Source organism: Anoplopoma fimbria, chromosome 17, assembly GCF_027596085.1.
Source record: "Anoplopoma fimbria isolate UVic2021 breed Golden Eagle Sablefish chromosome 17, Afim_UVic_2022, whole genome shotgun sequence".
In the NCBI taxonomy this organism is placed as follows: Eukaryota; Metazoa; Chordata; class Actinopteri; order Perciformes; family Anoplopomatidae; genus Anoplopoma; species Anoplopoma fimbria.
The window spans coordinates 20409395-20529281 of NC_072465.1; the positions used below are offsets into that span (position 1 = coordinate 20409395).

At 39.1% G+C, this 119887-nt stretch overlaps 6 protein-coding genes across 11 annotated transcripts; all 6 read left to right on the plus strand.

Moving 5' to 3' along the window:
• The first annotated feature begins 3673 nt into the window (after positions 1-3673).
• LOC129105687 (guanine nucleotide-binding protein G(s) subunit alpha-like) lies at positions 3674-30878 on the plus strand. The gene is made up of 12 exons (XM_054616846.1): positions 3674-4121; positions 5784-5856; positions 9417-9471; positions 9734-9853; positions 14439-14536; positions 25680-25734; positions 26390-26463; positions 26719-26777; positions 27127-27247; positions 28227-28357; positions 28678-28745; positions 29810-30878. Exons 1-12 carry the CDS (start codon positions 3983-3985, stop codon positions 29954-29956), a joined length of 1140 nt encoding a protein of 379 aa, XP_054472821.1. The 5' UTR covers positions 3674-3982; the 3' UTR covers positions 29957-30878.
• A 4867-nt stretch (positions 30879-35745) lies between these two features.
• Positions 35746-50159, plus strand: ipo9 (importin 9). The gene is made up of 24 exons (XM_054616653.1): positions 35746-36032; positions 38408-38469; positions 38649-38735; positions 38883-39084; positions 39745-39833; positions 40074-40160; positions 40715-40834; positions 41135-41235; positions 41721-41779; positions 41880-42031; positions 42142-42240; positions 43107-43213; positions 43353-43492; positions 43735-43897; positions 44558-44784; positions 44922-45070; positions 45237-45365; positions 45643-45918; positions 46028-46194; positions 47008-47141; positions 47266-47385; positions 47668-47778; positions 47906-47985; positions 49207-50159. The coding sequence occupies exons 1-24, from the start codon at positions 35873-35875 to the stop codon at positions 49315-49317; spliced, it is 3132 nt and encodes a 1043-aa protein (XP_054472628.1). The 5' UTR covers positions 35746-35872; the 3' UTR covers positions 49318-50159.
• A 1524-nt stretch (positions 50160-51683) lies between these two features.
• shisa4 (shisa family member 4) lies at positions 51684-56570 on the plus strand. Its single transcript, XM_054617377.1, has 5 exons — positions 51684-51877; positions 53455-53632; positions 54939-55075; positions 55167-55358; positions 56471-56570. The coding sequence occupies exons 1-5, from the start codon at positions 51799-51801 to the stop codon at positions 56509-56511; spliced, it is 627 nt and encodes a 208-aa protein (XP_054473352.1). The 5' UTR covers positions 51684-51798; the 3' UTR covers positions 56512-56570.
• A 3239-nt stretch (positions 56571-59809) lies between these two features.
• On the plus strand, positions 59810-64323 carry lmod1b (leiomodin 1b (smooth muscle)). The gene is made up of 3 exons (XM_054617054.1): positions 59810-60357; positions 61375-63120; positions 63203-64323. The coding sequence occupies exons 1-3, from the start codon at positions 60079-60081 to the stop codon at positions 63227-63229; spliced, it is 2052 nt and encodes a 683-aa protein (XP_054473029.1). The 5' UTR covers positions 59810-60078; the 3' UTR covers positions 63230-64323.
• A 2562-nt stretch (positions 64324-66885) lies between these two features.
• On the plus strand, positions 66886-71963 carry timm17a (translocase of inner mitochondrial membrane 17 homolog A (yeast)). The gene is made up of 6 exons (XM_054617081.1): positions 66886-66976; positions 68537-68636; positions 68897-68960; positions 69169-69297; positions 70018-70128; positions 71075-71963. The coding sequence occupies exons 1-6, from the start codon at positions 66951-66953 to the stop codon at positions 71149-71151; spliced, it is 507 nt and encodes a 168-aa protein (XP_054473056.1). The 5' UTR covers positions 66886-66950; the 3' UTR covers positions 71152-71963.
• Positions 71964-75144: 3181 nt separating this feature from the next.
• Positions 75145-96904, plus strand: LOC129105212 (ras-related protein Rap-1A-like). 6 transcript variants are annotated; one of them, XM_054616102.1, is made up of 8 exons: positions 75145-75255; positions 82124-82212; positions 83123-83191; positions 83508-83564; positions 84402-84542; positions 88684-88827; positions 89136-89262; positions 95410-96904. In XM_054616102.1, the coding sequence occupies exons 2-7, from the start codon at positions 82156-82158 to the stop codon at positions 89223-89225; spliced, it is 558 nt and encodes a 185-aa protein (XP_054472077.1). In that variant the 5' UTR covers positions 75145-75255; positions 82124-82155; the 3' UTR covers positions 89226-89262; positions 95410-96904. The 6 variants fall into 6 exon arrangements, with proteins under 6 accessions (XP_054472077.1, XP_054472080.1, XP_054472078.1 ...); XM_054616105.1 differs by having other exon boundaries at positions 75161-75255; positions 82119-82212; XM_054616103.1 differs by lacking the exon at positions 75145-75255 and adding an exon at positions 75437-75544 and having other exon boundaries at positions 82119-82212.
• The last annotated feature ends 22983 nt before the right edge of the window (positions 96905-119887 follow it).

Below are 119887 nucleotides of genomic sequence, written 5' to 3' on the forward strand. Positions count from 1 at the left end.
GTTTTGGGGTTTTCATTCAAAGTAAACAAGACCAAGAAAAATAAATGCAACAATAATAGTCTAATCTCTATTCCAAAATGTGTAGTGTACTACTTAGGAGGAAGCAACTCACACAATCTTAATCATATTAGTTTGATTATAGTATAACATTTTGTCAGGAATTTATTTAATCTATTTAATTTTATACTTAAAGTTATTGTATTGTTGTCTAATGTTGTTGTAAAGTTGTTGTTAAATGACACAAGCCCCATTTTATTTAAACTAAAATGGTAATTCCTTTATAGTATTGGTAACTATATATATATAGTTAAAGATTAAAAAAATAAAAAAATATTCTATATACATTACCTTGTACTTCAAGACATATAAAGTGATTGTGTTTCCATCACTGTCACAAAGTCCCTGAAAAAATCCCACAATTATTCTGGAACATTTTTTGATATTTTATAGATTATTAAACATGTGTAGGCCTAAGTGTTTATTTACATCTTAGAAATCAAGCTTGATATTAATTTAATCTAAATAAGAGTTGGAATTTGGTGTTTTTGTTCTAACACTGACAAATTATATATTTTGTATATATGCTGTGATCAGAGCTGTTTTAAAGCCTTGCGGGGTCAGAAAGGCATCTACAAGAGAAACTGCAACCTTTCATGGGCAGCAGATCTCCAAGGTTCTCTGATAAGGGATAGTTGGGTTTTCTTCAAACCAGGCTCAAGACAAAGGAGACTGTGCTTTTGCGGTTATAGCTCCTAAACATTGGAACTCTCTCTTATTGGACTTAAGATCCATAGACACTGTGGAGGTTGTTAAGAAACAGCTTATGACTATTTTGCTTAAACTTTCTTTTACATTTTTTTTTGTGTGTTTTGTACTTTTTTCAGCTTGATTTATGCATTTCATGATGAATGTGAAGCACTTGGTGGCGTCTCCTTCTCAAAGGTACTATACTAATAAACATAATTATTATTATTAATATTAATATTAGTAGTATTAGTATAAGTATTCGTTTATATCTTTTTTATAAATATTGTTGATTAGTAGTATTAGTATAAGTATTAGTTCATTTCTTTTTTATAAATATTGTTGATTAGACGTATTAGTATAAGTATATTTCTTTTTTATAAATATTGTTGATTAGAGTATTATTAGTATAAGTATATTTATTTTTTTTTATAAATATTGTTGATTAGTAGTATTAGTATAAGTATAAGTTTATTTCTTTTTTATAAATACTGTTGATTAGTAGTATTAGTATAAGTATTAGTTCATTTATTTTGTTGATTAGTAGTATTAGTTTAAGTATTAGTTTATTTCTTTTTTATAAATATTGTTGATCAGTAGTATTAGTATAAGTATAAGTTTATTTCTTTTGTTGATTAGTAGTATTAGTTTAAGTATTAGTTTATTTCTTTTTTATAAATATTGTTGATCAGTAGTATTAGTATAAGAATTAGTTTATTTATTTTGTTGATTAGTAGTATTAGTATAAGTATAAGTTTATTTCTTTTTTATAAATACTGTTGATCAGTAGTATTAGTATAAGTATTAGTTTATTTCTATTTTATAAATATTGTTGATCAGTAGTATTAGTACAAGTATTAGTTTATTTATTTTGTTGATTAGTAGTATTAGTATAAGTATTAGTTTATTTATTTTTTATAAATATTGTTGATTAATAGTATTAGTATAAGTATATTTATTTTTTATAAATATTGTTGATCAGTAGTATTAGTATAAGTATTATAGTTTATTTCTGTTTTGTAGTATCAGTATTAGTATTAGTTTAAGTATTAGTTTATTTATTTTTTATAAATATTGTTGATCAGTAGTATTAGTATAAGTATTAGTTTATTTCTGTTCTGTAGTATAAGTATTAGTTTATTTCTGTTTTGCAGTATAAGTATTAGTTTATTTCTGTTTTGTAGTATAAGTATTAGTTTATTTCTGTTTTGCAGTATAAGTATTAGTTTATTTCTGTTCTGTAGTATAAGTATTAGTATTAGTTTATTTCTGTTCTGTAGTATTAGTATTAGTATTAGTTTATTTCTGTTTTGTAGTATTAGTATTAGTTTATTTCTGTTCTGTAGTATAAGTATTAGTATGAGTTTATTTCTGTTCTGTAGTATTAGTATTAGTATTAGTTTATTTCTGTTCTGTAGTATAAGTATTAGTATTAGTTTATTTCTGTTCTGTAGTATAAGTATTAGTATTAGTTTATTTCTGTTTTGTAGTATTAGTATTAGTTTATTTCTGTTCTGTAGTATTAGTATTAGTTTATTTCTGTTCTGTAGTATTAGTATTAGTTTATTTCTGTTCTGTAGTATAAGTATTAGTTTATTTATTTTTTATAAATATTGTTGATCAGTAGTATTAGTATAAGTATTAGTTTATTTCTGTTCTGTAGTATTAGTATAAGTATAAGTATTAGTATTAGTATTATTATTATTATCTTGGACGAGAAGCGTCCATGGGAGCTTTATTTTGAAAGCTCCAGCCGGACGTTGCTACCTCGTCACTTGGAGCTTGCCCGCAGCGCTTCGTTCCCAGGGTTCCGTGAGAGCCGTTTGCCCCACCCAACCTCTCCGCCGCTATCTATCTCAATGTACAATCCTCACAGAAAAAAGGGGGTAAAAACAATTCAGAGTAACGCCGCGAAGAAACGACCCTCGTCTCCCCGACCGGTCCACCGGAGCAGACGCGGCCTCTCGGCGGTGAAAAAAAACAAATGTCTGGCCGTCGGACCGCTGATTGAAAACACCGCGGTGCGTTCACGTATCATGCACATGTAAACCCACAACCCGCCGTGCGGAGATCCAGAGGAGGGGACGCGGAGAGCGGAGAGCGGAGCGACGTGACAGCGGGCTGTACCTGCGCCCGACGGTTGACTAACGGAAGGAATTCTCTACTTATATCAACTGGAATATCGCGTGACACTCAAGGACACCCAACTGCCAAAAAACTGCCGTTGCTCGCGCGGAGGAGCGTTCCACCCCCCGATGTGAGGGGAGATTCAAATGAACGTTAGAGAGACAAACGGACGGCCAACGGGCCTTTTTTTCTTCTTCTTTGGAGCCTGGTGATTCACATGCCGTCATTTTAAAGAGGAAATATTTATTTCTTTATTATTATTATTTTTTTTTTTTTTTTTTATAAATTCCTAACACCCGTCCTGTGATGTCGTTTGGTTTTGTTGCATTGCAAACACCCCCTTAAAAAAAGAAAGAAAAAAAATAACAATAATATATATATATATATATATATACATTTAAAGAGGGGGGTGGGGGGGGGGGGTTGCTAGTGGAGATGAATTGAGTGACAGAAGATGGGCTCCGGAGGAGACGTTTGTTAAGGGAATTAAAACATAACGTGACAAAATATATATATATATGTGTATTAAAAACAGTGATACATTTAAAGGAAACAGAAACACCGACGTTCATTCATGTGCATTGTAAAGGCTGGAAATATCTAAATATCTCCTCCACTCTCTCATATCAGTGTTGATGACTTCATTGCGGATTTACAGTGAAAAACACAAGAATCCAGCGTGAGAGAGACACAGAGTGAGACACACAGAGTGAGACATAGTGAGAGAGAGGCGTCGTTGCTCTGCTCCTTTTTTTTTTTTTTTTTTTTTTTTTTTTTTTTTTTTTTTGGAGTGATCTCTTGTTGATACATTGCCAGTAAATAGCCACATCCATCCATCCATACTGTGCCCAAAGCCTGGTGGAGCCGTCTACCACCTGGTTTACATCTTGGTTTCATCTGGCAACACAAATGTCACCCATTTTGAGCCAGGTGTTCCTCTGCTGAGCCAGTCTAGGAATTTAAGGATTGATTGGCTTTTTCTTCTGATCAACACCCTCCCTTCCTCCCTCCCTCCCTCCCTCCCTTCCTTCCTTCCTTCCTTCCTCCCAACACCTTACCTACATACCCACCTTGCCTCCCCCCTGAACCTATCACTGGGTTTTTTGGGAAGATGGGCTGTCTTGGCAATAGTAAGACCGAAGACCAACGAAATGAGGAGAAGGCACAGAGGGAAGCCAACAAGAAGATAGAGAAGCAGCTCCAAAAAGACAAACAGATGTACCGGGCGACTCACCGGCTACTACTATTAGGTAGGTATCTATACAAATTCATCATTGACGTGTGTGTGTGTGTTAAATTAGGCTGAATTGTATACCAATGTGTGTTTAACCTGTGAATACAAATGTAAAAATTGTACCTATGTTAAAAAAAAACCTGTATAACAGAGGCATCAATGACATGATGTCACTACACCACCAGGTCTCACAGTGTCTTGACACAGGACAGTTGATGAGTAGGGTCATTACGGAGCATGATTACAGGACAAGTGAGAGACAGTGGACAGACAGAGGGACAACATGAGTGTGAAGGCAGCATGCAGAGGCTGGGAGGCCACACCAACAGGCGTTCTGCAAAGTGTGTGTGTGTGTGTGTGCGTGTGTGCGTGTGCGTGCAGTGTAGATTCACCTTGAGTCATGTGGCCTATAGGCTCCATGTTTGATGCTGTGTTTCAGATTACGAGCTCAAACCTTTAGGTAATCCTCCTCACGTCAGCTACTCTGGAAATGTACATTCTAATCAGTCCATAAAAAAACGAAACTCTACTATTTATAATTTGATGACGCTATTTCTGGCTTTTATCATCCAGGCCTTCATGCCATGATACAGTCTGAACCCTCAAGGCCAAGGCTGGTATCCTGCCAAGCCTCTTGTAGTGCGGGAGTGCAAATTAGGATTACTATTAGGATAACTAGCGTCCCTTGGAAGACTGTCCTGTTCATGCTAATCTGAAATCGATTCCTAGATTCGTACACTTACACCCAGGCCTCTAGATATCAGCCCTGTGGCCTAGCTCCTTGTGTCCAGGTGAGGAGACGTTATGGTCTGGCTTCTGTTATTTTCAGGTCGCTAGGACACATAAAGGACCTCTTTTTTTCCCCCTCATGACCGTCTGTGACCGTCTAGCGTGTTTTATCATGCCAGAATTACGTAGAATTACATTTTCTTAATTTCTAAAAGTATTTATCAGGGCTCAATTACATCTCACTTCTGCTAAAAAACAACAACCACTTTGATAATATTCTAAGCTACTCTCGTCTACCATTCCTGATGCTCAAAGCCCCTCTCACATCTGGAAGCAGTGGTGGAATAAAATACTCGTAGTACTAACACAACAATGTACAAGTATAAGTCCTACGCTCAACCTCCCAACGTGAACGGAGAGTATTATCAGCAAAATGTACATTAGGTATTAAAAGAGCTCATTCTACAGAAAATAGACCACATTATGAGATTGTTAGTACTGAAGCAACAATGCATAAGTAGCATTTTACTGTTTTTAGCTGGTCAAGGTAGTTTCCTTTTTTTGTGTTCATTTTGGCGACTTTTCTCTTGTCTTTGCTCATTTCTGAATGAATCACTAGTTTTACCTCTTCAAACAGTCAGTCAGTTTAGAGGAGTAATCTCTTTTTGGTTGATCTGTTAATATTGTATACACATTTGAAACAAGGGGCCCCAACGACCACTGTTTTTATTGTGGGGTCAAAAGCTTTAAAGGTTTGGGATTACCGGTTTTGTCTTTAGCAACGTGTTGTATTTATGATCTTTACTAAGACACCAAAATGCCTACACCTTCACAGATCCAGCTTAAAACCATCACACACTAGTTTCATGGATCTCCTTTCTGGATGTTTTAGTCCTTTTGTTCAACTCTTAAACAAAACTTATTTTTCTGTCCTTTTTTCTGCTTTCAGGGGCCGGTGAATCCGGAAAAAGCACGATAGTCAAACAGATGCGGATACTGCACGTCAATGGCTTCAACGCAGAGTAAGTGTTGGTTACTCTCCATGTTTTATTCACACACACACACACACACACCTTCACATTTCATCACTAAACCACCACAGACGGTTTTAGGCGGTTTTATTTACAGATTGTAGGAGATAAACTGACAATTAGGATTGATTGGGTGATACTTACAGGATCAGATATGAACATGTTTGTTGACCAAATGCCTTGATAATGTTGTTTTGTGATGTTTTGAGGATGATAACCGGTGCTTTTACCAGATATGACATACGAGGACTGACCCTTTAGTAATATTAGTGGCATGGAGGTCTGTTTCAGTCGGCTAGAACCGAGTTGGTTAGTTTGGAACTTTTTTGTAAACAAGGTGGTAATATTTAAAAAATGACAAAACAACAAAAGTACAAGCATCAAGAAACGGCATGGCTTTTTATCCGATTTATTGTTTTATTTATTTCTCACAGTAAATTAAATGTCTCTGGATTTTTTGGTAGTTGGCCAGGCAACACAAGACTTTCGGTGAGGTTGTGTTGAGCTTTTTTTCCACAATTTTTAGACATTTCATAGACTAAATAATGAATTTATCAATCGAGAAAATAATCAGCAGAGTCATGGGAAATAACATTTTAACAGTGATCAAATCCTAGACAATATTGTATCCCAATCTTCATGAACACTTAACTTATCCTTAACAACAAATTCATACAGCCAGCCATACAGCTAATACTGACCATGGAAAAAATGTAACATTTTAATGTACCTTTCCTTTTGAATCTTTGTCCTCTTATTTTGAACGGGATGTTAATATATAATTCTACTGATTATTAGAAGGAAATGGGAAGTCGATCTTAATCAACAGAAACTGATCATCTGGCTGGTCAAACTAATATTTATTTTTCCCCCATTGGTATTGGCACAGAGGGATAGACTCAGATTTTTGTTTTGTCTTTGATGTTTTGGAGTAAATAAACAGTTAGCGTGACACAAGGAGAGTGCTTTTATTTTTGGTTTTCATGGAAACATGGCCCTGGGTGTTTTTTAAGCCACCCTGTCTTATGAATTTCCTAAAACTCAATCCAGGGTTGATGCAATGGAAACAATAGTGACATTTTCTTTCTATTCTTGATCATCTGTTTCCTAGAAAGGGGTTTTGGGCTAGGAGCATCATCATGTGCTTATTTTTGGGGTCATGCCGAACAGTTGCTTCTCACAGACTCAGACGCTCTGTAGTCCACGTTCAAATCCTCAGTCCGCTGTCACTCCCCAGTCGAGTTTAGTTCCGGGGTGGATTGTGTTTCTCTTTGGGCCCGGGAGGTTTCACCTGGCCGGGTTCCCCCTCCCAGTGTTGGGAGGATGGGGACAGGAGGGATGAGGGTGAGATATATAATCTTGTTGAGCTCCTAGTGGAGGAATGCAGTCTCTTTTTTTTGGGGTCATTTTGAATGAACTAAAGGAAAACGAAGAGCCGAGGCAAGCTCTCTGAAACCACTCCTAAGTTCAAACATCTCTCTCCCTTGAGGAAATAATCAGATTGATGATGTTTCTCAGTCACTTTGTGAAGTAATCTAAAATTTAAAGTGGGATCACTGGTTTCTTTGACTTTGAGAACATTTTGCAGTGGAGTCAGAACCATCAACACAAAGAAAACTTCATCCCAGTAGAGGCCCTCTGTTGTCTTGTTTATTTAAATATATATATATATTGTAAAATCGTGCTGCAGGTAATAACTATTTATATTATTGATAAATCTGCTTACCATTTTCTCAATTAATAATTTAGTTTATACAATGTCAGAAAATGTAAAAAAAAAAATGACCAACAAAGGTTCATGGAGCCCGAAGTGACATCCTCAGATGTCTTGTTTTGTCCAACCAGCAGTCCAAATCCCAAACATACAAAGTGAGGAAAATCAGAAGACATTAACATTTGAGAAGCTGTAATCGATGAGATTTTGACGATTAAATAAATTGTTTTATCAAAATTGTTTCCCTTTTAATTCTTCTCTGTCTACTTAGTGATTAATCAACTAAAGTTCAAGTCTTAACACTGCAGCAGTTTTATCAGTTCAACAAGTGTTTCCTTTATCTTAGAATTATTACAGGTGGTCTGTCATGATTTATTCTCCTCACTTTTAGTGTTTCCTTGTTACTGAACCTCTCTCTCTCTCTTGTATCTGGTAATAACAGCTAAAGCAGAGTCAAATGTAAATATGTAGTCATGGGTCACAATCCCAGCGATAATATCTGACTGGTATTTGGCTTTATTCAAATTAAGCATTGATTTGGTTTTAAGGGCGGTATTAGAGCTATGACTCAGTTTTCTTTCCTTATTATTGGACTGACTTGTTATTCAGTTTCACATTATCTTTGTTTTCTGTTTGGGAGGGAGGTAATTTTGTTTTGTTTTGCCTGAACCAATCACAAGCCTGTGACGTATCCGTCCCACTGACGGCTTTTCAACATGAAAGCTGTGCTGCAGTTAACGTTTTTCACATCAATAGAAGAAATGAATTAGGTATAGGAGTAGCTTTTTGTGTAAGTTGACTTTTGATCTCAGTGAAGTGAGTGAATATCTGTAACTTTTTGGTCATCATGATTATTGATAGTTCCTCTAAAGTTTTAAATATCTACTGAGAGAACCATACTTCACCCCAAAAGATTGATATTGAGGTAGCAGGTTATAAATATTATGTCATTATCACCCAATAATATTCTAGACAATTCAAAATGCTCACTAACAAACAGAGAATTATTCAGAGGAAATCTGAATACCATCTCAAGGCTGAAACTTTGTTTTCTCCACAACCTCCTTCGTCAGGGTTAAGTTTGGATTACAGCAGCATGCAGTGATGCAGCGTCGGTTACTTTTTCACCAGATTCACTAAAAACAGAACACATTCATTCATGCTTTTAATTTGAAATCCTTCTGCTCAACCTGAGCAATGCAGGCTGTCGTAATGTCGACAAAATATACTGCACAGTCCACTTAAACATAACATACATGGGTTTTGCTTTGCTCAGTGTTGCTCTGGTATTCTGTGATATTTTTTACGGGCCATTCAGGTACCTGATTGTGTAAGCAGCTCTGAGGTTGTTTCATTTGGTAGATTTCTGTATCAAATCTGACTTTTAATTGTCAATCTTGCCTTTTGTCTGGTTTCTAAAAGACATGTTTGACATCAGACTTTTACTTCTGATATCAGCGAAGCATGCAGATTGCATAAACATAAGTGCAATGCTGCGTGTGTTTGTCTTTACAACAATAAACGGGAAGAATATGGAGCAGATCGTTGTATTTGCTAATACTTTAGATCCTAAACAAAACATTTATTTACCTTATTTTGGACCTTATTTGGTTTAAATAAAAATAATGTTTTCCATGTATTTTATCCATATTTTGTTTTACAGCTGGTATATTTCCCTATGGAGACGTAACTTTGCAAACAATCACATTTTTATTAACATTTAAGCAAAGTAATGGACTTTATTCACCGTTAACCTTCCTGACTCAAGGTGATAAATCTGTTTGCTTGTAAATTATGCTTTTGTGTACAAAAACTAACCCTTTGTTGTTCCTCACAGGGAGAAAAAACAGAAAATTGATGATATTAAAAACAACATTAAAGAAGCTATAGAGGTAAGCGATTGATCTTTTGACCCATTTTCAATGCTTTGTAGCAGGGTTTTTAACCCTTTTCTGAATGCTTTTAAAATATTGAGTAATGAATTTGAGGCAATGCTTAACCTTCAAAATGAACATGTAGCACATCGAAAGCTCTTTATGTCGTGTTGATGTATAGAAGCTTTAAAACTAAAAGAAGGGTTCAATATAAACTCTGTTGTAGATTTTCCTAACGAATCATCTGATAAATATTTCTTCTTTTGTGTCCTACTTCCAGACGATTGTGGCTGCCATGAATACGCTCGCACCGCCATGCAAGATCGCCTTTCCTGCAAACCAATGCCGAATCCATTATGTCCTGAACCAAGTAATCCAGAAGGATTTTGAGTTTCCTTCGGTAAGTTGCCCTTTACCTCCTCGTGATCTATTGACTCTCTGACTTCGGCACTAGTCCTTTTTTTCTTTTCTTCCTTCTATCAACTGCAAGTCCCATTTTATTACCCTTAGTCTAATGCATCTTGAGGTTGATGTTGTATCATCAAAGTAATACATCTTATTACCTGAGGCAGTATTTGGAAACTTTCTGGTATGGTACCTGACATGGCAGCCTTTATAAGTCTGCCCGGTGTGTTCACGCAGTGATTCATCAATTAGCAGGTGTGCTTCCGCCTGGGAGGCTGTCAATTGAATAAGCCTCTCACCTGAGACATCCACACAGCCTATTAACACTAATTGTGTGTAATAACCCTAAATGTGTGTAGAGGGACCTGTCCTCCAGATACACAGAGGCTCAGAGGGATCCCCCCCCCGCTCTGAGCTGCTGCAGTCCCCGGCGGCCTCTAGGAGACTCACTGCATGACCAATGTTTGTTTGAGCTAAAACAATCAGTCAAATAATTGATTAGTTGATTGACAAAAAAAAACAATCAGGGATATTTATGGAGATTGGTAAATAATTTAAGTCATTTTCAAACAGAACGCTAAAGAATAGTACCTGCGTGAAGATTTGTTGCTTTTTCTCTGTTTTATATCAATTACATTTTTACATTTTTGGGTTTGTACTGCTGGTCAAACAAAACAAATTTTTTTTAATATGTCATATTATGCTTTTAAAAATGGTGATGAATTGATTATGAAAATGATCATTAGTTGCAGCTCTATTTTTAAAAATTAGATGTTGCAATTTTTGCTATAGTTCAAATGGTTTTCAAAAACACCTAACTACTTAAAAAATGATTAATCCAACTTTAAAGCTATGAAATTAGTAAGTAAACAGCTATTTGTTAAATTGCATTTGATCTGTTTTAACAAATAGGAAAGTTTGCTTTCTTTCCAGCACAGTTTAAACTGGTCGTTTCCACAGCGTAGATTTGTTTTTAGCAGCAGTGAGTGTATTTGTGTGTAAGCAAAAGGAAGCCTCCTGACATTGTCTCTGTAACTTCGTGGCTAATTTATTATGCGGGTCTATCGCAAGCTGACCCTTCCCTTGGGCTGTCAGTCCGTCACTAGACCTCCACTGAAGAGTGAAAAAACGAGCACTCATGCTCTGATCTGACACTTAGGTTTTCATGTCGGGTGTGGAGGGTTAGGCAGTTTTACACTTGTTATTTTAAATGTTGAATTCAGCATTTTGAAAGCTGGTTATACCTAAAGCAACGTTTAAGGAAGCATCAGTTCCCAGAAGCAAAAGGTTTGGCTGTAGATTCTGCCTGTTGAAGTGAATGAGTGGTTGTTCAGGAAAGAGAATACAGTAGAAAACTATTTAATAGGCTCAACCTTTGCTCCTCCTCCTCCTCCTCCTCCTCAGCCCGCTCCCCCTCGCCTGGCCTTAGGGCCTACTGGAAACCAGTTGGACTGGTTGGCTCTGCCTTTAGCAGAGGAGGAAGAGAGGGAGGGAAAACTAAGCACAAGGCCTGAATTGAATCTTCAAAGTCTTGATTTCCTTTTGAGCTTTGTTTCTAATCATTAATCCTTTTAGTTATTATTCACAAAGAAAAAGTCTTGTTGATAATGAAACTTGATAAAAAAAAATGGTACAGATGTTATTTGTTCCTGGTCAAGATAATCAAGTAAATTGTATTTACTGTAAATACATTAAAATGACAAATTCACCTTAAAGGTTTTAACACTAATACAGCACCCTCTGTTCTTAAAGATCCTCAATTTGCATCAGGAGAAACCAAAAGAAAATCTACAGAAAAACAATCAACAAATGCGTGAATGGACGGACATGAAATCGATGTTGTATAAACAGAGATACTCTCTAAACCCACTTCATAATGTTGCATTGTCTTGAATGTCGTCTCAAAACTAAAGAGGACATTCTTTTTTATGTATTTCCTACGACCTAAATACTTGAAAGATTGAGATTTCCCCCAAAAAAGTTTTCAGATGTTTTAAATTGTAACATATCAAACCCTACAATATAAGTGCTATGATACTTCTGATATCTCACATGGCAGATAACTCGTAATACATTTTTCTTAACTTGAGAAAAAACCTTTTTCATAACTTAACTTATTTCTATAAATGCCGTTCAAAGGAATGATGGAATTCTGCAGCATTTCTTCAGAGCGATATCTGTTGTTCACACAGGAAACATTTATTCACAGCTAACATAAACTATTTTAAGAAATCACCCAACGTGACAACTCTTCACTATTTTTTTTTTTTAGACTATACAATGACTTGGGTAAAAAGCAGAGTCTGAAAATAATTGTAGTTGCAGCCCTACCTCCAAATCCAATCATTCCTATGGAATTAAGTTGTTTTCCCATCTACTACTAACAAGCACTTTAGTCTGTTTTCATTCAGGATCATTTCTTCGAGTCTGTAAACTACCAGGCAAACTTTTTGTCCGATAATCTTTGAGGCCTTCTAGTTTTAGCCAGAATCTGACTTTAAGTCTCAAGTGAAAAGGGTCAAGAAATAAGAGCAAAGGACAACAATTGTTAAAAGGTGAAGTAATTGCTCAACCTGCATAACCAAAGGCGACCGTGCTTTTGCCATAAGGGCCCCTCGGCTTTGGAATGACCTACCGGAGGAGATAAGGCTCAGTAATCTCTTTTAAATCACTTCTTAAAACACATTTTTATAGATTGGCTTTTATGTGATGTCGTCGTTTTATTGGTTCATTTTCATTTGGTCTTGGTATTATATCTTATATTTGTTTACTATATTTTACCATTATCACTTGATTTTATTTATTTTATTTATTTTATTTATTTTATTTATTTTATTTATTTTATTTATTTTATTTATTTTATTTATTTTATTTATTTTATTTGATTGTCACTTGTTATTTCATTTTGTTTCTTATGCACTGTCTTGCTGGCTGGTCTGTCAAAGCACTTTGTAAACCTTGTTTTTAAAAGGTGCTATATAAATAAAGTTATTATTATTATTATTATTATTATTATTATTATTATTATTATTTCCTTTACTTAAATGTTAAGTAATCTGTCTGCAAATTAAACTCTGTTAACTTCTTAAGTTTTTTTTTATCCAAAATCATACTTGGGCTGAAAATGAATCCATACCTACTCATGTTGATAGTTTTGTATTTTGGGGAGAAAAAGTAACAACACTGCTGTTTTTTTTAACGGACCTCTTCTTATTTATCCTCGTCAGCCATCACATCTACTTTTCCAAACTTGTGTAAATCCGTCAGTAAGATGGCGGCCGCTGCAAAACCTGCCTACTCTGTTACATCAAGTATTTTTGAAGCTGTAAAGTGTAACTCTTCGGCTCATAATGGCGTATTTGTGCCTGTCGGCGTTGTATGTGACCCGCTGTAGATCGTAGTGAAGAGATAGGCCCCTGTGTAGTGACAGCCGAGCCTTGTGTCCGTACAAAGCTCTCCGTTTCTTCATGAACTCGCTGAACTGTTCTGCTTCCTGCCTCTGTCGGAGCCCGTTCATCTGCTGCTCCTCTCTAAGCCGACCTTTTAACTAAAAAAAAACCCGATAAGCCAGCGAGTATCACTGCCTCCCTCCATCTGTCCTAAAACAGTTTCACCCATCAAGACTTGGACGGGACATACGGTCTTAAATCCAGTGTTATAGATATCATCCAAAGATTCCAACTTGTTCCGACATTACCATCCACCAATGTGTGAAGTCGATCCTTTGTTGCAGTCAGTGTAGTTTTTTTTAAAAACGTTTTAACACCATTTCTCTCCTCTTTTCTTTTCTCATCTTTAAGGATGCAATTAACAATCATTTTCCTCATCTATTGATCTGCTCATTGTTTTCTTGATAAATCTTTTTCTCTATTAAAAATATCAGAAACTAGTGACAAAAAATGCCTGTTAGAAGTTGCCACATCCCAATGTGACACATTCAGATATCTTAAAAACGTCCTTAAAAAAAATTCCCGATCATCAGTACAAAAGACAAATATATTCATTTTACTGTCATGTAAGACAAACAAAAGCACTAAATTTTGATATTTAAGCAGGAAATGTTTGGCATTTTTGCTTTGAAAAATGGTTATTCATTTGATTATTCATTTATCACAATAGTTGCTGATAAACTTTTTGGTTCCTCGACGATTAAACCCACAGGAAAATTTTGCGTCTTCTTGCTTGGAACTGTGGGCGAGTAGCTTGGTTCATTTGATAACAATGTGTAAATAAGCAACCTGCAATTTTCCCAACAATTTGTGCCAAGTTTTTTGTTATTTTCTGTAATTTTGGAGGCCAGGGACAGGGAGCAAAATGTGCGTTGTGTTCAGTTGGTCTTCTCTGGAACAGCTCTTCTTCTTTTCTCTTCTCGTCCTTCTTGAAAAACCCAGAGAAATATAAAAGATAAATAGTAAGAATTGCTATATAGGATCCTTGTTTCACTGATGAACACACATATCCTTCTGCTCTTTTTGTTTCTATCATGTCTTTATTTCAGGGATCCTAAAACAAGAGTCTGACTCGCCGTGTATTTGTAGTTATGGCATGCTGTTAATCCAGACCCCTCTTTCTCTTTCCAGGAGTTTTATGACCATACAAAGAGCCTCTGGCAGGACGAGGGTGTGCGGTCCTGCTGGGAAAGGTCCAACGAATATCAACTCATCGACTGCGCACAGTAGTAAGCCCCCCTTTTTTCCTTTTTTTCCACCTTCAAACACACACAATATACATATATTTCTAAGTAGAGTCCGACACTAAGACAGTCTTTCTTTTCTTTGAATCTTTAGTTTACACACATCGATAATCACACTGTGGGGTGTTTGGTCGTTTCGGCATGTGCTTACAGTGAGGGCAAAGTGTCGAGGGTCATGAGGTGACAATGAGTAGTGCAGTACCTACACAGGGTGACTGTTCTAGTGCGTAGTGCGTTACAGCATGGAGAATAAGCTACAGGGTCCAGGTTCATTGTAAAGCACATATGGAATTCAGTACAGACGTCCACCTTTCAGCTACACCAGGTCTGAATTTCAAATAGACTTTGGTTAATCAGTTTGTGTTACGTGCTGATTTGAAAATGTTAGCTTGCTAACATGCTAAACTAAGATGCTTAACATGGTAGACGTTAAACCAAAACGTGACCATGTCAGAGTTGACATACTTATCAGTAGGATCAGTTCATTGTTGGGGTTGGTTTTGGTCTTTTCCATGAGATGTATTGATGGTTAGAAACATAGAGTGTCCCTAGATTTGTCCTTTATGATTTTGGGTCGCTTGATTGCAGATTGTCCTGCTATGTATTGGGCAATTACAAAGCTTCACTGTTATGTGATGGTAAATAAATAATGTTTCTAATCGGTTGCAGTGATGTCGAATCAGCAGTTCTGCCAAACAGCTAAAACACTGACCTGCTGGTTTGTGTTTGTCTTTGATCCGTGACAGTGATTTGGTCCTCTTGTCAATTTCAGTGTTTTGTGTATCAAAATGATTTGTCACAAAGGCAGAGACGTGTTATTTTATTCTTTCTTTCTTTACTGGTATTCTTTTTTCTTATCTGCCTTTTGATCTGTCAGGCCGGCCTCTGTTATAATGTATGCAGTGGTCACATGAAGCCAGAGCTCTTGGAGGGCGGAGGCTGGCAAACTCGAGAGCATTTGCTTGTGTGTGTGTGTGTGCGTGAGTGAGTGTTTGTGTACAGTATGTGCTGGTACATTGACATGCACTTTATGCTTTGTTGGAAGAAGTATCCTTTGCATAGTAATTAAAATGATCCATTCCAAGTAAAAGTCCAACATTCAAACTCCTACTAGAGTGAATGAAAACATGAATACGAACAGAAAAATGTACTTAAAGTATTGAAAGTAAAATGATGTATCAGTTTGTAAGTAACAGTAAACTGTCGTAGCTTGCTGAGCTAGTTTTAACCACTCTATGTAAAGTTAGGAGGTTTAGTCCAGTTGTTCCAAACCTAGAAGTCCGGACCCTGCAAAGGGTCACAAGATAAATGTGGGTGGTCGTGAAATGATTTATGAGGCTGGGAAAAGTGGAAAAACACAGTTCTGCCACACACATTTTGATTTCTTATCTTGGACCTTTCTCTAGTATTTGCGTTTTTTGTGAAATATTGGACAGAGATGAAATAAAACCATCTGAGAAGTTCAGCTTGGAAATCACTCTTTGGTGAACTGGATTGATTTGGCGTCGCGGCCGGAGTGATCCCATCACAAGATGGTCTCTAGTTTACAATATATTGTTTTTTATACATTGCCTATTGTGGGTTTTTTTTATGTGACATCCATAAAACTTGAAAACGAACTATTAGCTATAGCTCTAAAATAAATGTAGTAGGAAAAAAATTGAATACGTCCATCAAATCTGTAGCAGAGTTGAGTACCTGGATGTGTTTGTGTCCTCGTCACTGAGGCCGCACGCATGACATGTGTTTTGTCTCTTAAGTGTGTGGTATTGTACGTTTCTTTTGGGGGGGGGGGGGGGTTGTCACTGGAGGCTCTCAGCAGCATGATAATGACAAAACCTATCTCCTTTTTGAAATGTGATTGTGGACAGAGAGCGTCGCACGCTAACGAGAGACAGAACGATTGGAAAGAAAAACAATTATGGAGACAGATTGAAATAGGAAGAGGACTTCCCTGCATTGCGGGATCTCTCCTCTCCTCACCTCTTCCTCTTCCTCTCCTCTCCTTTTCTCTCTCCCCTCTCCTCTCTCCTCTCCTCTTCCTCTCCCTCTCCTCTCTCCCACACCCAGCAGCCCCAGTGTTATGGATCAGATGCTGGGCTGGGTGGCCAGACCGGAAGTGCTCCCCTCCCCCCTCTGTGTGCTTATGTAAACGGAGAAGCAGAGAAAGAGAGAGGGGAGAGCTATTTTTAACCCAGGCGAGCTGCAGAAGGAGAAAGAATGAGCGAGTGTGTTTGGAGAGAGACAACTTCAGCATTATTGATGAAGGTTGTTAGCATTAAATGAAAATGTCAACCTTGGATCAGTGCGGGAAAAGTCGGGACCACCCTATACACCCCCGCCTCTACCTTTCTAAAACAACAAAACAACACAAATGATATCATCTGATTCATCTCATGATGATAATAAAAAAAGGGAAAAAGAAGTTGACGAGGCAGTGGTGCTTAGTTGATTCCGTCAGATCAGAAGGAAGTCACTGAAGCTTCCCTGACGGTGTTTTTGCTCCGTCATGCTCCTATTTAATGTGTGTTTTTGATGTTTTTTTATCAACTTCCTGACGCCCTATATGGTCACACTCTTGTTTACAAGGATGTTGTCGTCCTTGTTTACATGTGGACGTTCATCTGTAGTCAATTCACATATACAGCCTAAACAATGTGACCGTGTCCCCGTATAGGACGGAGGTGAACCGGTTGGTTTCGTCTCAAAAGAGGAGGCCTGGTTGTCAGCTTTCTGTTGCTTCATCAATTCTAAGATCAAAGAGTTGTAAACTTTGGTCTTGAAATATTCCCCTGATCCTAAATCTCTTCATTTCTAAATGTAGTCCTGCTAGTTCAAACTTCCTGGACTCTTGTTGTCACAGTGAGGTTGCCAGGCAACCAGCAGAGGCTTTCAGGAAGTCTGAAATCTGGCACGTAACCTCCTATAAAAAAACTAACTTTCTTTATTGTAAGAATGAGACAAACACGATATTATTTCTTAATTTGTGAGCTCTTAAGCTGATTTTGTACCTTCAGGCAGAGCCAGACTAGTCATTATGCTAAGCTATGCTAACCAGCTGCTGGCTGTTGCTTCATGTTTATTGTACGGACATAAGAGCGGTATGATAGAAGCAAATGCAGAGCTTCCTGTTTGCCCTTGAAACTCTTTACCTGTGATATACTCTTGACAATGCAGTAACAAGTATTTTGTTTAATATGAAACCTATACGTGTGATATTCAAGGTGCCAGAGCATTTTCTCATTTGATTATATAAATAACTTCTTTTCATGAGTTTGTAGCTTCATTAGCATGTTTAATAGCCTTGTAGTAGATGTGGATTTTAATGAGTTGTGGTAACTGTCCAGCCTTACTTCCTTGGATTTATTAAGACTTAAAGCAGCAGTATTCATTCATTTCATGAAGAATGTTGTGCTCCAGTAAACAATTTGACTTGGCAAAAAAGTCAAACCCACAATGCAAACGACACGCTGTACATGTTTCAAGACGGGACGGGTCATTTTCCGACATCGCAGACCCCTCGTACTGAGCATAGTCGCCGCGTTGACGGTCGCACTTATGTGGAAAATGCAATTTTTATTTTTTGTTCCTATGCCAAGTGTTTATTCAATGTTTATTAATAGCAATGTTGTAGGAATGCACTGATCCCACTCTTCCATTCCCAATACCGATACCTGGCTTTGAGTTTCGGCCGATACAGAATACCTAGCCGATTGTGTTTATTCAACATCAGGCTTAAATTTAACATTGCATCAACACTTTTGTTGGTTAGTTGGTAAGTTATTTTTTATATGTAAAAATACAAATAACCATTCGCAGAATGAGTAATCTCTTTTAAATCACCTTAAAAAATTTTTTTTATAAACTGGCTTTTATGTGATGTCGTCACTTTACTGCTTTTTTAAATGATTGATATTATTATTTTATTTTTCTAATTATTTTATTTATGTTATTTCATATTTACTTATCATATCTTTTGATTTTATTGTTTCATTTATTGTATCTGGGTATGACTCTTACCTTAGTTTGTCCTGCTTTGTTGGGCCTCACTGTTGAGCTTTTTGTGTTCACTTTGTAAACTCTATTTTTTAAGGGCCTATTTAAATAACAGTTATTATTATTACTAACTAATATTAGTTTTCAGCCCGGTACTTGTTTAACTCATCTGCACCAAGGTTTGATCAAAGTCTTAAAACCAATTTTGTCAGAATGAATAGATTAATATATGAAGGAAGGCAGAACTCTACCTGACCAGGTGTTAAGAGAAACAAGATAATTGTGTATCATGTGTATCTTGTGTATCTTGTGTTTCTTGTGTATCAGGAGAGCAGAAACGTGACTGAACGTCCTCGTACTTTTATTATCTGTGTCTGTTTGTGTTGTGTGTCGCCCGGCTGTGATACCAGCCGCTGTTTATTATCCGTCGATTCTCTGAAACCTTCTCCCAGCGGTAATGTGCTGGAGACCCCCTGATTTACTTCTCCGGCTTCCTCCCTCGTCTTTCTCCCCCCATCCTCTCATTCCTCCCCCTTCTCTCACTCTCTCACTCTCTCCCTTTCTCTGTGATGTGTAGTTGTGTTCCTGCAGGGACAGAAAATGGCTTGGATTGAGCCTCTGACTCATCGTGAGGATGTAGGGAGTGAGGGGAGAGTGTTTTTTTGGGGTGTGATTTTTGTGGCGTGCATTTTGAATATGTTTAAGTGCGTTTTAAGCAGCAGATGTTAAACGTGCTGTGATGGGCATGAGTCGGGTACATTTTTGAAGTTGTATTCAGGAGAGTGAGACGTCTCAGAGAAACTGCTGCTGCAATCTCACTGTGTTGAGATTTTCTGAATGCTGTGTGTTCAATGATTGTTTTGCTCCCAATGTCCAGCTGCTGTTTAACAGGCCGGTGTTCCCAGTACTATATAGCTTTACACTTATCTGCTCTTTTCTCTTTTATAACCACTATTTGCCCATTTTTCTTTTCTCATTCTCAATTTCATTTTGTTCTTATACCTTTATTTTATTTGGTCTTGTGCCTTTTTATTTGTCAATTGTGTGTGTCATTTATTGTTTCATTTCTTCATCATATATCCTTCTCTTACTTTTAGTCTTTTAATCTCTTTTTGTTTCTGTTTTATTCAGTTATCCTTTCTTTACAACATTTCTCTTAGTCCTGTAATTTGTCTTTTGTCTTTCTTTTGATATCATGTTTGTCCCTTATTTTGTGTCTTTCTGACTTCTTTTTCCTTTCTTGTTTCCTAACCTGTTCGTTCTTTTTTGTTTCCGATTTCTTTGTTGTGTTTGTCCTTTCTTTCTCTTTCTCTTTTAGTTTCTGATCTGTTTTTGTTCTTTCTTCCTCTTTCTTTTAGTTTCTGATCTGTTTGTTTTGTTCTTTCTTTCTCTTTCTTTTAGTTTCTCTTTCATATGTTCGACTTTCTCTCTGACTTTTCTCTCGTTAAGTATAGCTCTTTGCATTTTTAGTTTTTCCTTTTCTTGTCTCAACGTCTTTAACTTGTTCGTATTGTTCTTTGTTCCTTGTTTCATTCTTGCACTTCTTCCTCCTCTCTCTCTCTGTAACCCACTTCATTCTCTGCATTTCTCTCTCTTTGTGTCTTTGTTGCTCGCTCTGTTTTCTCTCCTTTCATTCTTTCCTTCCTTTTCCTCTCTCCTACCCGTCATTCTCTCCCTTCTCTCCCTTCTTTCTTTCTTTCTTCTCCTCTCTCCCCGTCTGTCTCTCCCTCTTTCTGGCCTCACTCCAGTCGCGCAAGATTTGGAGCCGATTGTCTATTTATAGCGCCTGTGGTTCTGTCGCCATGACAACCAAGCTGGAGGCCAGGGCGCCAGGGAGCTATTTTTGGAGCAGCGCTGTAATGTCAGACACAGCCTTCTCTCTCTTTTCTTTCCTCCTCTTTCTCCCCCCCCCCCCCTCTCTCTCTCTCTTACTGGATGTGTGTGTGTGTGTGTGTGTTTGATTAGGGATCGGCCGGTGAAGCCTTTAGTTTGGTCGGCTCGTAATGTGAAGCGTTAACGTACAAAGAACCAGTAAAGGCCCCTCCAATCGTTCCGCTCGGCCGGACGGGCAAAATCTCCCCCCCCCTTGAGGAAGCGCCGAGACCATTTTCTGACTTTTTCTGTTTAGGAGACTTGTGACGCTTCAGTTTTCTCTTGCACAGAGTCTGATTTCACTGAGCTGATATGACAAATTCAAGTGTTTTCAAAGTCAAGTGTTTGCAGAGTTTAAAACTGAAATTTGCTTTGATTTCTTCACGATATGTTGCATAAATGTTGCAGTTTAATGAACTTCTTTGGGAGAAAGATTTAGCAAATTCTGCTCGTTTTAGGACGTTTTGGTCCACGTTTCTTCTTTCTGCTTTGTGACTAAAAGTCTTATTAAGGGCTTTATGAAATAATTGTATTATGTGCCCACATTTGAACTCCATATGAGGTACACATAGAAATAAGTATTAGTCACATTGGTAGTAAACCATTTTTAGTTTCTTTGTGACTCATCACAGACGTATTTAAGGAGTGTCTATATTTTCTGTTGCTATTTTTTAACCCTGCTTCCTGCTCAGTTTTATGTATGTAACATTAAACAATTGCACTTTTTATTTTCAGTTTGACATATAACATTTGTTTTCTTGGTTAATTAACAAGCCTTAGTTTGAGGTGATTTAAGCATTTTTTCTTTTTTAAAGGACCTGAATTGAATATTAAAAAAAATGTTCCTTGAACTTTTGAAAATCTGGGAGACATAAATGGAATTTGGCAGCTGTGGAAAGAGGCGCTTTTTAGGGACGTAATTGTGCAGAACAGCTTGTGTGTGTGTGTGTGTGTGTGTGTGTGTGTGTGTGTGTGTGTGTGTGTGTGTGTGTGTGTGTGTGTGTGTGTGTGTGTCACACAGCCGATCAGCCGAGTTGCTCAAATGCGGTGCAACAGTCCACAGATGTGCTTTGTTTTGATCGTAAAAGAACCTGTCAAAAAAATCCCCAAACTTTTGATATGTTCACATGAGTGTTATTTTAAACACTCCTTTTAAACCTGCTTATGTCATCTTATTCATTAAGCTACAAATTCAGACTATTTCCAGTCCAGCTGTACGTGTGGAGGCCAGACGAGTCAACACTGTTGTGCGGCTCAGAGAAGCCTAATCCTGTGTAGAGCTGAAGATGTATACCAGCTCATAATCTGGGTAATCCTTTGTCCTAATACTGCCACTTTAACAAGATGAATTCATGCATTATAGGATGGAGGGTTATCAGCTTTGTTGTACGCTGCTGTTGATGCCTCTTAAGTCCTTCCAGCACGGAAAAATATCCGTTTGATTGTTGATTGTTTGGGAATTCATGCAGCATGAAAAAAAAGATAAATCTAACTCTAAGCATTTTTTTTATTTTGAGTGTCCGAAGGCGATATATATTTTCAACCTGTTGCCTCGTGGGAGTACTAGAAATATTTTGAGAGCTGTGTATTTTCGGAAGAAGCTTCAGATATAACATGAATAAAATACATTTTTTTAAAAAGTACATTTAGTTGCCTCTCAAATTTGGGAAATTATATATTGTTATAATTATATATGTGTCAAGTTTATTTTAAACATCTAGTCTAAACTGGTTTTTTTTTTTATTTGTGAATCTATTAAAATTAAATTAAAAAGTGTCAACAGCAATAAAACATCAAAAACAAATCTATAAAATAATACAGATTTAAGTACATAGATAATGTGTTCATTTTGGTTTGTTCTACATTAATCCCCCCACATTTGTTGAACCTGCAAAGCATAAGGCTGTACCAAAGTTAAAAGCACGCTAAAAAAGATAAAAATACACTTAATCTTTTCTTGTAAATACTGGGGGTTATTTTCACTCGGCAGACAAGAGTCCTGTGTGTATTTCCAGAGTTTAACTCGGCCTGTCTGCCACCCCAGAATAACCCTCCCAGGTTATTCATAACACCGCAGACCTCTCTGTTACTGGGGCAGCCGCTATTATTTAGTTCAACTTACTAGGCACGGTTATTATTGGCTCTACTCCTATTAATAGGGGAGAACTGCTAAAAATTGAGCGCTGTGTTTGTCCTGGGCGTGTCGCCGCCTCAGACCAGAGCCGTAGATAAACAAGAGTTTGGCCTCTGCAGATGTCGACGGCAGCCACGTTAAAGTCTGTCACCGTTAGAGCTTTTAAGATTCTGTCACATCCCGGTTATTTATGAGTTTGGGGGATGTTGGAGGGGGGGTTGAAGTTTTCGCAGGCTCTGAGGTGGATCCTGAATAGTTGTCCACTGAGGAGACTCTGGGTGTGCTGGCACAGCAAAGAGGCGCTGTGGTTGTGGGAACAGCTGAGCCACTCGGCCCCTGCAGAGAGCCGATGGTACCAGACTGCTCGGCTGCTTAATTGCCTCCGTGTGTGTGCGTGTGTGTGCGTGTGCGTGTGTGTGTGTGTGTGTGTGTGTGTGTGTGTGTGTGTGTGTGTGTGTGTGTGTGTGTGTGTGTGTGTGTGTGTGTGTGTGTGTGTGTGTGTGTGTGTGTGTGTGTGTGTGTGTGTGTGCGTGTGCGCGTGTTATATATAAATATCTGTGTCAGTGTGCATTTGTGCAGAAATATGCACGTGGGCGTCTCTTTGTTTCCCGGACCGTTTGTCCTCTTCTGTTTTCTCCTTCAGTCTCATACCGACGCTCTCTTCTTCCTGACTCTGTCTTTTTTTTTTTTTTTTTTTTTTTCCTCCTCCGTCTGTGCGTCCTTCTGTCTGTCCGTCCGTCCTTCTGCCCCCCCCCCCCCCCCCCCCCCGTTCCTCTCAGTGTTACCTGCAGCCCTCCTGTCACATTTCACCCCTGCCTGCCACATTCCTAGTTATCTCAGAGGGGGTTGCATACCTTTAGCCTCAGAGGCAGCTACTAGCAAGCGCCTTGCCTTTCCAGTTTAAGAACGCTGGGCAGGAGATCAGTGAAAACAGGCGGCCGTGCAAGAATCAAACGGGCTGGGAGAGCAGTACCTCTGTCTACTTTAGCAGGATTACAGGGGAATGAATGTGTGGAGTTGGTGCCCTGACACGTCTTGTCTTGTTGTCAGTTAAGTCACTAGTTGACCATGTAAACATTCCCCTCACTCATTGAATATGTGCCCTTTTCTATGCAAATTGTTGCCTCAGCTTGGAAGTGTTATTTTATATTTAATAAAGATGTAAACTTACATTTTTTTTTCTGCCATTAATAGAGGTGGTCTGTATTTTAAATGAGGTGGCGAACCGCTGCTGTAACACATGGCAGGAAACCTTTCTTCAAAAATTAAGCAATTCATTGCTTGCAACTCCATTTATACTATTTGCATATATCAACCTATTGTGACCCGATGAACCAAAGATTGTTTTACCCTTTTGATTTATTTAAATCATTTTTAGAGGCCTAAATATGTTTGATATCTAGTAATTCACAAGCAAATATTAAAGGCAATTCTAAAAAATAAACAGTGTTGTTTTGCAAAAATATGTTTTTTTCTTCTATCCTATCATTTTAATTGTGTTGCAACCCAAAGAGAGTTTTAGTAATGCTGTGTTGCATCAGGCTCTGGTTGTTTAATAAGTGGCTCTTAAATTAACCAATCATAAAAGTGAAAGTTAAATAGGTAAAGCAAATAAAATACAAGCGTGTCAAACTTATCTTTTACCGCCGAAATCCACCACGACTGTCTACAGCAGATTATGTTCCTGTGTATCCCCAAACTGACTTGAGATGGCTTTTTTGACAGGTAGTTGACATAAAACAATACTAATTGTTTGTTGTTTTTAATTATTTAAATGTTCTATATCTTAATGCCAGATTTTTTATGGCTAATTTGGGGACCTGTGATTATACACAAGCACACTTAATTCAGTGTCTTTGCAGGTGCTTTCTCTGTAAATGTTGTAAACATTTGTAAACAGGAGACAATTAAAGATACTAGCAACTTAAATGCAGCGAATGGTACTAACTCTATTAGACCTATTCATAAATGTCTTGTGAGTGCTTCTGTAGATGTCTCTTTCGCTGCTGACGTGTTGTTGCTTCACCCTTCTGAGGATTGTTGCAGGAAAACCTGCAGTACTAGTGTGTGATCAATGCAGCCTTGAGGGACACACATGATAGTTGCCGCTCAGGCTTTAAGATAATCGACAAATTCCTCTCAGTGTCGCTTCAGTTCAGCCCACTCCACTTTCCACTGTCTTAGCGGAGCAGCTCATGTCTGCCTTCCTGCATAATGTTTCTTCTGTACATCTGAGAGTAGAGTCAGGACAACAAGGACATTTAATAGTCGCAGTTCTCACATTTTGTACATGAGGAGGGAAAACAAACTCTTTAGACTTCTTTAGCTTGGGATCCATTGAGAGGAGTGTTGTTGTGCTTTCTAGACATGTAAAAGTATCTTTCTTTTGGCCTGTTTTGAGTGCTGACCTGTTGCAGCAGACGCCTCCAGCGCCTCCAACAGTCATCATGAAAGCATCAGGGCAGCTCACACACACACACCTTGAAAAGCGGCAGTTATGTAGGCCAGTTCATCGGAACAATTAACATTCATTTGGGTAGGAGCTCTGCAAATCTTATGTCACTGTAGGCCTGCATTCCCGCCCACGCACACACACACACACACACATGCACGCACCTCTCCTCCTGTGCAAGTCTTACTACAGCAGCTCCATTGAGGAGGCTCCTCTGGTCTGACAGAGCAAACGGCTGCTGGTGACTCAGACTGGCTGCTTCTGATCTCACTGTGAATTAAGGCACATGCCCCCTGGTGGCCAATCAGGGACCACCGTCCTCCATCTTTCTTTTGCTTGCACTAATGCACTGGGATGTACTTGTGTGTGTGTGTGTGGTGTCTGGTGTGTGTGTGTGTGTTGGGGAGCCATACTGTTCTCACTATGTACACCAGCACAGCATAATAAGTCAGTCAGTATGGTAGGGTTTTGAAAATGGATTCTGTGGTTGCATCCACAACTGGTAAATGTATTGCAAAGTTGCACTCGGCCTGTTGAAATATTGCTTTGTTTTACTGTGTTATTATGTGTGTGTGTGTGTATATATATATATATATATATATATTTGTATTAATATGTGCCTGCAGCTCAGCAGCTGAGATCTAACCGGCTGTATTTTTCTGTTCATTTTGCAGCTTCTTAGACCGGATCGATGTGGTCCGGCAGAATGACTACACACCCACTGATCAGGTGAGATGCTCAACACACAAACACTTGCAGTGTCATATTAAACAATCTCTGCCTGCATCTGTGCTCTGTAGGGCTAAAACAATCAGTCAATTGATTATTTAGTTGATTGACAGAAAGTTAAACATCAACATTTTTTAGAGTCGATTAATTGTTTAAATCTCTTATCAAGAAAAAAAATCCTAACAAAGGCATTCTTTTACATAGGGCCTTTATTTAACATGTCACAACATGAAGAGCACAGAAGTATTAAATACACTTAATGATTGCTGAATTCTATTTATCTGCTTCAGTTTCATTCCCAAATATTGTGCATGTTGGTTCACTGTCACACTGACTTATTGGCTTACTGGGAAAGTTATCAATGACTTATTTTTACTATGACTTGAATTAGGATAATGTGTTTAAAGTTTGCTCTGTTTATAGATGAACCGTCTATAAGTTGAGTAGTTTTATTTAATCTATAAGTCATAAGAGTTCTTGTTGTCCATGAGTTTATTTCCTCCATATTGATCCTCTTCCTCTGTTAATAGTCTTGTCATAAATCACCTTATGTCCTTCTTCCTGACATCTCTCTTCTACGTCTCCTATGCCTGTATCCTTTTCTATATTTATCTTAAACTATCTAACACCGTCCTGTTCTGTCTCTGTTCTTCAGGACCTGTTGAGATGCAGAGTTCTGACATCTGGGATCTTTGAGACACGATTTCAAATAGACAAAGTCAATTTCCAGTGAGTTACCACAAAGTTTGTTTTTCACATTTTCCGGTGAGAACGTATGAGTCGAAAAACAAGATGTGTATCCAAAAGCAATTCTAACTGATTGAATAATAAACCTCATGAATGAATGTTTTTTTTTACTGAAATGTTTTACTTTTATTTGATTGAGAATGTCTTGTTTCTCATCACTATACATCATTGTCATGTGATTCACATTTCACTTTCTTTACAATGCATACAAAACTTTTAACTTCCTCTGTCTCACAGTATGTTCGATGTTGGAGGTCAGAGGGATGAACGTCGAAAATGGATCCAGTGTTTTAACGGTACGATTTCTGCAGCTTGAACTGATTTATCGTAGTGATGAAACTATTTGATAAATAACTGAAAGAGGATCAGTGACAATAAGACATTGACAATTTCCTTTTTTATTTGTGTCTAGTTTTACCAGATGCATGTCTTTGTGTGTTTCTGAATCTAAACTAATAAAGAGTGTTGGATATTTTAACTCGTCTTTTGTGTGTTAATCGTGGTCTTTGATGTTCTGTGTGTGTGTGTGTGTGTGTGTGTGTGTGTGTGTGTGTGTGTGTGTGTGTGTGTGTGTGTGTGTGTGTGTGTGTGTGTGTGTGTGTGTGTGTGTGTGTGTGTGTGTGTGTGTGTGTGTGTGTGACACAGATGTGACAGCCATCATCTTTGTGGTGGCGAGTAGCAGCTACAACATGGTGATCAGAGAAGACAATCAGACCAACAGACTACAGGAAGCCCTCAACCTTTTCAAGAACATTTGGAACAACAGGTGAGAATCGTAGAAACTAATATTGTGATTGAAAAAGATTTACTTTTGACATTTGTTTTATGTGATGGATGATTATATATTTTTTCTGATTATATACATTCCCACAGAGCATGTGATGAGCATCTTCATACACACTGCCACAGTTAAAATCTTGTTCTGGTAATGTAACACCAGTACGGTATTTATTAGTAGAAAAGTAAAATTAAACAGTTTACTGCATCTCTAAAACATGTGAGTACAGTTTCTGCTGTAAGACATTCTGTGGTTGAAATACTCTCATTGGTGTTAGAGATGTCATACTTAGCCTTTTTATATGATCTTTTTCTATATTCTTCTTTTTAACCTCTTTTAATTCTATATTGTATTTATTGTAACATAGTAAAAAAAGTATTAAATGCCTTGTTGTCTTGAGACTAAAGCCACTCTTTTATTGTACAACTGAGATCTTCTCATGGCTGTTCATTTTCCTCTGTTAAGATAGACTTTAAAAGTGTATTTCTTTGGTCACAGATTAATACATTTCTGTTCATTTTAAGTGTGCACCTTAATACCACAGTATATTTTTGTGCTATAAACCAAAGGTTCAGCACAAGAAGAAAAATTCGAGGGACCCTTTTATCTAGAAAGACACTTTCCGTAATTCTGCTGACAAACAGAAAAACAACTTGAAAACCGAGGTAAAAAGGACTGTTTACAAACAGGATGCACGTATGTACAGTGGTAGAGGATGCTGATTGGATACAGAGTCCTTCCTCCTCTTCTTCTTCGTTCCCTGTTGGAGCATATGGACTGTTTATGACAGGAGCTCTAGGGCCTTTTCAGCCGAGAACTCCAGAGTGTAAATGATGTCCTTGTCCTTCAGCCAGAGCCTATTAAAACATAATGCCACTGTCAAAGACCTGTAACGTTTTTTTCGGGACCTAAACTAAAGTCCAAAGGAAAATCTGGCACTGAACTGTGTCTTCATTTCCCTCCACAGGTGGCTACGGACCATTTCGGTAATCCTCTTCCTGAACAAACAGGACCTGCTCGCTGAGAAGGTGTTGGCAGGGAAATCAAAAATTGAGGATTATTTCCCGGAGTTTGCACGCTACACTACACCTGATGATGGTAAGAGGTTTACACTGATATAATAAACATTGTACACATTTCTCTGTGGTTATAACTGACACATTCAAATGGTTTAGTGTGGATGATGAGCCAGGTAGAGTCAGAATACAAAAATCTAGTTAAAAATATGCTGGAATTAGTTTACTGCCCTACAAAATACGCCATGATTAATAATGTCAGTGACAAGGTTTCATTAGGTAATCATCGTCCTTGCTAGCTTTAACAATTGTAGCTCCTGTTGAGCAGGAAGAACGATGTGTTTAATGGCACAGAGCAAAAATGACTTTATTGTGACTAGATTTCTTCCTCTTCCTTAACAGCAATACCAGAGCCAGGAGAGGATCCGCGGGTCACAAGGGCAAAGTACTTCATTCGGGATGAGTTTCTGGTACGTACAAAAGCTCAAGTTTGACCATTTTCATCATTTATGTTTCGTGTTTCCTTTATAATTTACAGTGTCGGTAACATAAGGTAAAGAGCAAATCTAACAATTTACTGTTGAGTTTTATTCATTTCATCCTTGTAGGGCCGTTTTTAACAGCTGATTTTACATGGATGTGGAGTCACTCCACTGTGTTTCAGTTGTTTGACTTTTTCAACAAAGGTTCTGCTCCTTAATCAACATCAGTTAAGACGAGTTGGATGACTGAAAAAAGAAATGAAACCAGAGTTGACAAAGGAAGATAAGATGTTGGCATTAAGATCCAGCATTATTTCCAAAATGATATGAAATATGCTGTTTCCTGTTTTCCTTTATGCCGTTTCTATTCATCACAGAGTAATTTATCCACATTTTACCTAATTATGTGTTATATTTTTTACTAAATAAATGATTTTTTCCCCCACCTATATCAATAATTGATTCAACTGTGTAACTCAGTGGTGATTTATGTACTGAATGTTATTTTGACAGACGCAACAACAGCAGTTGGACAGAAAGTCCAAAGTAAAAGACATCACAGTTTCATACAAACTGTGCGATTGGCACAGTTCTTCTTCGGTTCTCCTTGGACGTGCCAAGAAAAAAACCACACTAGCAACAGCAGCTCAGCACCAAAGATTTTCACCAAAATCTAAACAGAAATCTGCAGATGGCCACTGTTGTTACTGTCTCGGAGGATAATTGCCTCAAAGATATTCTCCGAAGATTTTAGTGGAAGTCTAACCAGGGAACAAGATAAACTCTGAATAAACACTTCAAACAGTTCAAACAGTTAGCTAAACATATTTGTTAAATGGTAAAAAAGCTAAAAGTTAAAGATGCATATTGGAACAGTTGAATTACAAAACAAATATTGTGCCAATCTTCACTTTTCTATAATCATTAGTAAATAACATCTATTATTTGAAATCCATTCACAAAAACATATCAGGAGCATGACGGTGGTGTCGATAGATGAGGTACTGCGTTCATCCAACACTAACTTGTCCGTACTTTTGTGTCTTCTTCAGAGGATCAGCACGGCCAGCGGGGACGGACGCCATTACTGTTACCCCCACTTCACCTGCGCGGTCGACACAGAAAACATCCGCCGCGTCTTCAGTGACTGTCGCGACATCATACAGAGGATGCACCTACGGCAGTACGAGCTCTTGTGATGGGCAGCGGTCGTCCGGCTTACTTATCTACCTACCAACCTACTTATCCCCTCCCCCACCGCCCACCACGACCAGTTAGCCAATCACCACCTCCACTTCCGCAAACTTCTTCACTGAAACAGCCGAGCCCTCCCCTCCATCCTGATACAGCTCAGCTTCTCCCAGTTCAGAAAATCAGAACGGTGGAAAGACTTTTTTTTTTTTTTTTTTTTTTTCATCAACCATCAGACAGGACTGACTGCTGTACTCGGCTACATCTTGACCCAGGAAAGAGGGTCAAGACTGGAATCCCTCAGTGCAGACTATCCCTCCTTTCAGCTCTCTCTCTCTCTCTCTCTCTCTCTCTCTGATATATGAACACACACAAACACACCTACAGGTACACACACACTACAGCATAAGACATTCAGAGCGCTTAGATTTAATGTCTCATATCAAACACACACACACAGAGAACATTTTACAACTAAGTCCTCCTGTTTTGAACAGTTGTGAGAGGCTGAATGAAATAATGTATTCTGAGAGAGGAGTTTATTCGCTGCGTCCTGAAGACGACGGAGGGAGGAGGAGTGGAAGCGAACAATGGACATGGAGGGTGGCAAACTGATACAGATGGAGGTCTGTGAGCCTTTTTTTTGGTTGCCCGAACAGACGGACTAATTGACTAACGGCTGCCTGTGGACGTGAGCGTGACTCGATCATAAGACCACGTGGCTCACATGACCTGCTCTTCAAGTAACCAGTCGAGGAGGGACAGCAGAAAACAACAACAACAACAACAAAAAAGGAAGAAAAAAACTAAAAGAAATACCATATAATGCATAAATTCATGCATACCAGTGAACTTCATGCAGTGCAAAAAATTCAAGCTATATATATATAGATATTTATATATGTGTATATAAATATGTATATATATATATATATGTGTATATATATATATGTGTATATATATATGTGTATATATATTATATGTATATATATATATATACATATATATTATATATTCCTGTAATAACACAAATCAACTTTTAAGTTTTTGTTAGGTTTTTCCCCATGTTGTGTGTTGGCGTACACTGTGTGTGTGATCTGCCTTTGTGCACCATTTAAACCCCCTACTTGCACACACACATATATACACACACACACACACACACACACACACACACATATACATATATATATACATCCTCGCCGCCCTTGCCCCTGCTGCTATTTGACAACTACTCAACATATGGAATAATAAGGTTTTATTTAATAAGGAAAACACAACACACAAAAAGGAGAGCATGAAGAAAAAGAAATGACTTTTCATGACTGGATGCAACATATTTACCTGACACACACACACAACACACACACACACACACACACACACACACACACACACACACACACTCACGTTCCTCATCAGTCCCCCCTCCCTTTCCACACGACGACCTCCCCCTCCTCACCTTTCGTCTTATTCCCTCTCACCTCCCCCCGTCCCACTTCCTGTCCTCCCGGCTTTAAGTACGTCTGTCTTTATTTTACTGCTGGACTATTATTCTTGTACAGACTGTAAAATGTATTATTTTGTACAACTTTATTGAAGAAAAAAAAAATTAACTTGTAGAAGATCCCTGTGCCTTGATCACGACTGTACGTGTAAAAAAAAAAAAAAAAAAAAAAAAAAAAAAAAAAAAAGAGCTAATATGTAAGTTATGTTTCACTGCGCTGTACAGCTGGACGGGTCAGTCCCACCTCGTCCGTGCTGGCTCACCCCTCTGCTGGAGGCGGGGGAGGGGCATCGGATCGGGGCGGAGGCCTTTCGTCTGTGGCTTTAAGTACGTCTGTCTGCCTAGTTTTTTTTTTTTTTGTTTTTTTCCCCCACATTTGTTTGTTACTTGATTCATTTGTTTTGCTTTGACTCTCCTCTGGTTTATATAATAGGATTTGAGAAAAAAAAAAAGATGAAAAAAAAACATAATCAGACACACCACCTTAATGCTGTGTAGTAAAAAAGAGACTGAACCCTAACACAATTTAATATATATAAAATATATTTCAGATTTTATATTTTATATATATGTACTGTACACTTATATCGATCTCCCTTGTGAGCTGACCCCCCAGGTTTCCTTTGCTTTCTGTCAGTAACATCTGCAAACGTTTTTCCAGAAGGTGGCGATTCTGGGTGCAATGGGGATGGGAATTAATTTGTTTTTTTTCTGTTTTTTTTTTTATTTTAGCTTTAACTCTTTTTGACGAAGAGGGAACTCCAGTTGCAAAACATTGCTTGTTTCTACATAAACCAAATTCTTTTTGCTTAAACAAGAAGAAACGGTTGTATTAGTGTTTGGTTCATTCTAAGGCTGAGTACATCAGATCCTACATCCACATCACACGCACTCAGCTGCCAGTTTATTAGGTACACATGTCTTAAAGCACCGTCTTAATACAACAGTCCTGCAGTAAATCCTCCCTTCATATCCTGTGAAAGGTCTTTCTTATATTTTGACTCCATTTATATCATTGGAAATATTCGACACACCTCTTAGTAAAACATATTAAGATTGATAATAATTAAGTTTATATATAAAGCACTTATCAAAACCAGAGATTACAAAGTGCTTTACCATGTTAAACAGATAAAATACTCACACACAGACGTATATAAATACATTGTGAGAAAAGTTGATCTATTCATAGAAGAAACATTAACAAACCTGCATGCACAAATAAATACACATGCACACAAATTAAATAAGGTGATTAAGGAGCCTGTCAATAAAATACATTTCCAGAAGTGATGATAGAGGATCAAAAGTACCACAAACTGCAGCGTTAAAAATGACAGTAAAGTTGGATCAGGACCTTTGTAAACAATTTCAACAAAAACTGAACACTAAACCAATAATTAAATTAGGATTTATCAACTCCATGTTGTATCAGACGGCATAAGTTTTAGCACAATGTGCCTAATAAACAGGCTGCTGAGAGTAAACTGATCCCTGTTTACCGACACCCATCAGTCTTGAGGAATATCACGGTTTTGTACCTTGAAACTTTTGCCGAAGTCACATTCTGCACAACTTACTTTTCAAATTCTCCTGATTTCTAAACTAATAACTTTGAAGAAGATTTTTTTTTGCAAAAGATTCAATTTTGGTCTCCACCATGGCCTCTATGCTGATAACATCAGGGCCTTATTTTTCAAGTCTCTCAAGATTTTTTGAAAAATACACTTATTATTCATATAGTTTGAAAGACAAAACTCGATTATGAGTATGAAGGTCTTGATGTACTGAGACACCACCAGCTAAGTAAATGGGACATATTTCAGAAAAAAAAAGTTCAACCTTTACCACTTTGCAAAGGATACGTGAGGTTGTAGTCCAGATTTACACACAACAGAATATCCCAAAACACACAGACTGGCTCTCCTAGAACATTTTATTGATGTAATATTCAATATACAATTATTTTATTTCTGAGCAAATGAAGTCCCAGGTTTACTTCTCTGGCTAAAAACTTCACGATCTACACTAATGATAATGTGACAGGAGAGATTACATTCGCTCTTTATTTTTATTGTCAACACCTCCGCTGCAGCAATAAGACGGTTTAATTTTAGCTCAAAATTAAGAAACCACATCTGACTTTTTCCTTCTACTTTGGCATCAAGTGTTGTCAGTATTTGTTGGTTTTCTATGTGTAAAGTTTTTCCTGAACATTTTATACAAACACTTAAATTCCATGTTTGAAATTGACATTTAGCTCTGAGTAAGAACAACTCTGGAGAGACACGGGGGCATAAATATAAGGGCACAAGTTTTAAAATGCAGGTTAATCTACAATAAGTTCACTCGTATTGCTCATTTTGCTGGAGTGTTTAAGATATAGGAAACAAAAAGTCCTAATACAGCCAGGCCTGTTCTTGTGCCACTTATTGTAAAAAGAAAAAAGCCATCCCAACAATACTTTGGCATTAAGATGATTGACGAGCTCCTGGATGAAGAAATTGAACAACTGAGAAGAAGATGCCCCAGAAGATTAAGATGTAAGAATTTAAACTACAAGTTCTTGCATCAGTCTCCCTGTTGGAGCTGGCGTCCACTAATCAGAAGGTAGGTGGTTTACTCGCTGGCCCTTGCGGTTATATGTGAAAGTGTCTTTGGGCAAGATACCAAAAAGCACCCAATGGCTTCCCATCTGTGTGCATGTGCGTGTAATCGTTCCTGATGAGCAGGTGGAACCTTATGCAGCACTTTGTAGAAAAGCACTTTATGAACACAGTCCTTTTAAAATGTACATTGGCAACCAACTAATCAGTGATGTCAAAGCAGGTGTCTTTACCTGTCAAATGCAAGACTTAACAATTGTTTGGTGTGGCCACAAATACACCATACCTGCAAGGTTTGATCTGTGGAGACGATTGCAGTAGCAGATTTGATTTTTAGCTCTGGATTTGAGGTGGTTTTTTTCACATTCTTGTCAATTTTCATGTTAGAATAATTCCACCAAATGTCTATACTATATATTGATTCAAAACCTTTTCTATAAGACATCAAAATTGTCTTTTAACAAATGTTTAAGGTTTTACCCACAAGTTATTGCATGCATTATAGTCAGTGTGGAAATATAATCCACTTTCCTGGTATTTTATTGATAACTTTGTTATGTATGTAAGCAAATAATGGCCATACAGATTAGAATTTTGTAGGCAAGTGAATACCTACCTTTATAAATGAACACACTACTGAATATTTGATGTGTTGAATTAAATGTGCTAGTACTGAATTGCTTTATTTAAAAAAAAAATATATATATATACAGTACCAGTCAAAAGTTTGGACACACCTTCTCATTCAATGGTTTTTCTTTTTTTTTTTTTTTTTAAAGATTAATATAGATTAATATTGAAGATTTCCAAACTATGAAGGAACACATATGGAATTATGTGGTAAACAAACAAATGCTCAACAAACCAGAATATGTTTTATATTTTACATTCTTCAAAGTAGTTGAATGAGAAGGTGTGTCCAAACTTTTGACTGGTATTATAATATATATTTGTATATATATATATATATCAATGGTTTTTATATATAATAAATATATCTATGTTTTCATATATATAAATATATTTTATATTATAATTATATATAATATATATTTGTATTTATTTCTTTTTATACAGTACCAGTCAAAAGTTTGGACACACCTTCTCATTCAATGGTTTTTCTTAAAAGATTAATATAGATTAATATTGAAGACATCCAAACTATGAAGCAACACATATGGAATTATGTGGTAAACAAACAAATTCACAACAAACCAGAACATGTTTAATATTTTACATTCTTCAAAGTAGTTGAATGAGAAGGTGTGTTCAAACTTTTGACTGGTACTATATATGTGAGTATTCATGCTGCTGAAACACCCAGACTCAATTGCACAAAGAAAAAAAATCCTCATCTTAGATTCTACGTTGGCTGTATTTAGCCGCTTTCAAAATATTCCTCATAAATATGTTGTCACAGTGAGCATATCTCATCCTGATCAACAAGCAGAAGTCAGAGTGAAGATGCAAAGATACTTAGTTTTCCAGCATCAAGCTTAATTAAGCCTCAAAACTGTTGTGTATAGGTGTGTCCAAACTTTTAACAATAATTGCCGACAGGGTGTAGTTCCCCCCCGCTCCACTAGAGGGAGTCCGCGTTTAGAGACAGACGGACAGAGGAGACAGACCACGTGGGCCGAGCCGGACGCGGACATGAGCTTCCTCCCGCTAAGCCCCGCCCCCCGCTCCCACGCTCCCATGCATTGGCGCGCTTCGCTCCTGTGGCTCTCTGCTCCTCCACGGGTGGCGGTGTTGCTGGTGGACTGACACACACGCACACACACACACACACACACACACGCACGGCAGGGATGAGTGCGGCGGGCAGCGCCAGGTCCGGTTCGGCCGCCGGCCCGGTCCAGCAGGGACTGAAGGAGGCTCTGATCGAGACGCTGACGGCCATCCTGTCCCCGGTTCAAGACGTGCGCGCCGCCGCGGAGGAGCAGGTCAAAGTGCTGGAAGTGACGGAGGGTGAGTGACGGTTAACGGCGGTTAACGGCGGTTAGGTGTGGAGGGGTGATGACGACATGACGAGCTGCACGCGGACAGCTGTGTCTCCTAACGGCTCTCCCCTCGGCCGGGCTGAGAAAGTCGTTCGCGGTCGGTAACGGGGAGCCGGCTGACCCGCCTCGGCTCCCGTAGGGCCGTGTTTTTCAGAAGTTAGTGAGAACGTGCTCTCCTCACCTGAGCGGTTGGGTGGAGGAGGAGGAGGAGGAGGAGGAGGTGGAGGTGGTGTCGTCGCTCAAACTCAACCAGTTAACCGTGTCACAACTGTAACCGTTAACTTTGGTCGTTAAGCACATGTGGTTGGTAGGTTGGTTGAGGGGGGGAATGTGAGGGGTCGCCCTCAGCACCATAGCAACCGGGGAGGGCAACGGTTCATCTTCAGTTTAGCGTGCAGTGACGTCATCTCCACTAAACTGACACATTGTGACAGTTCTGTCCCTGGGATTCGTTAACGTTGATTTGTTAACGGCCACAGATCCACGCCCTTAAGTCCCCCGAACCAAACGTGTATTAAAACATTTATATATATATATATATATGTATATATATATATACTAACTAGTAGGTACAGTGAGATGCCAACCGACTTATAACCGTCCTAGAAGTAACCTTAATGCCACTTCCTGAAATGAATCCTGTTAATTTATTCCACGGTCACTATGGCAACCACAGAATGACCCCTGACAGGTTTTCCCGCGAAGATGTCTCCCCTGAAGCCTCCCATCATCAGCACCATGGAGATGTGCATGAGAGAGAGAGAGGAGAGAGAGAGAAAAGACAAAACACTACCCTCCCAGAGTGCATGCATACATAAACTTCATACTACTATAAAGTGTTTTTAAACAAACATTATCGTTATTTGACCATTACTGCAGTAACTGCCCCAAAATGACAGCCTTCTTGCTCTCCTCCCAGTCCCCCGATGTGTTGATATGAGTATAAGCAAATGTTTTCACTAGTATACATCCATATTTAGAATTATTTATCTATCAAGACTCAAATATAAAGGGATACAAGCATAGTGGCACCTCGTGTAAGAAGTTTATAGTTATTTAACAACAGTGAACGTGTTATGAGGGTAATTTATTTTGCAAAATCAAAGCAGTTAAGTACTCTTCTCTCCTGGTAGGCAAATACACAGTTGAACAAACTTTTTACCTTTTTTATTTAGCAGAGACACAAGTGGCCTATTTTATGGTGTAATTACCATTCACATGTTCAGTAAAGGTCTCAAAGTAGAGTTTAGGACTTTACAAAAACCTTGGATGTGAACTTGACAGTGTACCGTCGGTGTATTGTGGAAATAAAACCAAGGTATTTTATTTTGATGTAGCTCTCAATTGGGACAGACAGACACAGTACCGAGTGGCTGTCGCTTTCACTCCACTAGACTTCCCATTGTCTGTCCCTGATAAAAAGGCTAATTGTGAACACTGTCTGTCGGCTCCACTGCAGCGTCGCGCCGAGGCCGACCCTTTCCGCTGGCCCCTCTCTAAGGCAGGGGCTCTGGACGTTTGTCAGCACTAACATTGTCTTCTGGCGCCTGATGTCACTCTTAGTAAAACCCAGTGAGAGAGAGAGCTGGATCAGGGCTGAGGTTGACGCTGATCCTGAACCGTATTTATAACACACACTCTGCATGCCTGTCAGGCCAGGTTCAAACCGGCGTACTCAGTCAGCTTTTTAGCTTATCAGTTGTTGCAATGAACCAAATTATATCAATGATGTAATTTATTGTAGTACACAGGCTCAGAACAACATACCTTAACATTTGTCATATTTAGGTCCAGCTAAGAGACTGATACATGTTTGTTTATTTGTTCTGAGTGTATTGTGTTTTCTTTTTATACGTGGCATCCCAGAGTGTCTTTTTCTCATCATGTTGCAGCCGCTATTTCATGTTCAAGAAGGGAAATCCAGTTTGAATCCTGGATAAAAGGATGAAACACATCATTTTCATGCTTTAGCAGCAAAAGTCTCTTTAACATCAAAGTGAAAAAAACGATTGATCTAAATAACTTGGAAACAATAGCAACACCACAGAGGAGCATGTATAAAACTCAAAATATCCAAGTCATCAAGTCAAAGCATATTTGGCAGCAATTACAGTCCATTTGGAAACATTTGTGGGATGACTCATGACACTGGAATTTGTAGAGGTTTGAAAGACTAAATGTTCAACAACTGTAATTCTGTGTTGAGAAAAAAACACTTGATGATTCCTCCCACCAGCTTCTTTTTATCCCTGTGCCTGCTCTTATTGTATCATGTATGTTCTGAGCTTTTTACATTTATTAATTAATTCAATTTTTGTCTTTGCTCATATGTTTATATTGTAGAGTTTGGCGTCCATCTTGCAGAACTCACAGTTGATCCTCAGGGAGCGCTCGCAATCCGTCAGGTGAGTGTAAAAACAGTACACAAATGCAAAGGATGTCCAGCCGACACATGCATGTCAAACAAAGGTCTTATTCAGTTATTGATCATGCTGTACATCTGATTGTATCCTTGACTGTATCTGTTTCACTTATGTGCGATTGAAACAGATATCATGCTCATTCCTGTTGTCTGTGTTTGCAGTTAGCATCAGTTATTCTGAAGCAGTATGTGGAAACTCACTGGTGTTCCCAATCCGAGAAATTCAGGCCTCCTGAAACTACAGATCAGGTAAACCATCTTCACCTTAAACACATTTCTTTATCTGGTCCAGGCAGAAGTTTGCAAAATTCTTGCACACTTTTTAAATTTGATCCCAGAGGGATTTTTTATTGTTTTTTTGCCAAATGTTGTCAAACTCCTGTTGTCCCTCTCCAGGCTAAAGCCGCCATCAGGGAGCTGCTGCCAAGCGGTCTGCGCGAGGCGATCAGCAAAGTTCGGTCCAGCGTTGCGTACGCCGTGTCAGCCATCGCCCACTGGGACTGGCCCGAGGCCTGGCCACAGCTGTTCACCCTGCTGATGGAAATGCTGGTCAGTGGAGACGTCAATGCTGTGCACGGGGCCATGAGGGTCCTCACAGGTATATAATGAGATACACATTAACACACCAAAACTGTACATGTACATCCTCTAAAACAAGATATTATTTTTTTAGAGCATTCATGGGAATACAAGTTACTTTTACTAAAGACAGAGGAAGTGTTATTATGTAATACTTATAATGTTTTTAGTATTATCATAATTTAAAGTTATGAAACATGCATTGCATCCATTTAAAAAAAATAACTCAAACTGTATTTTCCCTGTATCTGATGCTGATGTGTTTATAAAATTGTAAAAACTATTTTTTTCTAAACGTTTGTGCCGAATCCATTTAAAACTTGTACAGCGTAAAAACAATTTTGGTGCATCTATATCTCCAACTTGGAATTTTATATGGAAAACGAGCAAAGTTATTTTATCAGAAGTGGATATCAACAGATATCCTCAAGTTTAGGTATCGGGCAAGAACACCTGGGATTAGTGCATCCTCATTATTCATTACATTGAGTTTTGCAAATTTGTATGTCACTGCTCGGTGTGACTGTAGATAAGAAACACCAAACTGTCATGTTTACCATCAAATGGCTTTTGCCAACCCTCATTAAGTCTTACTTCAAAAAAGAAAGGAATAATTGAGACTTTGACAAAAAATAACTTGTGTAAAAACTTAAACAACCTGTTGTATGTTTAAATCCAGAGTTTACTCGGGAGGTGACTGATACACAGATGCCGCTGGTGGCTCCAGTCATCTTACCTGAAATGTACAAGATCTTCACCATGGCTGAGGTATTTTAACAACTATCATCCTTTCTGGTCTAAGGAGTATTTTGGCAGAACACAGTGTTTCACTGTTATAAAAAGGGTTAAATAATTCTTCAGGTATTTTTAGCATTTTTATTTACATTTTTGTCAAATACCAGTGGGAGCTGTACAATTCTATGCAACTGATAATATTCCTATTTTTTCTTCACCTTGTTTGTGTAACATGAAGTTTTGGCTTACTTACTACTCTTATTACTGTTATAGGTGTACAGCATCCGTACACGATCCAGAGCAGTGGAGATATTCACCACATGTGCCAACCTCATCTGTGCTATTGAAGAGCTTGAGAAGGTGAGACATGACATATGAATAATTACATAACAGATTTAGTTTGAATTATTTATATAATTGATTTTTAAAAACTTTTTATTTAACCTCTTTTGACAAGGAAAACTTGATCATTTACTTTAGATATTGTTTCCTAAATATTTTTGTATAAGTAAATGGATGAATAATTACATAGTTTAAGATAGATTATGAACAGAAAACATACACATTATAGATTAATATTGTCTGGTTCTTATGAAGACATGAATAGAATTTTCCATTAAAAGAAAGTTACAAAACAGTTTGTGTATGCTGTCAGTTGAAGTTCTTAGAAAGGTCAGATATTTAAAAAATTGCAATCGGCCAAGAATGTTGGAAACGTTGCAACTCTATTAAAAATAGATAACTCTACACAAACCTGAGGGTAGTCTGTTTAGAGATCAGTGTTTGGGGAATTGTCCTCATGTTGTGCCACATTTATATTCGCATTTTTTACAAAAAGGAAGTGACATGCATGACTAACTTGTCAATACCCTGATTGTAATGCAACTGTACCTTTTCTTTACTTTTTTTTTTAGGGTGCAGCCAAAGCGTTGATCTTCCCCGTGGTGCAGCAGTTCACAGAAGCGTTTGTGCAGGCTCTGCAGATGCCTGATGGACCCTCGTCTGATAGCGGCCTCAAGATGGAAGTCCTCAAGGTGAGAGACGTTACAGACCAAAGAGTCATCAAGTAGTTGCTTTAGCGTTACCTTCAAATATCTCTAATCCTTTTGTTTGTTTAACTGCAAATTCATTTACTATTTAAAGTCACAAATTATGAACTTTGACCTTTTTGATGTTTGTGGGACCGTAGGGTGATTGTGGCTTCAGCAGTGTGTTAGTCACATTATATTTATCCACTCAAGAAACAAGATAAGAGAAGTGGTATGTTATTTTGAAGGAAGTGGCACAATTTTGGAGGATTTAAATCTGTATTTCTTTTTCATCCTCTCTCCCAGGCAGTGACAGCATTGGTGAGGAACTTCCCCAAACCCATGGTGTCCTCCATGCAGCAGATATTACCCATTGTCTGGAATACACTGACTGAAAGTGCAGCTTTATATCCTTTACAATGACAAACTGGGTGGTAGCTAATCGTTTCTTGCTGGGAAAACTGCTGCTTTCTGTGTTGTGAAAGCATTATTTAGGTGATAATGGTAAAAAACATGTTGTATAACTAGAGGTTTTACTTCCTTTTGGGCACATGTGAGTATGGATTTTGTGGCCTCTTGGTTGCAGAACATCCTCTCTAAACCACTAATCCACCTCACTGCAGCAGCTCATTCTGTTACATGGAAGTCACCTGCTTACTCAGCAAGATCAAACAGTTTCATGTTGATTAAAAGAATAAAGTATTTTACAAAGACTGCTCGCTCTACTTCTGAAATAAATCTTGTGTACGCCACTCATCGGATATTTTCCGATTGAATCAGAGAACAGAATTTTGAGAATGAAAAAAATCTTGTTATAAAAGTACTAACACTAAAAGTTAAGGAGATTGAAAAGGTTTTTTGATAATGGAGTATTCCTTAACCATATGTGTACTTATGTGAGAACAGAGGTCAACTACACAGAAGAAGTGGATGACCCAGTAGACTCGGATGGTGAGCAAAATGCTTTCACTGCTAACACCTAACATTGGTTTGAAAATTTGCAGCATTCGAAGCACCTTTTCAGTCTTCTCATTGGCTCCTTTTTTTGCAGGTGAGGTTTTGGGATTTGAGAATCTGGTGTTCAGCATCTTCGAGTTCGTCCACACGCTGCTGGAGAACAACAAGTTCAAGAGCACGGTGAAGAAAGCTCTGCCCGAACTCATCTACTACGTCATCCTGTACATGCAGATCACTGAGGACCAGGTGAGGAGTATGGACACGAACGCATGAGGTTGAAATTGATGTCGATTTGGTAGGTGCATAGATGGAAGTATGAGCTGTAAAATAAAGTGTAAACCCTCTTGTTTCCTCAGAGCAAAGTGTGGACAGCGAACCCTCAGCAGTTTGTAGAGGATGAGGATGATGACACCTTCTCCTACTCTGTCAGGATCTCTGCTCAGGACCTGCTGCTGGTGAGATGAAAACCTTCAACTCTTATTATAAGTTAACAGCAAATCTTAAAAACCCAAATAAAAAAAGTTACTCCTTGTGTAACTGTATAGCTGAGAGAGTTTCCTTAAAGGTGCCGTGTGTAGGCTTTGATGGAATCTAGCAGCGAGATTGAAGATTGCAACCAAATGAAACGGCTCCTGTGTGCCAAGTGTGAGAGAACTATGGTGGCTGATGTGAAAACCCAAATGTAGAGACAGAGTATTTGTTTGTCCGTTTCGGGGCTACTGTAGAAACTTGGCCTGCTCCACGAAGTAGAAATAAACAGCATTCTAAGGTAACATAAACACAGCGATTCTCATTTTCAGGGAAATATACACTTATAAAGACATACTTTAATAATATTATATTCCATTTCTGCCAAGAGATGGCCCTAATTGCTAATCACTGTTTCTTTAAAATCCCTTTTAGCATAAAAAGTATCTCTGGGTGCTTTTCATATATGTCAGTCAGTCAGTCACTATTTATGTTAAACAAGGTCCAGTTATAGTCTGGTTTAAACATTCTCATTTTTTCCACGTAGTCCTGAGGAAACACGCCTCCTTGCTCTCCTTTTCCTCTCCTACACATACAGCCTCCGCAAACATTTGAGGGCTCTGGTGAACCACGATGTCTTAGTCCTTGAAAAGGATTCATAAACAGGGATTCTTCTTTGCAGTGTTCAATCATAGAAAACGCCGAGCAGTGCTTTCCTATGCAGAACAGGGGTCATAAATGTCCAGCATTTCTAAGTTTCATTGCCACTCTTTGCATATCGCCTCACTTCACGGGCCTCTGGTCCACTCTGAGAGTGTGCATAATGATGGTAACCTTTGACCTCTGCTTGCAGGCTGTTGCTGCAGAGTTTCAAAACGAGAGTGCCGCAGCGCTGGCAGCGGCAGCAACCAGACACCTCCAGGAGGCAGAGCAGGCCAAAAACAGTGGCAACGAGCACTGGTGAGGAGAAACGCTCCACTTCTCTGAGTCTATCTGAATACATCTCAGTGTCTGGTCTTAAAACCTTGTTGAATTTGCCACTGTAATTTAACCTGGGCTTTTAAGTCAGAAAATGAATGTTTTTTTTTTTTAATACTAGGTGGAAGATCCACGAGGCCTGCATGTTGGCCCTCGGCTCTGTCAAAACCATCATCACAGAGAACGTGAAGAACTGTCGTATCCAGTTTGACATGCACGGTTTCCTGGCCAACGTTATCCTCGCTGATCTCAACCTGGCAGGTGAGTCCCAAACTGACTCCAGAAGTAGAACACCCCTTAATCAATCTACCACTACTACTAACTTTCTGGAGAGTATGTGATCGATTTTGTTTTTCCTCCGTTAGTGCCCCAGTTCCACTTTACCACAACAATGTAAAGAATTATCAATAGAATAAATCTTACAGCATATTCAATTCTCTTTACTCGTCTTCTCTTGTGGTGTTCTTCACCGCCGTCTCTTGTTTGTCTTCTCTCTTGACCAGCGGCGTCTCCGTTCCTCCTCGGCCGGGCTCTGTGGGCGGCCAGTCGCTTCACGGCGGCCATGTCTCCTGAACTCATCCAGCAGTTCCTCCAGGCCACAGTCAGCGGCCTCCACGACAGCCAGGCGCCTTCTGTCCGCATTTCCGGGGTCAGGGCCATCTGGGGGTGAGCAAGTTGTGTTTTTAACTGTTTTTAACTCTGCTGACACACAAACAGAGTATGTATGTGATTTCTTTTTTTTGGGTGATTTAACAGAAAATTGATTTTATCTGAAAGCCAGAAACCAGAGAACAAGCAGTTAGTCTGTGACGATTCAAGAAACCTGAATCTTCTCATTGTTCTTCTCGTTAGTTTATAAACTGTCTGGCAGAGTTAGCTGACATAAAGCTGAACACATTCTGTCTCAAAATGTGTTCGGTCCAGACTAGACATAGTGGTTTCCTCTGGTATAAGAAAAGTTAAGGCAATAGTTTTATATTTTTCTTGCTGAAAATTAAGTTAAGAAATTATAATTTAGAGAAGAAGATGCTATTCATGTTTGTATGGTAAATATGACGCTATAGCCCTTTAGCTTAGCATAAAGACTCGTCTAAACAGCTAGCCTTTTTTTTGTCTAAGGCATAAAAGTGTTTATTTGTACAGGCTGTTTTTCCCCATCACTAAATTGTGAATTGGATAATTGTGAAGACTAAAGAAGTTGAAACATTCATCACAAATACAATTTAAATTTTAAACTTCCAGTTAGCATTTCAAGAGTTTGAAACAGTCACATAAACATGTTGGGTGGACACTGCCTGTTCCTTGACGCCTGCTGTCATCCTCCAGGTATTGTGATCAGCTGAAGCTGTCTGATAGCACCCACGTCCTCCAGCCCTTCCTCCCCAGCATCCTCGAGGGACTGATCCAACTGGCTGCCCAGTTCAGCTCCGAGGTGCTCACCCTCGTCATGGAGACTCTGTGCATCGTCTGCACCGTCGACCCCACCTTCACCACCAGCGCTGAGAACAAAATCTGCCCCCTCACCATTGCTATTTTCCTTAAATACAACAATGGTACTGCTATAGCTCCTCTAACCACGTCCTCTATGAGACTTATACAACTTACACACCTTGCTCTGTTACTCAACTTCCTTTTTTTAGTTTTTTCGCTTAATTCCTCCTTCCTGATTTGTCTCCTCTCTCCTCCCCAGACCCCGTTGTGGCGTCCCTGGCTCAGGACATCTTTAAGGAGCTGGCGCAGATCGAAGGCTGCCAGGGCCCCATGCAGATGCGTCTCATCCCCACGCTGGTCAGCATCATGCAGGCTCCCATCGACAAGATCCCCGCTGGACTTTGTGCTGTAAGTAGCTGGTGGCTCCACATTGTCTAGATACGGCACCTCTGAAAAATGTTACAGGATCAAACTAAAAATAATCAGTCCTGCTTTGCACTGTAATTATAAAGTTCTTTCCTGAGATTTCTAGCAGAATCTGACCACATTTTCTCCACCTCTGTCTGCACAACAGACGTCTATCGACATCCTGACCACAGTCGTCCGAAACACCAAACCCCCGCTCTCGGAGATGCTGGTGTGCCAGGCGTTCCCTGTGGTGGCCCAGTGCAGCTTACGAACCGATGACAACACGATAATGCAGGTAAACCCAATAAAGTTTTTTTGCGTTTCATCCAGAAACGAGCATCAATCGCAGCAGGATAGGAATTATGTTTTCCAGCAAATGTCATGAGCTTCTTTCAGTGACAATATCACTTTTTTTCCCTTGGAGTCTTCCAATTAAGCCTCATCAGACATTCCTATTTTGAATATAAAATATAAAAAAATATACCACATTGGTGCTGATTTAAAAACTGTAGTATGTGGCAACGCAGCTCTCCTCTCATTCTCCTTTTATTTCTGCTCTTTCTCCTCTCCAGAACGGAGGCGAGTGTCTTCGGGCGTACGTCTCCGTCTCCCTCGAGCAGATCGCTCAGTGGAGGGACGAGCAGGGGAACAGCGGCGTCTGGTACGTCATGCAGGTGGTCAACCAGCTGCTGGACCCCCGCACCTCCGAGTTCACGGCCGCCTTCGTGGGCAGGTTGGTGTCCACACTGATCTCTCGGGCGGGAACCCAGCTCGGGGAGCAGCTGGACCAGATCCTCCGAGCGATTCTGAGCAAGATGCAGCAGGCGGAGACTCTGAGTGTCATGCAGGTAGATGGGGTGGGGAGGGCAAAGCTGGTGTGTGGTCGTTACTTCACTGACCAAACCATGAAACCTGTTCCAGATCTGTGTGATAACCTGGTCTTTGATCTCTCTTCAGTCTCTGATCATGGTGTTCGCCCACCTGGTTCACTCCCAGCTGGAGCCTCTGCTGGAGTTCTTGTGCAGTCTGCCCGGCCCGACGGGGAAACCCGCCCTGGAGTTCGTCATGACAGAGTGGATGAGCAGGCAGCACCTATTCTACGGACAGTACGAGGGTAAAGTCAGGTCAGACATCTTCATTCATCATTTATACTTACAACATTTTAAAATGTAAATCTATAAAATACACTAAACCTACAGCCAAAGTTTATTTATAAGCTAATTAACAGTTTGCTCTGTCAATGACATCATGCTTGTCCTAGCGTTCTACAAATGCTAAGCTGAACCATCAATAGATAAATAAAAGCCCATGTTTAGTGTTGCCAGCTTTAGGCAAAGAAAGTGAAAGCTGTTAAAGATTTTAATTTATATTTATTTTCATCTTAATCATTTATTACTTGAAGTAGATTTTTTTTTTTACCACACACTTACCCAACATCTATAAAAGAGAAGAACTGCAATTCCATTTCAAAATTGCAGCTGCAATTATTTCCCTTATGTCATAAGGAAAACATGTTCACATCAGCTGCTGGTATTTGCAATTAAAGGTGTTGGGCAGTTTAAACTTCCTGCATGCTTCATGAACAGGGCTTTCTTATGTTAGAATTAAGGAAGGGGTTATGTGTTATGTGTATGTATCAGTCCATCATCTTTCCACAACTGACAATCGGTTAACCACTGGATGGAGTGAGTAGCATGTCAGGGTTTGAACTTTTGTTGTGTACAAATGTGTGCAACACTATTAATGCCTTTTATAAGAGGCTGTCTACAAAGTGGGCAGTTATCCCCCCAAAAAACAAAAAAACTGTCATGCCCTCACCCCCCTATTTTAATCACAGCCGCTTCAACAGACATTGACCTTTTCTGCTTCCAGTACAGTTCTCTTTCCACCCTTGCTACATATCTGCAACTTTTGTCATCTTTGTTTTCTTCCTTCAGCACGGTGGCTCTCTGTAAGCTGCTGCAGCACGGTCTCAACACTGACGACAAACGTCTCCAGGACATCGTGGTGAAGGGAGAAGAGATCTACAGCCACGAAGACGGCATCCGCACACGCTCCAAATCTGCCAAGAGTAAGACAGCAAATGACCCGGAGATATTTGAATCTGTACATCTCATTACGGCCACGCAGCGATATCAGGAGATGTTAACATTGATTTAACTTTGTGCTCTTCACTGTTTACTTCTCCTCCACAGACCCAGAGAGGTGGACCAACATTCCTTTGCTTGTGAAGATCTTTAAGTTGATCATCAATGAGCTGTCGACAGTAGTGGAGTCAAACGCCAGCAGGGTGAACACGGCCGACTGGAGTCAAGGTGAATAGAAATAATACAAATGCTTTCAGTTGGGTTCAGTGTTTGGCAAATTACTGCATTTGAACCATCCTGACCATTTAGTAGCGAAGTTTCTCGGGGCATCAATGAAGTGTAACGTTCACTGTCGGGTCAACTTTTGCTACAAAACGGTTGCAGTGATTTTTGTCGTATTTTGCAGGTGAAACACTCGACTCACTGAAAGATTGCAGAGTTACATTTCTTGCCTGTAAACCTGTAAACAGCAGACATGTTTTTTTAACAAACAGCTGTTGTTTGTCTCAGAATCCAGCGGTATGTGGGATGAAGATGAAGAGGGGGGTGATGATGATGATGATGAAGATGAAGGCGTCGCAGGGCAGCTGCTTTCTGATCTCATCTCCTCGAAGAAATACGGTACCAGTATCCCCCCAGTGCCTCAGCTATTCCTGTGTTTTGTCACCAATTCTACTTCCTGCTCACACTGTTACTGTAGAACTTTGTTTCGGGTCGCTAAGTTTCCTGGTGCGTTTCTGTCTTACAGACGATGATTATTACGAGGATGACGATGATGAGGATGATCCAGATGCCGTGAAAGACCCCATATATCTGATTGATCTGCAGGTACACTGACTCTAAACTTTTAGTTGGAGTCCTTCACCTGTAGGATCTCAATCTTAGCGTTTTGCTGAAGATTTTTGCTCTTATGGTTGGCTGTTTAGGTGAAAACCATCCATCTCTGTATATTTCATTTCATGTTGTGATATCAAAATATATTGTGATGCATTTTCGGGTAAAGATAATTCAGAAACTGTCTGATTTGGAAGTAACTAAATGTGAAAATCAGTCCTGCTCACTGAACTCACAGCATTGCCCACAGTGGCCTCATACACATAGATATTAGTGATAGTCACCACAGCATAAACTATATTGCAAAATCTGATAAATGTATTTATTCTCTCTTGGTGTATTTTTTCATATTGCTCGACCGTATTTGAAAGGACGTGTGAGGCGTTAACCTTGTCACGCATAATAGTCACTACGGGGGACAGCTATACAAAAGCTGCTTTCTTGTACATGCTTTGGGTTTGATGGTACAGATGATCATCAGCCACCACAGTAGACGTTAGTGCATCACCCCATACGCTGCCTCCCACTGGCCAGCCGTTATTAGTGCAACACAAATCTCTCAAAACCAAGATGGCTGAAGGCCAGAAACACTCCTTTCAACCCATACGTTTTCTCTTCACTCTTAGTACATACTGTTGCATGCAGTCTTTAAGTGGGACCCTGTCATCACATTGCACCTTGAACTTTGACCCTCTTGCTTATAAATCTGCTGCAGAGAATTGTGGGTCAGAATAGCCAGCTAAGCATACTGGCTTGCATACTGTAAAATGTGACTGGATGCAGTAGGACATCCTGGTATTTTTGGCATATAGCGTAATAAATATTCTCTGTATTGGGACAAACTAAATCAAATAGTATGGTAGTATGTATTGGATGCCACAGATTGAGCAGCTCAGGAATATTTTCCAAACTTTCTATATTAGTTGACCCTTGCAGGTAATACAAATTTGGTGACAACTAAGGAGAAATACAATTGTTAAAACTTCCATATACTGATTTTTTATTTTAAAAAAATGTTTTCTGTCCCAGTGTCAATACAGATGTGATGCTCGAGTTATAAAGCACTTAAGAGTGAAACGGTGCCGTCCTTGTCACACAATTTGAACAACTACTGATGAATAATGGTTACTGGATTGTACAGCTTTATTTTCCAGGAATACAGAACCACTGATGTCCTTATAATTGACCTGCACTGTATCACCCGTTTTATCCCAGGCTTACCTGACGGATTTCCTGACGCAGTTCGCCCAGCAGCCGTGTTACAGCATGTTCTCGGGCCACCTCAACACCGTGGAGAGACAAACCCTGCAGTCTATAGGCCTCTAGCCCCGCCGTCTGCCACTCCAACACATCTTCTTCCATCTAAACTCTCCTGTTGCCCCATCAATTATGCGCTCATGATGAATTTACAAAGGGGCAAAAAGAAAGAGAGGAGAAATGTGACGATGGCCCTGGTAGAGGAAGGAAACCGGGTGACAAGAGATGGACAAGCACTTACCCATAACGACCCCGTTTCTACGTTCTCGTGATGGGATGAAGCACTTTGCAGATGTTAAAGCGAGGAGGAGGAGGAGGATGAGGAGGTGAGAGACTGCCTAGGCCAGTTCTTGAAGAAGGTCAGAGGGCTCGCCATTTTAGAGTTATTGCAGACCGGACGAGAGGATTGAATAGAGAGGTCGAGGCTTCACAGTGGGACAGGTGAACCATGAAATATGAACGGACTATTTTGCCATGTCCTATTTGTAAATTAGCCTGTTATTTTTGTGTTTCTGTATTAACAGAGTTAAATGCAACATGGAAACACTTCTGAGAGACTTTTTTACATTGAATAAAGGAAAGTCAAACAAACATCCTGATATTTGGGGGAAAAGAGAGAAACATTGGCGGCCTTATATTCCCAAAAAAATAATCAGTGACTGTTTCGACAGGAAATTAAAATCTCTTTGGCCAGCTGTCTTGTCTCGGGGTTCGGTGGGTTTGTGGGAAATACAGTGTTGCCATGGTGACTCACAGCATTGTCATTTCCTTGTACACCCATTGAAATTTCTAAATAAAAGTCCTCGAAAGGACAACCTTTACAGATTGATTTCCAGATTCTTCTCTTGTCTCCCCGAGCTGTGAATAATGATAAAATATGCTTTCTTTCTTTTTTTCTTTCCTTTTAAAGGGACCACTTGAAATAAAGGTTTTACATGCGTGGAGTAGCATTAGTGTTTGTTTTATGGGAACATTTGTTGGCAGAAAGAAGCGGAACAACAAAAAACCTGCATTATACACAAAATATGGGCTACACAAATATACACAAAATAAATAACACTTTGTGCTCCCTTCAGGTTGAAGTTTGAGAGGCTGTGCCCAAATATATTCATGAAACTATTGAGAATTGTCTTTTTTTTACCGAGAACACATTTTGACTTGTACCAGTAGAAAACTCCACTTAGCTGCATCCATTTACTGGTTTGTTATTGTGCATGTGGGGCTCTGCATGATTGGGACACATGATTACAACAGAGTTAATGTTATTAACGCCGCTGTTCTCACGGTGCGTTCAATGACGCTCGTAAACAGGAGTGACTTGGACACTTTGAGGAGGGATTTCCTATCTGACATAAAATAAGATAAAAATAATCCTTTATTAGTCCCACAGCAGGGAAATTTACAGGATTACAGCAGTAAAGAGGATAGTGCAAAACAAGAGACATAGTAAGTAAAAAATAAAATAGAAAACAAGATCAAAATAAGTATTATAAATAAGCAATAAGAACAGTAGAGATCCACAGTAAAAATATATATACAGACAGAAATTATTATAAATGTTGTATTGCACAGTGTGTTAATGCAAGCTAAACTAGTAACCACCTCAGTTTAACTTACAATATCACACCCAAACCTATTTCTTAATATTTAAAACTATTAACATAGTTTGGAGCCCCCAAAGTCCTTAAACTTCTTTATGCAAGCAGTTTATTTTGATGTAGTGATTGTGAGTACTTAATTGAGGACTTATTTTCAAACTAATATTCTACTTTTATTGAGTAAATAATCTGAGTAGGCATACTTTAGCTTTTGTCAGCCCCGGTGTGTGAAGGAGAGGTACCGCAGGTCCTTCCTTCCAGCTGCTGTCAGGCTGCACAACCAACTCTGCTCCCACCACATGACAATAATAACATGACAATAAAAACATGACAATAATAACATGACAATAATAACATGACAATAATAACATGACAATAAAAACCTGTGCAATACATTACACATTACACTGTGCAATAATAGTTAAAAAGTTAAAATAGTTAAAATAGTTTTTTTCTGTCTGTAAATATAATATTTCAGTTATTGTTGTTTTTCTACTTTTTTTTTTTTTATTGCTTATTTATAATACTTGGTTTTTTTTTATTTTCATTTTTTATCTTGTCTTCTTCTACTATGTCTCTTGTGTGCACTTTACTCTAAGCTGCTGTAAGCCTGCAAATTTCCGGGGACTAATAAAGGATTATCTTATCTTATCTTATCTTATCTTATCTTATCTTATAAACAAATGAGAATGAGTATCTCAACGTTCTTGCACTAGATGGAGTTTGTTTCTTCCGACGTTTCAGCCAGTCCGTGAAGGCAGCGTCCTCCTCAGCCCGGGCCGCGTCACAGCCTCTATGTGTCATTTGGACGGATAAACTACCGCTCGCCTCATATGCTGTTCATGAACCAACACAATGTCTACGAACGACCGTTAGCCCGCTCATTCTGCTTCATTCACAAACAACATCACTCCATTTTGTTTTAATTCAAATAAAATCAGGACGAGAGAATATGATGTTTCCAGCGGGCAACATGTCGCTCATCGCGCTGACTGCGGCGCTGCTGACCGTCGTCCTCTGCGCCGCTCCGGGTAAGAGAGAGGATGGCTCTGCGTCAGGGCCTAACGGCTTTAACGGTGGAATGGAACGCTGCTAACGGCTTTTAACGGTGGAATGGAACGCTGCTAACGGCTTTTAACGGTGGAATGGAACGCTGCTAACGGCTCTACATTTAATACATCTGTCGGTTTTTATGAATGGAACTCGAACGTTTGGCTCAACAGCGCAGCTTATGTAACACAAGCCTCATCAATAGGTCAGACTACTGGTGTTACAGGGTTTATTCAATTAATAGTGATTATATTTACAATATGGAAAACTGGGAATAAATAAGCAATTCAATTTTTTATTAATTTGAAGTATTTATGGATATTTTAGGCACCAAGTTTCACTAAAAAACATAATTTACATAATATCACACCATAGGTTTTAGTTGTCTTTATTTTGCATTAATTTAACTGTTGCTCAACAAGGTAGAAAGCATACAGAAGTGTAAAGTTTAAGTATTCAGTCAAATATTACATACTTTATGTGTCAGTGTTGTAAAATGTACTAAACAGTGTCATTATACCTGCACACATGATGCTTTTTGTCATTTCTGGTGCCATTACAGTAATAGTAGTTATAGTAGTAGTAGTTACATTACATTACATTACATTACATTACAGTAATAGTAGTAGTTATAGTAGTAGTAGTACATTACATTACATTACAGTCATTTAGCAGACGCTTTTATCCAAAGCGACTTACAATAAGTGTATTCAACATAGGTATTCAAGAGAACTACTAGTCACCAGAAGTCATAAGTGCATCTCCTTTCTTAAACAAGCATCTAAGAGCATAAACCAGAGCAAAAGTACAGAAACAAACTAATATGAATACAATAAGTGCAACAAACTCATACGAATACACTGTAACACCACATATCTGTGTTTTGTTTTATTTTTTAGCACTTGAAAAGAGTTGATCATGTGTACAATTGTTGATTCAATAGTCAAAGTCAAAGTGAGTAAAAATAATCTGCAACTTTTTTATTATTGATTTGACTGTTTAGGTCACAAACAAAACAGTGTTGGGTTCTCAAATTTGAGAATTTTGCTATTTAGCCTCATCTTATTTCATAGTAAATTTCATATTTTGGACTGTTGGTCAGACAAAACAGAAAGAAAAATTACATTTTGGTCTGTATTGAATTGTTTATTATGTTTTTATAAACCAAATGATACATTGGTTCATTAAAAGAAATATAAACTAATTGATAATGAGAACAATCCTTAATTCCTTAAACTAATAAATGAACTCCTTTTTTATTTCAGACATGCAAGTCCTTTAAATCCTAGGTTCCTTACTTGAGCCCTAATCAGTTATCCTCCTCTGCAACAGTGAGCCGTTGAATAATGCATTGTGACTGCAGTGTCTGTAAGTGAGCAATCAGGAATCACACTCACTTAGAAAATGTGCAACAAGAAACAGAAACAACAGAATGGCGTTAAACTGAGACATTGTAAGGAGGACAAAGTGAAGTTTGACCTGCTGCTTCATGGATTCCTTTTGATCATCTTCCTTGTAGTCTCCCTGCTTAACACTTTGTATCATATCTGTTTTGCAGTCAGTGCGAACGAGGACTGTCTGTGGTACGTGGATAAAAACGGCACCTGGCACAACGGCTTCGACTGCCCTCTCATCACGTTCTGCTGTGGGAACTGCCACCGGCGCTACTGCTGCCTGGACGCCTTCAAGATGATCACAGAGAGGGAGCAGAAGCGCTGCATGCTCTTCCAGTTCAGGTGGGGAAAGCACTAAGCGGCAGCAGGGTTTTAATTGAATGACTTATTTATTAATTTACTTGACACCAAGAGTCAGTGTTTGTGTTCAGGATTCAAGGCTATCACTGCAGGATCACGTTTCCTTTGTTTTCTGAAGGCAGACAGATTCTTTAACATCCTGCTAGAGGACATTTGTGGCCAGTCTGCCCAATGAGATGTGTCTTTAAACATCTAGGAACATAAATCCATCCATACAAAGTACACATAATGCACATTATACTTTCATGTAGGTATGTTCTGGTGTGTAATGTACCTCTGAATTTAAGTAAGGCTTTTTAAAGACTGTGGCAACACATTTCCTTGGAAAAGGACAATAAAGAATCTGTCTTTCCATACTGACAAATTTAAAAAACAATGCTACAAAGCAAGAGACTATAAACTCATGTTTACAATGTTTACGGAGGTTAAAATTCTAGTATCGTAGTAAGTATCAAGTAAGGACAGGTATGGATTAATAGTATGGAAAAGCACCCCCAAAAAAACTCTACATAATGGGAAAAAATATTCTACTTGAAGTAGTGGATTTTAGTGATGGGTGAAGTGTCTTGTGTGTGCAGATATCAGTAATATTGCAAACATCAGCATTAAACACAGATTTTAGTGGGAAGAAAAATTGACATTATATAAACATACATGTAAAATATGGTCCACCATCACCCTGCATTCTGCCAGTAATTTCTACGAAAAATCCTCTATTCTTAAACTGGCCCGTTCTCATTTCCCACCGGCCGAATTTGCCTTAATGACCTTGCTTTGGTCCTCACAGTGTAAAATGTTCTCATTAGTCGTTCTTTCACATCAGCTCTCCCCTGTGAGGGATCGTGATAATGCTGGACTAAGCGTGCTTGTACCTGAGGGACTGAAACATGGCACTTTCTCTCCATAAAACTGGAAACCATCCACGTCATATCCAGTAGCGAGCAGACAACCTGCAGCTTATAAAGCCCAGCGGGAGATCAGATCAGTGGGCGGCGGAAGCTGAGCTGAAATGGAGGGCTTTGTTGCTTCAGTGCGACTGTGAAGTGATGGAATCTGGTCGAGAGACAGAGATGCAATGCATACGTCGTTAACTCGGATGCTTCAGGGTCAGTCCGCGGGGGAAAAGATTGTGTTTGAATCAAAAGCTTCACATCACAGCCATCTCAACTTTTAATCCTCAAACTGTTAATTAGCGTGGTAGAGGGGGGACAACGTGAAGCTAGCTGATCAAAGTAAGGATTCAAGGAACTGCTTTGTAACTTAAGTCCTCCTCTTTCTCTCCTCTCAGCCCCACCACTCTGGCTGGCATCGCCTCCTCCATCCTCCTGTTTGTGGCCATCATCGCGACCATGGTCTGCTGCTTCATGTGCTCCTGCTGTTACCTCTACCAGAGAAGGCAGCAGAGGGGCAGGACACCGTACGATGGTGAAACCTCTTCTCTTTAAGTCCATTCTTGTGCTGATAACCATGAGGTGATAGTTTCCCTTCACAGCAGTCTGTCCTTCTTGGTCCACAGTCCAGCAGATCCCCATGGCCAGCTACCCAGTGGAGCCTATGTATGATGCTTATGGAAAGCCACTGGGACCGCATGAGTATTTACACGCAGGTTATCCAATGGCGCCCCAGTACCCCGGCATGCCGCCGCATTACCCGATGATGCAGCCTGGACCTTATCCACCACACCTGATGGATCCTACATACAGCCAGGGTAAGAGGAGGCATTAGCCTTTATGTCCATTTTATGTTGATTTTCTTTAACAATAGAAAATAGTCAATCTGCTAATATGATGTGGTGTTAACCTACTTTTGGGAAAGCGAAGTATCTCTATCCATGTGATATTTTCCAAAAAGAAGTGAGTTTGAAAATGAAATGAGATGTTTAAGAAGAACGAAAAGCTACATGAGAACAATCTGTCTGTTTTGCTTGCAATAGAGTTTGACAACTGAACACCTGGGTCACTCAACCATATATTTGAAACTCTTTACATTTGACATAAAAGTATTTTCTGTCGAAGTATTTAGAGATATTTCCCTTTTTTAATAAACTTTTCTTTACTAAAAGTGGTGATGTTTGAATGGGGAATTAAAAAAAAAAAGTATTTCTTATGAACTCTTTAGACATCTTTATATTTTATAAGATACTTGAACATCACTCGACAGATTTTCATAAAATCTAATGAGGCTGTTTGGGTGACCCCCTGATCTTTCTTGTAGCACCAACACCAGGTCAAAACTTTCACAAGAAATATAAAAAAACTAATTGACAGTTGTTTATTCGTGCTCCCCAGAGGTTGAGCCCTCTCTATTTTGGACAGTGCCCTTTGATGCATGATATCTGATATCAGATTTGAAAGGGAGATCGCCGTGCTACCAAAGGCATAAACCCTTTTGATTCTAATGAGTCCATGTTCTCTACACTACTGTCATAACAAATGTAACATTTGAGGCTCCAGGGATGGCAATGTTAGACACCAGTTTAGGCAAGGCATGGCAAGTTTATTTATGTAGCACTGTATCATACACCGAGGTCATTCAAGGTGCTTTACAAGAAAGGACAGAAGTATTTAATAAGATAAATAAAAGTACAGCAAAGTTTAAAACCAAATTAATAATAAAAAAATTCCATAAAAATTGATTAAAAGCTGCTAACATATCTGTGATGTATACACATACATCACTTTAGTCCATAAATCAATGAATATTTATACCATTTTAGAAAATAGCTCCTCCTAAATTTGCTCATTCTTTTGGAAACAATTCTTAACGCAGTTGTAGTAGTATATAAGGTTCTGACTTTATTTTATGTTTCTTATTTTTCAGCTCCTCCACCTTACTCTCCACCTCAGTATCCCGGTCATTGATGGGCTCGTCTGCGCACACGCACACACACACACACACACACACACACACACACACACACACACACACACACACACACACACATGCACACTAACACTAACAGTGGGAAACAGCAGCAACTGAGAGAAAGGACTGTATCAAAAGGAGAAGGCAGCAACACTCTCTCACACTCAAACACGCACACACTCAAATAAGCGCTACAGCTCCACTAGCAGGATGCACTTTAAGTTTTGTTTTTTTTCTTTGTTTATTTACAAGGTTGTCCTACTTTTCCAGAGTATTTCCGTAAGTCAAATTCTGTTCTTTTGATTGCTCCCGGCGGGTTTCGCAGATGCCGTCTCACACCATCCCCAAAGTATCTGGCTGCCATCTCGACTCTGTGCTGCCACTTGTGCGCTGTCACACTCACCTCAATATCAGAGTCATTACCTAACAGAAGAGGTCAGAAGGCGTTTACAAAAAATGATAATGCACTCCCTTTTTATTTATTAAAGGGAAAATCCTTTAATTTGAATAAATTGATAACTGCCTAAGGCCAAATTCCAGGTCACACACTCCAGATATGATTACATGATGTCTTTATTTCTGTTTTTGATGTTTTTTTTCTCCGTAATGTTGTAGACGCTAAAGTTAATAAACTACTTTAAAGGGGACATCTATGGCTCAAAGGCAGTGCGATACTGTCTTAAATTCCCAGATGTACCTAAAGGTATTTATGCTACTCCTAATTTTGTGTAAGAAGCTTTTAGTCATCCGTTAGTTTCAACTTTGTCTCTTCTTTTTTCTGTATCTGACTGGACTAATTTATTCATGATAGTATATTTGCTGCACCGTTCTAATGTAACGTCTAGACATCAGCATGCTACCCCAGTCAGAGTAATCTGTCCTCATGCTTCTTTTTCTGGTTTTAAATGAATTAGAAATCTTTAGATTAATCACATATTGGCCGGTAGGATGTTTTCCAGTGAAAGTCATGTTCAATGTTTATTTCTTGTAACATATCAGGTCAGAGGGGAGTTGCAGGTCTTTGCTGCTCGGTTAACATAAAATGTCCCGCCTTACACTAATTAACGATGATGGAGAGAGAGAAAAAAAGAAGAGATGAAACTATTTAAATACTTATTTTGTAAATCTGTTCTTCAGCTGAATATTTTATGATATTGTAACAAGTTATTTTAAACATAATGTATTGTTATTGTAACATAAGATATGACGTCAAGCATTTTTGGCATCTTTCCATTTGGTATTTATTATTATAATTATTATAATTGAGGTTACCTTTTACTGTGAATGAGTTCTCACCTTGTGGACTAGCTCGGCCAAAAATCACTACTGTTGGAAAAAGTAGATTATTCTTTAAAGTCATAATTTGACTTTTCAAGAAATATATTTCCTATCTTACTGAGAGCTACACGAGTAGATCGATACCGATCACAAAGACGTGAGTGTATAAATCTTCACGTCCGGCGTTGAAAGCAGATAGGTGTGTTTCCCAAAATGTGAAACTGTTTCTTTAAATTGAAAGTTACAGATTTGGGCTCCAGTGAGGTCAGGGTCTTTAACCTGTAATTATTCTGGGTTTGGGTCTAGTTTAGCATCATGGGCAGCCCTGTTCCCTTTGTGAGATGTATGAACTGGTAGAAATGAAATCTGAAGCATGTTTTGTACAGCTGTCTGATTAATAATAGGTGACCTTATTCGGGGTTTTAATGTATCTCAACATTAATAAAACACTTATAATGCTGATTGATCAGAGAAGCCCGGGCTTCTCCTCGAGACCTATTGCTGTTATTGCTCTCTCTTGAAAAAAACTATTACCGCTAGTTTACAGCGTCAATTGTTTCTTCCGATGGCGACGTCCATTTGTACAGATTTGTTGAGCCTTTGTAAAGCACACTGAGAACACTGAACCTTTCTTTGTAAGATGCTTTCAGATGTAGTTTGACATTACATTTGCTCAACGATGTTTCTGTTTATTTGTTGTTCTGATCCAACTCCATGAGTGTGTTTACTGGAACTGACATCAGCTGGCAAAATAACTTGTCTGGATTTATGGCTTTATGTCTGTTGTCATATGGATGACATTGTAATATAAAGTGAGTGAAAAAGGGTTTTATTTCTATTAACATAAAATTTAACTTTGGGATGTAAAAATACAACTGTCTGCTGTGTCTTTTTTTGTTCAATATATCAAATCATAACATTTAAATAGGGGTGAGTTAGTATGTGTTCACATTATTCTGACTACTAGATGTCCATAATAACCTCCGAACAATTATAAATATGTAAATATTTGGCAAAAGTGATTAATTTCATTGTCATCACAAGCAACATCTAATACAAATGAAATTGATTCCCCTAATACACTGATTTCTATCAACAAATTATCATTCGTCATTTGCATATTTATACAGTTTGCCTTACAGTAAACCAAATTGTATATGTACATTTTACAATTTTATATTTGGAAATATTAAAAAGCCCACCATTAAACCAGGCCAATATACATTTATATATTTTAATTCATTTTGTATTTGTTTTATTTCTTATTCAGATTTTTTACCATTATTTTTTATTTTAATTTATGTAGTTAAATGATTCACATGTTTTTAATTTAATTTATTTTGTTTTATTCTTCTCAAATCATCTTAACTTTCTGTCATTTTAAACAACTTTTGGATACTTTCAAGTAGTAATGTGTTTTTAATCTAATACATTTGTGATTTGTGCTGCTTGAAAGTCTTTGAATTTTAGTGCCTTTGGTGTAATAATAACTGGTGTAATAATAACTGTTGTAATGATAATTGGTGTAATATTGTGCACCAGCCTTTTAGTCCAGCCTCAGGACACCCTGTATTTCACTGCTAATATTTAATGACCATGTGAATCTAACACATAATTCACCCTAAATCATTGGCTTGCTGGTGTTATATTTAGCTCTTGTAAAAACAAAACTGTATTTTTAACTCGTACTATTTCTCCCAAAATGGTAGGAATGTGTTGCTTCAAGACACTATGGATAAAGATCTGATGTTCTTACCATGGCAAAAAAAAACTAATAAGAAACTCTAACCAGTTACAATTAGATTCATTACTAAACAAAAAGAAAATAAGAACTTGTCTCCATATAAACAAAGGGTGTAATAGGAAGTCTGTGTTACTCTGCTCTGGCATCTCTGTAAACTTCAGCCCTCCCCATTACCTTTAAAGGAGTGTGTACCCTGGACTAAATATGGACATGCACTTTAACAGGATTTCAAAGAATGTCCCAGCCTCACAGTCCACTCCGATGATGCGAGGCTCTCGCAGTTCATCACTGCAGGACCGAGAGTCCAGCCTCTTTTGCACCAGGGTTGATGCCTCCGGTGGCATTTTGGTGAGCGGGACGCCACGGGACAGCAGGGACGGCAGCTTTTGACCTATGGGAATACTTCTCAACATTGGAGAGAGAATACCCAACAATCAGATTTGAAATAAAGGGATTAACTGTTCTACCACCATCAGCACCTCCAAACAAACTCAATTGCTCTGCAGCCTTTACCCAATATTTCAAATTCTTCTTGGCAATCATGTCCAGGAGAAAGGTGAGAGGGCTGACCCGTACGGGCCGTCAGGTGAGCGAAGACCCAGACCTGGACAACCTGCTGTCCACTCTCTCCCCGGAGGAGGTGGAGGAGCTGGAGAAGGACATGATGAAAGTGCCAGACATCAAGCCGGAGGACGGCGTCCAAGGGGAGAGCCAAGCCGGGCAGCCGCCCACAAGCAACAACGTTCGGGACGCTAAACCGGACAGCCGACGAGAGAGTGACCGTAAAGGGAGGCTCAGTGAGAGGGAACAGTCATTAGAGGTTTGTGAATGATTTAAGACCCATTACTCTTTAAGAAATGTGTATTTGAGCAGTTTTTAATCAAAGTTACCCTCCTATTTAGATGAGTTTATCAAATTGACACTTATAACTGATAGATTTCAGCATTATGTAACATCCACTGTCCCTGAGGTGTTCTATTGATAGCTCTCGTGTGCTATGTTTCATTTTGCCTGAAGCAAAGAGCAAACTGGACCCGATGTACCCATGGATCCATCAGCTCATTAATAGTTTAGAGTTGGCTTCTGTTCCCCTCTGAGGCTGGCTGACATGCGTTTCACATTCTTAATCATCTTCTCACAAGAGCAGAAACAGCATCAGAAACACACGGAAGAGTTTCTTTGTATTTCTATGACATGCTATAAAAGAGCCATCCTCGGTTGGGTGTCGGGGAGCCAGGTTTCTAGTGTTTAAAGGAAAAGGCACTTCAGTTGATGGAGCGGAGGCCCTGCGGAGCTCCTTAATCCCAACCTGATGGAATTCCTTGGTTGATTGCTCCTACGCTCACTGCCTTTTAAGGATGCATCTGCCAGGGCCACGGCCTCACACGGCAAAACAGATGGAGACTCACAAATCAAACACTTTGCAAGCTTACTCGCTGCAAATGTATCCCTGCACTATAAAAAAAGTCTCCTCGTCCTTTTGCTGACTGTAAACACACCGTGCCATATTGTGTAAGGGAGAGTGTGTGTGTTTACAGTGAGCAGATGGGCGAGGAGCTGTTTGACAGTAAAGGGATACTGTATTTGTATGGGTATAAGGTGTTACATCATACTATACATGCCATGCATTATATAACGTATGTCTGTAAGAACAAGTTCTGAACTATAAAGCCAATAGATTATTTTTATTATGACACAGATATCTCGACAACCTGTGATTTATTTTGGTCTACATCCTTTCTCACACTTCTTTCGGGACCTCCTTTTTCACTTGTTTGATTTTGATATTGGCACATATTTAACCACTTTACTTTCTGACATAACGCTGCTCCTGCAGGGTGATACAAAGAAGGAGAGCCGGAAGCAGGCATATCTGAGAAAAATGGGCCTGAGCCAGGAGGGGAACGACGACGTGACAGAAGGGCTTCAAAGTAGTATTTCAAGTGAAAGAGATTCTAAGGTCGACAGCAGAAACAGCAAAGGTCCTGAAGGTCTGAAAGAGGAGCGAAGTCGTCTTTCGAGTAGATACTTGAAGCAAGAAAGCAGAGAGAGTGACGTGAAAGAGGAGAACAAAGAGAAACATGAGGACGACAAGATAAGAGACAGGAGAGAGAACAGAGAGAGCACGGGCAGCAAAACAAAGGACATGATCTCAAAGTTACAGGAAAAAAAGGATGACGGCAAAGAGGGGAAAGAAGACTGCAGGAGACGAGACGAGAGCAAAACCAGAGACATTATCTCAAAGCTACGAGAAAAGCACGAGAAGGATCCTGGAAAGGAAAAGGAGAGAAGATCCGAGAGTTTCAGGACACAAGGACTTGTCTCTAAAATGTTGGAGAAGCAGAGCAAAGCACCAGAAAGCCCGGCCCCGCAGAGTAAAACAGAAGAGAAGAAACCCAAAGCAGAGGAGAAGAAAGCTGAAGATAAAAACAAGCCTGAGGTAAAACTTGAGCGACAGCCGTCAGAGAGAGGTGAAGTGCAGGTGAAACATGACAAGGCGGAGAAAAGGACCGATAGAGAAGAGCTGGTTAACCACAGCGACCACGTGAAGGAGAAGGAGAAGAAGATAAGCACGGAGAAGAAAGTAGAGGAGAAAAAGGAAAAAGAGGAAAAGAATGGAAAAGAAACGGAGAAACTTGACAACTGTGTGGCCAAAAACACTCCAAACAGCAAGGCGAAAGAGGAAGAGGAGGAGGACGAAGACTCCAGCATGTTTGACGAGCTGATGGAGCAGGTTCGCAGCAACGACCCCACCCTCACTGAGCTCAACGTCAACAACTCGGAGGTCATCAAGACCAAGACGCTCATCGAGTTTGCGGAGGCTTTGCACAAGAACACCAACGTGAAGAAGTTAGCTCTGGCCAACTGCCGCGCAGACGATCATGTGGCTTACGCCATCGCGGGGACGCTGCGCAGCAACAACACCATCACCAGCATCAACGTGGACTCCAACCATCTCACCGGAAAGGGCATCCTGTCCCTGATCCAGGCGCTGCCACACAACTCCACGCTTACCGAGCTCCGCTTTCAAAACCAGCGTCACATCTGCGGCGGGAAGACGGAGATGGAGATGACCAAGATCCTGAAGGAAAACACCACCCTGGTCAAACTGGGCTACCACTTTGAGTTGGCCGGACCCAGAATGACCACGACAAACATACTGAGTCGCAACATGGACCGACAGAGGCAGAAGCGCCTGCAGGAGCAGAAGCAGGCCCAGCAGGCCAACGGGGAGAAGAAGGGGATGCTGGAGGTACCCAAGGTGGGTGGAGGAGGAGGATCTCTGAGAAACTCACCCAGGGCTTCCCCCAAACCTTCTCCCATACCGTCACCTGTTCCATCGCCAAAGCTGACTCCTAAAAGAGGAGCTGGAGGTCCGGCTCCACCACCACCTCCTCCTCCTCCCCCTGGTGGTGCACCCCCTCCTCCTCCGCCTCCTATGCTGGATGTAGACTCCCTGAGGAACTCTCTGACCCCGGTGTCAAAGAGGAAACTGGATGGAAAAAGCCCGGCCGGTGGCAAGAACACAAGGGACCAACTGCTTGCCTCAATCAGAGGAACCGATAAGAAACAACTCAAGAACGTAAGTAGGATTTCTTTATGGATCGGTTAGCTCCACCACAATATATCCTCACATAGTTACATTTTATTTATTTTTCCCTCAGGTGCCGGTGCCAAAGTGGTTGCAGTAATATTTTCCTGTTGGAATATGAAGTGAAAAAAGGAAGAGAGCGGGAGAACAGACATTTCACCACAGGTTCTTTAAGGAGATAATCTCAAAATTACCCGGATGCAGTAGAAGAACTGCGCCGCGGGACAGATGGAGAAAGTGAAACATGACATGCCCGTTGGTTGGATGACTCGTCCTCACTATGAGTTCTCCCCTCAAACACTGGACCAAAAGGACTCTGTGGAGAACGAGTGATGCGGGGCTCTCTATTAACCGACAGCAAAGAGTGCCATGAGTGTTGTGGTTGTTGTTGTCTTGAGTACATATTGACGCTTTGCTGGTTTATTTGCACTAGATAATATGAAGCTGATCATATAACATGTTGGCTTGTGTATGCATCTGGACGTGAGCGTGGTGGGAGTGTGCGGTGAGCTTGCCGATAAGAGATTGAAATAACTATTTAGGAAATTCTAATATACAGAAAGTTTATTAACGATATAGTGGACATGAATTTGACCATGTATTTATTTGTGGAGAGAGAAGGAGTTTTAAATCTGTTCAAACTGGGAATTCTGAAATGGCGGAATAATCAGGGAATTAACAAACATGGCGGCCTGACTTAAGAAAAATCGGGGTGAGAAAAAAGAAAAAAAAGTCAAGGTGGTCTTTGATTGTGTGTCTCATTGCCAAATCTCATGACATCTCAGGCAGGATTTGATAGATTGGAAAGCAGCCCAGTGGAATCCTGGTGCATGACACACGAGTTTTAGCATGGAAATAATTACATAATGCATTTTTATCAGGAAGTGCAAATGTCTGTCCTTCAGTATCTGATGTTATATTTTGTACAGAATCATTGTAGCGTGGGTGTTTGAATACCTTACATAATGTCTTAACCTTAGGGGGAATTGTAAAACCATTACTGGCTTCCATCAACCCTCCCGTTGATTTATGCCTTTATGTAATTTTAAGTGAATGTCATTTTTAAAGGAATTTTAATAATAAACATAAATCAGATATATGTGCACTGTGTAATGAAAGATTCTCTGTCATATCTGATTACACATGCCTTTCTTACAGAGCCTGTATGTCTTCAATAAAAAGATTCTGGTACGTTTGCAATGAAAAGTCACAAGTGTAATGTTATGTCTGGCTGATATCAATATGGAGAATATTTTCAGTATGTATAAAGTTAAAATTATAAAGTAATATTATTTTACAGAATTAAAAACCAAAGTATGTATGTATTTATAAATATACATAATATACTGTATACCTAATTAGCTGTCATTCATTTCAGTTGGTTTAAGGGCTCTATAAAACCATTCACTATTAATAAGAAACTTAAGTATTTCCATTTTCCCTGTCACTTCAGGTCTAGCTGAAGATATGCACAGTATATACAGATCCATATATAGATATGTATCCATAGTCAACAACTAACCTGCAGCATAAATAATTTATGTTATACTGCATGTGAATCCCAACAACTGAGTTACTTCAGTTTATTTAAGGAATCCCTCCATCATTATACATCCGTTTACATGCCTGTGCCTCAATCAGAAAACAAGAACATTTCTTCACATTACATGTTTAAAGCTGCAGAGAAATGTTAGGAGCTGTGTAGTTTCTACCCTCCAGCTGGTGAGGCAGCCATCAACCCGAGAACAGCACAACAAGGAGCCGGCCAGTTTATGTCTCCATCTCCCTGCCTCAGCCTCTGCATCCATGAAATGTCTATATTTGGGCATTTCTGCAATTCATTCCATTCTCGTTCCTAATAACGGGCTGCAGGCCAGCGGTCTGTCTCTCAGCTGTAGCTGCTCCTCTGACCAACAGCGCTGATGTTAGACGGAGGAAAAAAGTGGGGAAGGAATGAAAATGTTGAGATTACTGATGTTCAGCTCCAGCAAAGGAGATCCAAGGAGAACCTGGTGATCGTTTGTATGCAGAAAGTAATTCAGTGAACATTCTTTTATACTTTTGGTGTTTAAATCAGGTTATCTGTAGTTTAGTTTAGTCTCAAGTTGACTGTTTTTAAGTTTCCTTCCTCACTGTAGCATGGCTGAATAACCTGCTAGGAGGCGCCAGGGCACAAATGAGTCCCCTATGGACCCACCATTCCTGGAATAAAGCAATCGAATCTGATTTAAAACGAATATATTTAACAATATGCACGCTAATTATCAGCTTATATAATAAATGACAAAAATCTGAAAATAAAACGGGATGCAACTATGGTGGCCATATTTGCTCTGAAAAGAAACATCAAAGGGTTTTGAATTTGCTACCTTGCATCTGGCAGGCCTCTTCTCCATGCCAATGGTGGCCAAGGCTCATGGGTATTGTAGTATTTAGACCTGTCCACCATGCCAAATAGATTGACAAAAAAATATCTCTGAGAAACTAAACTGAAATAATTCAAACTGGTAGCCATAACATACGACTACGTTTGTGACATAATCCGGGAGAATCCTGTGCTTTTATGTGTTAAGTAACATCTGCTTTATTGTTTAACAAAAAATAAAAAATAATAAGATTAAATGTGAATACTGAATGGGGAAAAACTTCTCCACTTCTCAACTCTATTACCACACAGTGAAACTGGGGTTTGTGTGGCCGTCATTATTCTAATAATTTAATCTTAACTGCTTGTGCATTTATAATTATAATTCATAATATAACTTTAAATGTTGTGTACTGTCATCTCTGTCTACTTTATCCCCCTTTGCATTTTCTCCTACCCTAAAATTCTGATTTAAAAAGTGCTTGCTTTCTTAATACAGTACCAGTCAAAAGTTTGGACACACCTTCTCATTCAACTACTTTGAAGAATATAAAATATAAAACATATTCTGGTTTGTTGAGCATTTGTTTGTTCACGTAATACTAATACGTATTGTATTCGTATTAGTTTGTTGCACTTATTGTATTCTTATTAGTTTGTTGCACTCATTGTATTCGTAGTAATTTGTTTCTGCACTATACTTTTGCTCTGGTTTATGCTTTTAGATGCTTGTTTAAGAAAGGAGATGCACTTATGACTTCTGGTGACTAGTAGTTCTCTTGAATACCTATGTTGAATACACTTATCGTAAGTCGCTTTGGATAAAAGCGTCTGCTAAATGACTGTAATGTAATGTAATGTAATGTTTACCACATCATTCCGTATGTGTTCCTTCATAGTTTGGATGTCTTCAATATTAATCTACAATGTAGAAAAAAATAAAAATAAAAATAAAGAAAAACCATTGAATGAGAAGATGTGTCCAAACTTTTGACTGGTACTGTACATCTATAATAAAAGCATAAACTTTATAACGACTTTTTTTTTATCTGTATGGCTGCAAAGAGCACCTCCTTCTCCCCAATACTGGGCCTTTGGCTACTTTTGTATTGAACTTCAAGGGTCAACTAACAGTAGAAAACCACTGACATTAATAAATAAACAAATGCTGGTGAGCAGACTACTGGGATCCCTGAAGACCCCAAAAAACCCAAAAAACTATTCCTTTTCTAATGCTAAATATAAGTAAAGATAACAAAGCAACAATCTAAATGTTAAGTTTCATTATCACATAATAACCTGTTTGCACAATAACACATCTCCCTCGAGCTAAACTGTTTTGCATGTTATGCAAGTTGCGCTTCGCCTCATATGACGCTGCTTTAAGGCATCACGTCGGGTGGTGACGTCAGCGCGCCGATAAGCGTGACGTCAGAGGGAACAGCACAAGAACAAGATGGAGGAGTATGCCAGAGAACCATGGTGAGCCTTATAACCGCATAAAATAGCCTTTTTTACCCTGTTCTTTACCAAGTCCTTGTCGTGGAGTAGCTACCACGTTTAGTGTTGATACTCACTGTTACGGTACAACACGTGGTATAACACGAAACGTCTCTAATCCGCATGGCTACCTGTCGTTAGCTCAAATGCTAACTTCCCATAGACATGCATGAGCCAGTGTGCGCTTGCATCAGACCGTCACGTTGTTAGTGACCTTGTCGGGGTTTACTCGCTCACATGTCATTACATTTAGTTAATTAACAGCTACCACTGAGTGTACACGGTGATATATGATATAAAGTGAGTGTCAAACCCCGCTGTGACACTTTCACCAGGTCGGTGTATGTGTTAAGGAAGTAGCTTTAGCATATGGGTAAGCTAGCTCCGTTAGCCACCTGTGTGCTAGCCTTATCAGCCGGGGATTGCGCAACAGCTGCTGAACATTTGTCCACTTTATCTTGAAACGCAGGAGCTGAAATGAATTCTGTCGATGAGGATTTCTTTATGTTGGCAGTGTTAAGCATTAGGGACAAGTTTACACCCACAGTCTGGTATCAAACAGATCCAGGACCTGTTTTAAGTTGACTTACCTCCAGACCAGGTGGTACATGGTGTCATAACCAGGTAATAAAGCAGTTTTATAGACATTATATTTTTTGCACTGCTTTTATTTAGCTAGGAGTTATTAATGTAGCAAGTAGCTTTTGAAATATATATATATATTTTTTTCTATTTATTATTTTATTTATTTATTTATTTATTATTATTATTATAACTAAATATAATATTATGATTATTGAATAAATTATTATTATAACTAACTAAATAAATAATATTATTATTATTTAGCTATTTTATTATTCTATTTACTTTATTTTATTCTATTTACTGTAAGAAGTAAACAGTGAAGACAGATATCAAAGTATTTATATAGATTTACAGAATGTGTATTATTCAATGAATGTGTAATGAACGCTGACATGCAGTGTATGTCGTGTTGTCATTTTGTGTTTTAAAGATGTCATTGTCCAAATTAAACACTGTAAATAAACTCTTAAGTTTAACTTTATTTTATTTCCATATTAACAATATAAAGAGTGTTTGTTCCTCTACGCGGGACTAATAAAATAATCCTTTTATTAGTCCCGCGGTGGGGAAATTTACAGGATTACAGCAACATAGGGTATAGTGCAAACAAGAGACATAGTAAAAAAACAAGATCAAAAATAAGTATTATAAATAAGCAAAGGTGCAATAAAAAAACAGTAAAGAATCCACAGTAACTGAAATATTATATATACAGACAGAAACTATTATAACTATTGTATTGCACAGTGTATTTGTATTGCAGAGGTTTTTAGTGTCATGTGGTCTACTGGGAGCAATAACCCTCGTTGCCCAATCCATTCTCATGAGGCATATCAAGATTGAACCTACAATCAGAGATCTATGAGATCATGATATTGGCACATGTAAATACAACTTATTACTTTGTACTTTGTATGACAATGACCTTTGCTAACTGCCGTCCTTTGCTTTTAGCCCCTGGAGGATCGTGGACGATTGTGGGGGAGCCTTCACCATGGGAGCTATAGGAGGAGGAATATTTCAGGCAGTAAAAGGCTTCAGAAATTCACCCTCAGTAAGTTCAGTCATGTAACTTATCACTGTTCTTAACTGTATCGTCTCAATCAAATACAACAATTATGACCTCCTAACACAGATCATACTACATACAGCATTAGAGATAGTCTGCTTCCTGTTCAGAGCACGAACAGCACTGTTTTGTTACTGTCACACGATTACTGGCACAACCAATTTTGGCTTTTATCAAAAATGCAAATATCTTGAATTGAAAAGGATTTTCCATTGATCTGTGTTTTGTGTTGCTCTCTCTTGTAGGGAATGAACCACAGAATGAGAGGTAGCATGACTGCCATCAAGACCAGAGCTCCACAACTTGGAGGTGAGGAAAACTGCTGAATTTAAATATTACTGCCTGAAAGTAAAAAAAAAAACATATTTAGTATCAAATATTCATTCTCTGCTTTCTCCTTTGCAAAGAACAGGGGCAGTTGTCAACTTAGTTTGTCATGTTGATCTCTGTTTAAGTCTACAGATGTTCTCCTAATCTTTTCTTATTGAACTTGAGTGAATCTTTTTTTCTGTTGCAGGAAGCTTTGCAGTATGGGGAGGCCTCTTCTCCATGATTGACTGTGGTTTAGTAAAAGTACGAGGGAAGGAGGATCCCTGGAACTCAATTACGAGTGGGGCCATGACGGGAGCTATCCTTGCTGCAAGAAGTGAGTAAGCTTAGAAGAAGCTGACAGTTATGAGTTGAACAGATAGCACATGCATGCAAAGGGAAAACAGCAATGTTGCTGTTGTGCTCTGGGTGGGGTGGTGGGGGCGCCTGCCAGAACTGGTTCTACACTCAGTTTCCTGGCTGTTTCTGAGCGGCTGCTTGCTGTTGAGCAGCGGCTCTCAGTCGTTCCTTGCAGCTAAATAGACTCTGCTGGCGAGGAGGAGGAACTAATATTAAAAGTCTTTTCCACATTTCTGCCACTTGTTTTAATCCAATAAACAAACAATCAAAACGTACATGTACTGTAAAGTTTGTGGCAAAGTAAACACAAAGATGGCTAAACTATAAGATGGGGCTACATGTGAAGATTATACGATCACAGTGTTAATTTGTCCCAGATTTCAGCAGTTTTTTTTTTTTTTTTTTTAAATAGCGTAGTCTTGCCATGCTGTTGGGTATTCTTTGGCTTCCTTTTTTTATTTTTATATAACTGACACTTCATCAGTACTGGACCCAGGAATAGAAGTGAAATGCTGACTATTTCTTTGGAGCAAAAATGTTTTATAAACAAAGTGATGATGATTGACCAGTGGGCCATCTTTAACATACAGTAACATCTCAATGTTCTCAATTTATCTATGTGTTATGGAAACTAATGTACTGTGTGTGTGTGCCCACGCCCTTGTTTAACATAAAACCATTTCCTGTTCCTCTGTAGATGGAGCCGTAGCCATGGTAGGCTCTGCAGCTATGGGAGGAATCCTGCTGGCATTGATAGAGGGCGCTGGAATCTTGCTCACTAGATTTGCCTCCTCACAGTTCCCAACTGGTGAGTAATACTTCTTGAATATAATGTTTGTGTCTTTGAATCATTGATGACGTTAAGGATATTGCATAGAAGTAGAACACAGTTTGATGATTTTGTAAACAAATAAATACATACAAATTACGTTAGAAATCTCCCTCCCTTACATCAGATACCAAAAGGGAGAATTAGAACAAAGTAAGTCAGTGAGGTATAAATGCCTTTTGTAGTTGTGAAAGATGACCTCTGCTGTGGCAAAGACAAATTACCGGCTGTAACTGCAATTTCACCTCTGGTTGCCCTTCACCTGACAACTTTATTTTTGTTGACTTTACTATGCAGATACATTAGTCACCTCTCCACCTGCTAGCATGCTTTACAAAAAAACATTTCAACAAGTCGTAGCAGGAATAGCAAAGGTGTAATCAATCACATTAAAAATGACTGGTTTCTATTTCTGACACAACACAGAGCATTTGTTAATGTAATTAGTTAGACCTACGCTTTTCCTGTCGCAACAAGTCCAAATGTCTACTGTGAAAAAAGGTTGGATCTGTGTTCACTGAGTGTTTTTCCAAAGATTAAAAAAATATATTTTTTATTCTTTTGTTTTCACCAAAAACACCACCTATAAGGTGTTGTATTTCAATGTCCAGCTATCTGTACTCAATTTGTCATTTTTTTCCCGCATTGTCAAAAAATTATTACTATTATTTGTTTCACTATTACGATACACTATTTTCTGATTTGTTTTATGCAGCAATTGATTACTCTCAATAACTGTGAAAATCTGCAGATTAATTGATAATAAATAATATTAGTTGCTGCGCTACACAACATACTAAAATCTGCCTAGAATTAGTATGTTGTATTGAACTGGGGAACAGCTCAGATGTATTTAAGGATAATGCCCTCTTAGTTAACTTCCAGCAGCTGTTCTCATTCTCAATTTACTCTTTCTTTCTCTCAGGGCCCCAGTTTGCTGAGGAACCGGCCCCGGCTCCCATGTCCGCCCCTACCTTTGGAGACTACAGACAATACCAGTGAGAGGACCCCCTCACTTCTTATCCAATAGGCCTTTTTGAATTCCTTGCTGAAGTTACAAAAGAAGAAATGGAGATGTTAAACACCACACATCAGAGATTAGCAACTGAACCCAACTTTATGGACCGTGTCAGAGAAGTGAAGGACAGAACACATCTTCATTTTCCTTCTTTCAAGAGCCATGTACAGATCTGCCCTGGGCCATTCAATGCCTTGTCATGTGCATCTGTTTCACCTAACATTGGTTAAATACATACACGTGGTGAGACTGGGGACGAGGTGTGTTTTTCTGTTTTGTTCATACACATTATACATGTAGACATACAAGTGGGAGCTCCAGGCTGGCAAGCTTCGGACCATGTTGAATCTAGCAAACACACGTCCCACAGGAACGTAATGAATTATAAGTATGGTACACTTATGTGTATATACAGTAAAGGCTTTATACTTGTATTCACTTACAGTTTTATTTGCCTTAAACACATCACCTGCTTGGGCTGGCCACTTTCATTTGGCTGGCCTTTTCATACTTTATTTTAATCAGTTATGAAGGGCAAACACCAGTCACAATGCTATTCCTGGGATAAGGTGTTTTTGTTTTTTTGTTTTTTTTTAGTTATATTTATTTAAGTTTTACCCTAGTGTTGTATTTTATATTACAATGCTTACATCCAACACAAAGGTCTGGGAAAGGCTGCTAAAGACAAAGGATGGCCTAGGCAGTACAAATGAATGGAGAAACTAAAGCAAGGGGTTGATTCTTACTGTATGATAGATTATAGTATGGTACAATAAAGAAATGAGTTGTTACCTGTGTTTGTTGTAAGCGTATGAATACAATAAGGCCATTAGTTCTTGTCTGGGTTATGAAAATTGTCGATAATGAGGTAGACTGAGTGTATTTTTGCTGCAAACACACATGAACCATGTTGCCGGAGCAGGACTACTCATTCCCCACTAGAGGGAAGTACTCGCAAACATATTTAGACCAGGATGGCTCTTTCTTTGCTTGGCCAAATTTGTGTAACTGACTCTTTAAGGATGTGTTTACAAAAGCCACATAAGGGAGCACTTTCCTCTCACATTCTTGCATGTTTGTGTCACACACACATACACACCTGTTATCTGTTTGAATTCCCATTTGCGTAGTGACAGGTGAAGGACACTGGATGCAGAAGGCGATGGTGAAGAGAGGGTTGATGTACCGTTGACGTCAACAGTTTGATATGTGAGGTCAGGGATCCAAGAAAGAGCTGGTCACTTGAGAAATGAACCGAGCATAAGTTTGAAAAATATACAAAAAAAAAAGACCAGATCTGACTCCAAATCCTTGAAGTCTCAAGTTTTAACCAAAAATAAATAAATCCAGAACAATTAGAATAAATACAAGACCTTTTACATGACACCTTAGACATGTCATTATGCGGTCAGAGAAGACGTCAAGGACCAAAACAATAAAAACAATTTAAGATTTTTAAGAACTGAAGAATTTTTGGCCTTTTCACCTAACAAAAAACAACAATTTGATCATTATCAGGTCGATTAATTTTCCATTAAAAGACTATTTGATTAATAGACTTGTCTTTTCATGTCTAATAAGGCAAACTAGCTTTTAAAGGAAATGTTCAAATGGTTTGTCTGTGAAACCTGAAAAGGACAGGATGCTCATGACTTGTGACTTGACTCTAAATTGCTCAAAGCCTTCAGACTTGCTGTGACATGACTTTAGTCTTTTGACTTTCCCCAAAGTATTTAAGTAATTTGACAAATAATGACAATGCAACAGCATTTGAGACGTTGGAATGTTATAATTTGTGTGACAGTTATTCGATTAATTTCACTTTCTGTCTACTACTACTACTACTTGATTGATTGACTAAAAATAAAAATAAACAAGGGGTGTTAAATTTCACTTTCTGAAACTTGATTGATTGACTAAAAATAAAAATAAACAAGGGGTGTTAAAGGAAAATGTTGAAAAGGTGTGTATGTGTGAAACATACACACCTTTATATATATATATATATATATACACACAGTACCAGTCAAAAGTTTGGACACACCTTCTCATTCAACTACTTTGAAGAATCTAAAATATAAAACATATTCTGGTTTGTTGAGCATTTCTTTGTTTACCACATAATTCCATACGTGTTCCTTCATAGTTTGGATGTCTTCAATATTAATCTACAATGTAGAATAAAAAATAAAAATAAAGAAAAACCATTGAATGAGAAGGTGTGTCCAAACTTTTGACTGGTACTGTATAAATATAAATAAATACAAATATATATTATATATATATATGTATATATATATAAAAATATATATATATAAAATAATATATATTATAATATATATATATATACACAGTACCAGTCAAAAAACACATATATATCTAAAATATAAAAACATATTCACAGTACCAGTCAAAAGTTTGGACACACCTTCTCATTCAACTACTTTGAAGAATCTAAAATATTAAAACATTCTGGTTTGTTGAGCATTTGTTTGTTTACCACATAATTCCATATGTGTTCCTTCATAGTTTGGATGTCTTCAATATTAATCTACAATGTAGAAAAAGAAAAAAATAAAGAAAAACCATTGAATGAGAAGGTGTGTCCAAACTTTTGACTGGTACTGTATAAATATAAATAAATACAAATATATATATAATAATATATATATAATATATATATTTTTATATATATATATATAAATATAAAACCATTGTAAGTCAAAAGTTTGGACACACCTTCTCATTCAACTACTTATGAAAATATAAAAATAAAACATATTCTGGTATATATATATATACATAAAACATATATATATATATATATATATAAAAAATAAAAATATATATAAATATATATATATATATATGAAAACATACAATTCTACAATGTAGAATAAAAATAAATATAAAGAAAAACCAGAATCAAAAGTGTGGACACACCTCATTCAACTACTTTGAAGAATCTAAAATATAAAACATATTTGGTTTGTTGAGCATTTGTTTGTTTACCACATAATTCCATATGTGTTCCTTCATAGTTTAGATGTCTTCAATATTAATCTACAATGTAGAATAAAAAATAAAAAATAGAAATAAAGAAAAACCATTGAATGAGAAGGTTTGGACAAACTTTTGACTGGTACTGTATAAATATAAATAAATACATATTCTATTTGTTATATTTGTTTATTTATATATAAATATATATTCCTTATATATATGAAAACATACAATTCTACAATGTAGAATAAAAAATAAAAATAAAGAAAAACCATTGAATGAGAAGGTGTGTCCAAACTTTTGACTGGTACTGTATAAATATAAATAAATACAAATATATATTATATATATATATAAATATATTTATATATATGAAAATATATTTATATATATTATATATATATATATATATATATATATAAAATATATATATATATATATAATACCAGTCAAAAGTGTGGACACACCTCATTCAACTACTTTGAAGAATGTAAAATATAAAACATATTCTGGTTTGTTGAGTATTTCTTTGTTTACCACATAATTCCATATGTGTTCCTTCATAGTTTAGATGTCTTCAATATTAATCTACAATGTAGAATAAAAAATAAAAAATAGAAATAAAGAAAAACCATTGAATGAGAAGGTGTGCCCAAACTTTTGACTGGTACTGTATAAATATAAATAAATACAAATATATATTATATATATATATATAAATATATATATAAAAATATATTTATATATATGAAAACATACAATTCTACAATGTAGAATAAAAAATAAAAATAAAGAAAAACCATTGAATGAGAAGGTGTGTCCAAACTTTTGACTATTACTGTTCCAATGTTTGTATAAAACTCCCAATACACCAATAAGAGTGAATAAAAAGGCATTTTGTGTGTCTGCTCCACTGCCAGTCATCATTACTGTGCAAATGCAAATGATGCGGGACGGAGTGGCCCATGTGTCATGCCCTTTTAAGAAAAATGAGGAATAGTGGGGAGTGACGTCTGCTGCGCACAGAGGCCGGAGGCGAGCTGACACTTGCGGAGCGGCGAGAGAGAGACAGCGAGCGAGAAACGGTGAGCGAGAAACGCACCAGAAACAACTTTAACTGCACGCGGTGGAATAAGTCAATCGCGTGGGAGCACGTCGCGTGGACACGTGCGAGGGTGGGGGGGTAATAATAATAATAATAATAATAATAATAATAATAATAGGCAGACCCAGCAGGGTGCACGGGCGTTTTTGTTTGGTTTGTACGTGTCGGGAGGGGGGTGAAAAAAACAAAAAAAAAAAAGGGGAGAAAAAAAAAAAAGTCCGCAAGTAGAGGACGGGAGAGAGCAGCAGCCAAGGCCGGCGGAGGGGCAGGTAAGGCTGGAGGACCGTCTTTACCGAGATGTGGGCTCATTTTGCGGGTCACGTTTGGGTTGTCAATGCAACATGTTTGTGGACAACCTAGCTGTGTTTTGCATGCAGTCAGAGAGAGGGAGAGAGGGGGGGGATGTGTCGGATAGCTGGCCGGCTAGCACGCCTTGCTAAGCGGCGTTGGGAGAGCGTCCGCGGCCCCCGCTGCTGGAGCTAACTAGTTAGCCACATTTGTGCTAACGAGCTTTTGGTAAAAACGGGATTTCGCTGATTGTGCACGAACAGATGCTGGATTATTTTTTGTGTGTGTTTATCTGCAAGCTGGTTTATGATTTGAACGGGGTTTGGTGCATGTTGGAGGTGTTATAAGCGTGCATTGGTTACTGCTCTGTGGGGAAGACACAGCCACAGATTGCAGGGACTTAACATGACCTGGAGTGATAAGCATGTTATTGACAGTGAGATAACCCTGTAGCCTGTTGCAGGATGTCTATGCATGCTTAAACCTATGCTTTATTCAGCACCAACAAACCTCTGCAGTACAAATGCACTGTGCAATACAATAGTTATAATAGTTTCTGTCTGTATATATAATATTTCAGTTATTTCAGTAGTTTTTTATTGCTCATTTGCTTATTTATAATACTTATATATTTTTTACTATGTTTCTAATTTGAACTATCCTCTATGCTGCTGTAATCCTGTAAATTTCCCTGCTGCGGGACTAATAAAGGATTATTTTATCTTATATTATCTTATCACAGTGTCCAGGTGAAGGAGACATGTCTGCAAGTGTCTCTGTGCCACTCATATCTGCCTCATGCAATACAATACACTGTGCAATTATAGTTATAATAGTTTTTCTGACCGTACATATAATATTTCAGTTATTGTGGATTCTTTACTGTTTTTATTGCTCATTTATAAATCTTGTTTTTCTTTTACTAGAGGTCTCTTGTTTGCACTATACCCGATGCTGCTGTAATCCTGTACGTTTCCCCTCTGCGGGACTAATAAAGGATTATCTTATTTTATCTTATCTTGTCTTATCACAGTGTCCAGGTGAAGGAGACATCTTGAAGGGGATCTTGAAGGAGACAAGATCCCCGAACCTCTCCATAGCCCGGGTTTGATGATGAGATACAGGCTATAAAACCCCCACTTCCTCCCCCCCCACTCTTAGCAGGCCTTCTGTCTGAAGTCTTGAACAGGAACAGAGACTGGAAGGGGCTATTTTAGTAGGTAGCTACTCCTTTTCCATCCTATCAGCATGAAGCCTTCTTTGCGCCCTGGAAAGAGGATGTGGTTACAGGTCAGGGCCCCAGCGAAACAGATGTATTTTGCTGATGGTGTTTTGTCAGTTACAGATCTTTGTCATAAGTAAGTCACAGCATAGTTTTCCTGTGCCTGGTAGCAGTTTTGCTCTGACTCACAGATGGCATTCAGGGTCGTAGTGGGCCCGAGAAGAGACGTTAGAACTGTGCTACCAGATAACAGGAGCGTCAGAGAAGGTTGTGCAGGAAGTTTGATACTGTCTTCAGTGAGATGAAGAAATGTTAAAATTCCCTTAACGGTTTATATCGGAAGCGTTCTCTTGACTACGTGACTACATGAAAGATGTTCACCTAGTGTTATTTATCTCATGCGAAGGTTAGCTCTTATAAACAACATGGCTTTGTGGTTTTTTTTTTTTATAGGCTCGTAAATTCCTAATTTACTAGGAAGTTGTCCTAGAAAAAACTATGTAATATGGCACTAATTACAGGTTAAATTAGAGGCATGGTTCAGTTGTTATACTTTCAATTACTTCCAATGGACTGCTATGCTGGCTAGTGTTTTAGTTTGGGCACAGCAGGTTAGCTGTACAACTTTGACTATCATGCAGTTTAGCATATGAAGAATAACGTTTCTCATAATAAGATAAATGAAATAATACATTTTGATTTAAATGAATGCCTTTCAACTTGCATTGAAGTGGAGCTGTACTTTTAGGGAAATTCCTCTGGATTTCGACAGCTGTTTTTAAACTCAACACAACTTACTTAACAGACCCTTTCCCCAGCCCTATAATTAGCACGAATATAGTTCTTTCCAAGAAATTATCAAAACACCATTAAGATTTAAGTTAATAGGTTAGCTGTAAATTGAAGCGCACTGCCTTTTTTTTTACTTAAGCCCTTTTCCGCTGTCAGTGGTTTCTGGGTTATTCCACTGAAGCATCTTAGAGGGCTTCTCATGCTAAGCTCAGTGTGAACAAGTGATGTGAACTGTGGTTGTGGTGGAGGCTTTGAGTAATCAGGAGCTCATCAATGTAAAAAAAACACTCTGCCAGAGCAACTATTATCTCACCCTGTTTTTTCTACCCTAAACCTCAAGGGGACATTTTTTTTTTTTTCCCCCGGTGTAGCTCCTGTAGTTGTCATGTGGGTCACCAAGAAAGGCAATATGAACGTGACACATGTCGGTATCATGCTGCTAGCCTAACCAACGGATGTGTGCATTTGCACCATCCGCACTGGGTAAAAGATACAGAGGGCAGTTGTCAATCATACTGCCCTGCTGAGTCAGCTACAGTGACAGCTTCAGTGCTGTAGGATGAGCCTCACTACACCAGGAAATATTGCATCCTGAATTTTGTGGTTTAGCTGTGAAGCCTTCTGCTCACTACTTTCAGTGTTCCTCTAGTTTGAGACGTAGTTTATCCAGACACATTCGCTGCATATTCTTGCTAGCAGCGGCACCTTCGTCCAACTTCCAGCCCTAGATGGATGCATACCTTTGGCTGTAGAGGGTGAGTGATGCAGTGATGTCATGGTGGAGCATGTTTTCTGTGGCATGTGGCTTCCCCTCGCTCCTTATTTGCTGGGGTTACTACGAGAGCAGAGGAACAGCAGCAGCATGTTTGTTTTGTTGAGAATGACAGTGTGTAGCTGAGGGCAATGGAAAGAGGCAGAGGTGTGATGCTTAAAGGCAGATGTCCTTAAATGGCCGTGTGTGTGCGTGTGCGCGTCGTGAGTGTGTAGGCAGGCGGATGAGAGATTGCAGTGTTTCGTGTAGTTTTCCTGGTATGAAAGTTTGTATAAAAGGTGTCAAAGCAAGAGCATTATTTCAGCCTTTTGTAGAAAATACTAGTTAGGAGTGGGAAGATAAAAAATAACAGAGTTTGAAGGAGACCGGTGTTGTTCGCTCATTGAAATCGAAGGTTTTGTTTTAGCGTTGATTAGTAATATCATCTGAGTCAAGGAGAGTGGCATTTGTGTCTTGGCAAGCTTCAAGCACAACCACTTTGCCATTCTCCAGAACATGATTCAGCACACTCTTGCTAAGAAATGTTGTCCTTCACTCCTACTCAAACTCTGTAAGGCATCTTTACAGTCTTGGCTTTTCAAGTGGTTTTACATTCAATGAAGCATTCTTACTTAAAAACTTGATTGTCTTTATTTGAGCTTCATCGTCAGCTTCCTTGCACATTACCTGCTAATCTACATACAGGGGATGACAGTCCTTTAAGAGTTAGTACAAGGTTCACTTTTGTCATTGCACAACGAAATGCAGTTTGTAGTCCCATTTTGCTGCATAAGAAAGACGGACACAAAAACCAAACTATGATATATGTAGGTCTGGTGGTATGGTAGCTGATACGTCTGTAACGCTTGCCAGGCGGCAGCAGGGTGCACATGATTTGGCTGTGGTGGGTATTGTCTTTAAATGTATTTTGGGCTCCTCGCAGGCACCTCTTGTCACCAATATCACTGATGGTTGGTAGATAGGTACCAATGATGTTCTGGGCGGTTTTAACCACCCGATGTAAAGCCTCCTGACGAGGGTTGTGCACATCAGGATGACCAATGGTCATTTCCTAAATGAGTATCATTCTAGGACGTATGAGAATCTGGAGGAAAAAGCCCATCAGTCCATGTTGTGAAAGTGATTTCACAACATGGACTGATGTTGTTTCCCACCATTTTTTCTTGTAGCCATTTTTGCTTTGGTAAGCACCCACAATTGATTAACACCCCACCCCCCCCCCCCCCCCCCCCCAAAAAAAAAAAAAAAAAAAAAAAAAAAAAAAAAAACCTCCTTTTTATTTGGTCAGGTAGTTGGTTACTAATTTAATATTAAACATATATGCATAAAAACCTAAAAAACGTTTACCATTCAATGCTTTCGATCTACTTTATGTATTGAAAATGGCATGTAGCTCATTTGTTATAAATATAGAAAAATGTGAAAGTTGAATGAAAAGGTAATAATGCAAAGTATGTAAGAAATAAATCTTGCAAATATATCTTTCTAATCAGGATTTGCTCAGCTTTTATTCCAATTTTCTCTTTACCTTTCTTTACATTTTACCCTCCATAAATTGATACATCTTTACATTTTTTTAAATCTCCGGTGAACTGAACAGCATACCCTTCTAGCAGGAAGTGAAACCACACTTGATATGTGGTAAACACGTTCCCCAGCCTCCAGAACACCAGAAGAAACTGTTACATTGAATAGTTTCTTGTCAAATGTAGATCAATCAGTTGAAACTTAACCGGTCCTTTTTTAAAAAATACATTCAGGTATTTCTATGGTTAAAAAGTATAATTGATAAGCCTCAGACAAACACCTCAGTTTTGCTCAGCCTTCAAACTATTTGTAAGCACAGATACAATTTGACTGTGTACTTTTTTCGAGGAGTAGAAGTCCTCTATAACAACATCTGAAGTAGTCACATAATGTAGCAGCCGCTGTCACAGAGCGGGTTCCTGACCTCATCTGTCTTAGCCTGGATCAGTCCAAAGTGTCCACACAGGAACCATGACGCGTGGATCGCTGACAAGTGAGGCCTAGTCTAAATCTAAGTATGACATTGTGTTTATGACATTGTATGTGACACTGTGCATGCACTTGACTCTCTAGTTGAGTGTTTACACGAGTGCAGCAGGGACTGTTTGCAATAGCATTGTGCAGCCCTGGTCTTTTTCTTTTCTCCTTCCATTGGCTCCTCCCTAATCGTGCAAGGAGAACTTGTCTTTGTGTGTAGAGGATTACCGAGTATGAATTATTCACAGTCCAGGCTTCATATCCCACATGGTCACTGCTTGTGATTGAAGTTGGGGGTCCTTGGTTCCTTTGTCCACCCCTCTGAGTATTTTGATGGAGTGTGCTGTAAAAAGAACAGTGTAGGAGGGAGATCAGCTGCTTCCCAGAATGGCTGCCATTTAGCTATTAAATGGTTTGCAAAAAGGGTTGATTATCAAACGCGGCTATACTTTCTCTCCCTTGAGGACTGATTTTTAAATTGAAGCCACTTACTGATTTTTTTCCCGCACAGCTTTGATGCCAACATGCTGCACTTTTCAACCCACGACAGAAACGTTCTATACTCTGGTTTCGGGATCGAAGGCTCGCTCGCCCTTTTGATGTGCAGTCGAAGAACACAGCTCCATCTTTTATCAGTAACTTGGCAGCCTAAATGCGGTACAGTCAGGTACAAGGATAGAGAATGCCATTTACTGTAGCTCCCATTATGGTGGTGTCGCCTTACCTGAGTCTACATTGTGATTTAGTATTACACTCTAATCTTCATTGTTAGTGCATGAACAGGTGCTGTAAATGGGGAGAAGTTACACATGCATTGAAGTAGGGTTTAAACAAATGATTATTTTCATTATAGATAGTCAAATCATTTTTTTTCTTGCGTAATCATTTAAAAAGTCAGAAAATGGAGACCTCTTCAGATGTCTTTATTTGTTTCGACTTGCAGTCCAAAAATCAAAGATATTCAGTTAACAGTCGTCGAAGGATTGAACCCAGACAATGTTTACGTTTCAGAAGCTGGAAGACTTTGGAGACTTTGGGCATTTATTTTCTTAAATACCAGAAAGTTAGCAAAGAATCAGAAATCCCCCGCTTCACCCAGCCACAACCCTCAGTGCAGCAGTCTTTCTGAAGCCCTGCACATAGTGACCCAGTTGGCTAACCCAACTGACTTTACGCCACAATGTGTGCCAATGATTCAAAGCCTCTGCATCCCTTAAAGGGATATTCCAGAGATTTCAGTTTCTTCCCCATCGTGTTTTCCCCTACCCTCAGCTTTTTTCTGGCATTAGTCGATAACTCACAATAGTTTGCTGTTTTAAAATACCAAGAAAGAGTGAGTTACTAAAACATCTGACAGCAGGGTGTGTTTTGTTGTGTGAAGGCCAGATGGTTGTGTCATTATGAGGAATATCTGCCAGATCCATGTATCATCATCTCCCCTTCAGTTCCCCCTTACACTCATATACTCCACAGCTGGTTTGTGTTAGAGAGGGGTCACATACTCCTCACACTCCTCACCTCCTCCACCCTGAAGCAGCTCCACTTATGGGTGTTCCCTCTATTGTTGTGCTGCTTCTTGTCCATAACCTCCAGGAATGACTAGAATCCTTCCTTTCTGGAGTGGAAAAAACTCAGAGACCAGGCTGGGAAAATTACTTTGTTTTGCTTCAAAAGTTAGATCTTGTTTTTTATTTTATTTTTTAAAATCTACTTTTGCACCTTTCTCATTTTGTCTCTCCCATTTCGCTTTTTTCCTTTTGTCCAGTGCAGACTGTTGGGCTGTCCGGTGAAGCAAACCCGCCATGCGTGAATACAAGCTAGTGGTGTTAGGCTCTGGAGGTGTGGGCAAGTCCGCTCTGGTGAGTATTGACTTCTGACCCCCCCCCCCCCCCCCCCCCCCCACCCCCCACACACACACACACACACACACACACACACACACACACACACACACACACACACACACACACACACACACACACACACACTTCTAAACACATTTAGCTTCACATTTATTTTTTTTAAGGAAAACTGTGTTGTGAAAGAATTGAGGGTATTTTTGTAACCGAGAGCCACAATAGCAGAGGCGAAACTGTCCGTTTCCTCATTTTGTACTTTTTGGGCTTTTCTAATACCTACTTATTTATAGGTAGGTAGCTTGTTTCTCCTGGCACATTCTCAGTTCTGCCATCCTGTAGTCCAGTGCTATTCAGTACAGTCCTTTCAAAAGATTAGCTATGTCTGCTGCAGGCCCGTCTGTCTTTAGTTCCCATCCATTAGTCAAGGACTGACAGGTGTGCTAATTCTCGGCATGCCATTGATTCTAAAAGTAGACATTTTCACCATTTTGATGAACAAACACAAAAGTCTTTTCAAGGTTGGAAAGAGACCATATATATATTTCTGTGAAATGCTGTTACATGCCCTGCTTAGCTAGCCTTGACCAGGTGTCGGAGTTAATCCTTCAAACTGGCAGGCTGACACGTTTTGACCTTAAAGACATTATCAGGTGAACTCGGTATACCCCGAATGGAAACCTACCATTATGCAAAGAGCTTAATGTAGCACATTCCTAACATAGACCTCAATTATTTGAGTGAATGAAGTCACATGTGTCTATAAGATTAATCATACTTTTTCTTGCATCCTGGTCCGGTCTGACTGGCATCACCATGAACAGCCTCTTCCTCAGTGCTCTGGATGTTTTGTTCTTGTCGCCAGGAGGTCACATTGAACTGACGTTGGCTTGCCTTGTGTCTTCTCTTACAGACAGTTCAGTTTGTACAGGGAATCTTTGTGGAAAAATATGACCCTACAATAGAAGACTCGTACAGAAAGGTGAGTGTCCCTTGAGGGGGGGAGAGGGGGAGGTAGAGTTCTGGATAGGAATGAGCTGATTGTTAGCAGCTGCTCTGCAAGGTTCACGTCATATTGTGCTCTTGTTTTTTCTCATCGGACTCCCTTCATCTCTATTTCTCTGTTTCTCATGTTTTTCATTATTTTTTTCTTCTGTCTTTACATCTGTTATTATCTCTTGCTTCTATCTCATCTCTTCATCTGTGTTTGGATTGTAATATTTTAGATTTGGAATATGATGTGTCCATTGACTTGAAATAAAACGTTACATAATCTGTTGCCTTTTTTTCTCTTACAGCAAGTGGAGGTAGATGGGCAGCAATGTATGCTTGAAATTCTCGACACAGCAGGCACAGTAAGTGAACTCTATACAACTGAATTCTCTTTTGAGACTCTGTATTACTGTGTAAGTGACACCAGGGTCAATGTGTCAAACACATTTTAGATGATGGAAGACTAGTATATTTCTTTTTATGAAAAAACTAAAACTCAGAACCAAGATGTGAGTTTTTGGAGGAAATCTCAAAACAGAAATGTTGTTAAGACATTCATCCTACTGACTTTGTTGATCCTCTGACTTTTTCCTCCACCGACATTATGAGGCTTACTTTTGTGGTTTTGAGAGAAATGTCTGGAAAACCATAGCATGGATTGCAATGATATTTGGTGAAGACATTTACTGTTTCAGTTAAGGGCTCAGCTTACAATTTAACCGAATCATTAACATTTCATTTAGCTTCATCATGGGTTCAAGCTTTGGTTTGTGACCAAATAACTGCTAAACATCAGCATGTTATCATGTTGACGCTAAGGAGAGCCTCACAGCACTCAAAGACTGGTTCTTGTAGGAATAGCTCTTTATTAAAGAGTAAGGTAAGTTTATGTATGTTGATGGTGCAGAAGCAACATACATGTTCATGCTTGTTTCTAGTGGAAACTTAAAGGGTACTGTTACTTCACCTACAATGCACAATGGCGTTATTGTTCTGTGGAAAGACTTGTTAGTGATACAGCACTTCCACTGCATAACATCTGGCAAAATATGTACTGAATCTGAGAACATGTCACGACATTGTGTTTTCCTATTATATTTTGGACTTCTACAATAAATGTTCAAGAGTTTATAAAATGCCAGAGAACATATGACAGAGCTCATGGCCTGTCTTTCCTGTTTATTTCTCCCGCTGTGTAGGAGCAGTTCACAGCGATGAGGGACCTGTACATGAAGAACGGCCAAGGCTTCGCCCTGGTATACTCCATCACAGCACAGTCCACCTTCAACGACCTCCAGGACCTGAGAGAACAGATTCTACGAGTAAAGGACACAGAGGATGTAAGTATACAGAATGCACTGCTTGCGTGCAACTCGTCCAAATAACTTTTCTTTCATTTTATTTTTATGTTTTATTGTGGTTGAATGTGTTGCAGTAAAACAGAGAGAGTGGAAAAACAGTACAGTACAGATAGGTTACAAGCTCCCCACTTCTGTGTTCTCAGCCGCCTACATTGTTGGGCATCTGATTGCACTGTTGCTATGGTTACCGCTTTAACACAGTAATCACGGCATCTTATGCCAGTATTTACAAATTTGTATTACCTCGACATAATGCGCATTGGTGTCACGGTGTCATTTCTGTGTTGTCCGAGTAGTGAAAACAATGAGAAGGCACTTACTGACACTTGTGTTTTGTACGTAGCCTAGCATAACATTAGCGTCACCCAGGTCCCTCTGTGGTTTGAGCACCTCATCTGTGTGACACAAAGCCAAAGTCCCCTCTAAGCTAAGAAGCCAGTAAAAGAAGTGGAATGAATTTGTCTCGCAAGAGGATGTTCAACCCCCATAATCTTGCTTTTTACACCCATATGATGCGGTTTTCCGCTCCACTTCTGCCCAGCAGCCTGGATCTGTAGCAGTGCAAATAAAAAGAGGATGTGTCATGCTATTATTTTCCTGGTTTCCTGTAAGTTAAAAGCACATTTCTATTTTACTGAACTTCTTTGGAATTGTGAGGCTGTAGAGTGAGTAAACCCTCCATCCCCTTTCTGGTGGGGCAGATAGTGCGTCAGCAGGATCTCAGATGCCCTTTTTTGGTGATCTCAGATGCCCTTTTTTGGTGATCTCTGGAGGGAATGAATGTTACCATAACCCTCTGTCTCTCTCTCTCTCTCTCTCTCTCTCTCTCTCTCACTCTTTCCTTTCCTCACTCTCTCCGTCTCAACCATCTCTGCAGCCGGGCGCTGAAGTTTTACACCACTCTTTTCTGTGCATCTTTCTGTTAATCCTTCTCTTGCTCCCCTTCCTCTATATCTAGTCCAGTATACTCTTGTTGCTCTTTGTCGTCCCCCCCTTCTTCACTGTGGCCTTCCTTGTGGTCTTACTGTGGTCTGGCACTCTGTGCGGGTGACTGGACTGTCAGCCATGATGTGCAAGGAAAGCCTCAGCCCATCAAAAACACACTGGATTGTGAGGCTGTGGTTCATCATTAGAGACTGCGTGGTGAGGGAACTGAGGTTAGCCTCAAGCTAACAGATGGATTGCAGGATCAGCGGTTCCCCAACTCGCAAGAAAACAGTTGACGTCCTTTTCTTCTCTGTGCTCCCTCTCAATATTTCTCCAGTTTGAGCTTATCTGGGTGGTAGAGCCATTCCATCAGCTATCAGTCCACTGGTGATTTCTCCCTTCACCTATGATGACCGTGACATCTGTTTATCTTTCCTTGCCCCTTGCAGGAATGCACGACCAAAGGAAATGCTTTAAGTGTTGTTTTTTCCATTCAAGAGGCCCTTTTTCTTACTTGGAGAAAGCTTTCATGCTATTGCTAAAGCAGACATTCTAGTTGCTGCTGCAGCTGTTCTCGTTCTCGGCTCTTCAACGCACCATTTACCGCAAAGCTGGCAAAATGTACAGACGCACTCGATAATGCCAAGCTCAATTAACAAGCCTTTTAATGGCTGTACATTGATCACAGTAGGGCCCAATTCAATCTCCTTAAAACAGCCATTAAGAGAGTAGAATAAAGTGAACGAGCAGTCACCATTATATGAAAAGCTCACTTCCCTTACTTCCCTCCACAGCTCTTACGTAAGAGAGGTCTTATGACTTCTCCGGGGCCATCTCGGTCTCTGCTTCTGTGACTCCGGTGGTACTAATGCCTGACTCCTTGTGACTCACTGCTCCATTTGCAACGGCTGGCTCTATTCATTCAAGCTACTCTATACTCCCCTGTTCTGGGTTCCCCACAATCCAATCATGCCATTGTGGGCGGGACAGGACCTGTCTGAAGCATGTTAACAGCGTCTGAACGGATTCTCTGTGGGATTCTTCAAGTAGGCTAATTCTGCCTTGTATGCTGCTGACACTTAACATTTTTTCCTTCCCTGCATACCTCCATCCTACCATTCCCCTCTCTCCATCCTTTTTTCAACCCAGCTTGGCTCCGAGTTTGTGTTAGGAGGGCATACCACTGCTTCTCCCAGGACCCCTGGGAGAAATGTCGTTCAGCAGTCCAGTGCGAGGGGCTTGTTTGGATATCAAACATCAAGCAGCAACCTCCACGGGGTTAATCTAAACATTGCAGTTTCCTGTCGTCTGCCCCACAGCCCAGGCAGGGTGGGAGGGAGAGAGAGAGAGAGAAAAATGAAAAAGGGCCCTGGAATATTCATCCTATGCCTTCAAATGTAGTACATTTTCTGGAGGAGCGTGTCAAACAACCTCTGAACAGTAGACTTGGGAGAAGGTCTCAAATTTGAGCAAGTTAGCACATGTCGGGGTACGACCATGTTGGTTACAAATATCCAGTTTTTCCAGAATCTACATGACCCATTTTGGTACAGTTTCTGAACCAGGAGAAGGGAGCGAAGGCAGGATTTCCCATGCATGGATTTATTTGTTTGCCGTCCCACCACAAATAGATTTCCCCAGCTGATATATTATTGGCGCCTGTTGTGCTGCCTGCAACATTTTCCACTAGTTGATTATGTCCCTTGCTTGTTAAGCTGCACCACACCACAAACACAAATATCCTGTAAACCCCCTAGAAAACTGAGACAAAATGCTGAACTCTTCCTCACTTGAGCCTTGAGCCTTTTTCTCTGTTGTCATGCAGTTTTACAGTGAGTTGTATAGTAAAGACGAGTCGAAGCGCCGAATGAACACAAATACGCACACACACAGTCTCGCACTATCATGTAATTCCAGAGAGCAGCCGGAGCGTGGAATCCAGCTGAAATGTTGGAAAACATTCAGGAAGGAAAGCGATGTTATCCCGGCTGGGCGGGGCTGCCATGACTTCCTCCGGGCCAGCGTGCTCCCTAGATAGACGGTCAGGAAACAGCAGGCAGGATGAGACGCATCCCGACACCCTGACTGCCCCGACTGTGACAGTTGGGCCTGAAGTTTTGCCCAGAATATTCTCTCTCTTCCTCCGAGAGTTTTTGTTTTTTGACCTTGGTTAAAACATCTGATTTGAGGCACAAAAGAAGAAGTGTTGGGTATTTGGGAGATTCCAAAGCCAGATGTACTTCTCGTCGTTGGTTATGTTCTCTGTGGTTGTGTTCTCAGTTTAGGATTTCCTGTGAAAAGAAACCAAACCAACAGAAAACTGCATTCATTGCAAGTTCATATTGATTCTTTAATCTCTTTTGTCACTGTTGTGTAACCTAAACGATTTTGTGTTTGCCTTCCCACAGGGATGGATTGATTTCCTTGATTTTCTTTGTCACACTGTAATCTTGGCTTCAAATTGAAATGAATAGACCACTAAGCTTTTAATGAAGATGTCTCCACTCTTTTACTTTGAGGATGCATATGAGTTGTGCTTTTGTTAACCGATATTGTCCTGCTGTTACTCTCCCTACATCCCACTCTCAATGCGACTTAAATGTGCAGAAAACTCTTTGAATCCAAACACGCAATCTTCTGCATTTGCACATTTCAATCAAACTTTGAATGTGTTCTAAAAGTTTTCTAAAAAGTATGATTTTGGAATTTGTGCTGAAACTTTGGTATCGTGTTGGCACTAGTGCTAAAAACATTTCAAAGGCTACCTTTCTAAATCCCACACTTTCTGGTCAACCCCCTCTACTTTTCTCTATTCTCCTTCTATGTCTAACTTTTAATTTTCCTCTTTTACCAAATATTCCTCTCCACTTGCTCCTGCTTCCCTCCTTTTCTCTATTTATTTTTATGGGCTGAACCCTTGAGCCACTCAAAATACATTTTAGACACATCTGTGTTTGATTTAAAAATGTCATGCCTTCAAATCTGTAGTTTTTCCTCTTTTTTATTTTTTTTATTGCTGAATATATTGTATTTATTGATTCATTTCAAAATCATATATAACATAAATATTTTGCAATATCAGAATGCTATATTTTGGGTTGCTGGTATGAAGTCATATCTATTTTATTTTTATGACTTAAAATCCAGAACTTGACTCAAAAGGATTCATTCTTTTTTTCCCGCTTGTCCTCAGGTGCCGATGATCTTGGTGGGGAACAAGTGTGACTTGGAGGATGAGCGTGTGGTGGGGAAGGAGCAGGGCCAGAACCTGGCCAGACAGTGGAACCACTGTGCCTTTTTAGAGTCCTCTGCTAAGTCAAAGATCAACGTCCTCGATGTGAGTACACACACAAACAAAAACCTCTGGTGACCCTGCTCATGTTTGAAACAAAGACCAGTATGATTTTTCTCCAAAATGGAGGAGGTATTGAGCTCATCTGGATTACACCTGCTACTGGGTGCTAAACCCTTTAAACTAAATGTGTGTAAACGTCTACATCAATGTCTATAGTTATGAGGCTTCAGGGGATCGCTTGAAGATCCCACAGTGTGCAAGGATGTTCCTTTTATGAAAGTGATTTATCACTGCATTAAATCACAATGAATCACTGACGGTTGTTTCTTTGTTTGTGGCTTCATTCCTAGATCTTCTATGACCTGGTCAGACAGATAAATAGGAAAACGCCAGTGGAAAAGAAGAAGGCGAAAAAGAAATCCAACTGTGTCCTGCTTTAAAGACTCCCTTCCAGCCCCTGCAGCAGCTCTGAGCCAGGTGTGTGTGTCTATAAGCAGCTAACCTATTCATGAGGTCATGATGCATACGCAGGCTGTCAGGTTAATTAGTGTTACATAATAACGTTGATCTTTCAATGTCATCTGAGTTGATACTGCTCACATCAGTGGTAGTTAATCATTCGTCACAGTCTATTATGGGTTTGTTTGCCTACAGTAAAGTTAAGTCAAATTAATCTGTAAAGCCTGATATTACATTATGTCATCAGTAGTTATTGTCCCTTCTTAGGATCTCTGTAGCTCCCCTTTTCAACTTTCACACGGTACTAGGAACCTTCTGAAGAACTCATTGCGTTTTGACTGCAGGAACAAGGGTCTAAATTAAGTTCAGGGGACATTTTACCACCCAAAAAGGCCGTGGTTGGGGGGGGGGGTAATGTTTTCTAAAAGTAATGAACTTTCAGGGGGGTTTGCAGGGAACGCCTTTGCAGATTGGTTTAACACACAAAGTGGCGCTGCTTCAACTCGTGTACCGCTTCATTCATAAAACATGGGAACACTCTTATTACAGATTAAGGACCATGTTAAGAGGAGGAGAGAGTATTTCTCTTTGTCTAATATAATTTAAGGAAAGTTTGCTGTTCGATTCCCAACTCCTTGAAAAGAAACGGGGTAGTAGAGACAACTCGACGGTGTTGTGAGCGAAAAAAAGATAAAAAAATATTTTCAAGGCCGTTATGCTCGCAAACAAAGAAAAATAACTCCTAAAACTCAAAAGATGATTCACTGTAGAGTCTGACACTCTTAGTTCCGTTTGTCTCCTGTGCATTTCATCGTTCATTTTTGTTTTTTTTAAACTGAATTGCAGGCTGCAGAGTGTTTTTTAGCAGCAGCCCTCGTCTTATGTCATGTTGCTTTTTCATACATCAGAGGACCAATATGCCTAAAGTTTGGTCTTTTATACCGTCATGGTAACGCAGACAACAATGGGCTGAAGTAACCAGATAGTTCCTTACAAGGTGGTACCGAGACTAAAATGACCAGGAACTTCTTGGTGGAAATGCGGCTTAAGAAGGACTTGAGCACATAAGGAAAATTGGGGAAACATTGTGTGGAGCATTCCAGAGAGGGATGAACAGATACTATAACCGGGAAATTTTCACAAAAAATGTATGGAAATGCACGTTTATTCCTAATGAACTGACCTCATTTTAACACTTGACCTGGATTCATCTTACTGGACCCAGTAAAGGTAAAAAAATATGTTTTGTGTGTGTGTAGTTATTTTAGTGCAACTTATTGGCGTTGTTATTGTTCAAAGAGGAACTATTCCATGTGACGGATAGGACATCTTTTTTTATAACTCTAATGTGTGAGACACGTCTTGTCACTTTCTAAAAATGACTGCAGTTGTCATGCTGTGACAATGGGGGTGGAAAATAACTTTTCATTGATGCTGATTACTTACAGATCCAGTTAATGTTTCGGGACAGGCTAACATCCTGTGAGTCAGCCTTCAAAAGTGTGAAGTGCTTTCATTAGCAGTTTTTTTACATCTTCATTGCTGTTGAATGAATGAGTCACTGTGGGATGTCTGGATTTAAACATGGACCTCAGCAGACTGCAGCAGCTGGTTAAGTCTGAGGGAATCTGTCATCAGGTTGTTTCCCAGGAAAATTGGAATCGCTTCTTCTTTTCACGTTTTCATTTTTTTTCACAGTGCTTTTTACAGCTTGGCCTGTTGCTGGAAATGAGGAAGTCTGAAAAAAGATTTGCTCTGTAAACGAGGCTGCTTATTCCCATCAAGAGATCAGTTTTAGACTGGCCTTTTATTGATATTTACTGTATGTGATGCAATATTTAATCTTCATCCATACTAGGTGATGGACGCAGCTTGACAATACATATGATTTATATATCTGCTGCCCTTTTTGTAAACATTGGCAGTAACATTTCTTTTCACTCTGCTCTAATTGTTTTCTACAATTCTACATGATGCATCAACTTTTTCTGGAGAATTCGCTAAGAAACTGTTATAAATAAATGAAAATAATATGTGTAATCGCCGAGTGATTGGGATTGGGCCCAAAATTGAATTGGTTCCTACTTGGCCCTTGCTACACCCTTCCACCTTTTTAAGTTTCAAGATAATAGATCTAGTAGTTTTTCCGTATTCCTGCTGACAACAAGCAAACCGATCAGAAGACATAACCTCCTATGAGCAGTTAACTGTCTTTTTTCTTCTTTTTTTTTGACAATATAGTAACTTCAATACCTGATCAAACCTCATCACATTGTTAAAAGGTTCCTATGATAACTAAATAACCATAAATCATGTTGATTTGTGTGTAACAATGACCGTAATGAATGTAAGAAACACCGCAATAGCAAATGCATAGTCACCTGGTATGAGCAGTGAGGCTTAATCTCACCAGGAGACACATTTTAGTGCTGTTCACATTAACCAAAAAACCCCACTGTAGGTCGGAGGTCACTCTGAGCTCCTGATAAGATTCAACCCCAGTTAACCCAGCGCTCGCCGACTTTGAAAGTCCCGGTAAGAATGTTTCCACTCTGATCTGGAAAGTTTCCTTTGAAGGATGAGTTTAGGTTCAGTCAGTTGAGCAAATCTTGTGAGATCTCGTCTGTCCAGCCTCGCATGGAGATTACAGAGCCGGGCCTCAGTGTTTCCAAACTTTGAAGGTATAAGCCTAAAGGGGTCACTTTGCTTGGAAAGAACCGTTCCCCATGGCCACTCTTAAAGTCAGGGTTAAGAGCCGGGCAGGGTCCGCTCAAAGGCATTCATAGTGTAGCACCTGGTTGTACATAGTAAAAGTGAAGGGAGGGGTTGGATGAGGAATAAAAAAAAGTTTAAGATGTGACTGCAAGGGTGCGATTGTCAGATTGTCAGTGGAAAGTGGCAAATATTAAAACCAATCATTCATTTCAATTGAATGTTTTGGCTCGAAACGACTCTTTTGGCACCAGTATTTTTCTCTATTTCGTTTCACACAGCAGATAGTACCTCCTTAGTTTAGGCGGAATTGTCAGCTCATCGTCATAGTAACGCTGTGTGAAACTGCCGTGACATCATCTTCAGCGTGACACACTGGATTCTCATCGGCGACTAAACAGAGGAAACGTCTCCACCTTCTCAGTTGCTAGGTGTAGTTTTGATGGCTGACATTTTAAATAATCTGTGTTGCTATTGACTGACTGATTTTTAAAAAAGAGGGTTTTTGTGTCGCGCTAGTGACGATTCTTTCAGCTCCGCTTACTTGTAACCTCAACGGAGGTGGTACTAAATAAAAGAGAACCAGTACTATACACATCTTTTGCTAATGGGAAAACCAAAAAAAGACATCCTAAATGCTTTTAGTTGGACTGTGTTTGCTGAGTTTGTTTGCACACAATGTTGCTGGTTGACGTTTTAGAAGCCTTCTGTTGGACACCTACTGCGTTTGATCAGTGAGACAAATGTTCAGCTTTGTAGCAAATGACAAGGGAGACCAAATCCTTTTAACTGGAGATTGATTCTGTTGGTGTCAACCACACTGAAGTTATAGATGTAAACACTTAATGATGTTTATGGATGCTGTCCTGTAGCTAACCCCCTTTTTTCCCCATTTAATTTCAATGAAACAATTAATTTCTTTACAAGGATCTCAGTGTCACATAATCATAATTTCTATATTCTCTGCTGACTGTATCCAAGCACGAACCTCTTCTGCTGAATCTCCGGTATTGTTTCTGGCTCAGCATTGTCTCTGGTGTGATCACTTTATTCATCCCCCAAAATCTGGCGTCGGCATCCTTTTTATAGCATGCAGGGCATTTAATATCAGAACGGATGAATAATCGATTATATACAAGACTGTGTGATTTTTGTGCCATGTACTAGCATTAAATACAAAAACACAAACGGTTCATTCAAAGTTCAGATGTAATATATAAAGTGTGGGTTTGGTGTCAGTCGTAGGGCCTCTTTGTTGTTTAGAAATTAAAACGGGTGTAGCTGACCAACTTTGGAGTTTACAGGAGTTCTTTAGCAGCTTTGGTCAGAGTGCTTTTAACTCGCTGGGCGGGGTTGTGTGGGGGGGGATAAAACTTTGATATGACGGATAACATAGGATTAGTGACACAGACAGTACCATTGTGCCCGGCCCAGACAACAGGGTCGCTAAACCACCCACTGCGTTCCTCATCTGAATCCATCTGTGTTGGTCAGTTCGGGGTCCAGTGTGTGAGACTTGGGCCTCTGTCAGCAGGCCCCGGGGCGGTGTCTGCCCCCCAACCCCCCCGTTCACACGCTGACCAGCCCAATGAACCAACACTAATGGGATTACAGCCCCACTGTTCCACTGCTCACAACACACAAGCACACATACACTGTAAGAGAGAGAGGGGGGGTTACAGTGCCAGGCTCGGACAGGGCCGAGAGAGTTAATTGAACAATTCACTTTGTACAACATGGGCATTTTCCAGTTTGCTGACCTCATGAGCCGTCCGTCTTGATTTAAGCTCTCCCTGTATTCACTGGGACAGAAATTGACTCTGAGCTGCAACCTGATATGATGGTGTATTGATTCTAAAGGTTCAGACTTTTAGGATTTGCAGTTTGGTAGTCTTTTTAAAACCTGGGATTTAAAAGAAGCAGTCTGTCCTTAAAGATCTAAGTCTAACTATGTAAATGAGAAAAATCTTTTCCAGACTCATTGAAGCACAGACAACAACAGGTGGCCTTTTCTTTTTTTTTTTTTTTTTTTTTTTTTTTTTTTTCTCCTGTGTTCTCTGCACAGATGTGCACTGTCAGATGTGCCCACATGTTGTTTTATCACCTCAATACCAATTAGAGTTTATAGACTTGGTAATGGTCTTTTAAACTTTGAAATCTCCAAGTTAACTTTGATGTTACTCCAACTGGGAGTTTAGTATGTAACTCTCCAACAGACTTCTCAAATCAGACTGTCACGGCAGCAAACGCTCAGGTGAAACCAAAGATGTTAGTTATGGCTACTTTCCGTTCTGGTGCCCCCGATGGTCGTGCCAGTGAGCTGCGGTAGTGTGCATAATAGCATGGCCCTGGAACATTTGAGTGGAATGCGGACATCGTTTAATATTGTTAATAAACATCAGTCTCCAGTTGGATGGTAGCGTTGCCCGCCATTAAAAGAGCCATCTGCAGGACTGTTGTCTGTGTTCCCTCAGGCTTTCCTATTGTTAAAAAAAGGCATAGGAAATGCCTCCGTGCCAAAGACAGCCGCGGCCGGCGTCATTGTGTTTTTCTAGTTGTCCGTCTGTCTGGTCCATTCTCGTGATCATGATTTCGCCGGATCAACTAGAGGGAATTTGGCACAAACGTCCACCTGGATTCAAAGATGAACTGATTAGAGTGTTGGTGGTCAAAGGTCACTGTGACCTCACAAGCTCTAAAATCCCAAGAATTGATATGCGATGACTTTTTGGACACACATGGATGTAAACTGCAACTTGACTGGTTGACATACAACCGCTTTCAACTCACTGATATTTTTGTATGTCACTGCTCAATAATTAGTGTGTTTTTGATTTTGATCTTCAGTTGATGTGAATATTAGCATCACTCTGAATATGTGTACATGCTGAACCCATCACATCATGAACTATTTCATGTTGTGCATAGGTAGTGAGGGTATGAGCATGGACCTTTTATCTTTTAATACACTTTTCACCATATTAATCCAAATTATGGAAGGTGCTTCCTAGAGCCCTTATAAAATAATTTGGAAGCTGGGACCAAGTCTTGACAGTGGGGAACATTTATCCATCTGGAAGAGGGATCCCTCCTCTGTAGTTCTTCCTTAGGTTTCTTTTTTCTATTTAACCTGTTGAAAGGTTTAATTTTTGGGCAGTATTTCCTTATCTGAATCAAGTATCTATGGGCAGTGGGTGTTGTATGCAGATTGTAAATCCCCCTGAGACGGATTTGTGAAATTGGACTTTGTAGATAAAAATTGACATAACAATTTTATTCTGAGTAACTAAATGTAAATTGTTGCCCTGCTTTCTGTTTTCTCCTTTTACGTTCCACTGCTACTCCTCCTACAGATGTAATGTCATAGACCTGCCACTAGAGGTCGTTCACAGCTCATAGATTGTGTTTTGAAAAGGCTTTGAAATGAGGATTTACCACTTTGCTGTCTTGCAGAAATGCTGTAATGAAGAACTGTTGCCCTGATTGGAACGTGCCAGCATTCCAACAGCCCCTCCCGCCCCCACCCACCCAACTCCCCCTCCCTCCATCAGCCATAAACGGTGAATCAGCTGACTGAACTGCTCCTATCAAAGACGAGGATGATCTACACCAGAGAGAGAGAGAGAGAGAGAGATGGAGAGAGAGAAAGATGGAGAGTAAAGAGAGAGAAAGAAAAGACAGTAAGAGAGAGAAGACTCTGGTCTCTCTCGCCTCCGAGGACCTTCCTCTGTGTCTCTGTTTCAGTGTGAACCCCTGAACGGACAGTCTCCATTTTCTGCACCAACAAACACCACAAACTTAAGATGATGATGATGATAAAAGCCTCTGAACGTTTAAAAAAAAAAAAAAAAAAAAAAAAAAAAAAAAAAAAAAAAAAAAGTGTCCATGAGCCGCCTAATGGCCAGAGACAGCCCCCTTACTTTCATTTTTTTGACAGATTAACAAAAAGAAAATAACAGCTTTTAAAAAAAGAAGGAAAACAAAGTTAGAACTTGGATTCAGTATTTTTCCTCTTTTTCATTATCAATATCGTATTTGAAAGACATGGAAGTTGACCTATTTTTTAGTTGTATGATTATAAATATTCTTCAAAAACAAGCATGAAAAAATGCATCAGTTATTAAGTGTAGATGTTTTCAAGTGAAATCAAGTGGAAAAGTGAGAATTATTTTATAGCCATACACCTATTCTCCATGCCTGTCATGTCAGTGATGATAGATCAAGGTCTATAATATGTGTTATTATTTTTATTATATATTTTTTTCTTTGTTCGCCCTGTTGTTCATGGACTTCTCTTCTGCGAATATCTCTCTCTGATGTGACTTAATTTTATACTCAGTCACTGGGATTTCATAGCTCCCATAATATATTCTAATGCCATTTTTTGCATATTAATGCTTCAGAAAAATGGGTCTTTTATAGAAGAAATATGGGGAAAAATAAGGATTGATTTCTATGTCTCTTGAAGCTGAAATATATTATACTAAACCAACTCTAATAATGCTTCTTGTGTTTTTCTGTCAATGATGTTCCAGCTTTTATGGATTATTAAAGTACATTTTAGTACATTTTCATTATATTGGTCAATGTATTTTTGTGAATTAAACTTTTATCCAAATCAGATTTGACTTCTTTGAGAAGAGTGAAATTAAAAAAATGTTTTATTTTTTATCTTTTTTTAATGAAAGGGTTTCGGAACTTTTTATGGAAGAAAAGAAAAGAATAACATGGGGACATTTAAATTAGCTATTAAGTATTGTTTCTATACTGTGAAACCAGTTTGTTCATTGATCAACAGATGGAATAGAGAGGATAATATTGTGATTTAAGTTTACGGATGCCACTGGGTGTCAGTGTACGATCAGAAATGTTTCACACATTCAGAGTGAACTGATTCAAAGCCTTCATCCCAACAGTCAGTTATATAATGTGGAATATTGGGACAATAAATCACAATGAAATTAGTCCTTCGTTTTCATGATGGTTCCTCCTTACAAAAAAAAATTCTGTTTGATTTAGGAAAAATTATATATATTTTTGCCTGCAAACCGTGGATTCTGGTGCTCTGTTCACTGAGCCCCCACAGCCTGCATCAATTCTACTTTCTCACCTGTAAGACAGGATTTTCTGTAATCTTCTTTCACCAGTTTCAAGTGCAAAGGAAAGCTGGGAGGATTTAAGAAAATCTAAATAGATGAAAGGTTGAAGGCTACATTGAATACATTCAATGTGATTTGTTTGGTGAAATAACAGAATAGTTTTCTCTAATATCAGCTTGAAAAAAAGGTAAATGCTCTGACAACATTTTGATGAATTTAAGTTTGATAACAACTTAAACTGCATGTTTAAGATACATGCTTACTTTAACTGTTGGACATAATCACTTACAAACCTAGGCTTGTGTTTTTAAACCAAGAAATCTAAATGTGATTATAGTTAGACTTTAAACTAGACTGTGACTTTTGAAGAAGAAAGACATTATTCCTCTCACAGATGGAAAGTTGACTATTAAGCAGATTTTGCTGCTACAGCCTCACGTGGTTTGGTTTGACCAGTAGCTTGTGTTATAAGTTATTTAATGTCACACTATGCGGAAAATGTAACATTAGCTTGAAGTTGTCATTTGTCACAGTCTAGCTTTAAAGGTCATGTTTCTTGATTAGTGTTTGAGGGGCCACAACTGCCCGTTAGGTATAGTCAATATGAGTAATATCCTCTGTCATGCGATACATTATGAGTTATATATATTTTATTATTGATTAATCTTTCAAATGTTTCCTTGATTAATCGTTTGTTCTTTAAATATAAGAAAAAAGTAAGTAGTCACAACTTTTCACAATCACAAATTCCTTGAAACCCAAGGTTATTCCTTGAAATCACTTGTTAAGTTCAACCAACAGTCCAAAACCACTCTATTAACAATTAACCCTAACCTTGATCACATAAGCTAAAGAAAAGTGGCAAGTGATAAATCATCTAATTGTTTACATTTTTGTATTGTGATATATGTTTTGTGGAAAAAGCGATTGAGAAACTCTTTATTGATTAAAAAAAAATCAAGAATTTAAATTCTTATAAGCAGATAAATTTAGTAAAAATTTCAGTAAATTTAGACCTGACAATTAAAGGCCCTTCATCTTACATACTATATAATATACATCCTAACATTAACTCTTCTGTATTTTATATTCTTTAAGTGGCAACCTTAACCAGAAGTGTCTGTTTCGCTAGGAATCAAAATAACCCAGCAGGCCATGAGCACGAGCACTTTTTAAACTTTTATTTTTTCTAGAGGAGAAAAAATAAAAATGCTGCATCATCTAAGCTCCTTATGTCTCAGAGGGGGACGTGTCAAGCAGAGGAGGATGCTAAAAGTCTGCTGGTGAGAACGGTGCAGAAGGGATTAGAACGTATGACTCACGTCTTGTTCTTGTTTTGTTTTTTTCACTCTTATCACCTACACTGCAGCCTTGATCAGGCCCTTAATCCCTTTAGTGGTTGAGAAGTGAAGTAATACCAAAACACTTTTGCACTTTATCCTCTCTGTGAAATAATGCCTGCTGTCTTCCTTCAGACTCCCCTCGCTCTGAGGTTTCTTCAGCTTCTCCAGGTCCCTGTGGAAGAAAAGTAGGAAGGCTCTTTGGTACCAGGTGGGCTCGAGTCAAATCAAAGCACTCTCCTTATGAAATATGATCCTCACTAGTATACAGCTATCAGATCTTGTTTAAAACATGGTATAATACACTTAATATTTTACATATGCTTAGTTAGAATATGGGAAATTTGAATGCTGGAGCAAATGATAATATTTTAGTGCTTCACACTTTGTAGCAACAGTTTCTTTACCTGTTCAAACATCACAATATCCTGATGAACACAGGGAGGTTCATAAGAAATGGTTCTCCTGTAGAAGTACTAACTGTAACAGCAGAGTTACTCCCGATGGGACTGAGGCATCGTCACATTAAAACCAGCACACCTGGTGTGTATCAGCTGTCGCTTCTATCTGTTCCTGATGACGGTTTTAAAATTCAACTTGAAACTCCAACAATGCCTCTGTGCCATTTGGAGTAATTTTACTTTTATTTAGCAGGTTTTATAAAAAGTGGATCTCATGGTTTGACCCCTATCCCATCAAACACATTTGGGAAGAACAAGTATGTGTATTGGCCAACATCAGTGCCCAACCTCACAGTCTTGTGGCTGACCTGCAGTCAGATCCTAAAATCTTGAGGAAAGCCCTCCTAGAAGAGTGGAGGTTATTAGAGCAGTATATATATAGTAACGCCAATGATTTTGGAATGAGATGTTCAACAATCACATATGAAATATCTCAACAACATTTGGATGGATTGCCAAGATGTTCATGTTCCCCAGAGGATGAAGCTTAATCACTTTGGCCATCCTGTTCTGATACAGACAGTCAGTCTTCTGTCCCAGGATGACTTGTGGAAACATTGGTGAATCTCTGACTTTTCATCTAGCGCCATCATCTGGTCAAAACATATGACATTCCCATCAGCATCAGCTGTACTGAGTGATGATAACTCATGCACTAGATCACACTGTGAAGTGTGCAGTGTCTTCTGCACACATCACCTTTTCTTCAGTGGAAAATATACAGTATAGTATTACAGGTGGTACTATCTGTCAAAAATTGGCTTCTTTAAGCCACTGAATTACATCATCAACACAGTTTGAGATCTAAATTGTACAATGACAGCATAAAACACTCTCAGAGATTGCAACAATAAATTTGAATTCTTAAAGAGGGCTTCCAAACAGCAGCCATCTTTCATCCACTCAAGGTCCCTGAACCTATTATAAAAGATTATATATTTCGTCTGTAATGTCACCCCCCCACACACACCCTCTCTCTCTCCTTCCCCTCGCCAGATCAATTAACAGATTAGTGGTTGTGTGGGATAGACTGAAGGCCTGAGCTCAGGATATCATCTGCGTCTAATGCATTTTCTGGAGAGGGAGTGAACATGAGCTTCACTGTCGGGGGACTATTGACAGTTTGGAGTGCAAGGTTACGTTTGCCCTCCGAGGATTCATCATCTGCCATTTCCTGTCTGTAATTTATTTACTTTGATAATGTACACTGATGCTGTATTGATGTTCAGGTAGTCATCTAATATTACATATATTTTAATGCCAGGTTCTCCCTCCCTTCTTCATATTTTACATATTTTTCACATATAATAGGCTGTGCAATATATTTCTTAAATTTCCTTTCTTCCTTTTCCTTTTTTCTCAGTCATTCATTTTGTTAAGATGGCAATAACACTACTTTCTGTGATAAAAAAAATAATATTTCATTATTGACTCAAATTAATGAGGATTCAATTGGGCATTTTTGTGCAAGATGGTACTACTTATGGACTATATTTTCTTAATCAAATATAATGTATATTACATATCTTTGCTATATGTAGGATACAGACTACCCTTTCTGTTCCAATATAAAATGCTTTTCATGTCTTTTTTTTTTCTCTTCACATTGTTGAAGATTATTAACATGGATAGTCTGCCTGCCTGTAATTGCCCACAGTTTTGTCATTAAAATGCAGGGCTTCAGTTCTTATTAGCAGTGAAACCTAATTGAAAATGGATGATGTTTTCCCCCCCCTCCTCTGGTATTCCTTTATGTTTGCACGAGGGAAAAGAGGCAATTTGTTCACAGCAAATTCCACCTGTGTTTACACAGTCAGTCTGTGTCTTTGTTTACACTCACATATTTAGATGAACAGGTTTGTGGCTTGACTGTTTGGACAGCAGTGTGACTCTTTAATTCTGACAGCCAGTTTACGGAGAGTTGGAGTCATGTGGTTCTGTCTTAATATTTTAATATGATATAAGTAAAATATTTAAAATCTGTCAAGCAACAGCCAACAGTTTAACCTTTTGTACGATTATAAAGTAATGGATTATATCAGTTATTGATGTCATTGTCACCTTTTTTGTGCTTCCAACTTACAAACTATTGATACCTCAAAAGGATTTGATAAAGTTGATCATTGGAAATGATTCTCAGCAGACTACAGTGTTTAGTTCTAGATTATGTTGCACACAATTGGTTCCAAACACATCTTACAGGATTGAGTTACATTGTTTATGGCTGATGGTGGTGAATCAAGATCATCAGTAATGGTGTGCTGCAGGGGTCTATTCTTGGTCCATTACTGTTTGCATTACTCAAAATAATTATAATTACTCTTCCTAACATGTACCTCAAAGTACATTTCTATATAGACAAAAATAAAGACCTGTGTGTAATCAAAAGCAAACGTTAAATTTACACTTTTTCCACAGCATTGTTTTACGTAAAGTTGTTTTATGTAATGCTGTTATACATAATGTTGTTATACGTAATGTTGTTATACATAATGTTGTTATACATAATGTTGTTGCTAAGTAACATATTTTATACGTAAAGTAATTGTTCTGTAACGTTACATTGGAATGTTATTTTAACACCAACCATGACGTTTTTTCTAACTTTGTAGCTTAGTTTTGTTGCCTCATCCTAACCAATAGTTTTACATCTTTAAACACGTCATTGTGCGTTCTGCAAGCTTAACACAAGGTTGATATGAAAGTATTGATCAAACTTCTTTTTCTTCAAAAAAGTCGACATTTAACATATCCTATGGTTTTCAGAAATGTTCAATATCAACAATCTCTTCTGGTAGCTGGGATGCCCATCTTCAGTCTGCTTTCCCAATATGATTTAGTGATTATGAGCGCTTCTTGTTTTTAAGTCCTTCTGAGACATTGATAACTAATTCAATAAAAGTTTATACAATTACTTTTATTGTTATTGTACTACACCTCTACCCTTTGAGATGCTGCACACTTCAAGCTGTCTTTCAGATATATGAAACATCACAACGTATTTCACCTGTAAAGGAAGATTTATCCAGTAAGGCTTCCTGATTCATGGCATGTACCCTTTGTGATGACAAGAGAACATTGAAAAACCAATGCTAATGTGTTTAAAAACCAAAGTGGCAGCCGCTCTTCGGGGACCTTCCTGTGTCTGTTGCCTTCAGTTCCAGTCAATTACTCTTAGCTGTGTGTCTGTGTTGAGATGGTGCTAATGCATCACAGCCTCTGATAGTGAATGAAAAATGGCTCCCATCATCTCACCTCCAAGAAGTGGTTATATTATGATAATCAGACAAAGAGATGCAGCTATTGTTATGAGTGAAAGCCACTTTTAAAGGAGTATATTTATGTTGAGATGTTAAAACTGTTGTTAAAACATTAAACTGTTGATGACCAGGAGAAAAACAGCATCAGAATATCAACTTTTAGGTAAAAGCTTTTTTCAATATTTGCTGTTTGTACATTCAACAAACAAACAGACAGAAATCCATGATGAAAGAGGACACATTGTTTTCCATCAACAGAAACGTGATCTAATACAATCTAACCTTTATACCTGCTGCGTTTAGAACGAAGCCCTTGGATTTATCTCAATAACTCACTCATATTGTAAAGTTTTTCATAACTACAGCTTTCTTCCACCTGACTGTAAGACAAATATTTTGAGAAGCCTGAGTTCATTCTTGACCACAAAAATAGAAGTTTGAAAAAACCATCCCAACCCATGATCCAGTTATTTTCTTTTATAAACTGATGGAGTTTGCTCAGTTGCCATGGAGATGGATCTGTTTTGAATGGTGAGTTCAGTAGTTGTTATGATTTCATCCATAGCTCTTTTAGGAAGTTATTGCAGTGCGAGACTTGTAGGAATGATGAATGCCATGTAATTTTGTGTTTTCTGACGGTTATTCTAAGAAATGTGGGCATTACTCACATTACAAGCATTTGGATGAACCAATAGATGAAAATTACAGCACAAGACGGCAAAAAACAAACCACAAATGTATGTGGTCATGAACACTGAACCCATGACAAGACTAAAGGAGTCCACAGCCACGCTACCAACAGACCAGCAAACGGCATTGCTATCCATAGAGATACAATGCTGGCATAGCTGTTTTGCTCTGCAATTCATCAAACTCTTGAAAATATGTGTCAAAAACTCTCCAAGTGCTTAAAAATGATGGCTAACTAAATACATACAATACATAATAATGTTTATATTCAGGCTTAACTTCACACAAACATCATAAATTGCAGTAATAATATATAGGAAAATGAATCTCTTGCTCTGTGGCACATACTGTGTGCAAATCTCTTTCTTCTTCATCAAATTAGAGCACTTCATAATAACAACATCAGTAATGTTGATTATACAGTATGTGCAGTGTTTTGTATGATTATTCAACACCATGCTTGTACTGTAGCGGCAGAAAAATGTTTCTTACGAGTTTTGAAAAAGATTTGTGATTCAAATCATATCTTGCTCATCCTAACATCATCTGATTGAGCCTCTCCTCCTCCATCATTCATGATTTCATTATTGATTCATCCATCCTTGAATGTTTGCAACCTGATCTTCTCCTCCTTGTTGTGTTTTTAATAACAACGTCCTAATTTCTTTTTCTCAGGTTAAACCTCATCAGTTTTTTTCTGCAGTATGTGCATGTTGATGTTTGGAGCATCGTTTTTAGGTTTAAATGCAAATCATTCATGAGAGACTGATGTTTTTTCAATCAAGCTGCTAAGCGTGTCTCCTCTGAAAAGGTCAATAGCCTATTAGATGAGGGCTCTCCTCTCTTGTTGTCGTGGGCTTTTTTTTTCATCATTACCTCATTCTCCCTCGTCGCCACCGGCTCCCACATGTTACACACCACAACCAGTGTGTATGTGTGTGTGCATGTATGAGTGTTGATGTATCTGTGTGATGGTCATTAGAGAGGAGGAGGCGATGGGTGCAGTGGTGTTAGTGATGTTTCAATATCAATTCTCTCCAAGGCCCTCACCCTCTGCTGCTCCCCCTCTTTGCTAATATGGCCTTGCCCCTCCACCCTGTGATGTAGTAGCAGGTCATTGGCCTCATAGTTATTCATGGTGGTGGAGGAGACTTAATGTTTCCTCTGTCACCACATTTATTCAGGGTTTTCATCAGTAGTGTTTTTCTCTTTTTCTGTCTTTATTGTGTTTGTATCTTAATAACAAGTCAATGGGATTAATTGGGTTCAGATCTTTTTTCTGATCTAATCTATTTATCTGTTTTTTATGAATGTCTTCTCTTTTCTGTAATCCCCCATGCTGCGTTTACTGCGAATAAATTTGTCTCTTGTCACAATCAGATGCCATTTTAAATCGTATCAAGGAAAAAACAGATTTGCACTTATGTTATTAGATTATGTCGTGGTCTAGCACCGAGATGTAACTCTATTGATGTAATCTTTTTATTCCTGGTTTTCCGTGCATTATATGTGTTTTGTCTCGCAGAACAACCAGCCAGGCACGACAATAAATGAGATTTGACCCTGAGGTGATCCTCAAAGACAGAAACACATTCTTCATGAGGCAGCTGCTGACATCTGGCCGTTTGCAGACACAGAGTCTGAACATGGAGTCTGTCTGTCGGCACAAATTTTAACTTGCGTCCCTCCTGTTAGTCATGTAGTCATGTAAAGGAAACTCAACCATTAAAACGTTCATGATCTTTGAACAAAACAGAACGAAAAATGAACAAAACAATGTATGTTGCAGGATAATTTATTAGACTGTGGGTTGAATCTCTGTGCCATTATCCACCTTGAACTGGAGTCAGGGCTGCAGAGCACTCTGCCATTGATTTAAAAGCCTCACAAAGGAGCAGAGGGGACCTCGTATTATAACACCGCTTTATATCATAGAGGAACAGCAGCATTTTTCCTCATGGATGAAACCACATTAAGGGCATGTTCACTCTGGCAAATAGAGCTCTTGTCAAGTAGTAAAATCCTGGCAGCTAAGAGGGGGAGAGGTTCACCCTCATGAGTGTGACGGCCACTTTCTGCATGCAGTCACGTTTGTGGGCCAACATCGAGGGGAAAACAGGTTGGAACAATGGAAAAAAACAAGGGTGGGGGTTTTGGGGGGGCGGGGATGGTGTTCCGCAAACCGGGGAAATGCGGCTTGGAGCATGAAATCAGAGCCACTGGAGATGGCTACTCCCTCATTGAATCCTGCTCTCCTGTTCTGCTGACTTGGAGGTTTGTGGCTGTAATGAATATCTTGCCTGGGATTGTGAAGGCTTCCCTGGGCTGCTCTGTATTCAGCAGCAGCTCAACACAAGGTAGACTGTGAGACTCTACGGATGGATGGTTGGATCTCTTTTTGCCCCTGCTCTACTCCTTGATGAAATTCATTGCTTGTGTAATAGGGGATTTATTGTGCGCTGACTGGGATTCATAATCTTCTCTCAGTGCACAGTGGAGATAAATCAGCCCTCTGAAAATCATTTTGAGGTATAATTGGTTACACATCCAGTCCTCACCTGGGGTTTGCCATTTGGTTGCACTATGCCTTTGGTGAAACCAAAACACCAGTAAATGTGAACTGCACTGAAAAAACGTCTGTTTATATCTATATGGGGAAATTGATTTAAGAGTGTTTGCCTTTCAGGGTGTAAATTTGAGATGGCGCTATGTGTAACACAAAAATTGGATAGAAAGCTACAAGGTGTAGAAACAGTAACTAGTAAGGGGGAGAATCTTAATCAATAGCCAATTTTGAGTAAAGTTGGAGTTTTAACATAATCCAATACCATCCGCTGTTATTTCGGCAAAATTATGTCTGTTACCATAATTCTAAAAAATAAAAAATGATTTGTTCCATTCCTGTATTATTATAGGAGAAAGCGGGTGAGGTGCAGAGAGCACGAAAATCTATGTGGCACAGGAAAAAACAATTTAATTTTTAGTCAAAATCAAAATGAGGAAATTCCTTTTATATGAAATCCGTCATTGGACTCTTGTCCCTAGGAAGAGGAAGGTTTCAGCCAACTGGCTTCGCATCACAGAGTTCGGTCTTCATCACCACTCCTCCACACACACACACACACACACACACACACACACACACACACACACACACACACACACACACACACACACACACACACACACACACACACACACACACACACACACACACACACACACACACAAATAACAAACGGAGGATATCATCTCCTTGTCCCCATGTGGTTCTCGACAAACCAACCAGAGATGACTGAGCTGCAGACTGAGCTGCTTATTGGAGCATGATTACACACCAAAGGACCACAGCTAAATATCACCCAGATGAAGAGCCATTTCCCCACAACAATAGCTAATTGAACACAGCACCCTGCCTCTCAAAGGCTGTGCTGGGGCCTATTGAAATGGTGCAGGTTGATATTTCTCTCAATGGAGACTCTCAAGAACTGAGTATCCACAGCTGCTGTCTGCGTTAAGTGGCCTGAGTGGCCTTAATTTCCTGCACTGGAACAAAGACTGGATAAAATGCTGCTGGTTAGTCACTTAGGAACCGTGGAGTGGGAATGGTTTTGATAGATAATCCTGCAGAGTCAGATCACAAGGATACACAATATTTCATGTGCAAAGCACCTACACAGTTTAAGAGCTGCATCGAAATCGTGTCCAAAATGGCGATTCGGTGTGCATTTTTTTGTAAATAGCTGAGCAGGTTTGCCACATTTGCAATTACAAAATACATTAAGGTAAATGTAAAATAAATCCTAAGTAAAGCTACCTGATCACAACACGACTTCATGCCGGATTACTCTCCAGAGCTGTTTCAACTCACAGTACAATTATCCAAGTTATAATCATTTTTAAGAATTGCATAAATTGAAACTGAGTGGTTCAAGCCATGCAATCATAAAACAATTTAGGGCAGTGTTATGTACCATGATTGTGGATAAATTAGGCAAATTTGATGAAGTTATTAAAATCTGTTAAACATTAATTTCATAAAAATAAAATCTGTGTCTAGTATTCAGGCCAATATGGTATTTAATTTTCTTAAGAACTTTGCCATAATGAGATTTGTGACAACACTCTCGGAGGAGGAGTCGGGTCATCAGCCTGCTACACTACTAAAGTCCACTCTGTTGGTTTGTTTTTTGTTTGGGTTTTATATTTTGTTTGTATGTTGTATTTTTTATTTTACTTACATTCGGTTTAAATGCAGAAGGCTTCAGATCCTTAGCTTACGTAGTAGCTGCCTGAGACTGACGTTGCACAATTACTTTATGTGAAAGAATCCTGTGTGATGCCGGTCCTTCTCTCTTAATGTAGAACTGTGATTTGAGCAGCTAACAATGCATAAAACACTCACTGCTGTAAACAGCAGAAAAAGGACATATTTGAAAGCTGTAAATCTCAACACCAGGAAAAGTAATCACCGGTCTGAGTCACTCGACACAATCAACATAACCGAACCTGCTCCATTTTTGTGCAAATCTAGGTTGAGTTGGGACCAAAATATCAAATAAATGGCATCTTTTGTTTGCCAAAGGCTTCCTTTTCTGAAGGTCAAATATATCAGTGTAATATATCAGACAAAGTGCAAGGAATACCTATGGAATTAAATATTCTCCAATACAACAAGACCACCAGTCACTCTGTTAAAGGTCACCAGAGCAGAATCCTCTCTGACACAACAATTATTCTCCATGATAAACCTCACAGTCGAAGCAATTGCTGCAAGGCTGTTGCACTGGATTGCACAACATCGTTGATGCTGTAATTGTGTCCCGCTGTCCTGCTGTGGCTCTCAGTTACTAACAGAGGCTCAGCTTTGATATAAGAGCCCAGCATGTTGTCTGAATGTTTGGACACGTTGCATCAAGGTGCAGCAAATCTGCTTCCACTGAAAACCAACCTGCCAACATCAGGCCCCCTCTCTGAGGGTGTTATAACTCTGGAGATCCCTGCTGTGCAGTGACTGTGTGTGTGTGTGTGTGTGTGTGTGTGTGTGTGTGTGTGTGTGTGTGTGTGTGTGTGTGTGTGTGTGTGTGTGTGTGTGTGCGCGCATGTCTGTGTGTGTAGCATAAATGCTTGCAGTGTGCACTCATGCATACTGATGAGTGTGACATGCGTGTGTGTGTTATGGTAAACAACTGATAGATAGATAGATAGATAGATAGATAGATAGATAGATAGATAGATAGATAGATAGATAGATAGATAGATAGATAGATAGATAGATAGATAGATAGATAGATAGATAGATAGATAGATAGATAGATAGATAGATAGATAGATAGATAGATATAGGTAGATGTATGTGGCTTGCTGCTCCTCCTCGGTGGATTGAAGGTCGATGGGCTGGTTTGAGCCTCCAGGGCTTCCTGTCAATCTGTCTCCCTCTATCACATCTTTATCTTTATAATGATGAGATATGGTCTCTGTGTGGGCTGAAGGTACTCTAATGCATTCACTCACTCTGGCAGGCAGACAGACATTGACTGGCTCACATACAAACACCTGTACACATACAGATGCAGTTGCATGTGGTATTTTTTGCTGTGTCCTGTTTCAGTGGTCTCTTTTAAGGATGGTCATGTTTTAGTGACTTTGAGCGAGGAGATTCATATTCGACCCTGGGGTTCACATATTTGTGGTAAAACTCACCTACACCCACTCACTCAAACATGCAACTGCATGAATCTCCTGCCGGTCTTGATCATTTATATTTTGATCTGATGGTGCTTGCTGGATGGTTGAAGGATCACCAAAAATCACACCATTCATCCTCTAAGGAACATGTTTCTTTTGGGAATCCATCCATTTGTGGTCAAACATTTTCCTCATAACCACAAATGTCAGCCGGTTGTTTGCGCCAGAGGAAAAGTCAGGAGTCACCAAAGTCAGTAGGGTTCATCCTCCGAGGACCACAAATGTCTGAACAAAATGTCAAGACGATCCATCCAGAGGTTGCTGAGATATTTTAGTCTGTGTTTAGGAATGAAAAAAACAAGGATACTGAATTTATTTTATTTTAGAACCATTTATCTTCAAAATGCTAAAGCGGGGTCAAACCCCAAATTGCTCATTCATAACCTGTATCTTGTTTTGGTTTTAAAAAACGCATGACTAAAAAAATTGCATTTTATTCATGAAACTTTCAACACATTTCTCCTGAAGCTGAGGACTCACTTAATAATGTAAAAGCAAAGACAAACCCTGCTGCTCCTCCACAGACAGTAAATGTTAATGGGAATTTGGGAGCACATTGAAAATGCTGAGGGCGATTTTAATGGGAAATTAACATTTGCTGGTTCAGACGGTTGAGTTGTAAACGCAGTGTTTAAGCAAGAAAGAACGCTGCCTCTTCTGGGGGAAATCCTTGATTGGTGTTTTTGTTCTCTGGTTTGAAGAGCCTTTTTTTTCAAGTTCACAAATGCAGCTTGGCTTCGATGGGCATGAAAGAAGAAACTTGATTAATTTTTCCTTTTTTTGGGCTTTAGTGGCCCTCATAAGCATATGAATGCTTCTCCCCCTTTCAGTGTGTGCACGTGTGCCTCTGCAGACGATGCACTGATGTTTAAAACTATGTCATCTGGTAAAATCATCAGAGGAGAGCGAAACGCCGCCGGGACACCAACCACAAACTCATCACTTGAAAGAAAGCAACGTCCCATCTAGTTCCTCCTAAAAGAAAAAAACATTGAGTCCTTGCCTGAATTACCACCTTCTTCTGGTATTTGCCTCATTAAAGACGAATACAAACATGAAAGAGTTTGGGATGAAAAACAAAGATGTACACAGACCCCTCGTCATTTTCTCTGGGCCCCAGGGCTTGAAGTTTATGGCCCGAGTTCCTGCTTTGTAAATAAACAGCAAACAGCCGCTGCTCTGCTTTTACTTCACCAAAGGGAATATTTCAGCGTGTGTGTTTAATGAATGCGAATCTGTGCTTGTGCATCTGCATCTGCATGGGAGTGGAGTTTGAGGCTTTTTTTGTCAGTCTAATTAATGTTTTTGACGTATGTGTCTATTAGTGTGTTTGTGTGCATGTCAGCATTTATTGGGGTTGCTTTGTGTGTGTGGTTCCCTTGCAACATAATGGAAGTCCTTCCACAGACAGGCACCAAAATAGGTTCAGTGTGTCCCGTCAGAGGACTTGTCATGTTTAACACATCCTGTTCCTCCTTTTCAAAACAAAGAAATGTTAATAGGAACAATTACATCTGTCAGCGTGCGGTTATAATTAGCATGTATGCTCTTGCAAAGTGATTGTATTTTGGACTGAAAATGACAAAATGACACAATATTTTTGCACGAGTTGTCTGCACAACAGGGAGACCACAGGGTGAAGAACAATGTGTGTGTCTGTCATTCATGTTACAGTGTTACAGCTCAGCTACAGCTGTGAGGAAGAAGACAGGGCCCATTTAATTCAGACAGAGTGGCTGAAGGAGTGTTGAGGGGGGAAGGGAGCAGCCACAGGGTTTTTATTTTTACACTCTGTCACATGGCCTCCCTGCACCTTGTGCTGTAATCACCTTTCTCTCCTCCAGTGTTGCTGGAGACATAATGAGCACCGAAAACACCCCATCTGCCACCGCATCAGATACTTGATAGATAAATCGTATCAGACAGCTTCATAAATGATGATGCAGTTTAAAAACAAACAAAAACAAAACACAGCAAGGCATAAAGAAGGATAAACAAAAGCATCAACGGTAATAGAACAGGAGGACATTTAGCACTCAGGTGGTTGGTTGTTTGGACAGCAGAGAGTAAGATCCTTTAGTAGAAACAAACATATTACAATGTAAAAATATACTCCATTCTATATAACATTTTAATACAAATTTTTAATTTTACCCAAGTACAAATACATACATTTTATCAGCGCACATAAAGATAAAGTAGTAATTCTGCAGAATGGTCCCTTTCATAATGCACTTCATACATAATACTTATTAGAATATATATGTTGTTTTCTGTTGATAGAAATAAACTTATCAATCAATACTACTACTGCTACTACTACTGCTACTACTACTATAAGTACTACTATTACTACTACTACTACTACTGGTCAAGCCCTACACCCCCGCCCGACCACTTTGCTCTACTTCAAGAAGTACTACCCTGAGCCTTCCTCTTAGCATTTATTGTATTCAGTGGTAATTTGAACTCCCCACTATACTTTTGCTCTGGTTTATGCTTTTAGATGCTTGTTTAAGAAAGGAGATGCACTTATGACTTCTGGTGACTAGTAGTTCTCTTGAATACCTATGTTGAATACTTATTGTAAGTCACTTTGGATAAAAGCATCTGCTAAATGACTAATGTAATGTAATGTAATGTACTACTACTACTGCTACTACTATTACTATAACTACTACTATTACTAACTACTACTACTACTACTACTACTACTACTACTACTACTACTTATAATAATAATCACAATAATCATAGTCATTATAATAATATTAAAGCTTTGCAAATTTGAATTAGGCCTACTTTCCATATTGTTGGGTAGTTCAATGTTTATCAATTTATCATACTTACTACCAAGCTGAACTTATGTGCTTTCTGCCATTGAAAGCACCTGTGTCTGATATCTAAAGAATACAATGTAAAAGAGATTGCTTGACTCTGGGGACAGATGATTTGAAGCAGTGAACCCAGGAGAGTCCGACATCAGCGACACAGTGACGCTCTGTCTGCTGAAAACAAGCGGAACTGTGTTTTTCATGTGGCCCTGAGGAGCAACTGGCTAATAAAAGCAGCAGGACAGTCTGTAACACCTCGAGGCCCCTGGGGACGGGCTGCCTTAACACACACACACACACACACACACACACACACACACACACACACACACACACACACACACACACACACACACACACACACACACACACACACACACACACACACACACACACACACACCACACGCACACACATACACACACATGGTCTTAGTGGGGCATGAATAATCATTATGAATAACCTCAGAATGGGGACTTCCTTCTAATTTCAACATTTATCAAAATAGGTTATTTACTATTGAGCAAGAGGCGCCTACCACCATGCCAGTGGCTTTGTAAGGCATAATGGTACTTTGAGATGAATGCATCAGCATGAAAATGACAATGGTGATGTTTAGCATGTTCAATATATACTATATATACTATATATAATACTTAGTTTGTCGTATTAGCATGTTAACACGTAAGTATACCAGGACACTGATGGGAATGTCATTAGTTTTGCAGGCATTTGGAAAGCCCCCAGGAAGAGTGCCAGGCTTTGAAAAATATTTTACACAGTGGCCAAACCGTGGATTTGAGACTTGTGATGCCATTGTTCCCAAAAATACTTTTTAAGATAGACTTAAAGAGACATCTCCTAAAAGTTGTTACATTTTCTTATTTATATTTTTGGATCACCGAAGCATAACATTTACATTTTAAATTCCGCGTTGTGATTTTGTAATTGTGGCACCGAGCATTGAGCTTGATGCCATGTGGCTCATGCTGGTGGTCACACACACACACACACACACTTGCACTTGCACACACACTGCACACACACACACACACACACACACACACACACACACACACACACACACACACACACACACACACACACACACACACACACACACACACAGCCCTTTACATTTCACATATTTAATTAAAATCAGCTACGAGCAAGAACACAAATGTCCCGACTCATTTCTTGCGCAAATAGGGCAACATCTGCCTACAGGTTAAAAAAATGGGCTTGTGACGCAGATTTATATACGAACTGGCAAAAACTGGGAGGGTGTATGAATGAGTAATACTACTATTGTGCCTTTGAGCAAGTGACACAACAGTAAAGCACTATGATGTTGCTGGGAAGTTCTCATTGGAGAATGTTTGCAACTGACCTTAATTTGTCCTGTGGGTTCATGTGATTTCTGTGTCTTTGCAGTTTGTGTGCCTCTGTGGCTCAAGGAAGCTCATTTGACTCTATTGATAGCTTGTGGCTGATGGAATAACTATTAATTGCTTTGTTTTTAAAGCGCCAACATTCCGAATATTGATCGCAAGACTCTTTGGTACTGGAAATACATCACTGTCTGGATATCATCTATAAACCAATGGACTCGAGCATAAAATCCATATTTCTTTGGAACAACAATTGGAGCACAATTTAGTACAGAGGTTCATGATTCACATCTGATGAATCCTAATGACTTTGGTGGTCCCCTGACTATTCCATTAGCGCCACCACAAGCTTGAAATTTGAGGTTTTGAGTGAAATATGTGATTGGATGAATTCGCATTCATGTTCCTCTCAATCAACGTGAATAACATTGGTGATCCTACACTTTTCAGGGAAAAATTATACTTTGTCCAATACTTTATAACCGTATTCTGCGTAAATAATGGCTTTTTAATCAACCTCAGCTGTACTTTGTGTTTAGTGCTAATTAGTAACGGTAAGCATACTATCATGCTAAACTAAGATAGTGAACATGTTACACATTAAACATCATATTCTGTCATTTTATGTATTTTAGCATGCTTATGTTAGCATTTATCTCAATACACTGATACACTGCTGTGCAAGAGATCTCAATGGTTTTAGGCATTAAGGTTAAAATGAGGCTACATTAAGTTTAAAAGTGATAGATTTATGTTGATGTCTTTATCTTAAACTAAAGTATTTCTTGTCAGATTGCATTGCCCAGAACCTTGTCAAAAACATTCTCTGCTGTACGGGAGCCACAGCATTGATGTGAAAGTAAAAGACATCTAGTGTTCAGTGGGTCATTGCTACATTAACAGGAATGGTTTGGAAAACACTGTCACTGTGGCAGAGTGTTGGATTTCTTCTGCAGCGACAGAAATACCAACATTTCTGGATCCAAGTCGAGAGATTCACCCATCTGGGGACCACCGCATGCATTCCAGCTGTGATGACACAGAAAAGGAAGCTGTGACACAGAAAAAAAGCCGGGCAGAGATTGTAGCCTAATGGGTTAGTGTTCCAGTAGTGTGCTTTTCTGCACCAGGAGATGATGTGATGTAAGGCTACACAACAGCAGCTCTCAGCCAGCAGTATAGCTGTGCCCTGGTCTGCCTTTATATCGCTCAAGCATTGACGGGTCTCCTTACATATTTATGTGCTGAGGGAAAAGGATTTTGTTGCTCTGAGAGAAATAGTAAAAGTCAGCGGATAAATGTTTAATGGCCGCTGCTGTGCTGAACTTTCGGGTTGAAGGGATGGACAAAGAGCAGAATAAAGGAAGCTGAAGAAGAGACACGGTGGACATTTAGATCACATAAATGGTCTCTGCATACATACATGCACAGTAGACATAAGGCTGCATATATGGCTAGATCTGAATTCTCGGGCTGCAATAGAAAAGAGATCCGAGACAAAACAAAATTGTCTACTTGTATGCCATGAGACCGGCGTCGTGTGTGGTTATAAAGTTATTAGCATTGAATATTCTCTGTTCATAGGCAGTGATGCGTTAAAGCTAAGTAGCGTAATATTCTCACTGCAAGTATTTCCTGAAGGATTGTGCTCTTTACTGATGCCATGTTGCATGATTTCTGGGTAATTAAGTCCATCAAACATTCAAAGCTTCATAGTTATGTGTTGCTGCAACTTTGGGCTGCAAAAGTGCAAAGTTTTTTTGTTCTTGTATGTAGAGTTTTTCCTGAACTTAATCAAAGTGTTTCATAAAGTGCAAAGCCAAATGATACCAAATTTTGGTTTTAGACAGTATAAATAAACTTGATTTGATTTGAACAATTAACAATATGGGAAACAATTCAGTCACTTGTATTTAAGTGTTTAAAACTGGTCATATGAGTTGTTTTGTGGTTGTTTTTTCAGAAACCAGATACTGCTGGGTGATGGGTTGATTTATATTGCCTTAATCTAACCATGCATACAAATGAAACATACGTAAGATACATGAATTTAGCTGAAGCTTTTATCAACCTCCATTGAGCTGCATGGGAATTAACTTTGACAGGATATATTACTTTGAGTGAACACACATCGGCTTATGGAAGAAATTAGTTTCAAATTACAGGTTGGTGTCAAGCCAATTACTCTGTACAATCAACAGAGCTGCAGCTTCTTTAACAGTTGATGTGTTTTATTATTTGGTAACTGAAGTGTAGTTCATAAATAGCCAGCAGTTAGCTTTGCCAGCCAACTTGGACGTCCAGAATATTAGACTTTTCCATGATTTATGCCCACCAAACCCCCCAAATCTGGATTCAATAAGTCAGAGCTATTTTGGATTTACAAGTCTGCATAGTGTGACTTTATAATGCATATCTCAGGCAGAGCTGTTTATAATAAGTCCCAGTAATTCACTCCAGAAAAAAAGTTTTTGACAGCGGAAGTCTGCGGTTAATAAACCCCAGCTCTGCTCAAAACAGCATCGATTAGAATCTCCTGTAACCATGCAGCTCCTGTGGGCAGTTTGACAAAACACAGTCACTGCTGTATCACAAAAAGGCATTATTATAGTTGCATTAACTGACAAGCAAATAGGTTTTTAATTGTATGACAAGCTTTGGCATCCATGCATATGTATTCAAATGTTGAACAGTGTGTTGGAGCTGCAAGAGTCCAGTTTTATGACTCTATATTGGTATTTTGGGTCGTCATCACCAGCTGTATACTTCTTTTACTTTAGTCTCAGCATCACCACATGATGTTTGTTTTGGATCAAATCAAAGTGCCCTCTAATCGTTAGCCCGCAACAGCTGTATCTGCTCTGGGAAGGTCCGTGCCGTGCCATGACGTGACGGTTAAAGTTGAAACCAGCATCTTTAATTTGGGATATATCTGAGGTAGTTAATAACTAGCTGAGAGAAGTTGAGGTAAAGTGAGGGTCATTCATTACCCTGCTCTCTGCACACACACACACACACACACACACACACACACACACACACACACACACACACACACACACACACACACACACACACACACACACACACACACACACACACACACACACGTGCATGCATGCATAAACAGATGTCCTACATTTTGCACACATGCATAGGTGTATGTAAAAAATCACGTGTGCACTCTTCAAATGTTAAGAGCTTAATTTAGTCTCATTAATTTAACTTGTTAGCATGCAATTTACATCAGGGTGAGGTTTTATTCAGTGACACACACACACATCCTCACACACTCTGCCTTCCACTTCTCATCAGGCTTCCCCAGTGCTGCTGTTCCTCCTCAGGGCCAGAGCTGGATGTCTCATCTCATCCCATCACTCTCCTATCCCTCTTCATATTAAGACTAAAATAAAGGGCAGCGATGCTTCCCTCCCTTTCCTCCCCCTCCCTTTTCACCTTACACTCCTCTCTAAAAACTACAGCGGGCTGGAAGAGATGGTCAAAAAACAAGCTGCACAAAAAAAAGTGTAATTTTAAGAAAGACGGAGTCAAAAAGTGTTATTTCTCCCCTTCTGAACTGATGCAACACACGGGTTGTGTTAGCAATACGTGTTTTTAACTCAGGCTGTCTGCACACAGTTAGAGTGCCTGTTTCCTCTGAGTGCAATGAGGATATACAGTGCAATGAAGCCATTCTTAAACAATCACACACGCATGATGAGTTAGAGAGCTATAGATGCATGGAAACCAATCAGAAATTTTCAATATATTTAGTTATTTGCTGAATTTCTTTTGTGCAGATTATAGGCAGATTTCACTATTTTAAGACTCAATATATTTCCATTTTAATTAGCTTGATAACTCTCTATCACTAACTATTTCCCTCTCCTGAGACTTCTTCACATTTATTAATGTTTTTTTTGTGTGGTTCCCTTAAATCAATAATCAAATATTTAACACTTTTTAAATAAGATATGTGAGTTTTTCACTCCCCATTTATTTTCAGGTTTACACACATAACTCTAGCTGTTACAGAGTTTGATTCTGGTACAGACACAGGAACAAACAAACACATGTCAGTTTATACTGTCTGGTTACTAAAACTTAATCCAGACCTTTCAGCCAATCTGCATTTAGAATTTACAGTGGCAATTGGATAAATAACAAAACAATACACAAAACACGACATTGTATATTTATTCATTATTATTTAATATTTTTATTCCACTGATGTGTATTCGTCACCATTTTGCAGGCTTCAGCATTAAGCATATTAAATATACTTCTTGGGAATATATGAAAGACATTTTTATCAAACTTTGCAGTTTCCACTAAGCCTTTCTAATTTGGTACATCCTAATTTGCATGAAAATACTTGGATGTAATAGAACCAGAACTTGACACGGCAATTCTCACTCGGCGCTGTGCAGAAGAGGCTTGATACTATAAGCTCAATTTTATTTTCCCTTCAGCGTGGAGTGTGGAGGAATAGATGTGCTGAGAGTTAGCAGCAGGCTCTACCCGTGACATTTCAGCTGTGACTATCAGGGTTCATCAGACTGCAGCCGAGACATTTTGCGTGTGTTGTTTTGACTTGAGGCGACTGTGTTACCAAGCACAATGCTCTGTCACTGAGATGAAGGACAGAGGAGATAGTGAGGGAGAAACTGAAAGGAGGACTGCAGGAGGAAATTAAAGGGGGTGGAGATAAAGGAAAAGAGGATGAATTGGAAGGGGGGGAGGAGAAAGTAAGAGATGTATGATTAATGAAATGGAGTAGGGGTGTTCATATTGTAGGTGGGTCAGCTGCAGGGCTTAAGAGGGCCATCCGTTTATTATTTAGTCAGGTAAAGTTAAACTTAGCCTTTATAAATAATTAACCCCACATTTGGCCCTGGACTAGAGGGCAGGGCGAATACATCTGATTCAAAATGTTTGCATTTCTGCTGAGTCAAAACGAAGTTGAGTTTTAGGAAAATCATATTCTAACAAATATTGAAACGTCTTTGTCCTTTCCCAAAAAAATGAAACGGTTATTATGCTTTAACAGCCTGGGTGTCTTGACTTCTGCTTCTTAATCACTGAGTTCATACAAAAACCTTGGGATCTCCAAGGAGTCCATCTTCTTGCCGCCTTTCTTTGTCTTTTCCTCATCCCTCTCTCCGTCGAGTCAGTGATGCAGAACCAACGTTCCAGCATGCATGATGAGAAAGACTTTGGATTTTTTGGGGCCACACAATCCTGGGGAATAGGATGCGGTTGTGATATCAGACAGAATTGTGGCTGTGATTAGTGAGTCGGTCCCCTTGAGGCAACATGAAGGGTGAGGGAGGAGAGAATGGGAGGAGAAAGAGAAGCAGTATGAGGAATGAGGTTTTCCTAGTTCAACTCTCTCTCTGTTGGATAAAAATGATGTTCAAATGACAATAAGCTGCATTAGAAACTTAATATGTATTTGAATATTCAGTAGATTTTAAAGAGAAATATTGTGCTTTTCGCTAGATTTATTAAAGAGTTATAGTTACCTGCTGCTTTCAAATTAAGCTTTGACAAACATAATACATGATCAGTTAATATCATATGATCCATTGTTACAAATTAAACTAATGAATGCTCGTGAATAACAATAAAACTAAATAACTGCTAATGCATTAATACATTAAAAATAATAATCCAAATATATAACGTTTTGTACTTTTGATACTTTAAGTACATTTTGTTGCTGATACTTCTGTACTTTTACTTAACTGTACTTTTGATGCAGTGTTTTATACTTTGGCGTGCTACTTTTCCTAATTTATTGTAATACTTCCATCGTTTCTCCACCTATCCAGCAGACAACCTGAACTTGGGGTTTTTAAAGCGTCAGAGCCCCGCCCCTTTGTTTTGCTCTGCTTACCTGCTGTAACACACCTGGAAACACCTGCTACTGATGGAGCTAACGTGTTAACGTTTTGATAATGTATCTTCAGGGTGATGTTGTGCAGGAATAACTGCTGCTGACATTCTGCTGCTTGTTTGTGCATCAACTGTTTCCATTTCAATCCAGAAGTGGAGCTTCCTGTCCTGCCACCGTGGATCACTACGTCACATCTCAAAGGTAAACACCAGCTGGTTGTGCTAAAGTGCATTTAGTGAGTTGTTTGTGTGCTTGGTATAATAATAATTAAGCCTTTATTAGTCCCACAATGGGGAAATTCAGTTCTCTGCATTTGACCCATCCCAGAGGAGCAGTGGGCTGCAATGAAGCGCCCGGGGAGCAATTTTTTGGGGTTAGGTGTCTCGCTCAAGGACACCTCGGCATGTTGCCTGTAGAGGGGTTCGAACCACCAACCTTGTGGTTGCGGGTCAAGCGCTCTACCTCATGTGCCACAGCTGCTGTATGAGGCTGCTATAAATGATTGTTTGTTTCGTTTGGCTGCTTCATATTTTGCTCTTCGTTGCTTGTATAAAAGCATGTGCCAATTGCTCATTATTTTATGTTTTTGTTGGTTGGACTTTTTCCGTAGGGTGAAATATGAATAGTCATGTGAAGGTATTATTTGCTGGACTGCTGCTGAGTTTGTTTTGGAAGGTTTTCTAAGGTCACATGGTAAACCAGATGTGCAGTAGTAGGTGATTTTTTTTTATCGGTCTATCACCATAGTCTTGCACATTGTTTATTTTTCATTCTTATTTTTTTGCAATACTGAGACATTCATGGTCTCGTCACAGACAATACTCATAGTCACCACCACTTTAAATTCTTTGGAGAAATAAGATACTACAAAATGAACTTCTTTAAGAAGCAAATAAACATATAGGGCTAATGGACATCTCCACCACTGCTGTAAAACTATGTTTGTCTCCTCATTAAATAATGCTGAAAAAGTGCTGAACCTTGGAGTAACGTGTACGGACAATAAATCCTACTTTGACCTTTAAAGTTAATAAGTGTCTGCCGCACCCTGCTGCTGTATATCACATAGAGTTCTGGGTTTAGATTAATCCATAGATAATATATTTCTTGCCAATTATGTGATTGAACAGTTTTTTTGGGTCACACATGGTCATGAGGCCTATCTATCTATCTGCTCATCTATCTGTTCATTATTACATGCCTATGTTT

Bases quoted from the DNA above. Each gene is read 5' to 3' on its own strand.
- LOC129105687 (XM_054616846.1), top strand. From the start codon at position 3,983: ATGGGCTGTCTTGGCAATAGTAAGACCGAAGACCAACGAAATGAGGAG. The intron at 26,778-27,126 runs GTACGATTTCTG...TGTGTGACACAG, and splicing joins ATGGATCCAGTGTTTTAACG to ATGTGACAGCCATCATCTTT. The intron at 28,358-28,677 runs GTAAGAGGTTTA...CTTCCTTAACAG, and splicing joins CTACACTACACCTGATGATG to CAATACCAGAGCCAGGAGAG.
- ipo9 (XM_054616653.1), top strand. From the start codon at position 35,873: ATGAGTGCGGCGGGCAGCGCCAGGTCCGGTTCGGCCGCCGGCCCGGTC. The intron at 41,236-41,720 runs ATATCCTTTACA...CCATATGTGTAC, and splicing joins CTGACTGAAAGTGCAGCTTT to TTATGTGAGAACAGAGGTCA. The intron at 43,493-43,734 runs GTGAGTCCCAAA...TCTCTTGACCAG, and splicing joins CGCTGATCTCAACCTGGCAG to CGGCGTCTCCGTTCCTCCTC.
- shisa4 (XM_054617377.1), top strand. From the start codon at position 51,799: ATGATGTTTCCAGCGGGCAACATGTCGCTCATCGCGCTGACTGCGGCG. The intron at 53,633-54,938 runs GTGGGGAAAGCA...CTCTCCTCTCAG, and splicing joins TGCATGCTCTTCCAGTTCAG to CCCCACCACTCTGGCTGGCA. The intron at 55,076-55,166 runs GTGAAACCTCTT...CTTGGTCCACAG, and splicing joins GGGCAGGACACCGTACGATG to TCCAGCAGATCCCCATGGCC.
- lmod1b (XM_054617054.1), top strand. From the start codon at position 60,079: ATGTCCAGGAGAAAGGTGAGAGGGCTGACCCGTACGGGCCGTCAGGTG. The intron at 60,358-61,374 runs GTTTGTGAATGA...CTGCTCCTGCAG, and splicing joins AGAGGGAACAGTCATTAGAG to GGTGATACAAAGAAGGAGAG. The intron at 63,121-63,202 runs GTAAGTAGGATT...TTTTTCCCTCAG, and splicing joins ATAAGAAACAACTCAAGAAC to GTGCCGGTGCCAAAGTGGTT.
- timm17a (XM_054617081.1), top strand. From the start codon at position 66,951: ATGGAGGAGTATGCCAGAGAACCATG. The intron at 69,298-70,017 runs GTGAGTAAGCTT...GTTCCTCTGTAG, and splicing joins AGCTATCCTTGCTGCAAGAA to ATGGAGCCGTAGCCATGGTA. The intron at 70,129-71,074 runs GTGAGTAATACT...TCTTTCTCTCAG, and splicing joins CTCCTCACAGTTCCCAACTG to GGCCCCAGTTTGCTGAGGAA.
- LOC129105212 (XM_054616102.1), top strand. From the start codon at position 82,156: ATGCGTGAATACAAGCTAGTGGTGTTAGGCTCTGGAGGTGTGGGCAAG. The intron at 82,213-83,122 runs GTGAGTATTGAC...CTTCTCTTACAG, and splicing joins GTGTGGGCAAGTCCGCTCTG to ACAGTTCAGTTTGTACAGGG. The intron at 83,192-83,507 runs GTGAGTGTCCCT...TTTCTCTTACAG, and splicing joins TAGAAGACTCGTACAGAAAG to CAAGTGGAGGTAGATGGGCA.